This window comes from Durio zibethinus, chromosome 5 (genome assembly GCF_047325235.1).
Source record: "Durio zibethinus cultivar Kanyao isolate XHJ-2024 chromosome 5, ASM4732523v1, whole genome shotgun sequence".
Lineage (NCBI taxonomy): Eukaryota > Viridiplantae > Streptophyta > Magnoliopsida > Malvales > Malvaceae > Durio > Durio zibethinus.
This window is the reverse complement of record NC_143166.1, coordinates 2,819,762-2,942,971: the sequence shown is the minus strand read 5'-3', so window position 1 is coordinate 2,942,971 and position 123,210 is coordinate 2,819,762. Positions and strand designations below refer to the sequence as shown.

At 30.2% G+C, this 123,210-nt stretch overlaps 8 protein-coding genes, 2 non-coding genes and 5 pseudogenes across 17 annotated transcripts; 13 read left to right on the top strand and 2 right to left on the bottom strand.

Moving 5' to 3' along the window:
- Window positions 1–10,869: 10,869 nt before the first annotated feature.
- Window positions 10,870–18,779, top strand: LOC111282575 (histidine kinase CRE1-like). 2 transcript variants are annotated; one of them, XM_022870713.2, is made up of 12 exons: window positions 10,870–10,951; window positions 11,600–12,022; window positions 12,334–12,567; window positions 12,677–12,846; window positions 13,598–13,816; window positions 13,906–14,092; window positions 14,190–14,241; window positions 14,334–14,563; window positions 14,823–14,921; window positions 15,157–15,869; window positions 16,298–16,804; window positions 18,080–18,779. In XM_022870713.2, the coding sequence occupies exons 2-12, from the start codon at window positions 11,681–11,683 to the stop codon at window positions 18,336–18,338; spliced, it is 3,012 nt and encodes a 1,003-aa protein (XP_022726448.2). In that variant the 5' UTR covers window positions 10,870–10,951; window positions 11,600–11,680; the 3' UTR covers window positions 18,339–18,779. The 2 variants fall into 2 exon arrangements, with proteins under 2 accessions (XP_022726448.2, XP_089616720.1); XM_089760594.1 differs by lacking the exon at window positions 10,870–10,951 and adding an exon at window positions 10,965–11,501.
- On the bottom strand, window positions 18,775–19,383 carry LOC149518680 (uncharacterized). The gene is made up of 2 exons (XM_089760366.1): window positions 19,093–19,383; window positions 18,775–19,013 (listed from the first exon to the last, which is right to left on the bottom strand). The coding sequence occupies exons 1-2, from the start codon at window positions 19,321–19,323 to the stop codon at window positions 18,912–18,914; spliced, it is 333 nt and encodes a 110-aa protein (XP_089616492.1). The 5' UTR covers window positions 19,324–19,383; the 3' UTR covers window positions 18,775–18,911.
- Window positions 19,384–20,718: 1,335 nt separating this feature from the next.
- On the top strand, window positions 20,719–21,307 carry LOC111281490 (EG45-like domain containing protein pseudogene; annotated as a pseudogene).
- Window positions 21,308–37,184: 15,877 nt separating this feature from the next.
- Window positions 37,185–41,146, top strand: LOC111282619 (receptor-like kinase TMK3). Its single transcript, XM_022870772.2, has 2 exons — window positions 37,185–39,724; window positions 40,255–41,146. The coding sequence occupies exons 1-2, from the start codon at window positions 37,429–37,431 to the stop codon at window positions 40,776–40,778; spliced, it is 2,820 nt and encodes a 939-aa protein (XP_022726507.1). The 5' UTR covers window positions 37,185–37,428; the 3' UTR covers window positions 40,779–41,146.
- A 9,624-nt stretch (window positions 41,147–50,770) lies between these two features.
- On the top strand, window positions 50,771–52,294 carry LOC111282498 (U-box domain-containing protein 21 pseudogene; annotated as a pseudogene).
- Window positions 52,295–53,618: 1,324 nt separating this feature from the next.
- Window positions 53,619–85,382, top strand: LOC111283239 (THO complex subunit 2-like; annotated as a pseudogene). The gene is made up of 33 exons (XR_016342086.1): window positions 53,619–53,960; window positions 54,040–54,166; window positions 54,691–54,731; window positions 57,010–57,069; window positions 57,246–57,308; window positions 57,600–57,680; window positions 58,250–58,321; window positions 58,410–58,445; window positions 58,593–58,661; window positions 63,937–64,070; window positions 64,524–64,599; window positions 64,873–65,052; window positions 65,690–65,764; window positions 66,022–66,238; window positions 66,345–66,587; window positions 66,677–66,757; window positions 66,863–66,987; window positions 67,089–67,146; window positions 70,421–70,548; window positions 73,825–73,921; window positions 74,001–74,129; window positions 75,878–75,981; window positions 77,490–77,670; window positions 77,806–78,009; window positions 78,154–78,761; window positions 78,921–79,025; window positions 79,815–79,976; window positions 80,058–80,138; window positions 81,749–82,188; window positions 82,279–82,480; window positions 82,583–83,418; window positions 83,947–84,236; window positions 84,969–85,382. The product of XR_016342086.1 is annotated as a THO complex subunit 2-like (transcript).
- On the top strand, window positions 59,230–60,899 carry LOC111283237 (uncharacterized). 2 transcript variants are annotated; one of them, XM_022871702.2, is made up of 2 exons: window positions 59,230–60,243; window positions 60,591–60,899. In XM_022871702.2, the coding sequence occupies exons 1-2, from the start codon at window positions 59,418–59,420 to the stop codon at window positions 60,623–60,625; spliced, it is 861 nt and encodes a 286-aa protein (XP_022727437.2). In that variant the 5' UTR covers window positions 59,230–59,417; the 3' UTR covers window positions 60,626–60,899. The 2 variants fall into 2 exon arrangements, with proteins under 2 accessions (XP_022727437.2, XP_022727436.2); XM_022871701.2 differs by having other exon boundaries at window positions 59,230–60,261.
- A 151-nt stretch (window positions 85,383–85,533) lies between the features above and the next one.
- Window positions 85,534–87,117, bottom strand: LOC111283236 (putative clathrin assembly protein At4g32285). The gene has a single exon (XM_022871700.2). It carries the CDS (start codon window positions 86,950–86,952, stop codon window positions 85,585–85,587), a length of 1,368 nt encoding a protein of 455 aa, XP_022727435.2. The 5' UTR covers window positions 86,953–87,117; the 3' UTR covers window positions 85,534–85,584.
- A 307-nt stretch (window positions 87,118–87,424) lies between these two features.
- Window positions 87,425–92,685, top strand: LOC111281489 (protein POLLEN DEFECTIVE IN GUIDANCE 1-like; annotated as a pseudogene). Its single transcript, XR_016342085.1, has 6 exons — window positions 87,425–87,964; window positions 88,958–89,109; window positions 89,463–89,566; window positions 90,572–90,660; window positions 90,850–90,921; window positions 92,178–92,685. The product of XR_016342085.1 is annotated as a protein POLLEN DEFECTIVE IN GUIDANCE 1-like (transcript).
- Window positions 92,686–100,917: 8,232 nt separating this feature from the next.
- LOC149518679 (uncharacterized) lies at window positions 100,918–101,528 on the top strand (annotated as a pseudogene).
- A 1,311-nt stretch (window positions 101,529–102,839) lies between these two features.
- On the top strand, window positions 102,840–105,412 carry LOC111283079 (protein RGF1 INDUCIBLE TRANSCRIPTION FACTOR 1-like). 2 transcript variants are annotated; one of them, XM_022871476.2, is made up of 4 exons: window positions 102,840–103,008; window positions 103,565–103,825; window positions 104,445–104,603; window positions 104,853–105,412. In XM_022871476.2, the coding sequence occupies exons 1-4, from the start codon at window positions 103,006–103,008 to the stop codon at window positions 105,093–105,095; spliced, it is 666 nt and encodes a 221-aa protein (XP_022727211.2). In that variant the 5' UTR covers window positions 102,840–103,005; the 3' UTR covers window positions 105,096–105,412. The 2 variants fall into 2 exon arrangements, with proteins under 2 accessions (XP_022727211.2, XP_089616719.1); XM_089760593.1 differs by lacking the exon at window positions 102,840–103,008 and adding an exon at window positions 103,011–103,141.
- A 1,454-nt stretch (window positions 105,413–106,866) lies between these two features.
- LOC111281918 (vacuolar fusion protein CCZ1 homolog B-like) lies at window positions 106,867–113,474 on the top strand. Of its 3 annotated transcripts, XR_016342084.1 has the most exons (11): window positions 106,867–106,993; window positions 107,087–107,295; window positions 107,404–107,497; window positions 107,734–107,917; window positions 108,161–108,270; window positions 109,247–109,342; window positions 109,529–109,987; window positions 110,687–110,842; window positions 111,601–111,830; window positions 112,221–112,342; window positions 113,337–113,474. XR_016342084.1 is itself a non-coding variant. In XM_022869722.2 (10 exons), exons 2-10 carry the CDS (start codon window positions 107,114–107,116, stop codon window positions 112,249–112,251), a joined length of 1,542 nt encoding a protein of 513 aa, XP_022725457.1. In that variant the 5' UTR covers window positions 106,867–106,993; window positions 107,087–107,113; the 3' UTR covers window positions 112,252–112,468. The 3 variants fall into 3 exon arrangements, 2 of the variants coding, with proteins under 2 accessions (XP_022725457.1, XP_089616718.1); XM_022869722.2 differs by lacking the exon at window positions 113,337–113,474 and having other exon boundaries at window positions 112,221–112,468; XM_089760592.1 differs by lacking the exon at window positions 113,337–113,474 and having other exon boundaries at window positions 106,904–106,993; window positions 107,629–107,917; window positions 112,221–112,468.
- LOC111281919 (uncharacterized) lies at window positions 113,432–115,588 on the top strand. The gene is made up of 6 exons (XM_022869723.2): window positions 113,432–113,561; window positions 114,544–114,601; window positions 114,723–114,741; window positions 114,897–114,974; window positions 115,059–115,163; window positions 115,241–115,588. Exons 2-6 carry the CDS (start codon window positions 114,597–114,599, stop codon window positions 115,355–115,357), a joined length of 324 nt encoding a protein of 107 aa, XP_022725458.1. The 5' UTR covers window positions 113,432–113,561; window positions 114,544–114,596; the 3' UTR covers window positions 115,358–115,588.
- LOC149518678 (small nucleolar RNA Z159/U59) lies at window positions 113,846–113,931 on the top strand. Its single transcript, XR_016342530.1, has one exon. It is a non-coding gene; the product is annotated as a small nucleolar RNA Z159/U59 (small nucleolar RNA).
- On the top strand, window positions 114,058–114,142 carry LOC149518677 (small nucleolar RNA Z159/U59). Its single transcript, XR_016342531.1, has one exon. It is a non-coding gene; the product is annotated as a small nucleolar RNA Z159/U59 (small nucleolar RNA).
- Window positions 115,589–123,210: the final 7,622 nt, after the last annotated feature.

Genomic DNA, 123,210 nt, shown 5'->3' with positions numbered 1-123,210 from the left:
TAGCCCATACATTTGCCTTCATGTTTCTCCCTTTTTATTTTTTCTCTTTTTTTTTTCTTTCAACTTTTATATATTAATAAAAAAAATTAGTATCTTTTGAATCAATTAAAATATTATTAAAATTAATACTTGAAACTTATGAATTTAAAAAAATTTATATTTATAATATTTTTTTAATCAGATAAATAATAGGATAAAAATTTAAGAATAAATTATAAATTTTAAAAAATAACCTCTCACATAATCAAAATTAAATTTCTTAATAAAATGAGGTCTGATTTATTACTGACATATAAAATATCAATCTGATAATACATAAAAATTTAAAATTTTTATTTTATTATAATTATGATTTGTTTTTGCTATTTAGTAATTATTGCAGAAGATAATTAAAGAGTGTTAATATTATTTATCATGCAGTATATGATGAGTAAAAAAGGTAAGTTTTATTTACTTTTTAGTCTCACCATTATTTTTCAGTTTTGATAAAAAAAATTGTATATAAAACTCGTTACCTGAGTATGATATGCGATAATATAAAAAGAACATGAACTAAAAGGAGTGATAAAAGAGCCAAGGAGATGGGGTTGTAAAGAACATTATCCTCTGTTTGTGGGACGGGATCAATCAGCTAGCTTCAAATCTACATGTGGCTTGCATGCTTGATGTTGCATGCTATTTAGCAACGGTAGCTGTAAAAATGGCAACATGTCAAGTTAGAGAGGGATAAATTTTTATTAATTTTGAATTCGATTCGATTTTATATAATAAATATTTAAATTTGATTTAATTTGATATTAAAATATTATTTTTTATATATTATTCGATTCGTATATACATAAAATTATAATTGATATGCTCATATTTAAAATTAATAAAAATTATTTTTAAATATAAATATAAAATTATATATATTAGGTCAAATTAAGATAAATTTGCTTAAAACTCGATTTCGACTAAAAAAAATTAATTTCAACTTGACTTGAAATTCAATTTTAAAAAATTTATCTTATATGATCAAATATAATCGAAATCTAACGAATTTAAATTGGATTAACATCTCTAATTGGCAGGGCAGATCCAGTAATAAAAATAAAATGTCTACACTATCAAAAATTGAAAAAAAAAATTGGGCAAATAAATTTTTTTAAAATATTTTTTCGTTAATAAAAATAATAAATATATTATCAATTTTGTTATATATTATAGATAAACATTCCTTAAAAATGAACCTTTGAATCCGGTGGACAAGTACCATAACCATTAACCAGAGCTCAATTACAAAACAAGCGGCAACTTGGGCCCATAGTAAACTATTTTTTTTTTTTCCCAAGCATCACCCTCATAACTAATCCCTTTTGGAATTGGCAGCAACATGCATGATATGTGTTTGAAAAGAATCATTGTCAAAGGCAAAGTCTCTTTCTATTTGGTCTCCATTCAACCTTAATTGTTTGAAAGAAAATGTGTAATATTTAAGACCATTAAAGCTCATATGCAAAATTGGAAGAGTTTCTCTTACCAAAATATCAAGGGAATTATGAAACTCAACACACCTCCACATCCTATCTTTTTCTATTGATGATTCGACGAGTTTAAGGTTCAAATTCTAGCTATTAAGATTACAAATGAACCCATGAAACCTAAACAATAAAATATCTTTTTTATTTTTAATATATAATCACATGTTTTATTTTTTAATTATTTTTATTTTTTATTATACTTTAAAAATATGTGTCACTTTATTCATACATAAAATTTAAAAATTTTGATCAATGAATGTGATAATTTATTTATATACACTTTGAATTTTGGATTATTTAGAAAACTCTATGAATGTAGTTATGTTAAGTAATTATAAAAAAAAAAAAAAAGAAAAACAAAATTTAAACTTATTTTAATTTCAATAGTCTTTAAAAAATGCAAAAGATTTGACAGTGAGGGAGCAAAAAGTTATACTATGACTTATTGTTTTATTGAGAAGAGTCACAAAATTGTCAATCACCAAAAAAAAAAAAAAAAAGAAAGAGAAGGTTAGTTCTTGTATTTATGTTTGGATTGAGAGGAAAAGTAGCCAAGTAAGGACAAAGGAGGGACTCTATTTGAATATTTTGAAATGTTATTTTTGAAATGTAATTATATAAATTAATTAAATTAAATATCGAATTCAGTTTATATTATACGAAAATGCTTATTAAATATGGCTATAAACAAAGAATTTTTTATTTTTCAATTTGATCACAATATCATAAAAAAACTTTTTAAATCGTATCAAATATGAACTGTAATAGATGCCATTGAGTCTTCTTTGCATATTTTTATTTGATTCTTTATAGTTATTATTTAATAATTAAAATATGATACGATCATATAATATAAAAATAATATAAATAAAATATATAAAAATAATATAATTTAAAATTTTTAAAAAAATTAAAAATATTTTTCATATTTTTATATTGATATATTTAATTTAAAATATAATAAAAATATACAAATTATCAATATTTTATACAAAATAAATACATAAATTAACATTTCTAGTCACCGTCTCCTCCAACTCAAATCATGTTTTTTGGATATTTTATTGACACTCAGGGTCCCCATGAAATGAGCCACGCAATGCAAATCAACATCTCTACAACTGGAATTTCTATAATGGGCTTCAACAAATAACCCAAATGGGTCACCATAGCCTCATGGGCCAAGGTTTCTGTTGCATCGGTGATTGGTTGAGTTCCTTAACTTTCATCTTCTCTTTTTTTTCCTTTATTTTTTGGCAAAAAGAAATTTTGAATTGACTCTTTGAACAGCACATTGAACCAAAAGGTATATTTTATCTTTTTTTTTTTTTTTTTACTATTTTGGAGGGAAAAAAAAAGTAAATCTCAATTCTTCAGCAGGAGAATACATATACTATCACTGAACCAAATATTCCTTGGGTACATTTTTGTTTTAATTTCGATCTAAATATTCAGAAGTGTTGATTTTTTTTTTTCTTTTTCACATTACAAGAAGAGTAGAAATTATAATTTTTTTATATTTGATACTCTTAGGGATTGAACCTTAATCTTTAAAATAAAAAATTTAACATTTTATCAACAACTCACTTAATTATAAACAAAATTATTTTTTATTTAAAAAAAATATATCTAAATAGATAAAGGGTTTGCATGTTATGATTTTGATTTTAACACAAAAGCACAGATAGTCTAATATTGCATCGATTTAAGCTAAATTTCTTTTGGGTGTAACCCTTTTATTTATTTATAATTTGCCTAAGCAATTAGGTTTCTTTTGACCACAATATAGATGATTCTTTTGCTTTTCAAGATTTGCCCATATATACTTAGTCATGGTCTACATCATATGATTCTTAAATCTTAACCTTTATAACCAAAAGTATTCCTCAAATCTCATTCTTCCTCTTTAATAATAATAATAATAATATCCTTAATCATATCAGAAAAATATCCCAAAATGATCTAACCAATGAGCCATTGCCATTTCAATTCTGATTTGAAGTTAATTTGCGTACTCAATCTTTTCATGGTGTCGTTGATAAAATCAGGGAATTTATTCTTGGTAGATTGATAAGATCTTGTCCAAGGATCATATATCTTCTTCTTCTTCTGTCTTGTCCTGCTGTGTTTCAATTGAGCACAATTTTTTTGAACCTCACACGATCAAGTTATCATACTGAAGTATGATGCCTATGAACGATTTGATGTTGTCGATTCTAATTTGTTATCATTGTTTTTGGCCACTTGGTACCAACCACCCAACATTTTTGGCTTTTCCCAATCGTTCTTTCACTGTCAATAAAGTGAATCTAATAATTTGTATGTTTGAATCACAAAATATTAAAATTTGTATATCGATATTAAATTTTATATAAAATTTATATGTTATAATTCGTATTAATATAAAAAATATAAAAAAATTTTATTTTATTAAACGTAAATATAATTATTATTAAAATTTTAAATTATATCATTTTCGTATCTATTATTAATATTGTATTTATATCATGTTATCATTTCATATTTTATATTATCAGATAAATTGATCTCTTGAGAATTGTTTACCTGAATTTGTGAAGATAAAGTCAGAATATTTTTTATGGTATTCATTTATAATATATATATTTATTAATAAATTTATTAATTTTATTTATATAAAATATATTTTTCAAAATTTTTAATTTTAAAAGTGTACAAAGAAAAATTTCCTGTTAATTGTAAGAAATGCCTTTGGATACTTGACCATAAAATATAGATTCGCGAAAATAAATTCGAAATCAAATATATTAAATATCATCTTTTAAAGTTGACATTCTGAATTGATTAAATTCTCAATTAAAAGTTTGAAGACTTTCACCAAATTATTAGCAAATATGGGGAATCATGAGGACCGGTAAAGGTTAAATAGAAGTTCAATTATGAATCTCACTATTCATAATCAAGTTTTCAACTTGCATTGTTAAATTTATGTTTATACGTGGCAATATTCAAATTCCCAAATCAATTTAAACCAAAGAAAAGAATGTGATTAAAGATTAAAGAATAAAGGCAGCTCATAAAAAACAAGGAAAAGGGGTTTCTGATGAGTAAAAAAAGTTGGAGGAACAACAATGAAGCTGGAAATCTCTGTTCAAAACTTGTCATTTTTGGCCTTGGACCTATTCCCTTTTGGCACAATGCTATTTATTCTATCTTGGCTACTTGCTTTTTTACATTATTTCATTTTATCTTTCATCAAAAACACTTTGACCCACATCACATAATTAATATTATCCAACAAAGAAATAATATCTTCGATACTGATAAAGATTAATTAGCTTTAAACTTGTCTCCAAGCTTTTGATATAATAGTTAAAGGCATTTGAGAAAATATCAAGCATATGATTTTGAATCAGGTCTTCTCCTCTTTTTATTTGTATTAAAATTTTGTTCTCCTGATATAATTAAAATAGAAAAAAGTTTTAGACTTCAAAATTAAAAATCTCGAATTCAAACTTTAATCTTAATCGTAATTAAATAGATTAAGATTGTAAGAGAAAATGACTTAGTGGTCCAACTTTAATTTATTTGTTCACTTGTGCCAAAAAATAATAGTATTTATCTGTATATTCCACTAACATATATACAAAGATGAAGATGATATATATATTTTCTAGTTTTTTAGTTATTCTCTCTGTCCCTTTTTTTTTTGTTATCCCAAAATTATGTCATTTTTCTTTTTTTTTTAATATTTAAAATTTTACTTTTTATATTTTAATTTGTTTTTACTTTTTTATATTAAAAGTCATAAAATTTTAATTTTATAAAAAAATTAATTTTAATATTAAATATATTAAAATCAATTTTTTTAAAAACTTCCTAAAAATAATTTGAGACCGAACAAATATAATTATTTAGAGTTAATCTATTTTTTAGGGGGCTCAAGGACCTGTTAATTGTGTTTTACTGGTCAGATTAATGCTTTCTTCTCATGAAAAGAAAGGAGAATTTCTTATGACAAAAAGGTGAATAAAATGTGTACTAGAGTAAAAAAAAAAAGGGTGATTTTCAAGAAAGGTCCTTCATTGTGGCCCTTAGAGAAATGATTGAAAATAATAATGATAATCAAGAACTAAAAGAAAGGGATTCATTAGAAAAAAGGGCATCTTATCTTTGTTCCATTGGGTTTGTAAGATTTTCAGGATTTGTCTATAATAATGAGAAGCATCAAATGCAATCAAGGTGGATTTCTTCTTCCATTTTCTTTTTTTTTTTAAACAATTTTATCAAAACCCTAAGAAAATAAAAGACTAGAAGATCTAAAAAAGCAGTGATATGCAAGTGGATGAAGCTAAAACTTGGAACCAATTGTCAAAAATGGAAATGAAACAACCCCAAGACATGATTCCTTGGTATGAAATTTGAGATATGTTTCCAACTCAAATATGCTTTGGCTTACTTGTTGGAAAGTTGACCCTACATTAAGCATTAGATATTATTACACCAAAATTTTGATTAAGATTGTTTTGACAATTTCAAGATTATTAAGACCAAAAAGAACTGCTTAGGTAATAGCTTGCTATATTAATTGTATATATAAAATATTTTATATAAAAATTACGTGTTATAATTTATATTGATATAAAATTTTAAAAAATATTTTTTAAATTTTATTATTTTATAACATATTATTATATTATATTATCATATCATATTTAAAATTATTAAATCTAATTAATTGCGGGAATTGTGAGCAACATTAATCACGCATGATTTTCTCATTTCAAGCTAGTTCCAACACTCGAGTGATCCTTCCCGGCTGGTTAACTTTTTTGTTGTTAAAAGTGTACGTAGCTATAAGTCCTTAGAGTAATTAAAGCTTGCTTAACTTTTATCTACTTGTAACTGATTTTTGTACTTTAAAATTAATTGCATTTGTCACTTGTCATTGAAACTTTCTTTTGCTTGGTTCAGACTTTCAAATTCAAAGAGGAGATATTAAAATTTTAAAATCTTAAATTTTATCATACATGAATTTAATTTAATTTTATATTAAATCAAATTACATTTAGTTTTTAGTAAATTTTATTTTGAAGTATAACATTTTATTTTGTTACATTCAGTGTTTGTTATATGTATATGCATATGAATACGTGTTAAATTTAATAATTTAAAATATTATATGATGATATGATATAAATATAATATAAAAATAATATAATTTAAAAATTATAATAATAATTATATATAAATTTAATAAAATAAAAAAATTTATTTTTTATTTTTGTTTCGATATAAATTATGATATATAATTTTTATATAAAATATAATATAAATATATAAATTTAAATATTTTACATTATACGATATATTGAATCACCCAATCCAATATGCATTCATAACAGGCTTCCGAAATTTTCTCTCTCATCCCCTTCAATCAACAAATTTGAGTAAGGTTTATAAAGTGTGAAAATTAAAATGAGAGTGCAAAAGATGAACTATCCATAGCCATGTTAAGGGACCACTCGAGGTGAGGGGATAACCCTCCCTAATCGATAACGTCACATGGCTCAATGAAAACAAAGTAAAAGGAGCCTAGGGACCACAGCAGAGAGGGCAGGAGCATATAGGTAGGCAGGGGCGTGCCAATGCAAATGGAAATCCCAAATCCCCGGCCAAACTGCCAGCCCAGAGCTGAGCCTGAGACCCCAGGGATACTGTTGGAGGAAGCAAGCACCTGCCCATGTGAGGAGAACGACATGATCATCATTTATTGAACAGAGAAAACAAAAAACTTCAACTATAGCTAAGATTCGTTTTTTTTAATGAAAAGATTTTAAATTAAAATTTTATCAATAATCGATTATTAAAAATATCTTGAATATGTGATCTGAAATTATTGAATATGATATATTTTATATTTATGAAAAATTAAAAAATTAAAAAACTTGCTTTTTTTTTTTGTTTTTGTTTTGGGGAGGTGATGGATGTGGGGACTTCAAAAGCAGCACACATGGCCGACACCCACATCTCCCACACACTTTGAGTGGGCAGCAAAAAATTTAGATTGAAAAAAAAAAAAAAAACTACAAAATTGGAGAGATTGAATTCAAGAAGATGCCTAAATGAGTAAAATAAAGAGAGCTATAGCTAGTGTGCTTTGAGGCACTTTGCCGCAGGGTACGAAAATGCTACCACCATGCAATCCCCTGCTAATTGTTCCATCAAAAGATATCCCCTTTTATAGAATCCCCAACACCTACATCTTCCATCTCATTACCAAAGATAAACGAACTCTCCTTTTTTCTTTTTTTTTTTTCTTTTATTTTAAAAGTTTTTAGTAAACAAAGTTGTTAAAGAATCCGAACTTAAATCGATTAATTCATATATTTAATTTTAAAAATTAATATTAAATAATTTTAAATTTAATAAATACAATTTTTTCCTTTCACCGATACTGCGATTAAAAAAAAAAAAAAAAAAAACATTAAATCACACCAACTAACATATGAAAAGTAAGTGAATGTATTGGGCTTCCAATTCCCGGAAAACTAATTTTCTAGCTCATTTTCTCTAGCAGGTTTGATCATTTTTGAGAAAAAAGTGGAGAACCCGTATGGGTTTTGTATCTCAAGCTATAAATAGATTTGATGGTTTATATTTTTATATTACGTAAAATATTAAAATTTATATATTTATATTATATTTTATATAAAAATTATATATTATAATTTATATCGATATAAAAATATAAAATATATATTTTTTATTTTATAAATTTATATATAACTATTATTAATATTTTAAATTGTATCACATTTATATATTTTTTTATATTATCTTATGGTATTATATTTTAAATTCTCAAATCTAAAAATAATTTAATAAAAACTTTTGGCACCTATCTTATAACTATTTGTTTTGCTACATATTAGCATCGGATTGCATTGAATTTGTTCCTTTTACTAGTAGAAAAAACACACACCTCCCTTAGTACTAAACCTTTTTTTTTTATATATAAAAATTTGTATAAATTCGAAATTGACATAAATTTAAAGAAAAAAAAACTCTTAACTCTAACAAAATAAAGAAATCTATGGTTTCAAACCTAAATAATGTGAAGAAGATCTGATATGTTTCAAGACTTTCACAACTCCAAATTCAAGTAATTCTGACTTATAAAAATGACATGATGTCACTCATTTAGGTAATAAATTACAACAAACTGAAGGGCAATCCAAGTTTGACCATCTTGGATAATTAAATTAAAAAAAAGGTCCCACAAAAAAAAAATTGTCCAAGATTATAACTTTAATTTTTTACATTATTTAAATCAATTATAACTTTACTTTTTATAATCACCTTTTTTACGTTTACTTTATGACAACTTTTCAAGTAATTAAAAAGCAAACACTTACTAAATAAATAAGCATGATTAATTTTAAATAATAATATTAATTTTTTTAATAAAAATAAATAACTATCACATCAAATAAATTTAAATTTGAAGAGTCGAAGAAATAGAAATAATGATAATACGAGTAAATAATATAAATTTTAAGAGTAAAACTTTATGTATCTTATTCAAATTATTCGAATAATTATATTTTTATTTTTTATTTTAAAAAAATTATAATTTCTTTTAATAGTTGTAAGAGAGTTTAGAATTTTGGTGCTTTATTATTTTTCAATAATAATCCATCTAAATGGACAAAATTATATTTCAATTTCTTCAAATTAAATAAAATTAAGTATAAATAGTAAATTTTGTTTGATGTGAAAAAATAAATAATTTATTTATTTGTAAATTAAAAAAAAAAATGTGTGAGAGGGGCAAAATGGAAAATGGGCAAGAAAGAAAGGGTGTGATGTCAATAAAGAGGGAATGAGATCCTTGGCTTGTCGCGATGTCATTATCTCAAAGATATGGTGATTTTCAGACCCGCCAACCTCTTGTATATATTTTTTTATTATTTTATTTATATTTTATGTTTTATATATATTTTTCTATTATTTCTCTTTCTTTCGTATTTATATTTATTATTATTTTCTCCCACAATCTCAAATTCTCGTACACACTATCGAGAGAGAAAAGGCAAACCCATAATTTTATATTTCAAAGAAATCAAAAACGCAATCAATTCACATGTTGAATGAAGCCCTGTGGCAACCCGATTTGGTCAAACCCCATTTCACCATTTCTTGCTTCAGCAATAATTAGCGTCTCAATATTTTTTTAGCAAAATTCAGATGAAAATTTTTAAATAAAATTTAAAGAATATTGTTATTAAGATTTAATAAAATTATTTAATATATTAATAATAAAAAATTTTAATTATATAAATAAAATTAAAATGATAACACGTATTATAATCTTTTAAATATATATTAAAATATATATGCTAATATTTTAATTTTATTTATGAAATTGAAAATTTTCATTGCAAATGTATTTGATAATTTATTAAATTTAAATTGATAAATCAATAAAATTTATGAAAAAATTATAAATATAAAAATGATTTAAAGTATCATTTATATTTGAAATTTAATTAGTATTTATTTAATGTAAAAATTTTATCAAAATTGTAATAAAATATTTATTTTAAAATATATTAAAATATTTATAAATTTGGGTTACTTGATTTATGTAATAACATTTTTTAATTTATTAATTCAGATTTTTTATTAATTTTTATTTAATGATATTTTTTAAATTATTTTGTTATTTTTTTAAATATACATTAAAAATATATATAAATATTTTAATTTTACTTATAAAATTGAAAATTTTCATTGCAAATGTATTTGATAATTTTTAAATTTAAATTGATAAATTAATAAAATTTATGAAAAAATCAATAATATATAAAAATGATTTAAAGTATCATTTATATTTGAAATTTAATTAGTATTTATTTAAATGTAAAAATTTTTATCAAATTTGTAATAAAATATTTATTTAAAAATATATTAAAATATTTCTAAATTTGGGTTACTTGATATATGTAATAACATTTTTTAATTTATTAATTCAGATTTTTTATTAATTTTTATTTAATTTTTTAATGTACTGATATGACTATAATAGTAATAATTATTATAAATAAATGAATAAATACTAAAACGAAAAAAAAAAAAGAAAGGAAAGGGTGAGGAGAGAGAAAGAACAGAGTGAAGCTTGAAGAGAGAGAAAGTATTAGTTTATGTGGTTTTGTCTGGAGGAAGACAACAGCGTATCTGCGAAAATCCTATAAATTCGATTCAGTTTTACATTAAAAACATTAAAAAATACATTAAAACAAAAATAAATTAATATAAAATTTTAAGAAACAAAATAAAAAAAAAGGCAGCACTGATCAAAGGAGGACCAAGGAAAAACTTGGCACTGTCTTTTTTTTTTTCCACCATTATTCAATGTACTGTACCATCTTATACTTGGTGAACAGGTAAATGTTGTTCGCTTTCAAATGACCCCATTTCTTGCTCCAAAGATCTTCTTCAGCTTTCTTTCTGTTTTTCTTTTCTTTCTTTTTTTTTTTTTTGGTCTTTGGTTTGTTGTGCTCTGTGGAGTTTGATTATAATATAGAAGAAAAACAGTGAACGTGCTTATCTTTGTCTCTGTTGTCTTAAACTAAAACAACACCTTCACGCTTGGAAGAGAACATGATTAGTGTTGTTTCTCTGTGAAATACCATTTTTTTTTATGGCAAGAGGAAAAAAAAGAACCCAATTTTTTTGTAGAGAGAGATAATGACATATCTTTGGATTTTGAGCTGTTGTACATCTTTTGAGAGCCATGCTTGTCTCTGAGAATTTAAAAGTTTTCTCTTTTTTGAGTTCTGGGTCTCTCTTCTCTCGTTGTATCATGAAAACTAATTCTTTGGGCCATTTCTTTGTTCAACCTTGTATTTGTTTATTCATACTTTTTGGTTATTGAATCACGCAAAACAATGCTATGATATGATGATAAATAAACTTGGAGTTTTATCTTAGCAGGTACCCTTTTCTTTCTGTTTCAGAAAAAGGGTATTTGTTGAAATTGCCAGTACTTGAAAGAAAGTTGCCTTATTTATCGTGTATGCATATTTTCTTAGGGGCTTTTTCTAGCTCAGATATGAAGTGGGTTCAACGAAACAAGAAGAAAAACAACTTGAGATAGTTTTGTGCTTTTGTTGATGGGTCTTAAGTTGCAACAGAGCCACCATCACTCAGTGGCTGCCAAAGTGAATGAACAAATGGGGACCAAAAGAGGTTACACATTTATTCAGGCTAACAGGGCTTGGATACCAAAATTTCTGTTGCTTTGGGTAATGGTGATGGCTTTTCTGAGCATTTGGATCTACAAAAAAATGGATGCTGACAACAAAGTAAGGAGGAAGGAAGTACTGAGTAGCATGTGTGATCAGAGGGCGAGGATGTTGCAGGATCAATTCAGTGTTAGTGTTAACCATGTCCATGCCCTGGCCATTCTTGTCTCCACTTTTCATTACTACAAGAATCCATCTGCTATTGATCAGGTTTGTGCTTCTTGTTCCTGAATTTTTCTTGTTGTCCTTGTCGGTGGAATTGGTGATGTATGGTCTTTGTGGAGAGTTGAGAGATTGGAATTTTCGATTCTACTTTTTAGTTTTACATTTGTAGTATTTTGTTAGAAAATAGCCTTTGTAAAACTTAGTCTGGTTGATCTTATGTTTTCTTGGAAATCCTAAATGGTGAACTGTTTTTCTCTATCTTCTGTCTTGAGTTTTACAAAATTAAACATGGCTTCTCAGATTATTGCTATTGTTGATTGTGCACTTGGGGCTATGGTTTTTTGCAAGAAATGCAGGAGACTTTTGCTGAGTACACTGCTAGAACTGCTTTTGAGAGGCCATTACTTAGTGGGGTGGCTTATGCAGAAAGAGTGATACACTCAGAGAGGGAGAAATTTGAGAGGCAGCATGGCTGGACAATAAAGACAATGCGGAGGGAACCTTCTCCTATTCGAGATGAATATGCACCTGTGATTTTCTCTCAAGAAACAGTTTCTTACATTGAATCACTTGACATGATGTCAGGGGAGGTATTTTATTTACTATCTAGAATCAGCTTACAATTTTAAGCTTTAATTTTAGTCTGATATTAAATTCGGTGTTAGACTGGACTGGCAATATCCATGTTGCAATATGCAGGAGGACCGAGAAAACATCTTAAGGGCTAGGGCTACTGGTAAAGCTGTCCTAACAAGCCCCTTCAGGCTACTGGGTTCTCATCATCTTGGTGTTGTGCTGACATTCCCTGTGTACAAATCCAAGCTCCCATTGAGGCCAACTGTGGAAGAGCGCATTGAAGCAACTGCAGGGTAAGTCCTATAGCTTGTCTTTCTAATTGAAATAGTAAGTATAGTCCTATAGCTTGTCTTTCTAATTGGAATAGTAAGTATTTGTTTGAAACCTTTTTGTGCTCGGCTTGTTTGTAAGCTTTTGCCTACTAGAGTTAGTGAATATACTTGACATAGTTTTGAAATTTATTGGTAAAATTGGAAAGCAACACAAGATAGTTATTTGAAGGTATATAAGTTAGGCAGGAAATGTACTGTTCTACTTTAGTAGGAAGCAGAAACCTTAATATCCTTTTCTCCTCTGGGAGTCTGGAGAGCACGACCATTGACACAGCAATTGTCCAAATCAACCCCTATTACCCCCTCAAGAAGTTTCTAGGTAGTTGCTGCTTTAAGACCCTATCATGGTGATGCTGACATCACAATTTTTGCAACCACTGCTGACAACAATTGCTGTTTCATTTTGATCATCACCCGCGATGTGGTGCTTCATGACTTTATACCCTTGCCAGCATAAGCACCTTTACAACCCATACCCCACTTTTATTTTTGCCATGAATTTGAGTTTGACATTGATTTTCTTTAAATACTAGTATTTTTTTTTCTCGGCTAATTAGGCTTGCAGTTATTATGATGGCTTGAAAAAAAAACTGACAATTCTCTCTCAAAAAAGAATAAAATAAAAAACTGGGCAATTGCTTCAGTTAGTGCATTTCTTAATTTGTGAATTATAGATTTTCTTATGTATAAACAAACTTCTAAATGAACACAGATACCTTGGTGGAGCCTTTGATGTGGAGTCTCTTGTGGAGAATCTACTTGGGCAACTTGCTGGAAATCAGGCGATTCTAGTGAATGTATACGATATTACTAACTCTTCAGATCACCTGATCATGTATGGTCACCAAAATCAAGATGGTGATTTGGCTCTATTACATGAAAGCAAGCTTGATTTTGGAGATCCATTTAGGAAGCATCAAATGATATGTAGGTAAGTGTATCACTGACTTCTTATTCACAAGTTTGCTGGAATGACTGCGGTTGTTTTTGCAAGCACTTATTGTTTGGCATTCTGAGCAGATATCATCAGAAGGCACCCACATCATCAACAGCACTGACCACTGCATTCTTATTCTTTGTGATCTTCATATTAGTTGGCTATATCTTATATGGTGCAGCAACGCACATTGTTAAAGTTGAAGATGATTTCCATGAAATGCAAGAACTGATGGTTCGAGCAGAAGCTGCTGATGTTGCCAAATCGCAGGTAAGTTTTCAAGATATATCTATCAACACTTTTTTGACCACCCATTTCCATGCTAAAACTAATTATAACTTGAATATTGCTTGTGTTCTTGATATAGTTCCTGGCAACAGTTTCTCATGAAATTAGGACTCCCATGAATGGCATCCTTGGTATATTCCAGATCTCTCAAGTTCTCTGCAAAATATACGACATTAACATATTTTAATCAGCAATGTTCTGCTGACTTTTTGAATGGTTGCAGGGATGCTTGCTTTGCTTTTAGATACAGATTTAAGTTCAACACAAAGGGATTATGCTCAGACTGCTCAAGTCTGTGGAAAGGCACTGATAACATTGATAAATGAGGTGCTTGACCGGGCAAAAATTGAAGCAGGAAAGCTGGAGCTGGAAACTGTTCCCTTTGACCTTCGATCTATCCTAGATGATGTGCTCTCGTTATTTTCTGAGAAGTCTAGAAACAAAGGTGTTGAGGTAAGTCCAGATAAAATTAATAGAAACCTAGTGCTTCATTTTTCATTATGTTTCTCTATTTTAGATAGTTCATATATGCTATAGGCTTATAAGGGGATGCCTATGACCAGAATGAAAACACCTTATGGTTTGTAATGCTTGAACTAACTTGGTGCCTTCTTTTTTCGCTTTTCCTTTCTCTGCTTTGGTGGGTTGTTGTGATGATGTTCCTGATGCATTACAATAACTCAAATATGGTGTAATCATTTGGGAAGTGAAGCTAGCAGTCTTTGTTTCCGATAAAGTTCCAGAAATGGTTATGGGGGATCCAGGGAGATTCAGACAGATAATTACAAATGTTGTTGGGAATTCTGTTAAAGTAAGTTGCTTGCTCAACCTTCAACCTTTTTGGCACTCATTTAGGTAGTATATGTTAATTTTCTCCATAACTGTTTTCTTGGATTGTTATCTACTTAATTGATGGAGGTTTTTGATTTTATACCAAAAGAAACTTTGTCAATTTGCATGAATTATTTTCTGCTATGTGATTGAGTATTTCCTCATAAAATTTCTTTTTAATAAGTTGATAGTCATTTAAATTATGTGTTTGACAGTTCACTGAACGGGGACACATATTTGTTAAAGTCCATCTAGCTGAAAGCACAAAGCCCATGGTAGATGCAAAAGCTGAAACTTGTTTGAATGGAGGGTCAGAAGAAGGTGTGCTGGTATCAGGTGCACGCCAGTTTAAAACCTTGAGTGGTTATGAAGCAGCTGATGAGCGGAACAGTTGGGATTCCTTCAAGCATTTAGTTGCTGATGAAGAATTGCGATATGATGCCTCAATAAACACGACAGCTGCTGATGAAGCTTCTCAGAGTGTCACGTTGATGGTTTCTGTGGAGGATACTGGCATTGGGATCCCTTTAATTGCCCAGGACAGGGTTTTCATGCCATTTATGCAGGCAGATAGCTCAACCTCCAGAAATTATGGTGGGACCGGTATAGGTTTGAGCATTACTAAGTGTTTGGTTGAGCTAATGGGTGGTCACATAAGCTTCATTAGCCGGCCTCAAGTTGGAAGCACATTCTCATTCACTGCTGTTTTTGGGAGGTGTAACAAAGCTTCATTTAGTGATACAAAAAAATCCAATGCTGAAGATCTTCCTTCCGGATTCAGAGGGTTGAAAGCAATAGTAGTTGATGCAAAACCAGTTAGAGCTGCTGTAACGAGATACCACTTGAGGAGGTTTGGTATACTGGTTGAAGTTGCAAGTAGTGTAAAGATAGTTGCTTCTGCATGTGGGAAAAATGGTTCTTCGTGCGGGTAAGTTAATTCCCATTTAGAATTATTATTATTAGTATTTGCAAGATAATTAGTAATTCAGTAAAATTATGTTTTAAGTTTTGGGAATTTAGCAGATGGCTATTATTTGCTTGATAAATTAATCACACATCATCAATGCTTACTCCTTTTGAACAATTCTAGCGGTTTCTTCAGGTGAACCTTTTCTAACGCCCTAGTGGTACTGGTACCCGTCTATGATCCGGGTTATTTCTGTTGACTTAGAATTTCTAACACTTCTCAGTTACCATGAATGTTAAAAAAGTAAGAGATGGTTTTTGAAATCTAAACCAACCATCAAACTGCTATAAGGACAACTAAATATAAATCATTGGGAAAAAAAAGTCATGCTACCTTCTATCCATCTTATAATGTTTAACTTTGTAGAATTACTTCATACGATATTGCAGAAGTACAATCCAGCCAGATTTAATTCTTGTTGAGAAGGATTCATGGCTTGCTGGCGAGGATGGTGGTTTGAGCTTACGAATGTTGGACTGGAAACAGAATGGACATGTGTTTAAGTTGCCTAAGATGATTCTTCTTGCGACGAATATTACGAATGCTGAACTTGAGAAAGCAAAGGTAGCAGGTTTTGCAGATACTACAATTATGAAACCTCTGAGGGCAAGTATGGTGGCTGCATGTCTTCAACAGGTGCTGGGAATTGGGAAGAAAAGGCAGCCAGGAAAAGACATGCTGAATGGACCTTCAATCCTTCAGAGTCTACTCTGCGGAAAGAAAATATTAGTAGTTGATGACAATATGGTAAATCGTAGAGTTGCTGCCGGTGCATTGAAAAAGTTTGGAGCTGCTGTAGAATGTGCTGAAAGTGGAAACGCTGCACTAAAATTGCTTCAGCTTCCACACTGTTTTGACGCTTGCTTCATGGATATTCAAATGCCAGAAATGGATGGGTATGTATACCATATCTCTTATTGAGCAATTGACAATCAAATACCAAAAAGAAAGAAAGAAAAAAGTTTATCTTATGTTGTGTCATTCTGCTTTATATCCATGGCAGTGATCTGATATTATATTCTTTTTCTAATGGGATGGTAAGTTATTTGTAATACTTTATATAGCAGGTTAAAAGATGTAAACTATTTTCGCATGTGAAATTGTGCTTATCCATCTTTCCCTATTTATCTGTTTTTATTTCTATCTAGACATGTACATGCACATACTATGGCTAATGAGATGGATTTATGATTTGAAATACACTACTCTCTATTTTAAGGGGATTGGGTAGACTTAGAGTGGTACGACGCCTGATGACCGTTATAGATCTACCTTTAGTCTTTAGACTAAGAGATATACCATAAAATATGAGCAATATGATGAGAGGAGCCAACAAAAAAGAGAAGAAACAAAAAGGTGAATCGCACACTAAATATGGAATAACTGGTTCTTTTTACCGGCTATTAACAGCATCTAAGCAGAGCTTGCTGTTGACATCCTTCAGATTACAGATGACATAAAGCAGTAACTTTGAATCTCAGAGGACATAATGACAGTCCAGCCTTGTTAAAAAGAAATCGTAGAAAATCCTTGTGATGCAGATTTCCTTTGAGGTGTCTGTGCTAGGAAAGTTACTGCTTTATGGAAACGAAATCACTTGTTATAGAGCTGGATAACAAACCAACGCATATTAGTGATGCTGAGGAAAAATTATCTATAGTCTGAGTAAATAATAGATGTAGCAAGTTGAAGGGCTACTATGAGAAAGTTTAATAGACTTAGAATACCTTTTTCTTGAACTATTTGGCCAACTTTTATTTTTAAACATAATATTTGATGTTTGCACAATATTATTTGCTTTTTCAATTGTTATAGTAACTTTGTACTTCATGAAGCATATGCCTGCTATTTGTCCTCATTCATTGCATATGTGAAAATCTAACATTGTGAATTGCTGAATATTTTAAGGTGAGTGAGTGCATGCTATGAAATGTAGTATTACCGCATGGTCTTAGCTTGTGATTTGCTGGCCACATCTGAATATTGTGGAAGGGGCGAGTGTAAATGCAGGTCAGAAGCCATGGTTTTCCTGCTATGGCGTTGGAAATATGTGTTTCTTTGGAGAGACATGTCTTCTCGAATGGAGATAGTTCTCTCTAAATCATTTTGGATATTAATCATTGTATAAAGAAGACAAGGTCTGAATTTAATATCATGAACTTCTATTTCAGGTTTGAGGCAACTCGTCGAATTCGAATGATGGAGAGTCAGGCAAATGAACAGATGAACGGGGACATGGATGAAGGGTCTGCCAGGAAGGGTGAGTGGCATGTGCCAATATTAGCCATGACAGCTGATCTAATTCACGCCACCTATGAGGAGTGCCTAAGATGTGGGATGGATGGATATGTCTCAAAACCCTTTGAGGAAGAAAATCTCTATCAGGCTGTAGCCAAGTTCTTCAAAGCCAAACCCATCTCTGACTCATAGCGACAGCCATCTCCACCCTCTTGGGAAAGCAGACAAATCGAAACTGAGAAATATATGCAGCTTGGACGTTACCAGCAAATTTTCCCATCCTGCTGGTGCATTTTGGTTTCTGCAGACAAGAACAACTACATGGTTTGCTTGAATTTGTGAGGATTCTAGGCCGCATCAAAAACACGGTCTGGCAATAATTTCTAACCAACTTCAATTTTAAGCTTGATTAGAGTTTTAGTACTTCTATACTACCACAGGAACCCCATCCCCATTTGTTTGTATAGATCTTTACAATGGATTGGAGTCAAAGGTGTAAATCTCATTTTCTCTCGAGACCTCAGAACTTTCATTTGGAAAGGGGTCCTTCTGCCTTGATTTTTATAAATTTAGCCGTAAACGCTTTGTTATTGAGTTTTCAAATATCATAAACAGTTAGCTACAAGTAGAAAAGACTTATGCATTCATAGCTTTTACAGTATGAAAAAGCTAAACACTTTTGGCCACTTGCTGTTCATTATTATTGGAAACAGGGGAATGGTTCATTTGAACAACCAGAGAGCAGCTCTATCGAAGCAATGCAAGTTACGGGATTGCAAGATCAGGAGGCGGTCCGAGAGTGCAATTTGCTTCGCAGTCTGCTTTTACGTGATAGCACAGATGTGGTTCTAGTGATATGCAGCACCAACATTCTCATGATAAGGCGTTTCGGATATTCCTAGACTGCATAGTCTATGACTGCATGGTCCGAGCGTTATTTTGCTGCCTGCTGATTTGGTAAAATCAAGCTAGTTGCCATGGGTGCTGCTTCTGCTATCTGTTTCACATCAAAGGTGCCATTAAGAAAAAAAAAAGAGATATATGTGAAGATCAAGAGGGTATATGAAAAAATAAAAAATAAAAACAAAAATAAGTAAAAATGATTGAAGAACGCACATTCATGAAAAGCAAGAAGAGAGGCAAACACTACTGAAAGGAAAGCCAAACGAGAAGCCATTAGCTGGATAATTCGATGTTGACATGAAATATTATTGCAGATCTTTTCTAAAGTGTTTCATTAATATAATATAGTGCAATATGATAAAAATTGAAATACAATAAATAACTAGACCAAACAACTTATCTTTTTATTAAAGAGAGGATCCTACACTTGCTAAAAGTCAATAGCGGAGAGATCTTATTATTAATGAGAGGATCCTTCAATTTTCTTTTTCATAACTATTTTGAACAAAAGTATCTGCACTTTGCAGCAGTGAGATTTATACTAGAAATAATATTTATAATTTTGTTTAATTCATTAAATTCAAGAAAGAAAAATTGGTCTTGGTAACACTAGTGTATATGAAATAAAAAACAAATAATAATAATAAAATTTAAATAATAAATAAAAATTTTTACGATCGAATTCAAATTGAATCTAAACATAATATTAATATTTTATTTATTTTTTCAAATTGGATTTAATCTGACAATTCAAACTTAAAAAGATATTTTTAAAATTATTTTCATTATGTTATTCTATGAATTTTTTAATATTGTTTTTACGTATGCTATAATCCAACATTAAAAAAAAAATTTGGCCAAAATCGAACTTGGAAGTAAAGCATTACTTGTGGGGACAAAAATTGAGAAAATGACAAGCAAAAGACCCTCCAAATCCTTGATTTATATTCTTGGATTCAAGCTAATTCTGTTTCAAGCAAGAAAACAACTTTAATTCATGAATATTTAAGTTTTGTCATCAGTAAAGAAACTGCCACTGCCATGGCATACTCTCTTTAGGGATTGTCTTTTGCATTTTAGACAAAACATTAGTACTACTAATGTTCTTGTAGTGCTAATGTTCTGTTTAATTCAAACAAAGATTGTAAGCACGCATTTTGAAATTCAAGAAGACGACTGCAAGAAGAATACAAACATGAACCATGATGCCCAAAACAAATGCTATTTATTGGTCAATTTCACGAATCATGAAGCTAATAAAATATTTTTTTTGCGTGTCAGAATTGAACTCCTTATTTAGTTATGTAAGCATGGCATTAGATACACGAAATTTAATTTAAATAATTCATGCAATCACACTTAGAATTTAACAAATTTGATTTTAAATCCCCAGCTCTTGCAATTCCTTCTCATGTCCAAGTATTATATGATAAACTATGCTGTTTGATTGAAGGTTCCAAAATGACTTTGATCGGTTGCTAGATTCCAACAATAAAGTTACTGAGATTACGTACATGATCAGAATGTATTGTACATAAAATCCAAGAATGCAATTTGAACGTACAGTATTTTTACAAGACCTTCTTTATTTATACTCTTCTCCAAGTCTGTATTTCAGCATTCTCCATCGTTTGCTTTATCAAGTTGCCCTTGTAGCAGCAAAGAAGAAATGGTGAAATTCAGCAATGTCCTTATCTGCATATCCATTGCATTTATGGTCTGCATCTCCTCGAGGGAAGCTGTTGCAGATAAAGGAACTGCCACCTTCTACACTCCTCCATACGTTCGTAAGCCCCTGCATAGCAATTTGGAGACATTGGTCTTACAGATTTCTCCATAAGACGTTAGTCTAACTTATGATTTCGTGCTGAAAATTGCAGCTTCTTCTTGTTATGGGTACGACAATGAAGGAGTGATGATTGCGGCTGCCAGTGATGCAATTTGGGATAACCGAGCAGCTTGCGGCAGAAAATACGAAGTTAGATGCATAGGCGCAACCAACCAAGGTGACCCTCATCCCTGCAGAGGCAATGAACATGTGGTGGTGAAAATAGTTGACTATTGCCCTTCACCTGCTTGTCAAGGCACCATTGATTTATCCCAAGAAGCTTTCGCAGCCATAGCCAATCCGGATGCTGGAAAAATTCAAATATCCTTTCAACAGTATGTAAATCTCATGATAATTAGTGTGATTCATCAAGCTAATGTATATAGCACTGTAACTCATCCATTTTTTTTTCCTCCAATGCAGGATATGAAGTTGCCACTGAATTTGGCATCTCCCTGGAGCATAAATGTGAAAATTATGCAGTTTCTACTTTTATAATATTATTAAAGTGTTATTATCTCATATTTATTAAATATTGAGTTTCTTATGATTTTATATTCATATATAACGTTTTTATCTAATTTTAAATTTTTTTACTTAATATGATATCAAATTCAAATTTTATTCCGTTATTATTGTTTCAATTTTTAATTTATCACATGATAAACTTCGTTTTATCTTCACCTACTATAAGCAATTGTCGATCAACTGCATAATATAATTCACTAAATGAATAAAAAAGATATTTGTTTAATTGTTAAATTAAAGTTAATTAATACTTATGTTGTTTATTGTCTATGTTATATCAACAATTTTAACAGTTGCATCAATATCTTGACTATCGAGTCAACAATTATAATTATCTCTGTTATAAAATCGATAATCACCTACTGCTAAAATAGTGACAATCCTAACTGGCCCAACACTCAATGTGTATAGTGATATCCATTGACTTAATATAAGAAGTACATAATTACCATAGCCAAAATTTTTAGAACAAAAAACATATTTTCAAAATTATTTTCATTCGTGTTAATTTATAAATTTTTAATACGCTTTTACAAAAGAAACAGTCCTACTAAATTTCAAAGAATTATATGTGTTAATATTTAAATTTTAAATCTATTAAATATCGATCATATCTTAAGAGTTTATTATATAAATTAATTAAATTAAATTTTGTATTTTGAATATTGTTTTGATGTGAGCCAAAATCCAACATGGAAGTAAGGCATTGCTTTTGGGGACAAAAATTTGAGAAAATAACAAGTAAAAGATCCTCCAAATCCTTGATTATATTCTTGGATTTAAGCTAATTCCGTTTTAAGCAAGAAATTAAGTAACTTTAATTCATGAATATTTAAGTTTTGTCATTAATTAAGAAATTACCATGGCATACTCTACTTAGTTATTGTCTTTTGCCTACGGAAAGAGTCGTGTGTAAAAGGGCATGTTTGGACACTTCGTCCATTTCATTTTTTATTACAATCGGCCTTGGAATTGCAGCCCTTAGGTGTGGTGGGTTACCACTCGCATAACACACTTTCAAATCTATAATCAAGTTGCAAACCAAGTTTGGCTTTCCTTGTCATCATTATATGAGATGGGCTGGATTTCACAATTCACTTGTTGATTTTTGTTTTAATCAACTATAGTTTCTTCTTTTCATTAAAAAAATTAGAGTTCATTATACATTTAGTCATTCAATTTTAGAATTTTTTTTTTATTTTCATAATGAAATATGAAAAAGTTACGATTTGATCATCCAACCTTTTGTAATCTAACATTCGAGGGCTTATTGAGTATTATATCAAATATTTTAATATAGATAACAAAGATAATAAAATAATTTATTATATTAAATTTCACAAATATTGATGATCAAATTATTATATAACGACATTGAAAATGACATGTCAACAATAAAAATTAAAATATTAATAAATTTCATAATTTAATAATCAAAATAGTAATTTTTAAAAAATTAAATGATCAACACTATAATAATTTTTTAATTTTAAAAACTTTATAATTCTACATCAATAATGCGACATGGCTTATTAAATAATATGACAATGGCATTTGCCGTCTAATAGATAATATTACATTAGGAGGGCAAAGTTTTAGTACAAGTAAAGAGAGAGAAAAAATGCCTGATTTGAAACCACACTTTTAATATCCCTTCAAACACTTTTAACCATTAGGCTAAAAGCTTAAGGACAGTTCAATTCGATGATTGTTAGAACATCCACACACATAACCAATATAGTCATTGATTATATAGTTAATTGCATGCATTTTAAATTTCATGAAGGCGACTGAAAGAAGAATTCAAACATGAATCATGACGCCCGAAACAAATGCTATTGGTCAATTTCATAACCCATGTGGCCAATAAAATGTTTTCATGCCTTGTCATCTACCTTGATCAATTCTAAATTCATCGTCCCTGTCAGAATTCACCTAGTAAGAATGGCATTGGATACACAGAACAAAGTCCAATAATCAAGCAACTCAATCTCTACAGTTTGACTGAAACTTGTAATAAGACTGTGATCGTTGCTAGAATCCAACAATAAAGTTTCAGAGATTACGTACATCAGAAAAAAAAAAAGTCCTTCAATTCCTAGAACGCAACTGGCATTAATATATAATTTAGCCCCTGAATTATACTACTTTAATGATTTGATGCTTATAAAACCTGCATTTTGTTTCTGTCAAGTATTTTGCATCATTAACTAATACCGTATGATATTAAAATATTGACTTGATAAATATTGATCAATAAAAATATATAACGTGTCAAAAAATATTTGTTGTTTTTTACCACATCAACTTGCTGCTAATAGAATTATTGTGTGGGATAAAATGTTAGATGAAATTAAAGTCTGGATGTCTGATATATAAATTTTTTTATAGGTATCAAATCGTAATAAGTTGTATAGTTCTTGGGCTAAATCTCATATTAACCCTAATTTGTTTATAGATATTCTCTGAGTCTATATCATAGTTTCAAATAATAGTTTTATAGCGGAATAACGGCCGTAAAATTATGATAGCACCACCAATAGCCATCGTTATAAAAAAAAATGTGATTAAAAAATCTAATCACACTTGAAACAGTGCGTAGCGACCTTTGAAAAATGACATAATGGGAAATAGCAGTAATAACGATCCGTTATTGCTGCTATCCCCATTTTTCCCATCACCAGTTCAAATTAAAAAACAAAAACAAAATTTCAACATAATTTGTCAAGTTTCCCAAGAATCAGAATAAAGTAATTAAAACTGTAAAAGCAAAAGCAAAAACAAAAGCCTAAAGATAACTCAGTCTCAGACTTTCAGTTTCAAAATCAACCTAAAAAAAGTTAGAAAATAACATCAAATAATTTATCAACCATTCAATCGGTAGCAATCCTGACTCAATTCGCAAATTACCTAAATTCAAATCAACCTCAAATCTTCAATTAACAATCAAGATCAAAGAAAGTAAGAGAAAGTTAACTTACTTTTTTTTTTTGTAAAATTTTTGTAGAATAATGTTGATCTTTGTGAGAATCTGAGAAAAACGAAGTTGAGGTACTTTGTAGGCAGTGACGTTGAGGAGAAAACATGAGAGATAGTAAGAGATGCAAAAGAAAAAAAAAAGAGAAGAAGAAGACTTGAATAAGGTTGGTTGACTTAAGGAAGGCTCGAGGCCATGAAGAAGTTTGAAGATGAGGGATTTTAGCAACCAAATTTGGGAAATTTTGGGAGAGGTTGTTAGAGTGGGATAGGTGCATGGAGTGGGAGTCTGGGACGTGTGGGGTAGGGTGGATTTTTTTATTTAATTTTGTACTTAATTTTATTAAAATATAAGTTTGAAAATTTGTAATTTAAAAAAAAAATAGATAAAATCAAGCTAAAGAGATTGAGGATTTTGAAAAAAAATTAAAAGATTAATAATTTAATATGATATATATATAGGGATTTCAGATGAAAAATTTTAATATTTTTTTTGTATAAGTTAGATGAAAAATAATTAAAATTAAATATTATATTTTAATTTTGTTATTTATTAATTTATGATTTTGTATTTGAAATTTAATAATTTTTTTGTTTTTTTTATATTTATATTATTGTTAATTCTTTTGCTATTAAATTAATTCTTATTGATTTATTGTTATTTTTATGTAATTATTAAAGATTCTATTTATTATATAATATATTGAAAGTAATTTGTGATAAAAAAATTTTTACATCAATTAATGTATCGAAAATATTAAGTTACTTAATAAATCTAGCGTTTTACGATCTATTACTTTAAAGATTAAAAATTAAAAATTAAAAAATTTAATGTAGATTCAATTTATAATGATGAAATAAGTAATATTAATATTTCTAAATATAAGTTTATTTTGTTTTTATACAAAATAGAAAGCATGCCACAACATGAAGAGTTTTCGAGCAAAGGAGTAGATGGCGTGCTAAGTGATGATATAGGTTAGCATTTTAGAACACCTGTGTCAAATATAAAAGAAAATATTTTATGTAAACTTTGTGGTAAGGTTATAAAAGGAAGAATAATATGTTTCAAGGAATACATTACTCATAAAACTGGTAATGTTACATCATGTTCCAATGTTACTAGTATGTTATATTTTTAAAATTCCTTTGAAAATATTATTGTTAATTTCTCAATAAAAATTATAAAATTACATAAGCATGTGCAACCAATTTTTCTTTTCTTTCTTAACTATATTATTAATAAGTATAATAAGAGAAAGTATGATGAAACTCCTTTACGAAAGCAAATAAAAAAAAGTTGACAACAAAAAGAGAAATGATGAATTTTTATCACAATTAAGAGGGAAAAACTATAACTATGAAAGATTTATTGATGAAGTCATCGTTACTAGACAAGCTATGTGAGGTAGTATCTAATCACAACATGAGTAGCACAAAAAACAAGAATTCAGACAAAGAACTGGTGGTTGGAGTAACATACATAAAGAAGGATGAAGTTTTCATGGCTCAGTTGCTGAATATTTTAAGGAAAGAACAAGGAAATTAACGTCAAATGAGTTTAAATTTTTATTAAGAGGAGCTATACCTAAATTGGTTAGAAGTAAGAGTTCAAAGCCACAAAAAATAAGTGATTCATTTTTAAAAATATTAAGAAAAAAGATAGATGAATCAGTATCAAAATTTTTGATATATGATCGACTTCCTTTTTAGTTAGCAAACCTTCTATGGTTGCTTATTTTGATTTCTGTGGCAACACAAGTTGGTCAACATGTGAAACTTTCAACATCTTATAAGGCTTTAGATGTGTACTTAGAGTCTGAGTATCAATAAATTCATTAATGGATTAATGGATTAAAAGCTCATTGAAATAAATTGGGTGCCACTTTGATGTACGATGGTTGGACCAACAGTTTGAATCAAATGCATATCATTAATTTTTTTGTTTACTGTAGTAAATGAGCCATTTTTTAAAAATCTATAGATATCTCAAGTATTCATAATAGAGATATAAACTTTTATTATAAATTATTGGATGAAGCTGTGAAAGAAATTATAAAAAAATACATTGTTCAAATAGTCACTGATAATGAAGTAGCACTTAAGGCTGCAGGAAAAAAACTAATAGAGAAAAGACAACATTTATATTGGACAGCATGTTCAGCTCATTGTTTGTACTTGTGCCTTAAGGATATTGACAAGAGAAAAAAATGTGGTCAATGTTTTGGATGATGCAAAGAAAGTGATTTGTTTTATATACAATCACATTTGAACTATTAATTTAATGAAAAAATATATACAAAGAGAGCAAATACTTCATCTTGTTCTTTTTCGATTTACCACTCATTTCATACAGTTGGAAGAAATAATGAGGCGAAAGCAAGGTCTGAGAAAAATGTTTAATTCAAAGGTTAGTACTTAGTAATTAGTACAACTATTTAAATCTAGCATCTTTTTTATGATATCATTGTTTAAAATAGTAATTTAAAATATACTACTTTAAAAATTTATTGATGAATATATAGGAATTTAAAGAATCAAAATGGAAAAAACAAAAACCAAGCTTACTTATGAAGCTAAAAAAATCATTTTGGGAAAATTTTTTGGAAAAATAGCAATCGATATAATAAAAATTTATGAGCATTTGGTAAATATGTTACGCCTTGTGGATGGTGATGAAAAACCAACAATGGGATTTATTTATGAGGTTGTGAATAGAGCTAAACAAACAATTCAGTAAAATTATTGTTATTATGCTGAATATAAAAAGATTATTGATAATAGATGGAGTTTCATGTATTTTGACTTCCATCCAACTAGTAAAAAATCCAAGAATATAGATTGTATTTAAAAAATATGTTTATTTTTTATGCTTAAATTACTTATATATATTTTTATTACTATAATATAATATTGTTATCAATTATGTTTAGGTTGCTATCTAAATCCATAATTTCAATTTAGAGTGGAGCATTTTGCAAATGTACTTAAAGAAACATTAAAAAACACATGAGTAGTTATTAAAAAATTAAAACCTTTTATAAATACTCAAATCAGAATGATTAATCATGTTAGCATTTAATACTATTTTATAACTTTAAAATTTATTTTATGTATTAAAAATAGAATTATTTTTTATTTATTCATTTATTATTGTATTTTCAATCGATATAATTACTATTATTTTTAGAAAAGCATGAAACATTTGGTACTTCATAGGTACAAAGAGCTTGAAAGCAAATGAATACAGGTAAATAGAAAATTAAATAATTATAGTTTATTTATATTATTTAATTATATAGCACATTCAAATTTAATTTAAATAATTTTATATAGCTAAGTGGTGGATGATATATGGCACTTGTGTTTCTGAATTACAAAAACTATCGATCAAAATGCTTAATTAAATAGCATCCGCATTAAATTGTACATGTAATTGGAGCACATTTAGCTATATTCACACCAAAGGAAGAAATAAATTGAAGTTTGAAAGACTTCAGAAACTTGTATATACCTATAACAACATAAGGCTTAGGATGATACATCAGAAAAGAATTAGCATTGACAAGATAAATAATAGTTTTAATCTTATTAGCCTTGATCATATTTTTAAAAATGATGATCCACTAACGGAATGGTTGCAAGAGAAAGAAAATCTTTTGTTAGATGGTTAAAACTCTAATTGGTTATCTGTAGATAATTCTAATAATGAAATGAATATTAAACAATCATGCCAATATTAAGAATAGAATGTGTCTCATTCAAGTTTAAGTCCAACATTAAGTCACACTGATGAAGGTAAAGGTTTAAGTTCAGATGATGGTGATGGTGATGGTGTTGGTGATGGTGATGATGATGGTGATGGTACGAATTTTGGTTGTCATATGGATGCAATCGACCTTACAACCCATTTGAAAGAAAACTTGAGCTTGTTATTGCTTGTGAACTTTTCATTAATATGACAGAATATGAGGTAAATTCATTTACAGAATCTAATGGTCAAAGTGTAGGTACAACTCGATTAAAAAAAAAAACAAAGAAGCATCACTATGATATTTCTAGAGGTTTTTTATCTTTAGGTAGGAGATCAAATTTTAGTAACTTTAAATATAGTGAATCATATGCTAGTACTTAAAGATGTTATTATCCATCAGATCAACTTAATTTTCAACCTCTTCATGGTTGTCCACCTTTATATGGTTATTATCCACCACAAATGTATCATCTACATCAAATGTATCCCTTACCATAAATGTATCATCTTTAAATATATTTTCTACATCAAATGTGTCAAGAGCAAAAACCACAGGGATAGGAATAGAGTCAACTTAACTCTCAAAGTGAAAATAGAGAATTTGATCATACTCCCCATTCTACCATGTAATAAAATTTGAAATATATATCAATAATTATAGTTGATGAAATTTAAAATTATTATATTTTTAAGTTTGTAATTTTATTAAATATAGATGCTTGGTATTTAACATATTATGTTTTGTTAATATTTTGATTTGTCTAAAATTAATATTGAATATAAACTTGACTCAAGCAAAAATTTTGTTGCTAAACTAAATATGAATGCTTTATTATAATCTAAATAAAATTGTGAATAATTATTTTAGAAAATAAAAAACATAGAGTGTCATAAACTATTTTAAAAATCATTAAGTTTTTATGATTATAATTATAATTATTACATTTTATAACAAATTATGCAACAAATAAAAAAAAATTCATGATCACAATGACCGCAATGATCTTCATTATATTAAAAAATGTAATAAATGTAACGCGATCAAAAACATAACTACGATTACTATTTAAATCCCTAGTCTATATTTCAGCATTGTCGCCCATTGTTATGCTTTATTAAGTTGCTATTCTAGCAAAGAAAGAAATGGTAAAATTCAACAATGTCCTTTTTTGCATAGCCATTGCATTTATACTATGCATCTCCGCAAGGGAAGCTATTGCAAAAAAAGGAACTGCAACCTTCTACACTACTCCATACGTTCGTAAGCCCTTTGATTACAAATTTCTTCATGAGCCACAAATATTATTGTGATTAGTTATTGTATCACCATTATTTTCGTGTTGAAAATTGCAACTTCTATTTGTGATGGGTACAAAGATGATGGAGTGATGATTGGGTCTGCCAGTGATGCAATTTGGGATAACGAAGTAGCTTGTGGCAGAAAATACAAAGTTAAATGCAGAGAGGCAACCAACCAAGGTGACCATCATCCCTACAAGGGCAAAAAGCATGTGGTCATGCAAGTAGTTAACTATTGCCCTCCACCTAGTTGTCAAGCCACCATTGATTTATCCCAAGAAGCTTTCGCAACTATAACCTATTTGGCTATTGCAAGAATTAAAATATCCTTTCGAAAGTATGTAAATCTTGTTGAAAATAATGACTTAAATCTCAGAAGAGATTTATTTGAGAGTGGTTAGATATTACTTGATGGATAAGAAAACTTATAAAAGAAGAATTCTAAAAAAAAAAAAAATTCTTGATAGGTAAGTTAGTATGCCTATAAATAGGTAAAGTTTTTATAGAGTTAGGTGTGAAAAAAAGATATAAGAGAATTGTTTTACGATTTTATGGGATAGACACTCCATAGGATTACTGGAGATTTAAGTTTTATGGGTATGTATATTTTTAGAAGAGATTGAGATGATCCACATTGGTATGGTGCATAGGTGCACATGAGTATGTGTTTGTTTGAGTTGAAAATATTTCATAAGATTAGAGAAGATTGAGAGGGTCTATATTTATTAATAGTGAGTGAGATTGATTTGATATATGTTTATAATTTTTTACAATTAGTGAATATTTTTTTCATCCATTGACGTAGGTTAGTTGGGATGAATCATGTTAAATTGTTATCTCTTGTGTAATTAATTGATTACTTGATTTACTTTCACTGGAGTTAACGTTTAATTAGATTAGGGCTTTTTACCTAATAATGGTATCAGAACTGAAGGTTCAAGACGTGCGAAGAGCTATAGGTTCGACATATGGTAAAAGGTAAACCCAAAGAAACTCAATTCAAGTAAAGAGTTCGAATTTATATTTTGAGAATCAATTAGCGTGAAGAATGAAAACATAAGAAAAGATTGTTATAGACTTTCCTTGTAAGTGGAGCCAAGCATGTCTAACATAAAAATTGATGATTTTGTAAAATTTAAGTCAAAGTGAAGATTGTTGGGAATAGTGACTCAAATCCCATAAGAGATTTATTTGAGATTGATTAGATATTACTTGATGGATAAGAAGACTTGTAAGAGAATAATTTTAAAAGAAAAAAGATTTTTGATAGGCAAGTTTGTATACTTATAAATAGGTGAAATCTCTATAGAGTTAACTATGAGAAAATGATAAAAGAGAGTTGTATGGTTTTATTGGATAAACACTTTATAGGACTACTAAAAATTTAGGTCTTATAGATATATATGTTTGAATTTAGGTCTTATAGATATATATGTTTGAATGTTTGTGAGTGGACTAGAAGAGACTAAAAGAGTCTACATCAGTATGGTGCATGAATGCATATAGGTATATATTTGTTTTGGTTAAAAATACTCAATAAGATTAGAAGAGATTGAGAGAGTTTATAGGTATTAATAGTGAGTGAGATTGATTTGATGTATGTTTGTAATTTTTTATAACTAGTGAATATTTTTTCTCATCCATTGACATAAGACAGTTGGGTCGAACCATGATAAATTGTTACCTTTTATGTAATTAATTGAATGTTTGATTTTGCTTCCATTGATATGAATATTCAATTGATTAAGGCTTTTTAGCCTAACAAATCTCATGATAATTAGTGATTCATCAAGCAAATGTTACTGTCAATTGCTCCCAATATAGCATTGTAACTCATTATTTTTTTCCTCCAATGCAAAATATAAAATATCCAACAGAGAAGGTTTAGCCATAAAACGCACCATCCGATGCAGTGGGACCTTTCTAATCGAGCTTTTATATGGAATCTAAATATATCATGATCTCCTTAACCTGTGGATGTATGTGTAGGTTTTGCTTTTACATTATAATTATATAGTTATAGACCAACTACATAATATATAGTTGAATAAATGAATTAAATAAATAGGATATTTGTTAATTTACTAAATTAAAGTTAATGTTTGTGTTACTTATCATCTACAAACTACAATTATTTTTATTGTAAAACTACCAATATTACTGGTTTAAGGTAATAGTATTTCCCATCAATCATTGGTAAAGCTGTAAACAAACCAAATATGAATGAATAAACATGTATTTATAATTTTTTGCTTTATTTTTAGAGGTGCTCAGACTTGATTTGTATTCAATAAGAAAATTGCTCTATTTGTTACAACTTAATTCTTTTAAATGGTAGGATATTTGTATTCAATTTGTATTCGATTTGATTAAATTAAACAAGCTCATTCGCAAACATTAAATGAATATATTCATAAACATATATAAACGAACATGTTCATAAATAATAAACAAATTCTAAACGAATATAAACGAATCTAAATGAATATAAACAAATTTTAAAATAGGATTATAATAAATGATAAAAATGTAATTTTATTATTATTATAAATGAACAGCAAATAAATGAGTTTTAAACGAATTTTAAATGAATTTATTCTTGAATATAAATAAACCAAATAAACATCTGTTTGTATTCGGTTTGTTTAATAAACGAATATAAAAATATTACTTAAGATCATTTATTAAACTTAATAAACAAATATAAACGAATAAAAATCGAATATATTCACAAATAATTTATTAAAAATTATGTTCATTTACACCTCTAATCCTCAATTTAATTTCTTCATTTAGATAGTATATTAATATGGCTCCCGAGTTAATTATAAACGACAACAAAGTTAATGTCATTATTTTCTCTATTGAAAAAAAAAAGTCTAAAACAAATTATGAAAAGTAAATAAAAAATTGTTTTTTTGGTTATATTTTTATGTTTATCTATAAACAAAGTGAATATTTTTTATTATCATTTTTAATTTTAGCAAATTATAGAAATGCAAATTTAAAATTTTTAAAAGAAAATGAGAATTGCTTCAAGCTAGAAATAATAGCCATATTTTAGTTGTTATAAATTTTGTTAATGCAAGTTTTAATTTTTTTTATTAACATTCAAAATTAAATGAATTTATTTGATAAAATAAAAAAAAGAATTCACTTACATTAATATAAGTTTTATATTTTCTTTACTTTTGAATTAAAATTAAATTCATGACTAATTTTTAAAAAATAATATTTTAATTTCAACTATTTTAATATAAAAATAAAAAAAATTTACATTAATATAAATGTACCCCTAAAAAATATAGTTAAAGTTTTTTTTGGCCTAAGGAACATAAACATAGTCAAAACGTTGCTGATTTTATTATTTTACCTACCGTGGAATATTCTCTTTATATTTTATTAAAAACTCATACGCGTTCTTGTTACGCGGTTACGAAGATAATCCACTACTAGGAAAAAGCGCTAAAGTTTACACCGAATTTTTTATCTTCTTAAATTTAATTTTCCATTAATATTAAAAATAATACCCTTTATATTAATTTGATATAATTTGTACATGGACCGAATTTTATATAGATATAAATTTTAGTTAATATACATTTTAATAATTTATAAAACATATAATTATATATTAAAATAAATAAAATAACAAATATTCACCCATCACGCATATGACAATAAATTTTAATAAAAAAATATAATATTTATTATATTCAAATATAAAAAAATTACACTTATTGTTAGATTAAAATGTGTTATGGATTCCTATACTTTTTGATTTTTAAAAATTTAATTTTTGTAATATTATTTTTAATAAATTTAATCTCTATAGTATTATTTTTAAGAAATTTAATCTACGTGCATTATTAACGATTAAACTAAAATTTTTAAAAATAATATTATAAATATTAATTTTTTTAAAATAATACTAAACATATTAAATTTTTAAAAATCGAATAATACAAGAATCTATGCCATATTTTGACCCTTATTTTAATCTATCTTAGAAGAATATAAAGCAAATAAAAAAGAAAAAGGGATAAATATGCAACTATAAAAAGCATTAAGTTCATATGTAATAAAGATTTGTTTATATATATAAAAAGAAAAAGAAAAGTATTGATGGGCTTACAAATTATTACTCATTAATAAAAATTAAAAGTAAATGAACCCATGTGATGTATATACATGCACAAATGAGTTGATCCAATTTATGATGTATAAGGACCAATTAATTTGGATGGCTGTTAGTTCAAGTTTAATAAATCAAGCCACCTTTTCTACATGACATCAATAACAAACCATAAATTAGGTTTAGCACTAAGTTAATAGAAAATTTACTTCAACTGTTCGTTTTAAACTAAACAAACAGTTGAGAACTCTCATTTAGAAAAAAAAAAAATTGCAATTTGAAGATAAAAAATAAATTATAAATGCTAAAATTAAAATATCAAATTTATTAAAAATAACGATATAAATCAATTGAATAAATTTTTATAACCAAAACAGGTAAAGAATTTTAGCATCAGTTTCCTTCAAACTTATACAAGTAAATAAAAAATATATATTGTTAAAGAGATTCATGCATATTCATATTTGTTAAGAAAATTTAAAAATAATAACAAAAATGAGGGCCATGAATTTTTTTCTCCTTTAAATTCAAGTTTTGAACAACTTTTCTTTTTGAAAAAAAATAAAATTTCTTTTATATGTAAAAAAAAAAGTTGTTTTTAATTTAATTTTGAATGAAATCAAATATGAACAAATGACAACTGGCCAACAAAATATTTGTGAAAATATATGTGGACAAGGAAAATATTATTGGTCGTCAAAGCTTTGATGCTTCCTGTAGGAGGACGGCACCAAAAATAAGTCCAACTGAACCATCGAAGAATTTTGCCTGTTTTCTCTCTCTGCTTCTTTTTGAATTGGACCACAACATATGAAACAAAGAAAATTTCAAATTGAACAGTGTTTGCACCCATGGGTGGATGTGTCCGTACATTCCCCACAAAATTTTTAAAATTTGTTCCCAAATTTTCAAATGCAAAATGTCATTTTTGGGGTTTCAAGAAATTGTTTAACTTTTGTTGCTAGCAAGATAGTCGTCCCCACTGGAGTGAATATAAAAATATTTATTGGTAATTATGTAATCTGTTAATAAAATATTAAATTTTTAAAATTTTAATTGTAAATGTTATGTGTTTAATAATGAAAAATATTATCTATTTCAATATTTTGTTTCGCTTCATATAATAATAATTTATTAATTTTATTTTTATATTTATTGATTTAATTTTAATATTTTAATCATGAATTAATGAATTTGTTTTTTGGTTGAATAGTCTAAGACAAATAGCATGATTTTCTAATAATTATATGTCGTGTTAAAAATATAAATAATTGAGACAAAAGTGATGGAACAAAGTATCACAATTCCAATAATTTTAAGTTAAATCTTTTGATTCTCTTTATACAAAATAAAAAAAAAAAAACTTTAATTTTTATAAGCTCTAAATAATTCATATACTATTTCCATCACAAATTGTTAGAGTGATATTAATTTTCACGAAATTTGAAAAAATTTAGACTTTGATTTATCTAACATAAAAATTAAATTTTTTAAAAAAATTAAAGTTTTGTAATTTTTATATCAAAAAATAAAAAAAATCATAAAATAATTTTAAAATATAAAAATTTTAGATATTAAAAAAATGACATAATTTTAAAATATATATAAAAAAAGAGACAAAGAAAATATATAATTATTATAATATATAAATGGCCCCTTAAAAACTCATATTTTTAAAATTAAAACAGATTATTAATTTGATTTGAAGTTAGCTTATCTGCTAAAGTTTATTATTAAGAAATGATGAGTGGAAGAAAGCTGGTTACATGGTATCTCCGAAATTGTCAAGCTTGTTGACTCTATGTGAAGACCGTGTCAGAACGGTTGACAAACATGCTTATCACAAAGCAATTAACAAACCGCGTTAATTTCCCGTGACAGAATTACTCATCACTCAGACAACTTACCTTTATTTAATTATCCCTACTATACGAAAAAATATAAAAAATATATAATTTAAAATTTTATTAAAAATTATATATAAGTTTAATAAAAATTAAAAAATATATTTTATATTTAACATATTAATATAATTTATAATATAATTATTTTTATATTTTATACATATTAAATATGAAATAAATAAATATAATTATATAACTTATCAAATCTACCCACGATAAGGTAACAAAAGAAGAATTAAAACAAGGATGCGTTTGATAAATTATTAAAAAATTAAATCTCCACGTAAAAAGGAAAAATTTTGAATGTGTATTCCACTTTAAAATACTTGGTAAGGTGGATAAAAAAAATATATATGAAAATTTTTTATTTCTATTGACATATAATATAACCCAACCAACCCTTTTCCTTTGTCTCATCCTACATAATATCATTAAAAGTAAATTTAAAAAGTTTATTAAAAAGCAAGGTTTACCTAAATCTAATAAAATGAAAAAAAAATTATTGAAGGTTAGTGAGGATTCAAATAGAAATTTGATTTTTTTGTAAAATAGATCATAACTTGAAAATATAACAAGAGATTATAGTATTTAAATTTAAATTTATCGAATATCATATTTTAAAAATAATTATTCAAAAAAATTATAACATTTTCTCTTATACACAAAGTAGTTCTCTAATTATTATTATTGGTAATATGTATGTGTAACCATTTTAGTTTTTTTTTTTTTTTTTTGTTACACGTTCATCATAATCAATTTTATTTTATTTTATAATTTCTTCAATTTGAGTTATAATTATAAAAAAAAAAAAAACTTGTGCAATGTAGCATATTTTGTGTTTCAGTAATTTATAAATCATTTTTTGCTATCAAATTTTATATATTTGATATTATAAAAAAGGAAATTGTAAAAGAAAAAATTGATATTTTTCTCAATTTGTAAAGGATTTATGGCTTCTAAAATTTTAATTGTTATAACAAATTGATGTTTTATCTCAGTTGCTATTCAACTTATTATAAAGTCAAATGGTATTAAGATTATTTATTTAAAAGGGTGTTTGATAATTTTTTTTTTGTTGAAAAAAATTTAGATGATGGAGGATTATCTTATTTTAAAATCAAAACATATAGCAAACATAAATAAAAATTTATATTGAATTTACATATAATTCATTTAAAAAACACAATGATAATCAAACTTAAATTTTATAAATAAAGCATTCTAATCTTATTAATTCAATCAATCTCAATTGATCATGTTTGATAATTTAAGTGATGTTCAAGTTAGCAAAAAAAATGATAGAATAGTAATGAATCTAACCAATTAAAAAAAAATGAATTTCAGTGTTCCTTTGATTATTTGAAATTGAAAAAGAAAAATAAGAATAAAATAAAAAATTCAATTATCAAAATCAACTGCAATGTCAGAAATGAGAACAGTTGAAATATATTTAGTAAATTAAATTAAAAGAATTAAAATTTTATTTTCTCCAACGAAATTTTAAGAAGATACTTTTAAGAAGAAGAGAAATGGGATGAGAAATTTACATTCTGGACATTTTAGGAAGGTAGGACCCAATTTGCATGTGCCAACTATTTGCCCTTTTCCTGGAACCAAACAGTACATACGAAAATCAAACAAAGGAAAGCAACTATATCTCACTCTTACTTAAAAATAAAAAATAAAAAGCTGAATTTTTTTTGTTTAGTTTGTCCCACTTTTCTTTCTCTTCTCCTTTGTACCCGCCGTTTCACTCGCTCAGTCATATCTCTCTCTTTCTTTTTTCTCTTTCTCTGTGAACTCTGCCTTTTGAGTTTAGCTGATCATATCATCAATGCCGCCATAACCCTAGAAGAAAACCAGTTAGCTAAAAGTAACATACGGGTTGCAACTTTTCTTTCAAATTCCCTCACTTTCTCTCTCAGTTCTCTCTGGTGAAACAAAAGAGAAGAACAATGAAGAAACCCCATTTTGTGGGTTGTCTGCTTTTTGGGTTTCTTTCAGTCCTTTGCTTCTTCACTTTACAGGTTTCTTCTCAGCCCAGCCGTGACTCTTCAGTCATGGAAAAGCTAAAAACAAGCCTAAAGATCCCTTCTTCCCTCAACTGGTCTGAACCTGACCCTTGCCTATGGGCTAAAGTTACTTGTGAAAATAGCAGGGTCATCAGGATCCAAATACCGAGCGAAAATGTTGGTGGAACCCTTCCTCCTGATCTCAAGAACCTTTCTCAACTTATCATCTTTGAAGTCATGAACAACCAAATCATTGGAGCAATCCCAAGCCTTGCTGGGTTAAGCCAGTTGGAACAAGCTAACTTTCACAACAACAATTTCTCATCTTTCCCTTCAGATTTCTTCACTGGCTTAACTTCATTGACTGCTATTTATCTTGACTACAACCCTTTCGAACCTTGGGAGATTCCAGAGAGCGTAAAGGAAGCAACTTCTTTGAAAACTTTCTCTGCCAACAAGGCTAACATTAAAGGCAGATTTCCAGGTTTGTTTGATCCTGTTACTTTTCCAACCTTGACAGAACTGCATTTGGCTATGAACAATCTTGAAGGAGAATTGCCTGCCGAGTTTGCGGGTTCTATGATTCAGTCTTTGTGGGTTAATGGGCAGAGTTTGAATGGGACAATTGAAGTGATACAGAACATGTCTTCTTTGACAGAGGTATGGTTGAACTTGAACCAATTTTCAGGTCCCTTACCTGATTTTTCAATGTTAACTCAGTTGAGGAACCTGAGTTTGAGAGATAATCAGTTCACTGGTGTTGTTCCTTTGTCTTTGGTTAATTTGAAGTCACTTTATATTGTTAATTTGACTAATAATAAACTTCAAGGGCCAACGCCTAAATTTGCTGATAATGTACTTGTGGATACGATTGCTGATAGTAATAGATTTTGCTTGGATCATCCCGGTGATGCTTGCGATAAGCGTGTTACTATATTGTTATCCATCATGGAAGCTGTTGGTTATCCAGCGACTTTTGCTGATAATTGGAAAGGGAATGATCCTTGTAATAATTGGCTAGGTATCACTTGTACTCAAGGAAACATTGTATCTGTTCTTTTTCCGAACAAGGGGCTTACCGGTACAATTTCTAGTAATTTTGCTAATCTTACTTCATTGATTAATTTGGATCTTTCGGGTAATAATCTTACTGGGACAATACCAACAGAGCTCACTACGTTGCCAAATCTCACTCGATTGGATGTTTCAAACAATAGGCTTTATGGGAAAATACCGTCTTTTAGGCAAAATGTTGATATAATAACTGTGGGAAACCCTGATATTGGAAAAGATAGGGTTCCTACACCAGAAGGCAGGTCCCCTGGTAGATCTCCTGGTGGATCTCCTGGTGGTGGGGGTGGTGGTAGTTTTTCTGGGAATGGTGAAAAGAAATCCAATACAGTGACGGTTGTGGGTTCTGTAATTGGTGCGGTTGGTGGCTTGGGTCTTCTTGTTTTGGGTATATGTTTGTATGCTAGAAAGGGAAAGCGTACTAGTAGGGTACAGAGTCCAACTACACTACTCATACATCCTCATGATTCTGGTGACCAAGATGGAGTTAAGATCACCATTGCGGGATCGAGTGTCACTGGTGGAAGTGAAACTTTCAGCCACACGAGCAGTGGACCAAGTGATCTTCACTTGGTTGAGGCTGGTAACATGGTAATCTCAATTCAAGTTCTGAGGAATGTGACAAATAATTTCAGTGAGGAAAATGTGTTAGGAAGAGGTGGTTTTGGTACAGTTTACAAAGGAGAATTGCATGATGGAACAAAGATTGCAGTGAAAAGGATGGAGTCTGGTGTTGTGAGTGAGAAGGGTTTGGCTGAGTTTAAGTCTGAGATTGCAGTTCTTACTAAGGTTCGACACCGCCATTTAGTTGCGCTTCTTGGATATTGCTTGGATGGAAATGAGAGGCTTCTTGTTTATGAATACATGCCTCAAGGGACCCTTAGTAGGCACCTATTCAACTGGAAGGATGAAGGGTTGAAACCGCTTGAATGGACTACACGACTTACAATTGCCCTGGATGTGGCTCGAGGTGTTGAGTATCTACAATGTCTGGCACAACAGAGTTTCATTCATCGAGATCTTAAGCCATCAAATATTCTTCTTGGAGATGATATGCGTGCCAAAGTTGCAGATTTTGGCTTGGTTCGTCTAGCTCCTGTTGATGGTAAACAGTCAGTTGAAACAAGACTTGCAGGAACATTTGGGTATTTGGCACCAGAGTATGCAGGTAATTTGGTTTTAGTTTTTCTACATTTTATGATTACAAATCCCTGCACATTATGCCTTTTTCTCTTTTATCATTGGAAAAGTCTTTTGTTTGTTTTGCTTTTGTCGAGGCTTCTGTTTTATTGGATTAAAGAATAAGTGAAATATAGAGTATTTACTCTAATCATTAAGTGCAGTGTATTACATTATGTTAGACAATGATGTAGTTACATAAGGAAATATTTTAATGTTATTAACAGATTGAGACACTTCTGAGCAGCTCCTGGTGTGCAGTAAATATAATTTCTTTTTTGCTTTCACTAACTTATATAGAGTGATTCTTCATTTTCTAATTAACCAACAAAAGCATTTGCTTTATACTGGTTTAATATGGAACATCCTTTTTTTTTGGGTCAACATTGTCACTAGAAATGTTCATTTATTAAGTTATTTGTCCATTTTGCCTTATTTGACTATGCAAGCATATGTTAAATTTAGTCACTCATTTTATAATTTCTGGCATTTGAACTGAAAATTTTCACATTTTGGTAGTTACCGGACGAGTGACCACAAAGGTGGATGTATTTAGCTTTGGTGTGATCCTCATGGAATTGATCACGGGCCGAAAGGCACTTGATGAAACTCAGCCTGAGGATAGTTTACACCTTGTAACATGGTTCCGTAGGATGTACCTAAACAAGGACACATTCCGGAAGGCCATTGATGAAACCATTCAGCTTGATGAGGAAACGCTTGCCAGTATTAGCACAGTGTCTGAGCTGGCTGGCCACTGCTGTGCAAGGGAGCCCTACCAGAGGCCAGATATGAGTCATGCGGTCAATGTGCTGTCATCACTAGCAGAGCTCTGGAAACCGGTGGAACCTGATTCTGATGACATATATGGCATTGACCTTGAATTGACTTTACCACAAGCATTGAAAAAGTGGCAAGCTTTTGAGGGAAATAGCAATTTGGATGACTCTTCGTCATTTCTGGCTAGTACAGACACTACAACCAGTATACCATGCCGGCCATCTGGGTTTGCCGATTCTTTTGCATCGGCAGATGCTCGATGAAAGAGATAAAAAATGGGGCAAGTTCTAGTGTCAACTGATGGTTTTGAGACGTTTGGGTTTGTTCATTCCTTCTACTTGTTCATTTCTCATTGTAAGGTTTGCTCTCCTCTGTTATATTTTGTTGGAGATGATTTCTTTCTCCCCTCTATTTCTCTTTAGTTTGAACAGTTTAAAATTTTCCGATGTCTTTTAGAAGTTTTAAAAACGCAATCAAGAAAGGGCCGATCGTAAATGTCTATTCCTTTCAGTCTTTAACTCTACTTCTGTTAGCTTCCTATCGTTGTTCAAGCTTTGTTTGCATCTGATAGTTTGTATTCTCATATTACAGATATTATAAGATAAGATGTTAAGCAGCTGTTTCAAAGTAATCTTTTCTCAAGATTTGACATTGGCAGTTGTAGTTTGTTGTATGTTTGAAAATTTCATGGCGATGCCTTGTCGATGCTGATTAGGATAAGGATTAAACTATAGTAGGTTAGAACACTGCTTCATTAACTTTTTTTTTGTTTTTCCAACTGAAAGATACTTTTATCTGTCATGTTCATTTTTATAACTTATGTTTTCCCCCATGTGCTGTAATGAATGTAAAATTTAAGCATTGTTTTGTATGGTGTATCGCTGCCATGAAAGGAGGGAGTTTGAAACTTGCATGTTTGGTTTATGGTATTGGATTCATTTACTTAAGCCACGTGCCACAGGGAAAGTGGCTTTCATGATCAAACTTTTATATGAAGCCCCAGCCTTTGTGCCATGTGTCATAAATGCATTGGCCGGGTTGATGATTTTAGTTGAATAAGTCAACCAACTCCCATTAATCCAACCTAATGCTGAAATAATGAGGTTTCTTTAAGGCTCTCAGCAGGCCCTGGTGAAAGGTATTCCCTCTGTTCACAGGTTTTTGGTGAAGGAATGATGTGAGCAGATTGAGACACTCCATGGAACACGCAAACAGCTCATCCTCACCCAAGACTGTCCGATAAATCTATGCCGTTTGTCTTATCTGATATCTCAATGCCGGACACATGTTAATCACAGAGTGGTTGTATGTCTACATGTAATGCTTGCCAGCTGTATTTGTTGCCAACATTATTCTCCACCTTCAGACAAAGGCACCTAACGTGGGGGTGCATCCCTCAATGTCTTAATCTTTAAATCCACACTGCCAATCATCAGCATTTTTTCTAACAATAGCGGATTTTGTGGCCCTTATTTGAAGTATGATGTTGACTTAATTAGTCATTATCATATATATCCCCACTTAATTTGCCGCATTTTCAGCCTACCATTTTGCTCTTAATTTTTTTTACTTTTACAAACCAAAACCGTTTTGTTTGGATTGAACATGATCAAAGGGAAACAAACAATAATTTTTTTTTCTAAGTTTTATGGAGATCTTTTTTTTTTTTTTTGTTTTAAAAACATATTTTTATATCAATTCGATGCATTTAAAATTTTATTTTTGAAATATTTTTATAGAAATTTAAAAAATTTTCATTTTTTTATCAATTGGATTATTTTTTGTGAGTTTTTACAAAAATGTTGAAAATTATCCCTCTTGGATGGTATAAAATTATTGATAATATTCAATCATAAGATCATTTAATCAAAATTAACTTGGTAACAAGCAAAAAAAAAAAAAAATGAAATTTCCATTCAAATTTTTTACATTTCACAACCCTTTAACTCCAAGGCAACCAACAATAAAAAAAAGTCTTGATTTATTGGGTTTTTTTTAGTACTTTAAAAGGCTAATCATGTAGGGACATGGCATGGACATTGATATTGGTATCCCAAAAAGGAGGAAATGGTGAGCGTAAAGGGTAATGGATGCCCAATATGTGCTCTATGGGAGGGGTCGAGGGTCAAATAGGATTGTAAATAAATTGGACATGAATAAATAAATATATGTGTGTAATTTATTTATTTATTTTTATAATCATTAGTATTTATTAAAAAAATTATTTTATTTATTTATATTCATTCGTTTAAAAAATATATTATTTGCGTTTAATTTATTTTAGTTAAATTAAATAAATTTATTCATAAATATTAAATAAATATATTTATAAACATATATAAACAAATATATTTATAAATAATAAATAAATTATAATTAAATAAATTTAAACAAATAAATCATAAAAAATCTAAATAAATCTAAATAAATACAAATGAATCTTAAAATAAGATCAAAATAAAAAATAAAAAAATAATTTTATTAATATTATCATAAATAAATAACAAATGAATAATAAATAAATTAATTTATGAATATAAATAAATCAAACTAACTTTTATTTATATTTAATCCGTTCAATAAAAAAATATTATTTAAAATTATTTATTAAATATAATAAATAAATAAATATAAAATATATTCACAGATAATTTATAAAAAAACTTTACTCATTTACACCGTAGGATCAAGCTTAGCCATCCATAAGTGAGCTTTGTAGATAACGTGTGAAGGAGCATAGATTAAAAGAGTGCATGGAAGTACAACTGTTAGACTTGGTCATCAAAATGTGATTAAGACAGCCCGTCTGATCAGTGTGGGTCTGAATCTGAGCTGTGTTCTTCCCCGTTCGGCTTCTTTGGGTTCACGTTCACACTTCAATCTCTGTCCAATGATCCTTCAATGCGACTGCTTGCCTTTGACTTAAATTTCAGGATTCAACATCGATTTTTTGTCACCTGCTCTCAAAAAAAAAAAGAAAAATCTGTCGTAGTCAGAAATCGACTCAAGAATCAAATCATCTTTTAGTAATTATTTTTAAAAAATTGTGTTGGTAATTAACGGTAGATTTGTTGGTTCTCACGTCTGATAAGAAAATTGATCTCTCATCCACTCATCTAGAGTAATAATCGAGTGTAATTGAATCAATACAGTAAAAACTTTAAGTTTAAATTTGACTCTCAATTTATGATTTAATATTTAATTTAAATTTAATTTAATTTTATTTTTTTAATTTAAATTCGATTCGTGATCGAAATCGAGTTATTCGAATTCGTTGGATTAAGTTTGATTAATATATAAAAATAAACTCAATTCTTATATTCGACAAGAATTCGATTATTTATATTTGAATTCAAACTCGAATTCAAAATATTTTATTACTTAAAATAATAAACATATATTTAAATATAAAAATTTAATTAGACTCACAAGTTATTCAAATCGGATATAATAATACTCGAACTTGATTCGATTAATGAGTCAAGTTACTCAAATTTAAATTCGACTCGATAATAATTGAACCGAATTCAAATTTTATTCGAGATAAATCTGAATAATTTACGAGTGTTAATATATCATTTGTATTCCTACTCTCATATCATATAACAAATAAGAAAAAAAAGGATAAGATCTCTTCTTTTTGGTAAGAATATAAGCTAGATTTTTTTATTTATCAAAATTTAATTTAATTAATTTATATAATTATATTTAAAAATAATTTTAAATTTTAATACTTATAATCATTTTTTTTGTTCAAAGATGTCATTATTATAAAAAAATTTTATTATAATTTGCAACAAATGTGAAATGAAATACTTATAATACTTTACAAATTTATGAAATTAGAAGTTTCCGAGAACTTAAATTTATTACAATGAAACTCATTGTAGCAGTCACCAGATTTTGATTGATTGTAATTAGAGGTAATATGTATTAGGTTTAGTTATTTTGATTAATATATAATGTTATAAAATTTCAAAATTCCATCCAAATTTTTTTAAAAATTGATTTGATATAAATTAAATTTTAATGATTTAATTTAATTTATTATATTTTAAAAGTATTTTTTTAAAATTTTTTGTTATTATTTTAGTATAGTTTTTAATATATTTAAATAAATTTATATATAAAATAATTATTTTATTTTATAAAAATTTAAAAAATATATAAACTAATAAAAATATATAATTTTATTCATTTCTTTTTTTAATTTTTAATTTTTTATCTTAATTTAATATATATTTAATGTCTAAATTTAATTTAAATTAAATAAAAAAATTCAAACTAAATTAAATATTATAATTTTAAATCAATATTTAATTTTTTTTTATTTTTTTCTCAGCCTAACGATAATGAATTGTGAAATTTTGGTTTTCAAGTTTCACAACGTAGAGTTGGTCGTCAAATTTTACTTCAAAGTCATACATTTCATATATGGAAAGCAACTGCTAGGGCTGCAACTTCCAAAAGGGTTTATTATATAGAATTACTTGTACATTAGCATTGACTTGACTCTATCACAGTCAAAAGAAAAATGTAGGACTAACTTTGATGGTTGCTGGGCCAAAATTGTTCTATTGGATCAAAAGGCCCAAGTCTCAGTCTTTTTCCCATTGCTATAATGCCATTCCAGAAGGATCATAGAGCCCAAAACTCTTATTTAATTCTAAATGTTTAAACTTAATATAGATTTGATAATTTAAAACATGACATAAATATAATATAAAAATAAAATATAAAAATAATATGATTTAAAATTATATATAGATTTAGCAAAATAAAAAAATTATATTTTATATTTTCGTGTCGATACGAATTATGACATGTAATTTTCATATAAAATACTATATGAATACATAAATTTTAATATTTTACATGATATAAATATATAAATAATCAGATTTAACCTATCATATGAAGTCAATATAATCAAAATTTCAAAATTAATGCGACTCACTAGTCCCCGCTAATAGCTGAATTTAACATAATTTAAAGATGAATAAAGTGTATCCAAAAATACTATAAAAATGCATTTGGTTCGTGAAATCTTTGATTTTGGAAGAAGGTGTGAATTTTTGAAAAGTGCAATTCCCAAGGTTCTTTTATTTTCAGGGCATCTCGTATTCAGATTTACATGTTTAGTTTGAAAGAATCTACATATATTAATTCATGAATAATTACTATAATCTTTTAGAAATATATGATGGTAACTTTTTATTAGTTGTTATTAATAATAAATAGACATATGACAAATGATGCATTTAACAACAAAAGAAGACAAATATTTTATTTGATTGTTATTTTTATTTATAAAATATCATCAATAAAAAAATATTGAAGATTATTCAAAGTATTTTTATTAAGAAATACCTTAAATAATCCATTTTATTTTTTTTAAAGGATTATTTAAAATATTTTTTGATAAAAAATACTTTAAATAATCTTTAATATTTTTTAAAGAGGATTATTTAAGATGTTTTTTGTCAAAAATAAAAAATACCTTAAATAATCCATTTTATTACTTATAAGATTTAAGTAATAAAATATAAAAAAATGAAGTATCTCAATCGATTAGAGAATATGACTATAACTATAAGGCTATAGGTTTGACATTTTCCTCTAGTGTTTTAATATTTTTAAAGGGTATTATTTAAGATATTTTAGTCAAAAATGTATTAAATAATCAATGTCATTACTTATAAGATTTAAGAAATAAAATGTAAAAAATTAGAATAGCTCTATTCGTTAGAGTGTATAGTTATTAATTATAAGGTTGTAGGTTTGATCTGTTTCTCTAACACTTATTTTTTGGGATTAATTATAAGATTTTTTTTGAATTATTTAAGGCGTTTCTAATAAAAAAAATCTTAAATAATAGTGATCAAATTTTTTAGAAGATTATTTAATATATTTTTTGCCAAAAAATGCCTTAAATAATCTTATTCAAATTTTTATAGAAAATTATTTAAGGCATTTCTGGCTAGAAAACGTCTTAAATAATGCTGATCAATTTTTTAGAATATTATTTAAGCCATTTTTCATGCTAAATGTCATTAATTGCAATATAAAAAAATTTGTTAGTAGTAAAAACTTACAACTGACTTGCAATTACTTTCAAACATGTTTTTCAAAATAATAACAATTATTTTATTATTTAGATCAAATTTAGAAATAATGTAACTTTTTCCCTTGGAATCCTAAAATACTATAAGGAGAGGTAAGTTTTTAATTTTGAAACTTTAAGTACTGTTGAGAATTTGCCACTTTCCCTTTGAATCAAATTACCTTGAATTATACATTGAAATCAAATACCCACTAATAAAATTCTAGGAAAAAATGAATGAATTCTCCCAAACTAAACACCCCCTAAGAAGTTTAAAAACTGGGAAGGTCTCTTATGCATAACATGTTCAGTTTGATAGAAAAAAAATGGATGGTTGATTTATAGAAATGGAAAAAAATGTGCTTGGATTAGATATGTCTATAAGTAGTAAATGGATTGCAAATGATTTAATGATTTGTTTGGTAATCGGGTTAATTAGGTTATTAATCCATGTTCGACCTTAATTGTATGTAGATTTGACAATCTAAAATATGACATGGTGATACGATACGAATATGATATGATATAGGACAGAAAGGTGATATAGCTTAAAATTTTAGCAATAATAATAATATCTAGGTTTAACAAAATAAAAAATTTTAACACAAATTATGACACGTAATTTTCGTATAAAACACGATACAAATACATGAATTTTAATATTTTACATGATACAAATACACGAATCGTTAGGTTTAATTATGCAAAAATTATGATAAAAAATAGTAAGATATAAGATTTTTATAAAAAAAATAATTTAAAGATAAAAAGAAGGATTGTGAATATTATAATTTGAACCATTCACATAAAAACAAGATAATAAAATTTCTGATACAAACATGGCCAACAAATCAAAATTCAAGTTAAATTGCATAAAAAAAAAACCTTATGCATGCAGACTATGATATAAATGATACATTAGTATTCGCAAGCTACTCGGATTCGATTCGAATAAAACTCGAATTCGACTCGAGTTCGAACTCGACTCATCGATCGAGCCAAGTTTGAATATTCTCATATCTAACTCGAGTAGCTTGCAAGCCTAATCGAGCTTTTATATTTAAATATATTTTTATTATTTTAATAAATAAAATATCTCGAATTCAAGCTCGAGCTCAAACATAAATAATTTAACTTTTGTTGAATATAAGAATCGAATTTATTTTTATATGTAAATCGAACCTAATGGAATGGCTTGAGTAACTCAATTTATATATCGAATCGAGCTTGAGCTAAAAAAACAAAACTTGATCGAGTTCGAGCCAAATTTTAAATTTTTAATTTCGAATCGAACTCGAACTTAATACTATATCGATTCGAATTCGATCAATTACACTCCTAATATAAATTGATAAAAATAATAATTTTGAAATGAACAATCGAGAAATGTAATTCTTAGACTCAATTTGAACACAAGAATCAATATATTTTTAGATAAATTAATGCCCATAAAATTATTATTCATTAATTTCATACCACTAGTGAATAGTTTGGTCAATTAGAGGACAATATCAAACAAAAAAGAGTTTAGCTTTTGAGACTATCGATAACACCATGCATTCCCATTTACCATTGGGAAGTAAGATCCACCAATGTGACATATTTTCTTACTAAAAAGAACGGTCCATGCTTGTACTTTACCTACCCTTCTCGAAGATAAATAAAAGCCCCCAAATCAACAGTTTGAACTAAGCGTCAGCATTCACAACTCATAAGTCATTGATGATGACAAGGAGAAAACACTAAAACCCTGCTGCTTGAATCCATATCGCAGCAACCGTCACGTCCGGATTTGATCTATCTACTTGTTAATTCATCCGATGATTTCACAGTTTATTCAGTTATATGCGGAATTTTCATTCGTTGATTTGTCTATTTGATTTATTTTTGATAAGCAATACTTGAATATTGTAATAATAACTTGATAAAAAAAACTTATTAACTGTCCGAATTTCATATCACTATTTAAGCACCAAAAAAAAAGAAAAGCATATGTCACTATACTAGATTATTTTCTGCAATACAAAGCGTAAGTGATTCTGATTTGATGAGTTTCAGACTTCAAGTTGTATTGTCTCCCTCGCGTGCGTTGGCCAATAGCCACCTTCATTTTGTACTTTCACATTGCATATTTCTCCTAACATTTTCTTTGCCTTTGTTCCCTTTCGGCGCCGATTCTCTAGATACATATATATATAACTCTCATGCTTTTTCTTCCGTTGGGTCATCCCATTTAGACTGTTGAGCAAAATTTATTAGGGACTTGGTATGTTGGTCTCCTCATCCCAGGAAACACTTCATAAAGTTTTATAAATGAAATTCCTAAAATATTTTATTGTAAGTGAATAAATAAAAATTAAAATAAAAATTCAAAACTGATATATTAAAAGATCTCATTACATAGATTAAGAGTACAAAATTTGAAAAAATTTTGATATATTTATTAAATAGATATTTTTAATAAAAATTTTATAGAATTTTTATGATTGAATAAATATCGATCAAATTTAAATTATAAACAATATTTTTAATAAATTTTTTATTTATTATTAATATTCAAATTAAATTCTATCGAATTAGATTTTTTATTAAATTATTTAAAAATTTTTTACAAATTTCACCTTAATAACTTCATGTAAGTTTTGTACTTGCATCCCATGCTCTCTTTTTTTCTTTCTTTAGTCATATGTATTTGGCAATAGGTGTCGCCTTGTTCACTGATCTTGCTATTCCCTAAAAGAAATAAGAAACTAGAAAGAGAGATTTGAATCTGGAAATAAATTGTTGAATTCCTCTGCAACTCTCGTACGTTTTCTTTTCTTCCATTGTTTTTCTCAATTCAACATTAAATTGATTCTTATGCTCTTTCTTTCTTGACGAAACAGGTATAATATTAATCATGCACGAGTCTTTCCTTCTCATTTCTCTGTAAAAATGGGTTCTTAATTCCAACCAGATACCAGCTACAGCATATGCAAAACTCAATGACTTTTAATTATGATGAGATTGCCTATGATTCACGTTTCAGACATGGAAAACAAAAATAAATAAGAAGAATTAAACGGTGACGCTTTGCTACGCGTTAACAGTTGTAGATATTCTTCCGCTTCGCCCCCTAACGCTATATCTGCACTTCTCTACGCGTTAAAAGTTGGATATTGATCACCATGCACATATATGAATAGAAGTGCGCAAGTGGAGTTCATGCAAATTTGAAACTATGAAATTCAATAATTAATTTAATTAATTCATATAATTATTTTTAATATATGATATTTATAAAAAAAAAAGCATGGAATTCATCTTTAAGGAGTGGCCTGACCCCGATTTATTGGAATCCGTCATAAGGCAGTTTGTGTTTTGTACTGAAATTGCCTTAGGTAGTTAATTAATCTTTGAATTCAAAAGATACAATTGCCGCTCCTTGTTCTTCTATATTTCGTGGCATTTGGCCACTATAAAAGGATTGGAGAAATCTCTAGAAAATAGAAGAGAGAGTGCTTGGTAGATCTCTCAGAAAGAATATTTTACATTTTTGTGAAGGATTTATATTGTAGAATGGAATAATTTTTTTGTGATTTTATGTACTATCAAGTAATTTAGATTAGACGATTGTTTTCATAAATGAATCAAGTGTTTTTATTAAACAAATAATTCGTATTTATGTATATGATTATGCTCATATTTTCTATCAATGTCTAACAAATTTAAAATTAAAATCTTAAAATTTACTTTTTTTTTTCTATTTTCAAGTTTTTTTAAAATGCAAAATGGAAATTCTAAACTCCTCATCACATGGCTAGACCGACAGCTGGAGTCAGTCAGTCCACCAACTCTTACATTGACGGGGCTTTTGTTTATGGTTGTCTCAAAGTTTTGATTCATTCTAAAATCCACACCCATTATTCGTCGTCCTGCCACTATTGCCCCCTTTTCCCCTTTCAAATTGAATTATCAATTCAACGGTCAAATATTCAAAGCTTCATCACGCCCTCTCTTCCATGCTTTTTTATTTTATTAACTTTTCATGTTTCGTTCAAATTTAATAATTTTCTTCAGGTCTTCAACGTTGAACAACCATGTCATATTCATATATGGTAAGTACATATATATATATATATATATAGATATATATACTTGCAATTCAATTCATGCGTCCAAGCAAAAACAGGCATTCTTTCATTTAACCCAAACAAGAAAAAGAAATTATAATATTCCAATGATGATTTCCTCCTGGAGAAGGAGAAGAGCTGCCAGGCGTGCAGGGAAAGAGCAGCAAAGGACTGAAAATGGGGAGATGGAGCTGACGATTCCAAGAGATTTCAGGTGCCCCATATCGCTAGACTTGATGAAAGATCCTGTCACGTTGTCTACAGGGATAACATATGATCGAGAGAACATTGAGAAGTGGATTGAGGCTGGGAATTTCACTTGTCCTCTTACGAATCAAGTGTTGAGGAGTCTTGAACCGATTCCGAATCACACGATAAGGAAGAGAATACAAGATTGGTGCGTTGAGAACCGGTCTTATGGGATTGAGAGAATCCCTACGCCTCGTGTTCCTGTTAGCTCGAAAGAGGTTTTGGAGATTCTTTCGGAAATTATTGTCTCTTGTAAGAAACGAGATGGAGAAGCGTGTCGAGATTTGGTGGTAAAGCTCAAGTCGTTGGCAAAAGAGAGTGAACGTAACAAGCGGTGCATTGTGACGAATGGGGCAGGCAGCGTTTTTTCAGAGGCCTTCGAATCGTTTTCCAGGGCGTCTTTTGATGAAAACAATGCCGTTTTAGAGGAGATATTGTCAGCTTTGACAATAATGTTCCCTCTTGATGGAGAGGCCAAGGGTTTCTTAGGATCAGTTTTGGCTATGCGTTGTTTGATATGGTTTTTGAGCAGTGGAGACTTATCAAGGAGAAGAAACGCAGTTTTGGCCTTAAGGGAGCTTGTTTTATCATCAGATCAAAGAAAAGTGAATGAATTATCAGAGATAGAAGGTGCCATTGAAGCATTGTTCAAGCTGATTAAGGACCCAATTTGCCCTACTGCTACAAAAGCTTCTTTAACTGTCATTTACCATATGATCACATCATCTTCAACAAATGAGAAACAAGTAGCGAAGCTTATAAATTTAGGCATAGTGTCGTTGTTAATAGAAACGCTGGTGGACACTGAAAGAGGCATGTGCGAGAATGCCTTAGGTGTTCTAGATGGGATCTGCAACAGCGGGGAAGGAAGAGAAATGGCCTGCAACAATGCCCTGAGCATGCCGGTTTTGGTCAAGAAAATCCTAAGGGTGTCAAACTTGGCAACTGAGTTTTCAGTCTCCATTTTGTGGAAGCTTTGCAAGAATGAGAAAAGGGAAGATGGTGGCGTCCTCGTTGAAGCTCTTCAAGTGGGTGCTTTTCAAAAGCTGTTGCTGCTTTTGCAGCTTGGCTGTGTTGACAAGACAAGGGAGAAGGTTTCAGAGCTGTTGAAACTGTTGAATCATCACAGAAACAAAATTGAATGTGTTGATCCCATGGATAATTTCAAGCATCTGAAAAGGTCATTTTGATTGTAATAATCTAGGCAAACCATGTAACAGATAGTGTAGGGAAATTTTGGTTATAATTTACAGATTACAGTCCAATGTACAAAACAAAAATTAAAGTATACAGTTTCATAAAAATGCCATTACTATATTGATGATTTTGGTATCAAAGAAGGATTTGTATTTTTGTTTGCTGAAAAAAAAGAAAAAAAAAACCCAGGTTCTTGGTGTCAAACTAATCTGGTCAATACAAGGCCTAGCTCCAGCCCTTTAAAGCCTGCCCCTGGAATAATAATGGTAGATTAGAATAAAAACAATTCTGGTTGTTAGCATTAACAAGTCAAGATGAAACTTTCATTCCGTATATATTTTGCTTTTTAACATGAATTTGATGTTTCTCCATTACTTTCCAGTTTCCACACATTAAACTCTATTCGCTTTTTTACTTTTTTTTAGCATATATCAAAACGGTAATATTTGCCGATAATCACGTAATTTATTAATAAAATATTAAATTTTAATTCCAATAACGAAAAATTAAATTCTGATAAACTCAAATACAAAATAGTTAGTCCTCTGGTAGGTAGTTATCTAGAAAGGTATTCAAAGTGGGCTAGCCCTTGGATTTTTTAATCTTATATCTTAACTCTAAAGGCATATATATATATATATATATATATATATATATATGTAAGTAAAGCCGCCTCGAGAAGGTAAGTAGGGCACCAATGACTTCGTCTATGCCCCTGCTAGTCTTTGGCCTTTGGTATTTTCTCGAGCGTCATTACACATTTTAAAGCTTTTGCTTTCTTCTTTGACTTAGTTTCACTAAAAAATGAACACGCAAAATTTTTTATAAAGCATATCGTAATATGAGAATAAAAAAAATTATAATTATTAAAATTTAAATTCTAAATTTTTTAAATATCATAAACGAATTAATTAAATTAAGTCACGAGTTCGTATGAATAAAATTTTAAAGAGATATATTAATTTTTTTATTATAATTAAAAAGTAAATATTTATAATTAATGGTTATTAGTGTATAAAATGAACTGAACTATATTTTAAAATTTGATACCTAATTAATCGGTAAAATTTGAAAATTTATGAATCCTTAAAATAAATTAATATTCGGAGAATGGATCATAAGAGGCGTGGTCTGGATTCGAGTTTTGTAGATTTATGGGGATTTTGGGCCAGTTAATTTATGGGCCAACTAAATGTGAGAAGTGGTCGCTCAAACTACAAATCAAATAGAAGCCCAATCACCAAAATGTGCTTGGATTATTGGATAAGTGGTTAGGTGTTCTGGAGATTGGGCTGTCATTTAACCAGGGCCCACTTTTATCATTTTCACTTCGGCCCTTAAACGACGATAACTTGACCAAAACGCTATTTTTTATGGTTTAAGTAGAAACCATATCGGGTCTATGCAGATCCGATTGAAAAATCCGAAATCCGAAATCCGAAATCTGAAATCCGAAAATGGACGAATCACTTTCAAATCCATTCCCCCAAACCCCATAACCCGCCATGACCCTCTTTCCTCACATACCCATGTGAAAGTCCCTTTAATTACAACCCAGCCACTCCCTTGTTCCTCCTCTTCTCTCTAAAATCTGAAACCTCAATGCCTTTTTTCTTAATCTCTAGGGTTTACTAAAACAAAGTAATAGAAATGTCTCTCCCTCCTATAGAGTGTATATACGTAACAGAGGAAATCATGCGCGAGGGCAAAAATGGAAATTCAAACTTCTCCTTCTCTTCCTCCGTTCCCGTGCTTCGCTTTCTCTAAGAGCTCTACTGGACCATGCTATTTTTGTTTAAATTTTTAACTTGTTTTTGCCTTTAGATTTTTTTGTTTATCTTTTTTGTTCCCGTTTGATTATTAGGTGCGTGGGGAATTGCCGTTTCAGAAGTGCAAAGCGGTGTTGGACGCAATGGAATATGCGGAGCGAGTGTCGGAGGATGAATTGGGCTATTGCTTTGCTGATATCGTCGCACAAATGGCTCAAGATGTGAGTTTTTTTTTTTAATTTTTTAATTATTATTCTTTGTATGTTGAAGCTTATTTAATAAGTAGGTAGAAATAGGGTGGCGAGGTGGGGGAGTGTGGTATAGACTACTATAGAGAATGCGAGATAGAGTTCTGGATTGTTCTAATGTGGTTGTTTATTCGTAAGCCTTGGGAGGGAGTAGGGGATAAAGGGATGGATAAGGAGTGGGAGAGAGATCTTGGGATTTTTATAAGTTCTGGTGTGGTTGTTTATTCCTCTCTTTTTTCTTTTTTTTTTTTGTATTTTTACGTCTTATGTAGCTAAGTTGTGCTACCCTTTTAGATAGTTTTTTTACTGTGTTTTTATTCTCGATAGATATGGTTGTGTGGCTCACTTCTCCATCTTTACCAGCTGCGATGGTGTTTTTGGTGGGTCGTTTATTACCTGCGTTATATTGACTGTGTTATAAACAGCCAATTTCTGTATCTGGAATCTAATACTTGATATGTCTAATTGTAGCTTATAACCTTTTTCCTAATTTGCAGCTTACAATGGCTGGGGAATACGTATACGTTTGATAAAAATGGTTAGTATATAATCTGAGATGCGTATATGTGTTTGTGTGCAATTTGCTTCTGTTTTTTTCATTAATTCTTCTGCTTGTATCTCTTTTTTCCTTTTTAATGTCATTAATATTATGTTTCTTGAGCATAGTCAGAAAGGAGCTCTAACTGGAGCTCTTTTATAGTAAAGGCCTTTTTGATGAGAATGAAAATTTAGGGCTAAAAGATTTTAGTTTGAACTGAATGCTTAATGCTGTAAGGTCTTAAATTTCTCAGGCTCCGTTTGATTCGCAGAAAATGACTTTCGGAAAATTATTGTGGGAAAATGTTTACATTTTTGAATTAAAAGAGATTTTTTGTTGTTTGGATGAGTTAATGAAAAATATTTTCGTTGTTTTTTGGAAATTTTATTTTTTTTATAAATAATATTAATATAACTATTAAAATATTAAAAATTATTTATTAATAAAATATATTGAAACTATTTATTATTAAATTCTTAATATTAAAAAATAATTATATATTAATAATAATATTTAATATTAAAATATTGTGTTAATATTAAAAATCTTAAAATAAAATTATTTATTATTTATTAATATATTATATTAATAGTATATTATTTATTAATAATAAATTATTTATTCATATATTATTATAATATTTATTAATTAAATTAATAATATTTATTATTGTTTTATTTATTAATATAATATTATTTCTTAATATTATTTATTAATATATTATATTAACAGTATATTATTTATTAATATAATATTATTTATTTATTAATATAATATTATTTATAAGTAAGATTATACTCAAAAGTATTAATAAATAATTAATACTCATAGAAAGATCTTTTTCGGAAAATGTCTTACCCTTTTCAAATCTGTAAAACAATTTCCAGAAAATTGGTCTTATTTTTTATTGACTAGTAAGTCATTTTCCGTTGACCAGCCAATTTTCTACTAAACAAACATTTGAAAATATGAAATTCATTTTCCGGAAGCCATTTTCCCCGAAACAAATGGAGCCTTAATTTATATAAGTGAGCGATAAATTGATTCTTCCACAACTACTGTAGTGATGTATGAACTTATTTAGGTTCAATATTTATCATATGGTATAAAAAGAAGACACTTAAAAGTAAAAAAATAAATTATCCACATTGTAGAAAGGATCAGAACATGTTTCACAACATTTTTCTATTAGCCCTATGCTTTACTATTATTTGTTATTAATTATTAAATATTCCTCATCAGGAGGATGCAAGAAGCATGAAGCTTCTGACAGCAACAATTTTATTTTCCATGTGAGGTTCTTCTTTCATCTTTTGCGTAATTGGTCCAGAATTAGTGGATTAGGGTTTTAACTTCCACTGTAATATGACTTTAATGATATCTCCATGGAATTAGGAGAGAGATAATGAAGCATGGTTGAACATTGATTTGGATATTGGAGAGTGAAACTCCTTCTAAAGCATTAGTGGGTAATATTTACAGAATTGACCAAGAAAATGATAACTCTATAGTTGATTGATTGATGTGGAAGAGGACAAAGTAGGTGAGTTGTTGCCGTTAAAAATAACTATATGAACTTTCTAATAACTTGGGACTTGGGAGATGGAAATTAGAAGCTCTCAATACAATTAAAATTGAATTTGCTTATTTTTTCCATTATGATTAATTGAGTTTTAATTGATGTAGGATTAGACATCATCAAACCCTTTTAGATGAGGTACTGATTACATTTTTATTGTTCCAAATGGAGTTATGGAAGAAACACATTGTCTATCCCAAATCTTTTGTTAAAAGCTTTTTGTTACTTAATGATGTTTTACAAATGCCCTTTCTTTTCTACAATTAATCTTTTAATGATTTATCTGCTTAGATCAAATGAGGATTTCATGCAACGTGGTTATGATATGGATATTGTCTATGCCACTGTTGCAATTAGAGCTAATGGCATGCAGTTCCTCTATTGATTTTATGATTATAAAGTGGATATTGGTGCTAATCTTTGGAAGAAATCCTCTGAGACTATTAGGAGCCACTGACTGGAGGAATTGAAGGAATCTCATATAAATCAAGGGTTTGGTTTGCAATTAATTTTTCCTTATGTTTTGATCAATACTAACAGCACTTCGTTGTTGGACAATCAAATTTTTGTTCCGTTCATGATATTCTTATTGGACATGTTTCCCATAGTTATATGACCTTTATGATTCTTTCTTTGTATATTGAAGATAAAGAGAATTTTTCTGTTGCTTATTTGCTGGGTTTATGGTCTTTTTTTTAGGCAAAGTGGCTAGTGGAGTCTTTTTTAGTTCCATTGAGGCTTTTTCAGGAGTGCAGTGAGGTAAAATATTTTGTTACCTTGTTGTGCTGTTGGGTTATTTGGTCACTCATTGTGTATTTCTTTGTTTTAGTCCACTGGGATGTATTTTTTTTTTTTTTCTGAATGAGGTGGATCTCTGTTGACATGTTACCTTTTTGGTAATGAAAAAATACCTTATTGCAACTATTACATTCTAGGAAGAGTTCCTGTGGGAGGCTGAAATGATCAAGATAAAGGCTCCTGATTTGAAGGTTAAAGGGGTAAGAAAATTTAATATTATTGCTGTACTCAATATATTTTGATGCATGGTTAGTTTTATGGTTTGATGCATGAAACTTGAACTGTTGACGCAATGAATTATATTGGGAAATACAGACTTTGTTTAGCTATGAGGGTGATAAATTCTACTTCTATGAGCAATTCTAGGTGTCATGCATGTTGGCATGCTAAACTGATTAAATCAGATACATGCACCGGTATATGTGACAAAGTCATGAGGTTGAGGTAAACTACTGACTTTCATCATCTGATGATTTTTGTGTTGATTCCAGGTCAGACTGAATACACGTCTTCTTTATCAGCAAACAAAATTTAACCTCCTTCGAGAAGAGAGTGAGGGCTATGCTAAACTGGTATAACCTCAATTTGATAAAATTTCATGGAAAATATTTGCTCATGTATTCTCCTTTTAGTTATATTTTCTTGAAGATGTGGTATGAAGCTTTTTCATTGATTTATTTATTGATGTCTCGCTGCCTATTAGAAACTTGTGGTCTGGCATTTGTTATTCTTTTAGCTGTTTATTTTGATGCTCCTGTAACCCTGTAGTAATTTTCATTTTTTTTCTAGCATGTTGGTGGATTTGCAAAATTATATTGTGGTTGATTTCAACATATCAAACAGACCATGGTGGATTATTGTTGGGCATACAAACAGAAATCATGATGTGAATGGGAAACCATTAAGGTGATTCCAGAAATCAGATTAGTGATTCAATACTAGTAGAGAAACTGGAATTGTTGTTAAAGAGAAGCCAAATTAGTTCAGATAAGGGATTTAGAATCACATCAATAGTTGTCAGAAGAATTTTTTTTAGGCTAGGATTAGGACTGTTAGATATCTAATTTGGATTAGAGCTACTGGACCATGTGATTACTTTTGAAGTTTTTATCCTTAATATCACTGTGTTGTGCATCTGTAGGTTACTCTCCTTTGTCGAGGTTCTGAAGATTCAACTCAAAATGCATCAACAGCAAGAATAGGCATTGTCAAGGTTTGACCTTGTTCTATCTAGTATTTCTTTCATCTTAGTTGTGGTTACATAATGTAATTAGTGTGTAATTAGTGTGTAACTTCTGCAGTCATTAATTGGGCATTTTGATCTGGACTTTGACATTGTAAGTTTTTTCTAATCTCTGTCAATCATCTTATTCCACTTGATGATTTAGCCTACTTTGCAGTGTGTTGTATCTGTTGAATGAATTTGTTAAGAATGTGATAGTTGGGATTAATTCTTTGAAGACAATAATTTTCTGATCCTTTAGGTGTTGGAGTGTTACGAGCTTCAGCCAGATGATAATGCTTTTTTGCAATTGATTCCCATCTTCCCAAAGGTTCGGATATCATTATATTCTGGTTGAGATGTAATGATAATTCTATGTTATCCTGCATCTGAAAAATCTTTCTTGCTTGTTTCTTTATGTGGGAAATCATTTATTTACAAGTGATTGTATTCTATAATCTGCTGATTGTAATCTGTATATATCTGTATCCCTAAAATTGAGAATTTGTATCTCTAGAATTAAGGACAGAATATCAGGATAGACAATTCCTTGATTATAGGGATTAGATTTAGGAATATTTAGTTTCCTAGTTTACCCCCTAGATAGTTGTATTTAAATCTATGGTGTTTGTATGATTCTATACACAAGTTTTTCAATATATTCTCATTTTTTCACATGGTATCAGAGCTTTAGACTCTTCTTGGGAAGAAAATTTTTCAGCCTTCATTGCTGAATGTTTTTTTTTAGGCCTTCATAGCCTTCAAATTCTGTTAAGTCTGTCATACTTTTATTTTTTTTCCTTTTTGGCCTTCATTGCCTATACTCGTTTCAGTCCTGAGAAAGGTAACCATGTCAGAAATTGCAGAATCTGCTGCTACTACTCGATTTGGAGAAGTAACAACTGGTCAAACCATAGGGGAACTACAGAATATCCAAGCTGCATATAGATTGAATGGAAAGAACTACTTGAAGTGGTCTCAGTTGGTTCAAACCTTTCTAAAAGGGAAAGGAAAATTGAGCCATCTTCTTGGCATTGGTCCTGAGAAAGGAGATCCAAATTTTGAGGCTTGGGATGAAGAGGATTCTATGGTTATGTCATGGCTGTGGAATTCTATGACACCAGATATTAGTGACACTTGTATGTTTTTGTCCACGGCCAAAGACATTTGGGAATCAATTCGTCAAACCTGTTCCAAAGTTAAAGATGTTGCTCAAGTCTATGAGGTAAAGATCAAGATTGCAGCTCTCAAACAAGGGAATAAGTCAGTCACAGAGTATGCTATTCTTCTTAAAAATCTTTGGCAAGAGATGGATCACTATCGGTGCATAGAAATGAAGTGCAGTGAAGATGCAACAATTTTGAAGAAATTTATTGAAAAAGATCAAGTCTATGATTTTCTTGCTGGATTGAATGTTGAGTTTGATCAAGTCAGAGTCCAAATTCTGGGAAAACAGGATCTGCCTTCTTTAAATGAAGTGATATCCATGGTTAGAGCAGAAGAGAGTAGAAGAGGAGTGATGCTTGACAGTGTGCATGTAGAAGGATTTGCTATGGTCTCTAATGGTGGGAAGAACCAAAGCTTAGAACAATTACCAGTCAGTGAGAATGGGAAAGGTGATTCGGCTAAAACTTCAAATCGCGACAATCTTTGGTGCACCTATTGCAAGAAGCCAAGGCACACCAGAGATCGTTGTTGGAAACTACATGGAAAACCTTCAACTTCAAGCAAAGAATGGGGTTATAAAGGAGGACAGCCAAGAAATCAAGGACAAGCTCACATGACTGCAATGGAGTTAAACCAGGAGAAGTCTCTGGAACAAGGAGAGTTGGATAAAAAAGAGATTGAGAAATTGAGAAGCCTATTGGGAACTCTTGAAAAGGCTACTGGTGTATGCTCCTTGGCACACTCAGGTAAAGACTCTAGTGCAGGTAAAGTCTCTAATTCTCATGGATTAAATGTCTCAGATAAGTCCATTAAGAGTTCTTGGGTCATTGACTCAGGAGCCATAGACCACATGACACATTCTTCACAAAAGTTTAGTACATATACCTTATGTCCTGGTAATAAGAAAATTACTGTTGCAGATGGTTCACTTACTACAGTGGCAGGATTAGGAGATGTTCAAATTAATCCCTCATTCGTTCTTAAAAATGTTTTTCATGTTCCTAGATTGTCTATTAATCTGATATCTATACAAAGACTTACTAGAGACATGAACTGCAATGTAACTTTTTATCTCTCTTACTGTGAATTTCAGGATCAAGGTTCGGGGAAGAAGATTGGACTTGTTAAGGAGAAGGATGAACTATACTATCTTGAGACATCCAACAACATAAGTAATATCAAGAATAGTTTACCTTTGTCATTTCTTTTTGAACAATCTTCCAATAAAGACAAAATCTGGCTTTATCATTTTCGTCTTGGACATCCTTTTTTTGGAACTTTGAGAAAATGTTTCTTTCTTTGTTCAAAGGATTAAACGTTGAAGATTTTAATTGTGATGTTTGTGAACTTGCAAAACACAGACGTGTATCTTTTTCAATTAGTAACAAAAGAAGTTCTACTCCTTTTTACTTATTCATAGTGACATTTAGGGTGCCTCTACAGTTCCTAATATTTTTGGGGCAAGATGGTTTGTTTCATTCATAGATGATTGTACCAGGGTTTTTTGGGTTTTTTTACTTAAATCCAAATCAGATGTGAATAGTGTGTTTTTTAGCTTTCAAAATATGATTCAAAATCAATTTAGAGTGAGAATCAAGAGATTTAGGTCGATAATGTAAGAGATTATTTCAAGTAGAGTCTATCCACCTATTTCCAAAATGAGGGGATTATCCATGAGTCATCTTGTGTTAATACCCCACAGCAAAATGGAGTAGTACAGAGAAAAAACAGCCATTTACTAGCCACAACCCGAGCCTTCATTTTTCAAGCAAATGTGCCCAAATCTTACTGGGGGGAAGCTGTTCTCACTGCTACTCACATTATAAATAGGTTACCTTCAAGGGTTTTGGGATTTAAAACTCCTATGGAACTACTTTTATAATTTTATCCCAACCTTAATACCACAAACAACCTCACACTTAGGATATTCGGTTGTACATCATTTGTTCATGTTCACAGTCATAATAGGGGAAAGTTGGATCCAAGAGCAATTAAGTGTATCTTTGTGGGGTATTCATCAACTCAGAAAGGGTATAAGTGCTATCATCCTCTTACCAAAAAATTCTATGTGTCTGCAGATGTCACTTTTGAAGAAAGTAAACTATTTTTTACTTAACCTTATCTTCATGGGGAGACATCATTTATAGATAAAGACTTCTTTTTGCTTGACTTGTCATCTTCCTCCAAAACAGTTTCGCCTATTAATTCTTTTGAGCCTAAACCCATTTCTTAAAAGTCCAAGTCAAACACTGATTCTAAATCTGAACCCATTCCAAACATAGAAGTTGTGATTAAGGATAATACTATTCTTGATTTTGTGAAAGAATTACAGGTGTACTCAGGAAAGAAAGTTCCAGCTCCTGAACTAGTGCAAATCCAAGAACCTGATCTTAACTCTGGAAATGATGTAATTACAGTCTCTGATTCTATTTCTCAAAATGAGCATGGCTCTCCTAAAATTAGTGATTATGATTTACCTATTGCCATTAGGAAAGAAACTAGAGAATGTACTAAACATCCATTATACCCAAAAAAGTTTTCACCATCCCATAAAAATTTTTTTGTGAGCCTAAATACTATTTCTATTCCAACTACATTATTTGAGGCATTATCCAATGAGAAATGGAGGCAGGCGATGAAAATAGAAATGGAGGCCTTAGAGAAAAATAAGACATGTGAACTAGTAGAGTTGCCTGTAGGAAAATATCCAGTTGGGTGTAAATGGGTTTTCACTGTAAAGTATAAGACAGATGGTACTATTGAAAGATACAAGGCCAGGCTGGTGGCTAAGGGCTACACTCAAAATTATGGAGTGGATTATCAGGAAACTTTTGCTCTAGTTGCCAAGATGAATACAGTTAGGATTTTATTATCCTTGGCGACAAATTACAATTGGGAGCTTCAACAATTGATGTAAAGAATGCTTTTTTACATGGTGATTTGGAAGAAGAAATATATATATGAAAGTTCCACCGGGATTTGGGGGTCATCTAGAAGCAAAAAAAGTATGCAAGTTGAAAAGGCTTTATATGGCCTTAAACAGTCTCCTAGGGCCTGGTTCGGGAGATTTGCCAAAGTGATGCTAGGAATGGAATATAAACAGAGTCAAAGGGATCACACACTGTTTATCAAGCACTCAGATTCAGGGAAGGTCACAGTTCTATTAGTGTATGTTGATGATATAATTGTAACTGGAGATGATAAAAAAGAAAGAGAGTCTCTAAAACAGTGTTTGGCCAGAGAATTCGAGATAAAAGAGCTAGGGAGATTGAAGTACTTTCTAGGAATTGAAGTAGCCTACTCACGTCATGGTATTTTTATCTCACAACAGAAATATGTAATGGATCTTTTGAAGGAAACTGGGAAGCTTGCATGTAAACCTGCAAGTACCCTTATAGATCCTAATCATAAGCTTGGAGAAGCTAATGAAGATGCTGCTATGGATAGGGAGATGTACCAGAGATTAGTTGGAAGACTTATTTATCTCTCATATATTAGACCTAACATAGCATATGTTGTTAGTGTGATAAGTCAATTTATGCATAGTCCTAAAGAAGTACACTTACAGGCTGTTTACCGTGTACTATACTATTTGAAGGCTAATCCTGGGAGATGTATCTTGTTTAAAAGAAATTCAGGGTTGGTACTAGAGGCATATACAGATGCTGATTATGCAGGTTCAGTAACTGACAGAAGATCTATCTTAGGCTACTGCACTTTTCTAGGTGGTAATCTTGTAACTTGGAGGAGTAAAAAATAGAATGTGGTGGCAAGATCAAGTGCTGAAGCAGAGTTTAGGGCAATGGCTCAAGGAATTTGTGAACTACTATGGTTAAAGATTATTCTAGAAGACTTGAAGATCAAATGGGATGGACCAATGAGACTTTACTGTGATAACAAATTTGCAATAAGCATTGCACACAATCCTGTGCAACATGACAGAACAAAACACATTGAAGTAAACCAGCACTTCATAAAGGAAAAACTAGACAGTGGATTGATTTGCACCCTATATGTATCAACCAAAAGTCAACTTGCAGATGTGTTGACTAAAGGCCTCAACAGTACAACATTTTAGGAAATTATTTCCAAGATGGGAATGGAAAACACCTATTCACCAGCTTGAGGGAGAGTGTGGGAAAACATTTAGTTACAAGTGGTTGTATTCTGTAATCTGCTGATTGTAATCTGTATATATCTGTATCCCTAAAATTGAGAATTTATATCTCTAAAATTAAGGACAGAATATTAGGATTGACAATTCCTTGATTATAGGGATTAGATTTAGGAATATTTAGTTTCCTAGTTTACCCTCTAGATAGTTGTATTTAAATCTATGATGTTTGTATGATTCCATGCACAAGTTTTTCAATATACTTTCATTTTTCCACACTTTATGATTTCATGCAGTCTCATGGTTTCTTTATGATTTCATGCAGTCTCGTGCTTCACAAATTCTCGGTTTTAAGTTTCAATACTATCAGTGCATGGAAGTAAATACTCCTACACTGTTTGGTCTCTTTAAGCTTGCAGGTTTGCTATTGAAGGAAGAGTTTATTGATCTTGATGGCATGTGAGTTTGTTGAGATCCTTTGTCCTCCAATATGGTGATTCCTGTTGTTCTAATTTTTGAGCAAATCCAGTTTGCACATTTTTACTTGTCCTGCTGTTTGTTGTAATTGTCTTTAAATGTTGATATCAGAATCAAAGTTTTATATAGTAATGGAACATGTTCTTCTTGAAGTCGGATCCAAACACTTTTGATGTATAACTTGATATAGTTACCATTTGACATTTGATAATCCATGCTTGAAGTGGCAAAGTGATAAATAAAATGCTTATGTGCATTATATGTTGTGTCAACATGGTCACTGGTCTGATGTGATGTGACTTGTTTCATGGATTTTCATTTAGTATATAGTTGATGTTAATAATTTTGTTTTTCCTATTGATGGCTTATTTTGACATTTAAATCAGCTGTCTCTATATGTAATTTTCAGCTTATCTGATTTATACATATATGCAGCTATGCTCATTTACTTCCCAAGGATGATGAAGCGTTTGAGCATTATAATGGTTTCTCTGCAAAACGACCTGATGAGGTATTCACTGTTTTTATTTACAATTTTACGCTAGAAATTCTTGCTTCAATAAAAGATTGTGGTGCTTCCATTTCTTTCTTAAAGCATTTACGTGTCTGAGTTATTTACATAATTTTCATTTACTTGATTTAAGCATTGATAACTCTCCATTCCCCTGCCCTCCTTCAGAGAGATTGATGAACAATTTTTGTGGTTAAATCTGTACAAGTTACCTCCGGATATTGTTAACTTGTTTTATCCTGCAATTCTCTGTATGCACCTTAATTTCTGCAGGCTAACAAAATTGGAAAAATAAATCTTGCTGCTATTGGTAAGGATCTCATGGAGGATGAGAAACAAGGCAATGTAACAATAGACCTTTTTGCTGCTCTAGATATGGAAACTGAGGCTGTCGCAGCTTGAAAATAACCAGACTTTAGGCTTGCTTACTGGCTTTCTTTCTGTAGATGATTGGTAAGCTTGATTGTACTTTGCTGCCTTTTGAGCTGGCTTTGTTGTGCTTTGGAATTTCTATCAATTTCTTTCCACTCTTTCTCTCTATCTAACTTTTAATTGAAATTATTTCCTCAATCTTGTTCCACTGTTTCCTTGTTGCAACTTTTAAATTGAACATACCAGTTTCTGTTTATTTGATTTTGTCTTTGTTTACACACTTGACACTTTCAACTTGTTTTCCTCCTATCCTTCTTTTCCGAGTTTGTTCTGGGCATTCCTGCTCTCTATTGAAATTTTGATATGAAATTGTACTGGTGAATTGAGATTCTACTTTTCTGTAACCAGCTGTGTGCTTAGGTCATATCTTCGCATATTTTAAAATTGGGATGTCTGCAGCACCAGATCATCCTATGACAGCTTTAATTACTAAAAGCTTGTAAAAGTTTACTTGAGCAGCAATTATGTGATTGTGTTGACAGTATTATTATACTTGTGAATGACCTACTGTAGAGTGTTATTCATTTAATTTTTGAGTACTTTTGTTAGCCTCAAAGAGAAGACAGTTGATGCTGTATCAGCTTTTCTTCTTTTTGAGAATTTTGTGACTTTTATTATTGATCTTTCGGATTTTCACTTAAGATATCATACTTCTCAGGTACCATGCCCATATTCTGTTTGATCGCCTTTCACCCCTTAATCCAGTGGCGCATGTTCAAATCTGTAGAGGGTTATTTAGATAAACACTATGGATGCCTTTTCTTTATCACGAAGGTGGGTTGGGTATATGAATTTGGGACTTCTGAATTTCATTGCCTCGTACATCTGACTGTCTTACACATGTTTGTGTTGATGTGGTTTTAGTTGAAGACATTTTCTATTTGTGTTTCTGACATTTTGGACTCACTTTAATGGTTTAGGCATTTGCAGAAGCTTAATTATTTGTTTCATATTGATTTGTACTTTCGTTCTTAACTATAATGTATATTCATTCAGGCTCATTGAAAAGTCAATCTCTTTAGCATATGATAGCGTTCGCCAGACACATCTCCAAAGCTTTGGGTCTCCCTCAGGATCTGGTGCTGATAACATGGATACAACAAGTTCATCAGTCGGTAGCTCCTTTATTGATCTTCCTAAGGAACTCTTTCAGATGTTGGCTACCGTTGGACCTCATCTCTATTGTGACACTCTACTGTAGCAGAAGGTATTCTTTTAGTGTTTCTAATGTGCTCATAATTAGCTTTCTCTTTGATTTTGTTTTCTCGTCCTAGTAGTACATTGTTGATTACGCACATTTTCGCGATTGGCAGGTATGTAGAGTTTTGAGAGGTTATTACTTGTCTGCCCTTGAGCTCGTATCTAATGCTGATGGAGCCTTAAATGGAGAAATGGTTACTGGTGGATATCGAAATCCTCATCTTCACTTGAAGGAAGCCAGGTCAAGGGTAGAGGAAACATTAGGAGCATGTCTACTTCCTTCTTTGCAATTGGTACCTGCAAATCCAGCAGTTGGGCAAGAGATCTGGGAAGTAACGAATCTCCTTTCCTATGAGGTTGGGCTTCCATCAGTTATTTGTTACTTCCCTTTGAGAATTTATTAGACATGGTAGACAATCTTGCTAGGTGAATCTCATCTGCTTAGGTGCGATACCGGTTATATGGTGAGTGGGAAAAGGATGATGAGCGGAATCCTACCATATTAGCTGCAAGACAAACAGCGAAGGTAGAGTAGTGTGTCTTCTTGATAGTGTTCTTATTGCTTGTCAAAGCTGTGTATGGTGCACCTCAAAAGTTCCATTTGCACCTCTGCTTTTTTTTTTTTTTGTAGCTGGACACTAGGTGGATTTTGAAACGGCTTGCTAAGGAAAATTTGAAGCAGTTAGGACAGATGGTTGCAAAACTTGCTCATGCTAATCCAATGACTGTACTACGAACAATTGTTCACCAGGTATTGTATTTTTATTAGTGATTATGCTTTGAGTTTTATGCATTGTCGAGTGTTGTTTACTTTTGTTTATGTGGCTTCATTGCACTTCCGACATTTTCAGATTGAGGCATACATACATGGATATGATTACTCCAGTTGTTGACGCATTCAAGTATTTGACACAGGTCTGCATCTGTTTTGCCTTTATGATTTTTCCTCCATTCTGTTTCCTGTTTTTCTTTGTCCTTGTTAGCAGTTAATAAAGTTTATTCATTTACATCTTGTCACATCTTCTTGGTTATGCTTCCTTGTTCAACTCGTCAAAACTCAGAATTCTAGTTTTTTTTTAATATTTTATTTCTGAGTAGGTAATTTAAGTGATTGGTGAATCTCTAGTTGTTAACCCAGTGATTTAGAAGCCAAACTGGATTGGCCAGACTGGTTCAACTGGAACTGTTGGCCTATCCATTCTGGTAAGGTACATCGAACCATAATACCGTATGTTTGTCGAGCCAGTCAAGCACCCAGTTGAACTGGGTTAAGCAGGACTGGACTGGCATTTCAATTGGTTTTAAGCAAAATTTTTTATTTTAAAAGCCGCAGATGAACTTTAATTGAAATATTTATATTAACTAGTTTGTGACCCATGAGATGTATGGATTATTTTACTTATTCAAGTATGTGTTTACACTCCAAAATTTATATTTTTCCTACAATTATATCTAAGTCTTTAAAATTTTATGACATGTATAAAATATAAATTATATATATTCAATTAACATTTCATAAGAAATTGAACTTTACTATTATTATCTTTATCTAAATGTTGAAAACAAATGTGAAAAAATAGAAGTATGGATAAAAAAGTAAAAAATAATTGAATATAAATATAATATTGATTTTTTTGAAGAACATAAAAATATAATATTGAAAGATTAATTAAATAATAGAAGAAGTATTGACATACCTTTACTAAATTATGATTTTAATCAAAATATTGAAAAAAAAATCAAGAAATATGTGACAAATAAAAAAAAATTAAATAAAAATAATGTTAAAAGAAGAAATCTTATAAGTAAAATAAACATCAAAATCATAAAAGTAATATGAATCTTGAAAGAAAATTGAATATTGGGAAAAAATGGCTTGGCGCATATTATTAGTAGGCTTAAAGGGATATGTGTTTTTTGGAATTTGAAAAAAGGAACTAATAATAAGGTATTTGAAAATTAGAAAAGATAGAAGAAATATGCGCGATTTTAAATTTAATGAAAATATTTTTTTGTTTTTGGTTATTTATTTTTGCATATTTATGGTAAAAAAAATCAATAATTTAATTTGTTTTAAATTTAGCATTATTTTAATTAAAAATTAATTTATTGGTTAATGAATGTTTTGTCCCATATAATTATTTTTTCATCTATGTGATGTCGATCTAACTACACACCAAAGTTTTAATTCACCATCTATATAAAAATAGTTTTTCACCTATTTTATTCTTAATTAATTTCTTAAGGAATTTTATAAATAATTATCATTGTTCTATATAGATCATAGGACATATGAAACATTAAAAAATATTATTGTATTGTAAATTAAAAAAAAATTATAAGTGTCATATGTTGTTATAGACCTATGGCCTTATTTAACTTATTAAAGAAATCTTTTTAATTTTTATAACACTTTTCTTAAATTTATACATTGAAAAATAATTTAAAGTAAAAGTTGGTTATATATTTACAATACATGATGAAATTATAAAAATTCACATCTTTCATGCATGTATTTAGTTTTATTGACTACCACACAAAAATCGATTGATTTAAGATGAAAAATATTGAAAACATATATTACAAATCTAATAATAACACAATATCTAATTTCTAAATATATCCACGCTTTACATAACATATAATAATAATAATAACAAATAAATAAATAAATGAAGTTCAAAACTTCAAAATTTTTTTATAATGTACTTACATAGTTTAAATGTAAGATAAATAATATGTACATGTTCTATAAAAAATGGTCAAGGTAATTTTAAATGAGATTTTGATTTTTAATTTTTTTCATTGGAGTGATCACAATAACCTTATTTCATTTAAATGAGGATAAAGATTATAAATTATTTAACATAAAAAGATTTGGATAAATTTATTTTTTTGAAGATTTGAAATATTTTTAAAATTTAAATAATAAAGCTATTTAGTAGGCAACTACAATTAAAGAATTGTCCTACGTGTTAATAATATAGATTGTCCATATAAGATTGCATGTAAGCAAATCTTATAAGGTAATTATGTATCTTGTAATATAATATTATATATGATGAGAAAAATTCTCTGGTGGGAGACGATCAAAAGATCTTGAGCTTTGAAGCTGTAAATGTTTACCGGTTCTTTCAATGTTATAAAAGGAGCTGTTTATTTGAATTTTGTTCATAAAGTTGTCTCCTTGTTTAATTGGCTAGGGATCGTCTTACGTGACTTTTCAAGTGAAGCCTTAAACTCACTTCATTTTTTCCCATAATTTAGTCATCTTATATGGTGTATTGCCAAAGTACCTATTATGGAATTATTTTGCCTCATCTTAGGCTGCTTTCTAACTGAAATTTTGAATTAACTATCATTTGTGTATTACATTCTGCGTTGAAAAATTCGTCAAAAAGAATTTCCAAGTGTTTTACATAGCAATGTAATTTGGGGCCAAGTATTTTGATTTGGATTTTAAAAGCTACATTCTTTGTTTGATTGGCCTTTAAATCACAAAAATTTAAAAATTTTGAATTTTGAATCATATCTGCCTGGGATTTTAAAGTTCAAAATTTAAGATTTGAAATGCCTTACCATGTTGGAGTTTAACAATCCTTCCTGATGCAAAATCCTCTGTCTATATCCCTTTTTGCCAATAGATTCTGTCAATTCTTCTATCTCATCTCTCTCCTTTCTACCCTGCAGTCTTTCTATCTCAATAATTGATGATTTAACATGTGTGTAAGGCTTTTTCTCTTTTTGAAGAGATTTGGCTGTTCTGGAGAGGGAAAATAGTCCATGGAGTTGGATTTTCATCTTGTTACAGTTAAGGGAGAGGGATAAGCAAGCAACAAAGAAGAGGGGGATGAAGATATTATGGGGCTATTTTGGCGAAGCAAACTAGCATTGGAATAGGGTATTTAAAAGAGGTGAAAAAAGAGAAAAAGATAGAGAAAGAATTGACTGAAAATATTATAGTAGAGGAGAGGAAATAATAGAAAAAAAGAGGAATAAGAGGGAGGAAACTGGCCTAGACACTCGTTGTCTCTTCTATTCTGATTTAATTCATAAACTACCAGTTTCATTTGGTTGAATTAATCTATAGAAGGAATATTCAAAATTCAAATATTAGGAGGTTAAATGTTCTTTAATTGATTGTATTATCATGTCAATTGTAGCAAAATTTATCATATTAAAATTGCAGCTTGAGTATGACATTTTGGAATATGTTGTGATTGAGCGACTGGCACAAGGAGGGCGGGGTAAACTGAGGGATGATGGCCTAAATTTGTCAGACTGGCTTTAATCTTTGGCATCATTTTGGGGACATCTGTATGTATAGTTATCTCTTCACAAAAATCTACAGTTTTTTATGCAGTTGTCTTTTCACTAAGATATATTTCTTCTTTTTTCTTTAGTGGAATGTTATCTAAATTATTTGGAACATGAACCTGTTCTTTCGTGTTTTGAGCACGTGTGTTATATTATTCTCATGGTTTATTAATTATAATGGCTTCTTATCAAAGGATTTCTAGTTATTTTTTCTTGTCTTTTCCTTCGTGGTGCATAAAACTGTGTCAACTCTTCCGGTGTATGCATGTTTATTTTATTATTATTTTTTTTTGGCATTTTTGTTGCTGGATCTATTAGAATAACTGAAGTGGTTGCATTCTGTGTAGAATTTAGATATATCTTGAGATGCTTTACTTCAGTTTCTGGGTTGCAGATTAAGCTGGGCAAAGCAAGATTACTGGAGCTAGATGTTGGTGGACATTATCAAATTTCTGACTCCTTCATTTCTGATGTCTGACAAGTTTCTTCATCATGGATTTCCAGTTAGGCAGGAATTACATAAAGGGCCACATAGGATTCTGTAACCAAGGTATGATGGAAGACCATTAATAGTCGAAAAGAAGATGTAGTTAAACTTTGAGGTTTTGGATAAGTATCTGCTTCAGTTTCAACCATTAAATTGAAATGCAAGAAATAAGAGAGGAACTCCTTAGAGAGTTCAAATGTGATACAGGACCATGAATTCGGTTAAGGGAAAGATTTTGGCTCTGATCAAAAGCTGGAAATATAGTGGTATAGTGGTTCTTATTCTATCCCATATGAAGGTTGGTGATGTTCAGAAAGCTGTTAATAAGCTAATGGACAATGTTGGTGGTTAGAACACTGAAGGACCATGTTGATTAGCAATTTGGAGCTTGTTACTAGTGATTAATTGAAAGATCATGGATAAAGATGAGTTAATTTGTTTATGTAGATAAAGCTTGAAATTTTGACAGGGATGCTGGTCAAAATTCTGCTGTTTACAAAGTGCAGTATTTGTTCTGCTGGCTTCTAGATGATTAAAAATGGCAGCCTGTATTAACATTCTGGTGTTATGAAGAGCCTAGACATAGGTTGGGTTTTGTTTCTTTGGGTTATTGGTTCTAGTACCTGTTCCTTTTCTTTCTAGTTATTGATTGCATGTATCCTGTCAGTGGCTGCTGGAGCATTCCAGGCAACCTATACTGGGTCAAATTTGATTCTTATTGGAAATTGCATCACTAATGAGGTTGCAAAAGAGGATTGTTCTTTCAGGAGAGATGCTGATATGCTAGGCAAATATGTAGTTAACCATTGGAGCAAGCAGAACTTTTGGTTCTAGCTGCACTACTGTTTATTTTGGTGATGCTTCATTTTTGGGTCTACATAATTGCCCAATGCTTTGCAAAGCTGGTGTTCTCTTGCCATTCATAAAAGGAAATGTAATGAAGTTCTTCACCTAACATGTGAGATGGGGGATTTTTGCAACTTTTTGATGTAAAATTCAAGTTCTGTGGTGGCAACAATCAGACTTTTGAGGGGCACATTTTAATTGTTGAGGTCCGTCCATCTGAGCTCTCAATGTTGTCAGGGCTGGTCAGTTACAATAATTAGGCTAGTTCTTAATGAGGCTTTAGCTATATTTTCTCTCTTGAGTGCATGTTGACATTTGCTTTGTGCATAAGCATTTTGGTCCTGTCTACTTTTGTCTTGCATATTTTTCTGCCACTGTCCTTTTTTCCCATCCTTCTCTTTTTCAACGGTGGTGGACTCTTATTGTGGTTTAATAGATGTATTGATGGTAGCTTGTACTCTAATGATGAACCAGTTGTCTTAGTTGCCTAAATTGTTATGAAGTTCTGCTCTTAAGGTGGTCTGGCTACATGCTATGGTTTCATTCATGAACCTGTAATTGAGAGTTATTTAGTTCTTAGGTTTTTTCTTTATTTTCCTCAAATTTAAGGAGGTGGAAGGATTAAATTTTGGCGAGAATTTGAGACCTGAATAGAAAGAAAATGATGACGAGCTGGTGATCGACTACCAACGCATTATATGGCTTCTATCATTGTTGAACTTTGAAGAATAGGTCTTCTGGTAGTTGAATTCTTTAGTATTAACAAGACTAACATATAATGCTGCAAGCTAAGTTGGTGTCTCACCTACTCTGTCTGTTAAAATTTTGTTGATGAGTTAGCATTTTTATTTGCATACAACTTTTCATGGTAATATTTTCCAAGTTTTTGAGGTTTTTAATGCAAATTTTTAATGCAGTTGTTCCTTTTTCCGATTTTTTTTTAAATATTTTCTACTTGGGTGAATTCTCGATATGGCTGAAGTAAATGTATGAAGATAATCAGGGTTAACTTGTAAACTGTAGCATATTAATGTTAGAAATTATCTTGTACAGAGCAGATTTCTGAAGAAGTATGGATTGTTGGTTGATCAAGCACCATTGGATTCCTTTAAATTTATAAACTATGCTTTGGAAGACCTATTGTTTTATTTATTAGTAATAGTTTTATAGACACATGCGTGAATGCACACAAACACAAAGACGTGTTTATGTTGGAAATGAAATAGCACCTAGAATTTCTAATGTTGCACCTACAATTTCTAATGTTGAGAGAGAATATAACTAGATAACAAGATTGTTGAGCACCTAGATTTTCCTTCATTTTTATACTCACGATAAATCAATCTTATTTATACAACAACAACAAACTAATATTCCATAACTTTGGGGTCAGCTTTATGAAAGGCCAGAAAAAGGAATCACGTTATGTCATAGTTTTGAATCTTCTTGTGTCACTCATTTTTATCAAAAACAACCTTTTCAATAAATCAATCTTATTTATACTCATAATAAATCAATTCTACTCTTTTCTTTTGGTTGTGAATCACCAATATCTTACTAAATGCTCAACTATAAAAAGCTTGCTTTCATCCAGTTGTCCAGGAAAAAAATAAATAAAAAAAAAGAAGAGAATGCAGTTTCCTAGTTTTCTAGGTACCTTAGGCTCCCTATGGGTAGAAGAGCTGCAACATCTTCCACATGGTTTACACATAAAGGTGTTTTATGCTTTTATTGATGGGATGTTCCCTTTGTAACTCATGAGATGTTGGATAAAAATCATGGAATCCTTGCTCTTTATAATTTTGCTTGTTGTTTCATGCTAATTGTTTTTACTGTTCTATTTTTTCGTTGAACAATGAATATGATGTTTATGCTTTTTAATTTAATTATAATTGATGATTACTTTTTGGAGATTTTACTAAGATCAGTTAGGCTGTTCGTAGGTGTAAGAAATACCCATCAATGGAACTAAGGGGTCTTTTCCAGTACCTGGTGAATCAGTTAAAAAAGGGCCAAGGAATTGAACTTGTTCTCTTGGAGGTATATAAAGATCAAAAGCTTAAAGGTTTTTCATCATTAGGATGAAATTTGCTAACTGGAAGTCTTATGATTGAATCAGGAGCTTATTCAACAAATGGCAAGTGTACAATTCACAGAAAATCTGACCAAGGAGCAGTTGGCTGCCATGGCTGGAAGTGAGACTCTTTGATATCAGGCTACTTTGTTTAGCATAACTTGAAATAATAAGGTTATTATGAAAACTTTGATATTTGTCTAGTTTGTTAAGCAACCAATACTTGAATCTATATTTTACCTTTTTCTCAGTTAGTGGAGCACCTGATTGTTAGTTATTTAGATAGAACCAGACATAACTAATGGTATTATTATCACATTCTTGATCTTCATTTCAGATTTTGAGATAATGATTTTGGTTTAGTGTATTCTATGTTTGAAGCTTAATTATCCAAAAAAACTTACTATTTTCTTCTGGACTTTACAGTTTCTGATCTGAACCTATGATTAGGGTTTTCCTAGATTCTACACTTATCCTTGTGTGCTGAATCCAGCCACCTAATTTTAACGAGCATGATTTGGTTAGAGTTTTAAATGCTAAGTAAATACCCTTTTGTCAGTTCTTGGTGAGTCTCATTCACTTAAACCTGGCCTTTGAACTTCATCATAGAACTTATAGTCAAAGCACAGTCAAATTGGTGGCTTGCTTATTTTACTTTGCACAAGGTGAACTGTATAATCCTAAATGTCAGGGCCTAAAATCCATGTATGACGGCTTTGCTTCTTAATCAATTTTATCTTTTCAGCATCTAGAGTTCCTCTTTTATGTTTGTATCGTAGTCTGGTTTTACATATTTGCACCTCTTTGATTTGGCTAGTTTATGGTAATTAGTGATCAAAATCTTGACCAACTGACTTTGTATGAGTGTCCTGGAGTGGTATGTGTCAAAATAGCTAGAAAGTCCTCGCTTGGGAATATATTTTCCTTGTAAGACCATATTTTTAGGTTTATTGTTAGTCGATCCTAGTGAGATATCAATAGCTTTGAGATGTTGGAGTTCTGTTTCTAGTTTCTACTATGCCCTTCAGTTTGTATTATGTTCCACTAGTTATGAGTTTTTTTCTTGCCTTTGGCTATGGTTGCAATCTGAGGTTTTTCCTTAGCTAATCTATCTGGTAGAATTGTATACTTGAACATTGATTGTGCACAAATTTTTCCTTAATTACTGTTTAAGTTATCTTGTGAAGCTGAGGATTTGTACGTTGAGTAACAGTCAGGTACATTGTAGGACATCAAGATCTGATTTCAGGAATTAGTGTTCAACGTCAGCAGTTAGTGAAAGTAGGAAGAGAGAGGAAAAGGGCAAGAAAGGGATAGGGTTCTTAGTCATGATACCTATCATCTTGGCTATTACATCTAACATCCAATGAAACATCATATGAAACAAGCATTTCTTCATCCTTCATCACCTTCAAGTGTGAGACAGATCAACAGAACCAGAAATTTTATTAATGTGTGTGTATATACATATATACTGCACACATTTGTCTTGTCAAAAACTGATTACCATGCATCCGAGAGTTAGACTGGTCTACTAAGTGCTGACAAGAGCTGATTATTGAGTTGAAAATCCTATTCAAAATAAAAAAGCAGTTTTAATAATTATTTTTAACATGATGAGACTGCAGTCTTATCTGTTTTATTCGCATTTGTTTCTTATGCATGTGAAGATACCAATCAAGAATCCTTATATTTTAAATTATTTTCTTTTGGATTTTCGTTAATTCTTCAGCTTATGCATCAATGTGATATGTTTCACTCATGTTTCCATTATAATTGATAGATTTAAATGCCTAAATTCAACTTTCTTCTTTTATAAAAGAAGCATGATCAATGTCTATCTTTTATCTTTTATTCTGTCTAGGAAATGGTATATCTGGCTTAGCATACTGTTTTCTAATGCATAAACACCTTTCATGCAGGCATTGATCAAATCCACCGATTGGCTTAGAGATTCATTGCTTCCAAAGGATGAACTAAAGTTGGCAATTCCACTTTTGTTACTTATAGCCCAACATCATTCTTTGTAAGTTGTACAGCTGTTCTTTGTATAGTTGCCCCTTTAAGGACCTTTTATTTTCTAGAAATTTGAATGTTTATTGCATAAAAATGGCTGATTGTAATGTGTTAGTATGTTCCCCTGCTTGTCCTTTTTAATACTCTTGGGTCTGGTTGTTGGTTATCTAGTGCTTCTATTGTATCCATAGGTGTGTACATGTTTTACAATATTTTTTGTAATGCAATTTGTATATATAACTATGCACTTGTTTTTTTCACTTATATCCTCTGTTTGTTTTTTCATATACATATATTGCATGTCTGCTGACTTTCAGTTGCAAATAGGTAAATAGCACATGTTCAAACTGTTTTGATTTAGCTGAAAAAAAAAATCCCATATAAAATTTGCTTTTTTGTTCCTTTTTTTCCTTTGTTTTCCTTATTGTTTCTATTCTTCTTTTATGTTTGCTCCATTTCCCTTATATTTTCCCATTTTTCTTAATTTCTTTTGTCTCTTTTTCTCTTATCCTTTTTTCTCTTTCTTTTGTTCACTATTTAAGCATCTTCTTTTTCCTTACAATTTTCTCTATTATTTACCTTCTTTCCTATCTATTTTTCTCCCATTTCAACCATTTCCCCCTTTCCCTCCTTCCCCTTTAGTGTACCTCTTGTTCTATATTTTCTCTTGGTGTATACACGTTTTTTGTTCCATATCCCCTGCAGGCATGTGTTCCTTTGCAAATTATCTTTGCAATCCCTTTCTCCCAACTGATGCATGTCATATATTCTCTTAGTACTTCACCATCTTTTTTTCTTTTATTTCCTGAATGCATCTCTTATATTGCCCTCCTATCTTTTCACAGCCATTGCTTTTTCTAGCAATCATTGTTGTCTGTCATATTGAAGGGAGCCCTTGCCCTATTTTTTACTCTTTTCCTTATTTATCCTTTCTGTTTCCTTCGTCTTCTCTTTCTTTTATGGCCACCAACCTCACTGTTTCTTTGTTGCCAATGTTGGTTATAACGAAGGAGTTCTCTTTCCTTTGTCCTTTACCCTCTCCACCTTACCATGTGAGACCTAGAGAGTGGGAAGAAGAGTAAGGGGGAAGATAGATCTGTTTTTATTATTATTTAACAAGAATTTATGGGACAAAGAAAAAACTATAATCTCTTGTTATAAAGCTTTGTGCTAGCATGTTCTTTTACATAAATTTTTTTTCCTTAATGTGTGTAGATGTATGGACATGGTTACATAGTTTTTCTAATGACATGATGGGTAAAGAATAAAGTTAAGGCTAATAGTCTTCCATCTCGGTTGCATTTTCTTCCCCTTTCTTTGTATATATTTCTTTCAATTCTTTTTGGTTGTCTATTTTCACTGATGTTTATAAAGCTTTTCCAAATGGGATTTGTTAATGGCTAGTTAAGTAGTTAGATTCCTAGCCTTCCTGAATACATTACAATGACAAAGGTATCTATTATAAAGTGGGTGACTCTTAGGGTCAGTTGCTTAACATGATTCTGTTATCATCTGCAGGGTTGTCATAAATGCAGATTCTCCTTATGCTAAGATGGTTAGTGAGCAGTTTGACAGATGCCATGGCGCTCTTCTTCAGTATGTAGAATTACTCTGTAGTGCAGTGACACCAGCTGCTGCTTATGCTCAACTAATTCCCTCGCTTCATGATCTTGTCCATCTGTACCACCTTGATTCTGAGGTATGTTTAGCTCTCTCTCTGAGTCCATGTGTGTTCTTTGTCACGCTTGCTTCACCAATTTAGATGTTGGGGAATCTGTGACATGGTTAATTATAAAGAACAAGGAAATATGACGTGAGATTATAGTTTTCACAGGTTGCGTTTTTGATATATCATCCTGTGATGAGGCTCTTCAAGTGTCAAGGGAGTTCTGATGTTTTCTGGCCTTAGATGGCAATGAAGGCGCAAATATTACTTTGGCATACTCAAAGTCAAGTGATAAGAATGATCCTAGTCAAGTGATAAGAATGATCCTAGTCAAGTGATACTGGATTTGGGTCCTCCTCGGAAGCCTACATTGTAACATATGGTTTTTCTTCCTCTGTACATTTCACATTTGTACATTATTGAATATCTAAAATTTAAACAGTTGAACAGAAAGTTCATGAAGTGCTTTTTTTTTTTTTTTTTATCTGATTGCTTTTAATAATCATTATTATGCAGGTGGTCTGAACTTCTTGACACTGTTAAAACCTTGCTGCCTTCTAAAGCCTGGAATAGTCTCTCTCCTGACCTTGATGCCACTTTTTTGGGGCTTACTCTGTATGATCTTTATGTTCCTAGAAACTAATATGAGTCTGAAATTGCAAAGCAGCATGCTGCTCTTAAGGCTCTGGAAGAGCTTCCTGATAATTCTGGCTCTGCAATTAACAAAAGGAAAAAAGACAAGGAAAGAATTCAAGAAGCTTTAGATCGTCTAACTAGTGAACTTCATAAGCATGAGGAAAATGTTGCATCTGTTAGTAGACGACTTACTCATGAAAAGGACAAGTGGTTGAGTTCTTGCCCTGATACTCTGAAGATTAACATGGAGTTTCTCCAACGATGCATTTTTCCTCGCTGTACCTTCAGTATGCTGGATGTCGTCTATTGTGCCATGTTTGTGCATATACTTCATTCTCTTGGCACGCCTTTTTTCAACACAGTTAATCACGTTGATGTTCTGATATGCAAAACCTTACAACCTATGATATGCTGCCGCACTGAGTATGAAGGCAGGAAGACTTGGGAGATTTCTTTATGAAACGCTAAAGATTGCATACTATTGGAAGGTAAACAATATTCACTGTTAAGTTCTTTCTTATGTTACCCAAAATATGATTTATTTTACTGCTTTGATATGTATTTTGAAGTTTGTAAGGAATACAGTGATGTTAACAGAAACATTTAGTTTGATTTGAATTTTTTATTGAACACTGCTTCCTTTGCAGAGTGATGAATCCATTTATGAGCGTGAGTGTGGAAATATGCCAGGCTTTGCTGTGTGTTATAGATATCCAAACAGCCAGTGTGTTACATATGGACAGTTCATTAAGGTGAGTTATTATTATATATATTGATTCCTCAAGGTGTCCTTTTTATGTTGATAGTGAGCGTGAGGTCTACACAACTTGTACAAGACATCAGATGTACCAAATTGTTCTTATAGCCGATCTTAGTGCGTCAGACAGGTTCATTTTGAGAAGATGGTTATTATAATAGGTGTCTCAATTTGCAGCATGCAACCAGTGTGGTGAATATGGAATTATCTTGTGAAGTGAAATATATGTTAAGCTTGAAATTGACTTTAAACTTTCTTCATGGGCATTTGCTTATTTATGTGGTTTTACTTTGACACTTTGCCTTGTTAAAACTGATGACCTGTTGGATTGGTGCCTTCACTAGTTTGGTCCAGAGTGTTTTTAGTGTGTTCTACACGTGAGGATTCTATATACACTCTAATTCTTAATCAGTATGAAATGAACTCTCGTATCTTAAGCTTAATTTTATTGTTATCTTCTAAGGATCCATTGTGATTTGGATATTGTATGGTATTTTATTAGTGATTTGTGTGAGGGTTGTTAATTAAACAAATTGTACATATATTTCATTTTTTATCTCCTGCCTTGTTTTGATATTAGAGTAATACTCCAAAAATTTTTATTGGTCATGGAGTAATTTACCAAACATTAGACATTTGCATGTGAAACACTTTTACTTGCCTGTTTTTCCTTATGTAGCATATGATTCTTCTGTTATGCATTATTTATACTTATCTTGAGTTTTGAGGTTAATCCTTTTCTGTTATTGGGGTCAAAATTTTCATTTATTTTTTTGGTTGAAAGGTGCACTGGAAATGGAGTAAAAGAATCACAAGGTTATTGATCCAGTGCTTGGAATCAACTGAGTACATGGAGATTCGTAATGCTTTAATAATGTTGACAAAAATTTCTAGCGTTTTTCCTGTTACCGGAAAGAGTGGGATTAACCTGAAAAATGGGTAAGAGGTGTGGAGAATTTTGAGTATCTAATTGGATTAATGTTTAGATCTATTAATGTGCTTCATCCATTTTACCTGTTGGATACAGGTGGCGAAAATTAAAAGTGATGAAAGAGAGGATCTGAAGGTGTTGGCAACAGGTGTTGCTGCAGCTTTGGCTGCTAGAAAGGTAAATTGATTTATCAGTTTTCTGCCTAGGAAGCACTGATACAAATGAGATGATATGGGTACCATTTTATAAAAAAAAAAAAAGTAGATCACATGGCGTGCATGTATGTATATATAAAGCATAATCAGTTAGGCAAAAAATGTATTAAGGTTTGTGTGTGGTTTTTGCATTTGCTGATTAATTTTTGCCATTTGATTTCTTTTCTTTGTTAGAAGTTTCTAAAATGCAATAGAAAATAATAAAAAGCAAAATTATATCTGATTAAAAATTAGATAATAGCTAAAGTGGAGCATCCATTTAACATAGTTGTTGCATGAAAGTAAATCATGCATTTTACCATCCAAAAAAGTTAAAATTTTTAGTGTTTTAGTTCAAAGTTATTATTTGCTTTTGTAGCAAAATACTCAAATCCTTTTATCAACCTTATTTAGTAAGAAAATTGGAGGAAAGTACACTAAGGGAAACTAATCTTTTTATACACCAAGGGAAATTGGAGTAAAATACAATAAAGTGGTGTTTGGTATGAGTGATCATTTCAAAAATCATGGTGATCTACACATGGTGATTAGATCACCGTATCTGGTAAACACTTGGTGATCTTACGTGGTAATGTTCTTGGATCATTGAGAGTGATAAGATCACTGTCTTGGAAGATAATCTAATTCCCATCCAAAAAGGTGGGAAACTTGTGTCTCCGAAATGAAGTAATATGTAAAATCAGTAGTAGTCAATATTACTCATTTAATATGTGAATTAAAGTTTTGATTCCTCTTAAATTTGTAATTATTTTATATTGTAAGTTTTTATATTTTCGAACTAATATTCATTATAACAGATTCAAAAATAATGTGTATATTTTTACTTTTTCTAATGTTTTATATATAATATAATGTCTTCGTTTTTTTATTATGATTTTAATGTATTAGTTCTAATTTTTAATTCAAATGTTTTTTTACGTAATTTATATTATAAAATAAGTTTACTTAATAAATAAATTTAATAATTTAATTATATTATTATAAAATAAATAAAATATTACTATGTTTTATGAATTTTTATCTTTAAACAACATTTAAATCATTAATTTGAGTAACTATTACAATAAGGATGGTTATTTTCGTACTTTTAAATAAAATAATATTTGATTTTTAGTGATACCAAACATCATGATCTTTAATTCATATAAATTAATGATTATTAACTAAACAAAATGATTTCAAATCATGAGTGGTAGGATCACCTTGATAATGAGATCACTTCGAAGATTACATTATCATGGTGATCTTGAAAATGGTACCAAATGCTACTTAAGGGAAAATGTCCGAATTCTTTTATCAATCTTTTTACCCATGGTACCCATTCAATGCCTAAAATATATACGAGACATTGGTCCCTTGTCAGAAAGCACAAAAACTAACATTTTACATTTCGGCTTGCTGGGTTGTACTAGATTCATTTGGGGCATGTTGGAGTCTGATACGGATAGAATACTGAAGGGGGGTATTAATGCTTCTTTTTCCATGCTGATTGTTATTCAAATTTAAAAAATGATGTCTATTCTTCCTCTTATTCATGGCTGAATATATGTTGGATATTCTTCGACTCCGCAGTCTTCATGGGTTACTGATGAGGAGTTTGGAACGGGATATCTCGAGCTGAAGTCTGCACCTTCACTTGCTTCAAAATCTGTAATACAGTTCCTGTAAAAAATGGTTCATCTGGTAATGTTTCTCTGGGTGAGGCTACTGCTGGTAGGGCATTTGCCTCAGGAACCCAACAGTCAGATTTGAATTTGGTCCAGGACCTTCCAAGAAAAAAATCTGATGGGCGGTTGGAAAGAGCAGAAAATGTCCCTCTTGGGAAATCTGATCTGAAAACAAAAGTTGGTACATCAGCCAATGGTTCTGATGCTGTATTATCCGTTCCCTTAGCTACTTCACAAGCTGGAACAGAAAAATCTCTTGAAGATCAGAAACAGCTGGATGAATCTTCAAATAAACTGGATGAGCACACAGCCAAAGTTCCTGCAAAGAACTCTGCAGAATTGGAGGTGTTAAATGGTTCTCTTATGGATATTTTTGGCCTTTTTTTTGGGAATTTTTTTTGGTTTTTCACATTTTGCATTTTCCCTCTTCAACAGTTAAAAGCATCAACCAAACGCTCAATGCCTGCTGGATCACTTACAAAGACACAGAAGCATGATCCTGGAAAAGATGATGGCAAGTCAGTGAAAGCTGTTGGAAGAACTTCTACGACCTCTGTCGGTGACAGGGATATTCCTTCTCATACGGAGGGCAGACAAGGTGGGAGTACAAATGTTTCTTCAGCTGTCACTTCCAATGGTAACACAGTTTCTGCTCCACCTAAAGGTTCATTGGATATCCTTGGTTGAGTCAAAGGCAGATATTGTAGTTTCTAAGCCTTCTGATACGAAGATTCTGCAGGGAAAGATGATAGCTCTGAAGTCCCAGATGCATCAAGGCCATCTTCTCGAATTGTTCATTCTCCTAAGCAAGATAGTTCTGCTGCTGCTTCAAAGTCCAGTGATAAGCTACAAAAGAGAACCAGTCCTGCTGAAGAGACTGATAGATTAAGTAAATGCCTTAAAGGGGATGTTGAATTGAAAGATCTGGATAGTGAAGTTCGATTATCTGACAGGGAGAGGTCCACAGACCCCCGATCAGCAGATTTTGACAAGCCAGGAACTGATGATCCAACAAGCTACAGAGCTGTGGATAAGCCTTTGGATAGGTTGAAAGATGAGGGAAGTGAGAGACATGATAAGGATTACAGAGAAAGATTTGAGCATTCTGAAAAGTCTCATGCAGATGGTATTTTGACTGAGAAATCAAGAGATAGATCAATAGAGAGACACGGAGGAGACCATTCTGTTGATGAGAGAAGCACTGATAGGAATTTGGATAGACTTGGTGACAAAGCTAAGGATGAGCACAACAAAGATGAAAGAAGTAAGCACGATATGCTGATACATCCACAGAAAATTCTCATGTTGATGATCGGTTTCATGGGCAAAGCTTGCCTCCACCACCACCCTTACCTCCTCATATGGTCCCACAATCTGTTAGATCTACTGGTAGAAGGGATGAAGATCCTGACAGAAGGTTTGGAAGTAGCAAACATGCTCAGAGACTCTCTCCAAGGGATGAAGAGAAAGAGGTCAGAAGAAAATTCCTGGGTTTCCCAGGATGAGGGAAAGCGCTGAAGAGAGGATGAATTTCGAGAGAGAAAGCGAGAGGAAAGAGAGGTGTTGTCAATGAAGGTATTGAACTGCTCTATCTTTATTATTATTATTAGTAGTAGTAGTGAAATTTTGGAGTTCATTGTCATATCATCTATGACATTTGCTATTTTGCATGGAGGATTGCCTGCAATGCTAATTAATGAGATTTTGCATGGTAATCTGGATCTTGTGGTTGTTTATCATTTGATTATCAATGCGCTTGATATCATTGAAATGCTACCCTTTTAACCAATCTAGGTCATGAAGGTAAGTTGTTTATGATAGGTCATGGAGCTGATCTTGACTGAAATGATGATACATTTTACATGTATCCTAATAGAGGTATGGTTAAACATGTTTCAGCAGTTTGGTTATTTTGCTTACAACTTATTTAAATTTGCGTCATAACTGACTGAATAAATTTTGGCTCTGAACTGTTGAGCTAAAAGGGATGCAAAATGGCTCTTCTAGTTAGCATATTCTATGGAAATCAGGGGTTTGATATCATATAGGTATGTTTATTGTGTGCCAAGGTTTTTACGTATATTAGCGAGTGGCCCTATGTAGGTGGAAGAGAGGGACAGAGAGAAAGCAAACTTTTTGAAAGAGGATGTGGATTCTACTGGTGCCAAAAGGCGGAAACTCAAGAGAGAACATTTGCCATCAGAACCAGGGGAATATTCTCCGGTGGCCCCTCTGGCCCTTCCTATTGCCATTGGTATGTCACAATCTTATGATGGAAGAGATCAGGACCGAAAGGGTGCCATGATGCAGCATGGGGGTTACCTGGAGGAACCAGGCATGAGGATTCATAGTAAAGAAGCAGCCAGCAAGATGGCTCATCGCGACACAGATCCGTATCCTTAAAAGGTGAGCTAAAATATAGGTATAATAATCTAAACATACTTGCATATTATGTCCTGTGAAACTCATCAATTTTGTTTCTATGCTGCATGTTCATGCAAAGGATAAACGTATATTTTACATCAATGGAATGGGAGTATAGTGAAAGGGAGTTAATGTTTATCCTACCCTGTTTCAAATCTTCTTTTGGGTGTTTTATCAGGTGCGAGGGGTGTGTTAGTGCAAGCTAAAGGATCTAGAGATGAGCCTAACCCCTAAAATCCATTTGAATTCCATGTCCAATTGGAAGGATTTGCAAATAGATCACTCTGTTTTAATGATTTCATTTTGTGATCCCATATTTACCCTTAAAAACTTGTTTTCAACTTAGGTAGAGAGTTTATAGCATGTAAATTCTACTTTACCTTTCACTCCCAAATTAATGTAAAGAGTTATTTCCGCTGCTCTAGTTTACTCTTCTCACTTTGTCACCTGTTTGCTCCTCTTTTACTTTCAATCATTCACACTGCAAAGCATTTGTTGCTTCCTTTTCAAGGTATTCGTTTCTCGGTATAGCATCAAAATCATGCTGCATACGGGATAAATATCATTTTTAATGGAGATCTATCATGGAAGAAAGTTGTCGTGAATAAGTTCCATCTGTTTCATAATCTTATTTCACTACATTTTGGCCTTCATCTGTTCTATTGCAAATAGAAAAAGCTAATTCCTTAACCAGAGTCCAGGATGTATGATTGGGAATGGGATGATGAGAAAAGACAAAGACCTGAGCAAAAAGCGGAGGCATAGGAAGTAGAGATGGTGGAAGGTTGTCTTATGCACCGAAGGCTTCTTCATTTATTGACAGTTGGTGTTAGCAGCTTCACACTTGGCTGAGGTTCTCTATCAGCCTTTGTCTCTGGTTCCCTTCAAATTTTCAGCTTTTAGAATTTTATGGCTCTCTCGCAGGAAGGTTCATGAATTCAAAAGGAAATGCTAATTTATACATTACTATACAAAAAAAAAGTGTAAATTCTTTAGCAGTTGTAACTCTAGAATTCTCTACAATTTCGTTGTATTTCACTTTGGTTAGCTTTACAATTTCGTTGTATTTCACTTTGGTTATCTTTCAATTGAAAATGTATAGCTTCGTCTTTCAATCGATTCTGCTTATTTCCTGCTTAAACACTCGGTAAGAAATACAACTACGATATGAATTCTAAACAGAACTCCAAAAGAAAAACCACCAACAAATAGAAGGTCTGAAAAATGAGTAATCCTATTTTAAATTAATGAAGGAAATCAAGGCTTAAATATGCCATGGATTGCTAAACTCAAAAAAAATTAAAGGGCAGGTATGCGTCATAGTCCCCATGGATATTTTGGGTCACTGCTTGCATGTTGTGCAGAAGAAACTGGCATGCTGGGAGGCTGATAAAAGGGATTAGATACATTAGGATTGAAAGGTTGTATCTTCCATTCATCTTTCTCACTCCCATTGCTATAGTTGAATCCCTTGGTGTCTAAAAGCAAGTTGTTTGCCTGAAGACGAGAGAGATTTACTGAAGCATCCAATAGATCCTCCCAGCTATCATTTTCACTATCATCTAGCTGAATCAATGGTTCCCTCTCCTCAACTTGATCAAACTTTTCAGGAAAACAGCTGTCCTCAAATTTCTCCTTCAGAGTATCCACTACAACCAGTTGTTTGTCTCTGTCCTCTTCTGTTAAACTCGACTTGGAATCCATAAGTGATGATAACGATGATGGTGATATGGTGGGTGATGATGACTCTGTTAGCTGCCACATTCCATTGATGAAAGTCTTGAGAGCCTGAATTTGTAGCTGTGTAATCCGAAGCACAAAGGGATACTCATAGAACCCACAGAACCACATAAGTCTACACCAGTCATAAAACTCCAACAGCTGGTTTGCTTGCAGAGCTGCTTTCTTGTATATCCCAAAAGCTTCTATGCAACTCCTGTATGGCATTTGAAAGAGATTGTCCAACACCAAAACAACGTTACTTCTAAATATGGTGTAACAAATGAAGCTGTCCCGAATGATGTATTTCATTGCAGTCTGGATCAAAAAGCTTCTGGCTGCAGCCCCACTTGGTCTACAATCCATAACTCGATCAATTAGGCTTTGAAGCTGTGGCAAAATCTCAAGCATCCTGTCTATTTCTTTCATTTTATCTGCGATACTTTCAGGCATTTCCATTTCTTCATTGGAAAATACCTTACCATCTAACAAGAAGCGCCCAAGAGCTTCATCTAATAAATGTGCATATGATCTGATAAACGTGGTGTAACTCTCAGGATTGGAGGAGGAAGCATCCTGGAAACGACAAGGGTATAAAGAGATCAAACCATTTGATCGATTCCATAGCAATTCTGATCGAAAGGGGCTATCTTCGGGCAATAATCTAAGCAATCGGTGTAGAAGGAGTAAGCATTTGAGTGCAACTCGCCAGCTTCTAGTCTTTCCAAAACGGCGAGTGAAGCTAAGTGAAAAAGCAAGGCAACAAGGTGGAGAAATGGAGAGTATCTTGAGGAGCTCATGGACATATTTGTCAGGCAATGGCAAGTCATCCGGGGCTGTTGCCTTTACAATGATGAGTTCAACATTGCCAAACCCTCCAATTGTGGCTATTTTAGCATAGCTAACAGAGCTGTGCTCTCTTACATGAGTGAAAAATTGCCAGAACCGCTTATTCATGGTTTCCATGAGACCAGCAGAAAGCCTTCTATGTTGGGATCGAAATGCATAAACATGATGACATGACTTGGTTATAAAAAGGGTAGCAAGATTTACGCTTGGTTTCCCTTGGTATGACCGAAACACAGCTACAACTACAAGAAAAAATGTTTTTAATACCAATTAAAAAATGTTGTCAACAGGTTGGGCAAAAGAAAGATTATGTATCTCATCATTGATTCTCTTATAGGAGATTCTTCGGCTTTAGATGCCAAATTTACGTACTTTTTAGAAAGGCAAAAAATCGCAAGATGAGAATGAAAAAAAAAAATTATAAATGTAAAATTTTGAATTTTAAAATTATGAGGTGCCAGCATGAATCAATTTAATTTTACGTTTTAAATTAAATATTGTTGGTTTGTGTGCATGTCCTCGGGGACAAATACAATTTATGCTGTTTTCTCATTATTATCTTAAATTGATACAGTACAGGTGAGTTTGCTTTAGCTTCAATGGGGAATCATTGTGAAATACTACATGTTAACAAGAAAAAGCACTAGAGTCAAAGACAATAACAGTATTACCTTCCATTGATGAGAAACAAATATAATTTCATAATAATTTTCATTTAAATAAATTTGTTAACTGTTCAGTCGTTTTGGAGTTCGATCAAAGAGATTTTCATAGCATTGAAAGTTGCGTTTTCAATGCGTTGGGAACCGGACTCTTAAATAAACCCTAAATATCTTAAAGTTTTTTGGTGGCGGGAGCGTCGTGGTGGTGGCGGAGAGCGTGTGCCAGAATCTGTGTGGTTTTGGGGGATTGAGGCAGAGGAATGTCAATGGAGTTGTCAGTGGCGGAGGAGAAGAAATGGCGAGGACGGTGGCAGCGAGGGCGGACGAAGGTCGTGTAGAGGTGAGTAGTTCGAAGGAGCCGTTCCCGCCGGCACCGGTTCAGCCAGTGGCGAATAGAAATGTGGCTCATAAGCTACAGACAGCTGAGACGTTGGATTGGAAACGGCTCATGGCAGAGGATCCTAATTGTGAGTTTTTACAAAATTTCATTCTTTTATGAAATTCTTTCGTTGAGAATTTGATAAATGTTTCAAATATGATTTTAATAATTATTTCCTATTCAAGAGAGTTAAGAAAGAATTAAAGAGAACTATTATTACAATGAATTGGCTACATCAATGATTACGGATGATGGTAGAGTGTCACTCTGGTTAGTATTACTAGATTTTAAAATAATCATAGTTGATGGTGTAGAGACTGAGATAAAGAGATTTCTATTGAATATGAATATATAAATATCTTGAAGTAATGCATTTGTTTTATTGAAGTGGTTCAATGAGGTAGAGAGTTTTTAGAACACAGGGTCTCATGTCCATCAAGCCTCATCATAAACAACAGTTGAGTCGAATGGAGAAATTCATCTAGTTGACCGGAAGTAGTTTGTGATTGAGGCTTAGTTTTGTTGATGCATGTTAGAAAAAATTGTGGCAAAATTGTTTGTCATGATACTGCATAACATGAAAGGGAAGGCAAATCACGCATGCATCATATGGTTATATTTTATGTTTATTGCCTAATGCAGAAAGGAGAGAAAAGTTTTAGTGATGCTTTCCTTTTCTTTAGCTGTAACCCCCTTTTTAAAGTTTCTTTTCCTTCATCGTCTCCATGTTCAAAGTGAACCTAATAGTATTCATAGAAGCATATACAAGTTATCCAATGGGCTGACTAACATTTTTTTGTATGTTGTAAGCTTTAATTCTGTGAGCATTGCTCATGATCTTGGATCCAGGACGTTATGCTTGTTGACTTACAGTCTGACTACTTGGTGGAATTTTCCATAGAAAAATTTTCTCTGATTTATTAAGATATATAAGGATTCTGACCTTAAGTTTGGTTGCTTGGGGGAAGAAGTTAGGGAAACTGAGCAAGTGAGCGTATCTGCATTCTCTGGTTTATTTCAGTTATGTTTCGTGGAAATGTAAGTTTAAGATCTACTCTTGTTATGGTTCTCTGCTTGTCAGATCTTTATAGAGTGGAGAAATCGCCAGTGAAATACTTTTTGGAAGAAATGTATAATGGAAATTCATTGCGGAGCACCACAACACTTGGTAGTGAGACAGAACGAGAGAGAGTGTACGACACCATCTTCTGCTTACCGTGGAGATGTGAAGTGGTAATCGTAGCTCTCCCTTTTTGAATTTTGATAGGGATAAAAGAAAAAAGTGAGAGAAAAAAAAAAGAGAAGAGAAGATGGATTTTGTTGGTAATTTCTACCTGTACCTCATCATTTTATTAATAATAAGTTTTCTTGCCCGTATTATCATTGTTTCTTGGATTTACATTTTGCTCCATTTGGTAATTATTAATATTTAAATTTTGTGCATTGAAGATTGAAATGTCTACTCTATTTTTTGAAACACTGGAGAATGGTTTACTTCTGGTGGATTGCTTAATCCAATTGATTTATCTTCTGGTAAGCTTATATTTTTTTTTTGAGATTTCTTAAGCGCAAGAATATTATTTCAGCTTATACATGTTGGCTACTTTGTCTGCTTCGATTCGTTTCTGTCCTTGTTAACTATCATGTGAACAGGGATTTTGATTATGCTTTGGAGGCTCCTGACTACAAGGTTGGCTATTATTCTATGATAAATACGCACAGACATACTTTTAATACATATGATTTATTAGGAATACATGCATGCATGATGATGCAAATGTACCACACAAATATATGCAAATAGATGAGCATTTTGTGGTTGGTTTATGTTTCATACAACATCTCATTACTCATTTAGACTGATTTGGGTTCCCCATGCCCGTAACTAATTGTGTTAAACAGTTCTGCTTTTACTCTTTTCAGCTCATCCCTTGAAGTAGTAAAATGATTCTGTTAACATTATGACTCATTCTTTCATTTGGAAGTTTCAGAAAGGCTGGCATCATGCCTGGCTTTTCTTGAAGAGGACAGTCTTCAGAATCATCATCTTCCTTTTCTTAAATGGGTTACAACTCCAATCCTTCCATATATTTAATACTTTCCTCCACTTGATTATTCTTTTCTTTGTTGGAATCACTTTGCTCAAACAATCTGTGCTCTGAGAAGATATGATAGTAGATTCTGGCTTGAGATTGCTGGAGATTGAGTAGCAGAAAGTGTAGCATGGTGGTAATAGGCCCTAAAATTGGAACCTGAAAATTTTTATGGTGTCTTCTTAGTTTCCTTTTTTAGTTTCATTTTAATGAAAGGCAGAAAACAAATTTGAACCGTGCTTGGTAATTTAAAATGAGAACAATGCTTTAGAAAATGGAATTTAAATTGGCAGAAAACTGAAACAATTTGCAAATGATTTCACTGTTTTTTTTTTTTTTAATTAAGACGAGAATAAAAAAGAAATAGTTTTTTCTCATAAACAACATTTGTTTCCTAAATATTAGAAAGTTGAGAATGAAACTATTCTTAAAGTGTGCATACAAAAAATTGTTTTTTCCTCTTTTAGTCGATCAACATTTGATTCTTTCAGGCTATGTATGAAATTATGCTCTTCGGCTGTCTATATAGTTCTTTTTTGGCATATAGCGCAGTTATTGTAACATGTAAAGATTGCAAAATAACCTAACCATGTTTGTGGCAGGCAGTTCAAGTGGCCTTCTGCAGCAGAGCTATGTGATTTTGGCTGCTTTGCTGTTCTGGCCAGTGGAGTCATTCTCCTGGAGCGAACAGGTATAGCAGGACATATCACTGCATGCATGTTTGAAATATGCAATCATTAGCAAATATCCAAGTGTTATTGCTGCTTGTTGAGACTTTGAGGCATAATTAGAGCTCTTCCACTAATGAACCAAGAGTTGAACAAGTAATACTGATTTCATAGGTGGTTTTCTTTTCTAATTTTAGTTTTTGTCTTCCCAGATATCAGCCTGATATATCACATGATCCGTGGTCAAGGAACAATCAAACTCTGTGGTTTACAGTGTGTTGGAGGTGAGAATGAACAACTGGACCTGAGAACTTTTACCTATTTCCAAATTACTTTGAAGGATTTACTGATATGCTTTAAGGGCACAGATCAGATGTTGAACATTTACCATGAACAAAGCTGTGGATTGTCTGAGATTTTGATGCTTCATGGATTTAGGGCCAGAGTTTTGATGGACATGTTGGTTAGAAATTCTGGTGTATTTTTACTTCCAGTTATAAATTAAAAGTTTGTGTAAAAAGGAAAGAAAAAAAAGTAAAAAGACAGAAGTGGAAACATATGGGAAATCTTTAAGGTCTTTCAGAAGTTTTTGGGAGTTTCACTCAGAAGATTTTTAATAGTGTCACTATCAAAAGGATGCAAAAGTTTGTCAAGGAATTTCATCAAGCAGACTTTCCGAGTTGCTCATAGAATTTTCTGATCTTCCCAATCTAGTAATTTTAGAACCAAACACGCTCAACAAGTGCTACTAGAGGTAATTACAATGTGGCACTGTGGTGATGTCCATCATTGGAATTCACGTTGGTTTTTCAAACCTTAATAGACAACTTAAATGACAGGGTGGATGAGGTAACCACTAAGGTGGTCAAGAAGACATGCTTGTAATACTTGGAAAACCTTGGAATGTACAGAGAACAGGTTTCTACCTGTTGAGAAGTAAATATTCCTTCATATATTGAAAAAATGAGAAATTTTAACTGCCAACCTTTAATCATTGAGCTCCATAATTGAAATTTGTCAACACAATTGCTTATTACGGCGGATGGCCTCTAATCTGAATAGCATATTCCTTAATGCAATATTAATAAATTGTTTAAAGTTGGGAGCTGGGACTTTTTTTTTCCGAGGGAGAATTACAAAATTTTTATGTGAATAATATCTCAAAGGAAGGGATTAAGGTCATGGATTCAAAGTTTGCTTAATATGCTGCCTGCACTTGAATAAATTCTATTTTTTGGAATAAATTTTTATTTTGTCACTGACTAAAATGATTAATAGTATGTTATTATCAAAGTTTCCATAGCTGGGCCTTCTAAAGATTAGATAGCCTTTTAGAGATTTTTCTTTAGATTCATGACTGTGAAGTGACATATATGGTTTCATTTATCTTGTACCTCTCTGATAGGATCTATTTCTACTACAAGGAACTAATGTGTGTTTTCCTCTAGCATCCATGTTGATTCTACTTCCGTTAGCTGTATATTTTTACTAGTGTACGGCTGAATTTTGTATGACACTGGTTTTTTGTGTCCACTTACAGATATTTGATAAATTATGCCAAAGTTTTAGTGGAGATGTGTTAGAAACCCTATTTAATTCTGCAGATGGACTAGCAAACTGCTGTCAGGAAAACATGAGATTCTGGATTCAGAGATTTGTTTCTGACCAAGCATTGGCTATGACTTTCTCAAATATCCTTATATTCAAACGATGTTCTCTCTCTCTCTCTCTCTCTCTCTCCTCAAATATTTTCGTTCCACTTGTTGCCTTGACTGTTATTACTTCTTCATTCTTTTATTTTATTAGCTCAGGCTATTACTTTATCAACTTGCATCGTCACTCATAATAATGCACTATTTGCTTTGTTGGTATCCAATAACTTTACTGAGATAAAAAGCAATGTCTTTAAACGCTTTAGCAAGGATAACATACACAATCTGATATACTCAGGTGAGTTGCTTCTTTCACGTTTCTTTTTGTGGTATTTGTGACTGTGATGATATTTTGGATACTTGTGGAATTTAAAGTGCAAAAAAGAGCCATTACTTTAATGTTTGCCAGATGATTATTTTTATGTGATTCGAGAGAAATATTATAGATAGTTTCCTGTCAAGTTCATTTTGAAAGTTGTGAGACCAGAACCCAAGCTATGGCCAAGTCACTTTGTCAGCCATGGTTGATGTTTTGTGTACCTGTTAGTATCATTTATGTATCATGGTTATCATCTTTGGCTTTCTTTACTTAAGAATTTTTTCTTGATATTTATTTTCTATAAAGTATATGTATTCTTCTTTCACTGCTTTGTTAAACTTTATTCCTTTACACTCTATTCTTTCCCTTTGTCAATATCTCTCATTCTCTTCCATCCTTGCCATCATATTTATTGTTGACTTCTCTTCCTTTTCTGGTATTATTTTGATGCCTCCTTGTGTTCTACCTTGTTTGTTGGTGCAACCTTATATTTCTAGTCCTGTGGGAGGTTGTGTTATTAGAAGGCTTTAGTGTCTACTTACTCCAGGGGAAGATGATGGGGACCCTCTCTGATTTTAGTACTTAGTCTGCAAACCTATCCTACATGACAGTTTAGGATTTTTCTTGTTGGCCATTGTGATTGAGTATGCTTAATGCACGCATCTTGTTATATTTAGAAAATATTGAGCTGCCAAACTGATTGAAATACTGGCTAGAAAGAACAAGAAGTAACAATACATGTATCCGTTAGCGTGTAAGAACTAAGGACCAACTTGAGCACATGCCACATGTGAACCTATGGAAAAACATTATTACTTAATATTACTTAACATTATTACTTGTTTGTGTATTAATAACTTTTAAAGTAACCTACTTACAAAAATTTCAGACTTTGAATATACAAACTGAAGATAGCAAGAAAAATCTCACTTTTGTTCCCCTTGCACCCGCTTGTGTGGGAAGTTCCTGTTAATACTTTGTTAAATTGTTTTCGTTGTTACTCCTCCCTCTCTCTCAGTTCTTCTTCCTTTGTGCATGTTTACAGAGTTTTTTAATATCAGACCTTTTCGCAGTTCTGTTTTCTTTTTCTCTTTTTAATATTAAATGAAAAGGTTTCTCTCTGATAGCATGTTCTTCACAAAAGGCTCTCTTTGCATAGCATATAATGAAGCTTCAAAGTAGAGCCCAATTTTTCAAATTAAATTTGCCAATGTCAAAGGGAAAAGTTAACAGATCTTCACCAGTTACACATTTCAATTGAAAGTTGGAAGTGATAAGATTCTGGCTTTGTTGGAAAGTATTAGATGCTAGGCAGTTTCTACATTCTGGTTAATCAGTTTCTGTTGATGATTGGCATGGGCATACAAAAGCATGCAAGCTGGTATGTCAATAGGTGTCGTAAAAGAAAACACCATCTTCACTTCGATCGATTTGAAACAATAAAGGTGAGTATCATCAGAAAGTTCGGTTGCATTCATTGGCTGCTCCGGTTATCGATTTCACTTGGTGGGGAAAGTATCAATCCATGAGAAGTATAGGAAAAAACCGCTCGGATTTCTTCGTAAGACAGGCAGCAGGATGCAATATATGGTACATGTAAATGGGTTTTCCCTCCAATTTTGTAGAGAATGATCACTTGCTGACTTCAGAGAGTTAACTCTTCATGTATACATGTAAATGGGTTTTCCTCCAATTTTGTATAGAATGATCACTTGCTGACTTCAGAGAGTTAACTCTTTGTACAAAGGTTTCAGCATTTCCAATTTCTTTGTCTCTAATCTGCTGGTGCATTTCTTGCGCTCTTAGGAGTGAGTAGAAATCGGTTGAAATTGATTTAATTAATCGAAATCGATAAAAAAGTAATCAATTTGATTCATTTTTTTCGGTTTAGGTTATATTTGGTTTTTTAGGTTGATTAAATCGATTGAGTTTTTGTTTGTAAAAGTAATAATTGAATCAATCGAATTAATTGATTTTTTAATAAGTAAGAAAAAAAAGTTGAGATAAGTATTTTGATTTTCTTTCTTATAAAATGTTATTAAAATTATTAAATTTTTTAATGATTTAATTTGAATTATACTTGAGTTTGAGTTTTATTAAATTAAATTTATAACGAAATAATTATTTATAATAAAAAAATGATAAAAAATTTAATTATTTAATTAAATTAAATTGATTTTGATTTGTTTAATTATGATTGATTATTTAAAAAAAATTTATCAATTTAATTATTTATTGAATGAAAATTAATTAATTCTGTTATTGATTTTATCAAATCGTATCCATCAATTGTTCAACTCTATTTATATTGTCTTTTTATATTTTAAGTATTGCTATTTCCCCTATTCAGTGTCATGATCTGATTATGAGTAGGGGAGACATATTTTGGTTTCCTGGAGCTGAATACTGTTCCACTTTCAAAACTTGGGGTTTAGATTTGAAAAAGGATTGTATGAATCAGGCACTTCACATCAATATATGTTATTCCAATTTAAATTATATCTCGTAATTTTTTTATTAAAAAATATCAACTTTTTATTATATATCATGTGTGATAATTAAATAATAAATATTTATTTCAATAAATTCATACATATAATGTGTAATAAATGATTAATTTTTTTTATTAAAATGATTATACTATATGATTTAAACGAAAAGAACATATGTTGTTGTGAAATAACTATTTCATACCATCTTTTCTCAGGAGCTCGTATCTTTACTTTGAGTAGCGCAAATGTGCAATTCCTCTTTTAAACTTGAGATTTCCTTGGTCGCTGAACTTGTCTATGGAGAAAAGCTTTGCCTTGTTTCAGGTCCACATGTAAGCGTTAATCATGTTTTTTACTGTCAGCAAAGCTCTAAGAGTGGTGTTTATTCGATTTAGTTATTTTAAAATTAAATTAATTAAATTATTTTATTTTATTTTTATCAATAAAATTAAATTTATAAAATTTAAAAATTAATTAATCGAATTTAATTTAATCAATTCGATTAATTTTTTTGATTAATCAAATAATAAATATATTTAAATTAAATTATATTTTAAATTTTTAACTTTTTATATTTTAAATAAATTAAATAAAATTATCTAACAAAATATATACATATCAAAGTATTATGTTTAAAATTTTAACAAATTATAAAATTAAATGAACCATTGCATATATTTTTATTTTATATTTAGATTATATTATATTTTGATAAAATTTTTGGTTAATTTTATCTTTAAATTGAATTAATCAAAAATCAAAATTTTTTAAAAAATTATTTTTATTAATTAATTAAAATTAATTAAATAATTAATCAATTAATCGAATCAATTCCATCTATTAATTCGATTAAAATCAAATAATGACGACCCTGCTATAATCTGGAAGGTTTGTGGAAACCATATCTTCAAATTAGCCCGTATCTTTTAGTCACGTCTCAGGGTACAAAGTTGATTTGAGAGCGGCTGAGACCAACAGCTTTTGCCAGTCATCCTTGTTGCAAAACAGCACAGACATGGGGTATGCCTCATCTGCTTCTATTTCTAGGTCAAACAATACACAAAATTAGACCCTATATTTTCCTGCTGTTATGTCAACTCCAGCCCTTTCCTTGAGTCACAATCTAAATAGTCGTCAAAAAATCACATTAACTGTAAACAACTAAATAACAATTAATTCGTTACAATGTGACAAAATTACTCAACTTTAGAGGTTTGAAAAATATTACACGATGTGTTTTTCAACTTGGAAATTTTTAATAAAACCAGATGTGAAAAGCAACTCTAGAATTTTCTCTTTATTAAAAAAAAATGTGAAAAATGACCAATTTCATGAAAATATTTATATGGGCACCGTCAAAGAGACTACGGCTGTCATACGCTATGTTTAATAGAAAAAAAATATTTTTCTCTTCATATTTGATAGAAAAAGATGAAAATTAGAAAGAATGAAAATATTTGTGTACAAAATTAGATGTAACTAAAACTATTAATAATTTTAATTGAATAAGTGTTTTAAATTTCACAAGTAAAAAATTAGATTTTGAGGAAGTTAAAATATAAAAAATTAGCTTGCTATTCGTGTGATGCTAGAATTATTTTTATTTTATTTAAATTTAAATAAAAATTAATATTATTAAATTATCAACATGTTCAAAATATATAAAAAATATAAATGAAAAAAAAAATTAAATCCACCTTAAATTGAAGAGTAATAAAAAAGAATATTAAAGTCTATGAGAATATGAAATATTGTTTGAAAAATAAGTTGAATGGAAAAACGATAAATAATTAAGCTATATAATTTTATGTAATTTATAAATATATTTAAATAATAATTTTATCTATTTAATTATCTTATATTTAAATTAATTTTTTATTTAAATCTTGATAAATTTTAATTCATATATATTTAAATAATAAATTTATTTATAGATAATATTTGTTCATATAATAATATTTAAATTTTAGTATTTGATATTTTTATCTGATAATTTTTTTGATATTTTATATCTTGACTCTATTCACAACAGATATCTTAAAAAATTTCTACTACTAACATTTTTATTATAAAAGTTTGACAAAGTTTAGAATCTAAATGGATTCTTATAACTAATTTCTCAAACATATAATAAATTTAGATTATAAAATATTCTTGTAATGTATGATTAAATAGTGTAAAAATTATATATCAATTCTATTTAACTATACATGAAAGGCTTAAGAGATGTTATAAGTGTGGAAGTGTCATTGATAAATCTGACTTTATTTTATTTTTTTAATTTTGGAAATTATGCATGAGCTTTTTGACTAAGTTAAACTGGTCCTTTAATTATTAAATAAATAGTTCTCATTTTGTAACATAGAAAATAATTTATAGTCTTCATTTATGTCAAAGTTTATATGAATCTATTGGGACATGTGTTCGTTTATTTATATTTATTTATATTTTATTTATGAAATATATTTAAAAGTTAAAGATAATGTAATAAGTATTTATCAAAAATATTAAAGATATTAAATATTTTTAAAAGTTGTGATAAATTTAAATATTTATGTTAATTATAAATAAATTAAAAAAGAGAAATTACTTTAAAATTAATTTTAAATTAAGATAAAATGATGTATAGGATAAAAGAATTTCATTATAATTTAAATTAATTTTTTATTAAAATTTAAAATTTTAGATAATTTAATAAAATTTAAAATATATTTTTTAAATAATTTAAAATTAATAAATATCTATGTGTCATTATGATGAGAAGTTTTAAAATTTATTTTATGTGTCGTAAAAAAAATTGTTCACATAAACATTCACGTCAACAATTAATTTCTGATAATTATATATATTGTAATATAATATATATACGATGTCTTTTCTTTCGCATTTTCATTTATTTTACATATATTTATTATCATTTTCTCCTACCAAATAAATGCATTATCATTGCGGTAAGGGTATCATATTTAAGTCTTGACATTTATATGAGATAGAATAATGTTAGTACTGGTGTTGCTAGGAAAGAATATTGGAGCATTTTTTTTATTGTAGGCCAAAGTTTAAATCTTTATATGTGAAAATAAATAAAATGTTTTGTATTTAAGATTGTTAGGATTTGAATTTTAATTATTAAAATTAAAATTTTAATCTTTTATCGACATATTACATAATTATTGGCATTTTTGTTTACTTCCAAGTGTTATGTGTTTTTTTCCTAGACCATGCTTGATTGCTTGAATGAGGTTGCCACTAACATTTAAAACACAAAAAAAAAATATATATATATATATTATAGTTAATTTATGCAAACATTTAAAAAAATAATATTTAATAATTTTAAAATTTAATAACTATAATTTTTTCCTCTTATATCAAACTATGGCTTATTTGTGAAAAAAAAATATTATTAATTATTAGTTAAAGAGCCAAGACTGCATGTTGCCTTTTTTCCTTTATCCATTATCTTTATATTTTAAATGATGTTATCAAGAATTTTCATTAATTCATAAATATTCATGAGGGATGAGCATATTAAATAATTTTATCAAAATAAATAATTAATTATTTTTGTCTTGGTCCAATATATTACAGTCTTTGATTTCAGTCATTTTCTTTAATTTTTTATATTACTTTTGAAATGTTGGAGAAATGAATCCAATTAAATTTATCTAAAAATATTTTAGAAAATATCAAAGTAATAAAATAAATAAACAGCCTCTAATAAATGTAAAAAAATATATCATTACTATCAGTTTTATACTTAATTAATTAAGAAAAGTAATAACTACAAACCCAAATTAGGGATAAATATGATAGATATAAAAAAAAATTGTAAAAATGGGTAACCTTGAATTGGAGATTAAATTTAATTGATTTATATTGTTATTTTTAAAAAATAATATTTAATAATTTTAAATTTTAATATTTATAAATTATATTTTAATCTCTTAAAAATAGGTATAATTTTGTTAAGATAGTTAAAATATCAATTATAGATATGTTTATTTTTTTCCTCTGTTGTTATTAATATTTTGAAAATCCTGTTCAGATTTAACAAATTTCGGAGCAAATATAGGAATTTTTTTATGAACAGATTTTCTTTACAGGATAAAGCCAACCCCTTTTCTTAAATCTTATTATGCCCTACCGAAACTCAAATTTCTCCATGCTTTTAACCTTCTTTTAAATTTTTAAGAGATAATATTGTCATTATAATATTCGCTGATTTAGGATTTTATTTTTTTGTACTTTAGATTATCTTTTGCTTGTTCTGATTATTATTTTTCTTTTTTTAAAATAAATTATCACTTGAAAAGAGCTAACCTAATGGAGCAAATTGAAGCCAAAGAAAACTCACTGCTAAAATCTTCAAAAATAAAAATCTTTATGTGATTTGTCAAATAATATTATATGAAATTTAATTATTTCTCAATTTTTAAAAAACATAATTAATTGAAAATTTATTATATTTTTATTTAATAAATAAAATTAATAGTAATTAATTATATTCAATTTTAATTTTTATAAAAAAGTTATAATTTGAGGTAAAAAGTTATAAATTTTAAACTTACTGTTTGTAAATATACACTGATTTACGAAACATTTAGTTTAAAAAAATTTGAAATTTTTCTCAAAATCATATTATGAGAATGTGATTCTCACGTTTAGTTTACGAGTATTTAATTAGTTTAAAAAATCTTATATTTTCAACGGTACTAAAAAATGTTGAAATAAAAAATTCACTTTTTTTTGTAATTTTTTAAGATTTTCTAGAAAATAATTATTATATTTGGTTTCACATTTAACTTGAATTAAAAATTTGTGTTAAATAACAAAACACGTTTGACTAAATAACAAATATTATGTTTTTTATATAAAAAATGTAATATTTATAAAATAATAATTTTTAACCAAATAAATAATACATTTATAATGTCAATTATGTAATATTTAATCAAACAAATACTACATTTCTATCAATGGGAACGCAACACTAGTTCAAATACTTTGATTCTAGCATTAGAAATGTAATAATAGGTCAAATTCAAAGCAATAAATGATGCTACAACAAAACGTCAAATACAAAGCAAAGCAAAGCAATGCATAAGGAGTGGCCTAGATAATGCCACGTAGGCCCTAAGTCATGCGCATTGTCAATTTTTTCTTTTATAGCCATGTAATATAAATTTTAGTGATTTACTAGTGCCATATAGACCCTTAAGCTAAGGGCATTGTCATTTTTTCTTTTACAACATAATAATATAGGCTTTCATTACGTTTCTTTGTGGATAAATACAGTATTTAAGCCTCAAATGATTTTTTTTATAAAGTTAATAATACGTGTGATTTTTTAATTATGGGTAAAAATTTATATTAATTTTTAAATTTTATAAAATTTTAATTAAATCTTTAATTGATCAAACATATATTAATGTGATTATTCCATTTATTGAATTATCTAAATTAATAATAAATTTTATGTGACATAGCATATAATCTGAATAAGTTGTATTACGTAAAATTTTTTAAATATCAACTAAGCAAAAAAAAAAAAAAGAAGACAAAAAGTACTTTAATGTCCACTTAAAAAAATTAACCATCTTTTCAATATTTTAGGTGTTGAAAAGAAAGGGAGGTGCTTAGAGTTGAAAGGGGAGAGCTATGGGTTGCTGTATGTAATATATTGGCTTGTAAGAAACTCATTTTCTCAAATCCATTTTCAGTTGTTGAGATGAGATGATTTAATGACCATGGAAGATAGCTCATTTTCTCAAACTCATTTTCAGTCTCCTGAAAATTTTCGATCTAAATTCAACTATGAAGGAGTTGGAAAATACCATGGTTAAAGTAAGAGAAGAGCTCATGGTTTATCCAACAGGCTAAAACTAAAGTCCTTGTTCAGGAACAGTCTATTTTCTTAAACCCATTTTTAGTCCCCTTGAAAACCCATTTCTTAAGCTTTCTTTTCAACGTCTTTCCTCTTTGGAACAACCTTCTTTTGAGCCCAAAAATATGCATTCAAGTATAAGTTTTCATGGGTGGAGATGCAAGGCAAAGAATTAGTCCACATGGAATGAGAAGATGATTGTTTTACATGAATCGACTTGGAAGAAAGTTGGTTTATAAAGCCATCATGAATTTAACTTACCAGATCAAGAGAAACAATAATTGATTCTTGGTTTAGTTGAGAAATGGTGTTGTTAGACCAAAAGTTTCATTTTTTTTTCTTGGGGTAAAGCTAGTGTTACACTTGAAGATATCATAATTTTGAAGGGTTTTTCTGTTATAAGTTTAGGGTTTAGGGACATTAAAATTTTTTTTGTTTTTTTAATTTGTTTAATTGGCATTTAAAAATTTTTATGTAATACAATTTGTTCAAATTATGTGTTATATCACATAAAATTTTATTGTCAATTTAGAACGTTTAGTAGATGAAAAGATCATATTGACACACATTTAGGTAATTGAGGATTTAATTAAATTTTTTTAAAGTTTATGAATTAATATAGAATTTGACTCATAGTTTAAAAACCAAATGTGCTATTAACTCTTTTTTATATAAACATAAAGTATGTTATTTTTTAAAAAATTTTTCACTCCAATATTATGTTTCAAGGCTTTGAATTGCAATAATTGTGGATTATATACTGCATTTCTTAAAAGCTAATCACAGTATTAGATTCTAACCTTTTTTTTAATTTTTTACTCGAATATTACGTTTTTAGGCTTTAAAATACAATAATTGAGGATTATTTGTTTTGTTTCTTGAATGAACAAAATGCTATAATTGATTACACTTCTTTTTTTCTTTTTATAAAATTGACTATTCGAATATTGCATTTCTAAGATTTGAAATGCAATAATTATGGATTATTTGATTTCATATTGTTTAAGTCAAATACTGCATTTATATTTGACAAGAACATGGTGTTTGTTATGTATTGACAGACATTATAATAAAAATACTTGATTAAGTAATTTGATTTTCTCTATAATTAAACATAAAAATCTAATAATTTCATGAAAAAAAAAAAACTCATCCTTACCAAAATCTACACTTTTTTTAAAAATCACTTTTCTTCTAAAAATTTAAAATTTTACGAGCTAAACACTCCCTCAAGATTTTATTTGTTGTTCTTTAGATTTTTTTTTTTTGACTTATGCTAACTTTTTTTTCCTTCTTTTTTTTTACTAAATTGCCACTTGAAAAGAGCTAATCTAATGGAGCAAATTGAGAATAAAGTAAAAAATCACTTCTCAAATCTTCAAAAATAAAAAATTTTCTATGATTTGTCAAATAATACTATATGAAATTTAGTAATTTCTCAAAAATTGAAAAACATAATTAATTGGTAAATTTATTGTATTTTTATTCAATAAATAAATTATTAATTATTAATTATTTTCAATTTTTTAATAAAAATCATAATTTGAGATAAAAAAAGATAATGTAAATGTTGAAATTTAAATTTCAAACTTTACTTATAATTATATAGATCAATTAAATTAAATTATTTAATTTCAATTTTCATACACTAACAAGTCAAGTAAAATTAATTAATTAATAATTAATAAAAATTACAGTCACAGAAATTACTTTAAATAGGCTCGTGAATCATGATCATGATGTTTTCCAACAAAACAAGTTCATTACAAAATTTTAATAAATTAATAACCGTCGATCAAGTTTTAACTCTCCAATCAGAATGATTTATTTACCTTTCCCGCCTAGGTTAGGTAACTCGTTTTCCTAGCAAATGCTGGTGACAAAAATTTCTCTGTTTTTAGTATCTTTCACTGCACATTCCTTATATCACTCTGTTCACATTCTGTAGGCTTCTCTGTCTTTTCTTTTCCTTTTTCTCAACTTTCTTTGCAAATTCTAGTTTGGCAAATTGTAAAGAAATGGTGAGAATTCTGTTTCTTTCACTAACTTTTGATGTCTCTTCTGATTTTTTTTTTTTTAGCAAACATAATCTCAAGTGTTAAATGATGGCTATCTGATTTTCCTTTTGGTGATCGATGTTATTTGGCTGTCATGGTCTGTTTGGTTCCCAGGAAATTTTAGATAACGCAAAGAAATACAATCTTTTTTATTCTTGTATTTGATGCAGCTTTGATATACTCATGAAAAAAGCCCTGTATAGCTTCTTGGGTTAATTTAATTTTCTTGAAATTTTCAACCTTTCATGAATTCAACAACAGCTTTATATCTGGTGTTTGAATTTTGAATCTTGAATCTTGAAGTTTGTTGAATTGTAATGGTTCTGTTCAAATTTTTATCAATCAGATGTTGAATCTTGATACTGAGTTCATCTGTTTCTCACATTCTGTATTGACTTTACCATTGTGTTTCTATTGCTTTTGAGTACTTATCTATCAAAGCTGTGAACTTGGAATGAATTGTAAATCAAGAATGTTGAAAATTCATTGCTTTTCAAGCTTTTTGAATTTGTTATTGTAGGTGGGTTGCGGGTTGTACATAAAGAAGAAAACAGATTGGCTTACTAGCCTTCTGCAAATTGAGTTCTTTGGTTCTTGCTCTGATCATCAAGACCTCAGAAAAAATGAGAAAAATGTGTTCTGCATCGACTGCAATCTCGAGTTTTGTAGGCATTGCAAGGCCCACAGCCAGCACCGGTCGCTTCAGATCTGCAAATATGTCTATCAAGATGTCGTTCGCCTTCAAGAAATACAGAAGCATCTTGATTGTTCCAAAATTCAGGTTTTCCACTGTTCACTGCTCTTTAATTCTGAAACTTTCCTATTAAAAATAATCAATTCAGTGCAATTCTTTTGCCTTGTTGCTTTTTTGTAGTACATTATGGATGTGATAAAAGATTGTTTTGAGGGTAAATCACAAATTAGAATGCAAAAATTGTCATTAATTTCTTCTAATTGTTACTGATATATGTATAGATGAATATGAGTTTGTGATTATCAATAGTTTTGACTTTATTTGACCAACGAAACATCTTTTTGTTCTCATTGTTGATTATTCAAAGTTGTAAAATACTTAGAGGATCGGTTAGAGTAGAGTACTGGACTTTTAATTTCAGTGATCAGAATTCGATCCTGATAACTTCGAGTAGAAAAAAGAAAAAGAGATTTGAAATCAAAGAGAGTTGATTTTCATATCATTATGTTTGCAGAATCATCCAAATTGCTTTACCCTGTTCTATTACTGTATTGTTTTCTCAATATTTCTATATCCACAGTTCCAACTTATAATTACTCAAGTGATTGCTTTGATTGCCTTTTGCTTTTCTCTTTTGATAAACTTTAGTAGCAATTGGAATGATCATAGTTGTCTTAACTTAAATGATTTGTAATTATCTTGACAGACATACAAAATCAATGGTGAAAAAGCTGTACATTTGAATCCTCGGCCTCAAGCAAAAGATGCCAAACCATCAACAAAATCAAAAACTGGTGCTGCCTGTGAAGCTTGTCGGAGATACCTTCAAGACCCGCCTAATCGCTTTTGCTCCATTTCATGCAAGGTAAATTCATTTGGATTTATTTACTACCTGAATTTAGAACTGATAATTTAAAACATAACATGACTCGAATATGATCTGATTTAAAATTTTAATAAAAATTATATATGAATTTATTAAAAATAAAAAAATATATTTCGTATTTTTTACGTCAATATGAATTATGATACAAATTTTTTATATTTCCCATTTCCTTTTATCTGAAGTAGCAATTGATTTAACAATTTAACCATAATCTAATGAATGTTTCAGGTATCAGCTGTTGATGTGAAGCCTAAAGACCAAAGTGATAAAATGGAATTGCTGATGCAAGAATTTCCTGATCTTTCCTGGAAAGACAATCAAAAGTCAGAAATAAGCACAGAAGAAAAACAATCCTCACTCTCATCAACAGATGTTTCTGAGGAGACTAAAACATGGGTGAGCACAAGTTTAAAGCCTAGGAAACGAGTGAACAAAAGGAAAGGCATTCCTCGTAGAGCTCCTCTCAATTAATTAAAAAAAAAAAAAGGTACTTAAAACAATAAAAATCAATGGCTATAACAGTTGAAAAAATGATACTTTTCAATGAATTGAAGAAAATCACTCTCCAAGACTGGTCTTTGTTTTGGAACTTAGTTGGGGTTAGTTGGGAGGGCAGTCCCACATTGTCATGAGAGAAAGTGATATTTTTCTTCTTCAGATTGTACAGCATAAGGGAGAAAATAGTATTGATTTGAAGTTGATGGATAGCAGTGTTTTAAGATCGATCTTTAATCTTTGTATCTACCCCTTTGACAGATTTGATTGGATCTACTATGATTTTGTTTTCCTTTCGGTGGAATTTTATTTTCATGGTTGAATAAGATATTTCTTATTACACCCAAACATTTTCCTTTTTATACTTTGTATGTGTTCTTAATATGATTTCATTTTTTAAAATTTAATAATTCATATATTTATATATATTTATTTTATATTAAATATATATAAAATATAAAAATTATTTTATATTTTGGTTTTAATGGGAATGTTTCTAATTGAGTTGACTTGAGTGATTGTTTTCCATTAATTTTCTTTATTATTGTTATTTGTTTGGGTTGTCCTAGAAGAAGGGCTTTGTCTCAATCTTTGTCAGTTTAGGTAGCCGTGTTTATTTTCGTCTGATGTTTGGTAACTACCTAATTTTGGGACCCTCCCTCTCGTTACATTATGGAAACCAAACAGTGTCTTGTTTAAATATTTTTTTACTCATTTTTTCATATGAATGTGGCCGACAAAAAGAGCTGAATAAAAGATCTGTGAGTGAATAAGGATGATGAGAATCCTGCGACTAAGCAAAGAGGGTAAAAGTCTCATTTTTGCGTATCTTGCACATGGCATGGCCTAACTTTTTCCCCATTTTTGCAGGGAATTGTCTGGCACAAAATCTGAGTCCAATTTTATTTAGAAATGATAATTTAAAATATGATATTATATATAAAAAAAATAAAAGTAATAATTTAAATTTTAGTAATAATTATATATAAATTTAATAAAATAAAAAAAAAATTTTATATTTTTATATCAATATAAATTATAACATAAAATTTTTATATAAAATATAATATAAATATATAAATTTTAAATTCTATATGATAAAAATATACGAATCTCATGAAATCTATATAAAAGTATATCATTCAGAAAAGATAGAACTTGTTACCAAGTTCAACAAATTAAAAATATGTTGTCTTTACCAGGCGTACATGCATCTTTTGGTATTCTAATGTTTGGCTTTTGGACTTTCTTCTTCTTAGCTTCTTTTTTTTTTTTTTTTTAATTATTTATGTTCACTTTGTAGTTAGGCTGCCCTTGTTTAACTTGTTTTTTTTGTAATCACTTTGGCAATTGGCTTGAATTTTTTTTTTTTTTGAAGAAAAATATAAAAGGATGGCTAGGGAGTTGTGGGAAAGATATAATGGTTTATCCACCAAATTAAAAAAAAAAGGAAGAAATAAGAAAATTAATAATAAAAAATTATGTTTATTAATAAATTAATAGTTTCATTCAAAGAAATAAGCAAGCCAAATAAAAGTGAACAAGCAACGTATTTTTATTCATTCGAAAAATCCTTTCCTTTTATTTTGCTAGCAACCAAAGTGATAGCTTGAAATGGGAGAGGAGGAAACCCTCCCAGTCGGGATGTCTTGTTTTGGGCTTTCGTCCTAAACCTTGAGGCCCAAATTAAATTGGGCTTTAGACCCAAATCCCAAAGTTTTTCCCTTTTTTTTTTATAATTTAATTTTTTTTTTTATATTTCACAGTTCCTTCTTCCACCTACTAATCAAAATTCATTTCCAAACCAGAATTCTACTCGCTCTCTTTGTTTGGTTGCCGAGAATCTGAGAAGTTCCATCACCAAATTTTACACCGTAAGTATTTTTGCATTTCTCTGTCGCTTTTTTTACCGTTAATTCCAAGCTTTTTGCATTCAAAATTTTGCTTTTCCTATTTATTTCAATTAGGTCCATTGAACCAGTACCAAAAAAATTATGGGTTTGGCCTTTATTGGCACTGGTAGTGAAGGCATGCAGCTCTGCATATTTGATTTGAGAAGGGGCCAAAATGAAGGCCAAGAACTTGACAAAATTTTATTCTTCTTTCCTGCTGATTTGCCCTTTTCTACTCAACTCTCCGTGATTGGGCTCAGCGAAGGGCTTATCACATTCACGCGGTCAGTACCAAGCAGCCACTTCCGTGATCGAACATATTCAAAGTAAAATTAGAACAAAGCTTCTTAGACTAGGTAGTTCTTTCAGAACTGATTTTAATTTTTCTGCAGAATTTTCTCTCCGGAGGCGGCTTGTGAGGTCATTGAAGCAGAGAGACACTCTCGTGTTTTCTATGAGGCAGAGCCTGATATCTGGATGGTCATGGTATGAATGTGGTTGTTACTTTCTTGTATGAAATGTTTTTCTATGTCTACTTGATTCTGAATGATAATTTTTCGGGAGATGTAGAAATTATTTTTTATTGGTTTTAATAGACTGTCTTAAAATCATTTTAGCAATGTTTAGAAGTATTTCCTCAATTACAAGCGTTATGGTTGGAAGAGAGAAACGTACGAATATCTTGGTCAATGTGTTAAATTTTGGCCTATACCTTTTTGAAGATTGTGGAGAAAAATAAGGAGTCGGGAGCCATATGGCGCATTGATGCATTAAGAGAGCTTCTTAAGGAAATTCACTCTCTTTTCATGATGTTTCATGGATCTATAAGAGCATTGCTTGACAAAGAACCTGATGGAGAACTAACTCGTGCTCATTTATACCCTTTCATCATGGATTATCTAAGAGGTGAGTTGTTATGAAATTTTATGCCTGCTTAAAATTTGCTTTGAGCTAATTTTATTTGTTCCAAAATATTTCATTGTAAGTCTTTAATTGTTAGCATTATCAAAAGCAGTCTCCCTCAGATAAGTGCTGCTGGGGTAATGCTGAAGTTGATGTATCAAATGGCCTTCACTGGATTTTGTGCTTCCAAGTTTTGCTGAAGTTGTTATATCTCATGCCTTGTTTATAACTTTATCTTTGGGGCAGATTTTCTGGTTGGGAAGAATCTCCAGTTGCCTTCATTCCGTGACTGTTTAAAGGAACGAAGGACTGTACAGATGCTAACCGTGGGACGGGAGGCTGCAATTGAAGTTCAGGTTTGTATTAAGAATTGTGTTCAGCAGTCTTATGTTGTTGAAATGCCAAAATTCATTCATATTTTACCAAATTAGTGGTTTAAAGCTCCTACTTTTTATAAAGAAATTTAAATTTTGGTAGTTTCAGGTTATGCTCCCTTGTAACTAAATTCACTGCTGACTGGAATGTATAATGTCTAATTGATAATTTCTATGCTTGAATGAATTTGTTCTGCTTACAATTCCTGTCATAATCATATAGTTTGAATGTAAGTTTTGAAGATATCACTACTCCATATCAGTTGAACTATCAAACTATGTTTTCCACCCTGGGTGTAAAAATTTTCCCATATATTCTTCCCACCTTAGATTTCTAACTATATAATTAGAGCGAAGTGAGTATAATTGTTTCTGGAATCATCAAGAATTTTTCCCTTTTCAGTTGGCAAGTTAACAAAATCAATCTCACCTGAAAGATCCAGATTCATGAGTCTTCTATAGAACATGTTTTTTTATATCAGGTTGTCTTGTTTTCTTCCTATACACACAATCAAGGTTTAGGATATTCTTAAGAAAACTAGTAAAAGGAGTTTAATAAAGCACTAGATGCCTCTGTTTGCTTTGCTTTCTTAATTTACAGGAATAAAAGATATAGCATTAATGGATGAGCGGAATTGCACAATTATTGATGGTTGATCTTCTAAATAATTGTTTGATTTCTTTCAAAAATGAGTTTGGATAATTCTATTTGGCCCTTTATTCCAGGTGCCAGAGTTGGCAACATTGTATTGTTGTGTTTTTTGTTCTACTCCAATGTTGAACATGTTTTTAAACTTAAATTGAAACATTTTAAGACCGGGTGATCAGAGGCTTATGGAAATCAATTAACTTTGTTTATCTGTCGACTCTAAGCATATAGTAAATGATGTACCTTAAAATGGCAGTTGTGCAATTGTTATATCTTTATGGTTTTAATGATTCTGTCTTGTTTTTGCAGACACTTGTCAGAATTCTAGAATCTTGTGCTGGCAACAAACCATGCTCCTCACTCATTTTATTTCAAGACCTCCTGGTGTCAACAACACTTTCTCCTGTATGGTCTGATCTTCAAAGCTGATGTAGCAGTTTTCTAATTTTTGTTAGATCCCTCACCTTTTATCCTGAAGTGCCAAATCTTCGATAGCTAAATAACTTTTCCTTGTCAAAATTCTGATAGGAACTATTCCTGTTGGGCATTTTTAATATCAAATACTAATGCTCCTAACGATCTTGTTGTCAGGAGGATACCGTAAACTTATTCACATATGCTGTTCTAAGGCTAACCCCTCCTGCTCTATCCTCTGGAGCAAGTTCCTGGTCCTATTTACGCAAAGGAAATTCTTCATCAAATGTTGCTACTGGATCTACCTTTGCCCACTCTGGATCTGTTTCGGATCAATTTTATGGCTCACGTGATACTTCTCCTGATGGAGATAATAGATATCATATTTCAAGGCCCTTGCAGCATGACAAGTGGTTCAAAGGGAAGGATGGTTTTCTTATCACTGATATTTGGGGCATGGATGTTGGTGGCTTGAATATCACCACTCCAACAGTTTGGCTACAGCAGACGGAGGAGAGGATGTATCTCTGTGCTTATCAGTACAAAAGCCTTACATTGATCCTTCTTATCCCTTGTTCTTCCATCCTTAATGAGGAGCAAGGTGTTTCAATTGTGAAACAACAACTTCTTGAAAATGTTGGTTCCTACATGTGCCATAAATCATACTTACCATTAGTATTTCCATTTATCACCCAGTTCATTTAAATACTTTTCTGTTAGTTTCACAAATTCTATGCGTTTTTCTCTATGCATCCACATTATGTTACAGCATGTCTAATTCATTTATTTCTTAGATAGTTGTCTTTCCCACTTCTTGTCCTTCAAAATCTTCCTTTTGTATCTTAGAGCCTTTGCCCTCCTATAGCCCTTGGCCTTGATGGTTTCTGCTTGTTTAGATTGCAAGATATGAAATGATTATGTTTTATCTTTTTATCAAAATCAGTGGCACTATTTTGGACTTGATATTAGAATTATTTTCTTTCTTTCCAAGTCTTTTTACCTAAATTTTCTGTGCACTTCATCCATTTTGTTCCACTCACAAATTTGGCATCCATCTTTTTCAATTCATTGTTGGTATGAACAAGGGTTGGTGATACAAACATTTGAAAAAAACCTTTGCTTCTTGATAGATATATCATATCAATAAATGACACTCATTTGTAGGACATTTGAAATGAATAAATAAACATGAATGTAAGCATCAAAGCAGTTCCTAATGGACAAGGATCCTTAGTTATTAGTTGCAATGTAAATACACCAAGTCAAGAAATGACTTGTTTCCATAATCAGCATGGTTGACCATCTCATTCGTTTTGCTTTTGCTAAATTCTCTAGGCATCACTAAAGATTTTGAAAGTTGAAGAAAAGTTGTCAAAGGGATGGGGTGGAGAAAATGCTTATCATGTCAGTGGGTATCGGTACTTGTTAGTGGATGGTAACAGAGACATATCCAGGGCTTCACCCCCAGCAAAGGTTGCAACATTGACGAAGGTAAAAGACATTGCTGTTGTTTGCATGGTTACAACAAATTGTTTGCTTTGACATGAAAAAAAAATGAATATTTGTGATCATTTCAGTGATATAAATTTTGCCAAGAGGTGATAGCATTTGATGTGTCATATAACTTGGTGATTATCAACTTCAAAATTTCACTTTAAATATTATGAAGAGCAATATTGTAGATAGGGGAGACTGGATGAATTGAGATATGCTCATCTTGATTCTTGATTGATTTGAGGTTAGTGTTGCATCTGTTCGATCATGCACATATTGTAAACTGCATTTTTCTCAATTTTCATCATCATGAAATATGTCTGCCTTGAGGGATGAATCACTGGTTGGTCAAATATTTTATGCACCAAAATTATGAATTTGGAACTTCATCAATAGTTTTGTTGGCCAATTAGGTGCCTTATTTATTTACTTTTTCTCGGAAACCTGGTTTAAAGCAAGGATCATAACAGTTCATGGAGACCTATCTGTTTGCATCCTCCAACCATTAAAGTTAGTGGCTGAAGATTGACATAGATTTTGTGAAGCCTAGATATTTTCGAATGCTGATGGCTTACAATGTCCAATTCCTAGGTCATTGGAAATATTTAAACAACCTTCTTATGGGGTTCTTACAGTTGAATCAGTTATCATCTTAAAGTAGATGCTTGCACCCCTCAAACCTTGTCACAATCTGCTGAGTTATCAAGAAAAATGTTAAAGCTTTGATGGCTCTTTTTTTTTTTATTGTAATGCAGGAATCTTTACTTGCCTTAAATAAGCTTAGAGAAGAAGTAGATTCAGAAAAGAGTCGAGCAAAATGGGATAATCCAGGTCGTGATAAAGATTTGGAAGTGTGTATTAGAGCAAAAAATAATGCTTGGGCCGTTACCCGTGTTACTGGAGGGAAGGAGCTTTATATGGTTCTAGAGAAAGCAAATGAAACGATCCTATATGCATCTGATGCTGTTGATAAATTCAGTAACAGGTAGTGGATTTTAGCTGTGATTCGGCAATCCTTTTCTACAAGATTGTTGTTATCACTTTACTATCCATTCCTTTTTATTACTTATTCTTCATACCATAACTTTCTTCTTGCATGACAAAATCCTTGAACATTTTCAAGCTTCTAGTCATTCATGGAAGTATGCAGTTATCATTATTGATTTCTATCAAACTACACTTTTAGTTATAATGATTTATTAGTGAGTAATTCACCGTCCTGAGCTGTTTCTTGTTTATCATTGACTAACACCATTGTCCATCCTACTTCAGCATTTTTTTTTTCCTGAACATCACATTTTACAGTATGGTATATTAATGGGATTTCAGATCTTCTAATGGCAGATATGTCATTCTGTTTCTATGAACCTTGCAGATATTGCAATGGAGCATTTTCTTTGGACTAGTTAAAATTTCATAAGAATGGGCATCTTACTAGAATAACAATGGTGGACAAAAGTTTGTTTCACTTGCTTGTGTGACCGCAGCAGATAACAGGTATCCTCTCAATACAGATTTTTGTGGCATGAAATACAAAATTAAAGCTAATCTTCTATCAGTTGTATGTAAAATGTAATTGGTGGCTGGCTATGTAAAAAATGTTGATTTATTATTTGTTTTTCACTAGTGCCTTGATATTAATTCTTTACACTTTAGCTTTTTATGAACCGGTATTTTTTATTCGTTTCAAGACTTATGATCAGGCACGAATCCTGTGAATCTAGGGCAAGAAGAGCCGAAAATATTGGGATGTATGATGCTTTCCGGTGGGTGCTCCCGGGTGCACTACACCTCCAAGTAACCCCTTTTTTTTTTTTTCATTGGACCATCACATGCCTAATAATTCAGCTAAGTAAAAATCATTTAACAACTAAGTAAGCAATTAGGAGTAAACAATACACTGACTTATGTTGTATGCATTCAATAAAATAATAAAAAAAATCTAACATCGTATTTGGTTAACGGAAAATAAGAAGGAAAGAAAAAGGTAAAAGAAAACAACTTTTTTCATCTTTTCTTTGTTTTGGTAAAAGAAAAATTAAAAGATTAAAAAAACAGTGAATTTGCACTTCTTCTATGGATAAAATTATTAAAAAAAAATTTTGAATTTTACTGTCGTAGATAAGTTTTTATATTTTTATTACATTCAAATAAATTTTTAATTTTTAATTTGTACGAAGTGAGTTTTTAATTTTTAATTTATATTAAAATAAAATTTTTATTTTTAATTTGTACTTAAATAAATTCTTTTTGCAAATTAATATTTTGTTTGAAATGAGAATTTATTTAAATATAAATTTAAATATAAGAGTTTATTTGAGTATAAATAAAATATAAAAACTTATTAAGAAAAAGTAATATAGTTGAAGGGCTCTTTTAACATTTTACGTTTTCCCTTCTTTTCAAATTCAGGAAAACACTGTTACCCTTTGCTTCTCTTTGTTTTTTATTGTTTCCGTTTTAAATAACTCTTGAGGCCCAAAACCTGCAGTTGTTAATCAACCTCAAATGCCAAGCCCCATCAACTGAAGAAACCATAGCCCAAAAGCCCCAAACCTTATTAATACCATTGGACTAAACGACGCAAAAGTTCAAGCCCGATAGCAAAAACCCTAATTTTAAAATAACCAGGGTTTCTTGTGGGTCGTCGGAGTCTATAAAACGGCTCTCAACTGCTTCTCTTGAAATCAGATCTCATCAGTGTAGCGCCAATCAGGTAAATCTCTTTTCTCCGTCTTCTTCTCTTTCCGCTTTTCTATTACTTTGTCATAGTTTTTCTTAGCTATATTTTTCGCTATTTTTCAAGTTCGTGTTAGATTTTATAGGGTTTTCGATTTTCTAATGATAGCAAATGATTTCAATTTAAAAAATTTTCGTTCTTCTGAGAGAAAAATCGATGCGGAAGTCCATATGGATACCTCAGCTGAAGAGACATCGTAGTTTTTTCTCTATTTAATATCAATTTTATATGTTTTTGTATTGGTTGATTATTTCATGTTTGCCTCTGATGATTATTGGAAATGAACATTTTCGTTCTTCCGAGAAAGTCGATGCGGAAAATATCTGGAGACCTGAACTGAAGAGGCTTCATTTTTATCCTTAATGTGAAACTTTTATGACTTTTTATAATTTAGCTTTTATATATATTTGTTGTACTATTAATTATAACTTGTAAGTGACCTTTTCGGAATAGGCACTGAACCTTCTTCTGTCACTCTGGTGATGTTGACTGTAAAAACTTTCGTTCTCCTGAGCTAATAAATGCTGAAAATTTATGGAGACCTGAGCTGAAGAGTTTCGGAACATTTTTTCAATGTGATCTGTATTGTGATACCGTGGTTTCTTCGTGAGAATCAATTAAAAGGAAAAACTGAACTGGCATCATTTGTTGTTTTAAGTTAAATATTTAAATCATTGAAAAGCTGGATTCTGCATAGGTTTTTTCAAGTAATCCATTGTTTTTGTTTCATTGGGCAATTTACAATGATGCTATAATAATATCGTTTTCATTTGGGCAATTTTTATGGTGCTGGTATAGTTATCCATTTTCGTATTCTATAATAAGTGTTCCAATAAGTTTACATTTTGGTAGACATGGAAAGTTGTTCTACTCCCCCATACTGGTTCACATTTTCAAGTGTATTAAGACTTTCTTGATTTTCCAGTGTTCTAATGGTATTTTGCCATGCATTTTGCAGATCCTTGTCTTGGTTTAACTTGGAGATAGTGTTGAAAACTTCCGTAGCTGAAAATGAGGTACTAATTGGTTGATCATTTTCCTTTTCTTTGCTCATTTTATTCAGTAGCATTATTCTGCTGTTTTTTGTATATGATATACTAACCCTCTCCTTTTGGTTTGCTTCTTCTATCTTTGCAGTCGGCCAATGGAAGAAGAGGTAAGTTGTCCTAAATGCCTTATTATTGTTGTTATGTTTTTGCGTGATTGTATATGTTTTCTGATATATATCTCTTGATTTTTTATCTGCCATTCAAAAGTTATTACCTTTCCAATTTCTGATTGTCCAAAAGCTTATCAAACTGTTTGTTGCAGACGGTAAAGAATGAGGAAGAGGAATTTAACACAGGACCACTGTCTGTTCTGATGATGAGTGTCAAAAATAACACTCAGGTAATGTGCCCATGTTGTGATCCCCTAGCAATTAGTAATCTACATGTTCTTATTTAGAACTGAATTTGATTTGTATGAAAGCAGGTTCTCATCAATTGTCGTAACAATAAAAAACTTCTGGGTCGCGTGAGAGCCTTCGATCGCCACTGCAATATGGTTCTGGAAAATGTCAGGGAGATGTGGACTGAGGTTTGCTTTTTCTTTTTTCTTTTGTATGCCTTCATTACAATTGAATAAAAGGGTAACACTGTTTCTATTTGATATAGGTACCAAAGACTGGGAAAGGCAAGAAAAAGGCACTTCCTGTTAACAAGGACAGATTCATCAGTAAGATGTTCCTTAGGGGAGATTCTGTTATAATTGTTCTCAGAAATCCTAAGTAAATTTAGTACATTAGGTTGTGTCAGTTATGAAACTTCCTGTGCGTTTAGACTTTTCCCTCGTAGTTTATATTACCCTGATGCCCACAACATTTACCTTTTAAACACGCTATCTCAACCACCAACTTTGATGTGAGTTACTGAAGCTACCGTATTGAGTAGTCTTATGTTTGTAAATTACTAAATGCAGTAAACTTGACAGAAGGTTTTTTAGTGACCTTTTTGTTTCCTAAATTTAGAACCAGTTATTTTGAGATATGTGATAAATAGCTGATATTTGGGGTTCTTTATGAAATGTTTGTCACTCAAGCAATCTGATGTGTAATCACTAATCATGATTTTTAGCAGGTTTAGTATTTTTACACCATCATTGGTGGATTCTCATGAAAGAATATTTTACCATCTAATGGCTCTACATTTAGTTTGTTTTTTAAAGAGACAAATTATGGAATCAGAATTTAGTCTTATATAATAGTTTAAACAAATTTAGTCCTTTAATTTACGGGGATGTAAAATATTAGTCTAAAATATAAGAGTTAAAAAAAATATCATTTTGTTGATGTGATTATTCTTTTTGATCATGCTGAGTGATGATGTGTTTTTATCGGATATGTAAATTTTACGTAGATCATGTGCATTTGATTTTCTTCTAATAATTGTAGCTCTCATCATTTTGTTTTGTTGTATTCGTATTGCTACGAATATATATATATATATATATATATATATATTTATAGATGCAGTAATATTAGGTTTGGTTTGTTTTGATCATCTTTGTATTTTTATGAATATATATTGCTGGATTTGACATATATGTATATGAACTGAACTCAACTACTTAGATCAAACAACATGCTTCCAAAATCAAAAGCGTTTGCTCCCTTTGAAGCTTTTAGCGGTCGTTCTCTTTTTCTCTTTTTTTTCTTTTTTTTTTTTTTTAAATATTTATTTTTGCACGAATCCCTTTCAGTTTTCGGCGGATCACAAGGATGTCGGCTTTCCTAAGCTACCTTTATCATCAGTTCCCTTCCATGTACTGAAAGAATCATCCAAATCAAGATCAGAAGAAAAAAAAAAGTTAAAATTAATGGGGATTAAAGCTTAAATTCAAATATAGAGAAAATCAGTGAAAATGGCACTGCCAAAAAAAAGGGTAAAAAAAAAGCAAAGCAAGAACCTGTGCTTATCCTTTACCCAGAATGGCAGGGCGTTTGGCTCAACAGTGCAATGACATGGACCAGTTCTTCCATGGAAATGAAAATGCTGCATGCTTGGCACAAACTTGAAAAAAAACAGCAAAGGCAAAGATTTTGCCAACAAAAAAGAAATCCTCACCCACAGCGGTGCAGCTGACAAGATGGTATAGTTTTTTTTTTTTTGTTTACCAATGTTCCTATCTTGTGAATGGTTAACATTTGAGATTTTATTTGAAAGTTTCAAATTTAAATCATAAAATAAAAACGATGAAAGTTATGAAATGAAATTTACGTAATGAGAGAAGATTATCTTTCCTAGTCTCATCATAATATTTAGCATAAGATTACATTCACACAAAAAAAAAAAAAAATCTCACATCATTGGTTTTTTTTTTTTTTTTTATAAAATTAGAAAGAAGCTCATCAATTTTTTAAATATATTTTATGCAATACTCATCAAATTTAAGCACAAACAAACCATTAATTAGAAAAAACTTTGTATAGATTATGTCTCTTTTATCAGTGGCCATATATAATCTTAAACATTATTTTTATTAACCATATACAGAAAGAAGGGTTCAAGACAAAGTGTGCTATTCTTTAAAGGCAGTGAAGGAATTTGAAACAAACATGGTTGAATTCATAGGTACTGATGTCCATGAAATGAATCTTTAAGTTCCATTTTAGTACATTTTTTAGGGAGCCCAAATAAAATTGGAATATATATATTTAATTAAATGTAAGTATGGTAGAAACATGTATGATGACCAAAAGCTAGAAGATATTTTTTTCTCTAATCAAAAGGAACCATATGGAGAGATTGTATGAGGCAAGGAATTAGTGGGCATGATAGCAAGATGATGGAAAGTTGATTTGATATCATCATTCATTCATTCATTCTTCCAAAGTTAATAATAATAATAATAAAAAAGGCAATGGTTCATTCTCAATTTTCTTTTTCAAATTTTCAGTTTTGGTTTCAAAATGATCACTTGTCAATACTTGATCTAAATTACATGATGAAATGTAATTTATGAGAATGAGAAAGTGGTCCAATTGCACCAAACCAAACCAAACTCTCCATGTTTAATCCACTATGACAATTAATCAGACAGAAACTGTTTCTTCTTATACTACTGTCTAACCAAACTACTCATGATCACACCAATGATACTATGATCACTTGATGATGGATGAAATTACATATGTAATTACGGGACTTTGGTAATTAAAATAAGATTAATGCTGTTAATTAATCCGAATTTTAGACAGACATAGAACGAAAAAAAAAAAAAAGAATTTTGCAATGGGATTTACTTTTACTAAATTTTTTCTAATAAAATTGCAAAATCTATTGTCAATTTTTTTTTTTTTTGTTTAGCTGTTAGAAAAACATGGTTGGTGATAATTTTTTTATCGAATATCCAAATAAAATCTTAACATGAAGGATAGTTATCCTCCAAGGAAAATATTAGAATTTATAGTTCCATAGATCATGATATACAGAGATCAAAACCTGGATCCCATCATCCTAGATAAGTGTTTAATTCATATCATGTCCCACTTACCCTAACCATGGAAAAAAAAATTTGTTTCCCATGGATAATTTATCTTCTCGCAGAAAAGTTCCATTTATTATTATTATTATTTTCTAATTATTCTCCACTTAATAATTTGAACAACAATATTTCTGGGTCAGCTTTCACAGTATTCTTGTCTCGTGTATTTATAAAGGCTATCATGTGAAATGTTTTGAACAAAGGCATGTGCCAAACACGCCCTCCAGCTTTCCCGCTAACTTTAAAGCATATAATCTTCGTTTTTTGTCGCATCTGCACGAGTCTTGTGTCGTCCACACGCCCTTTTGCACTTTAATTAAATTAATCATCATTATGTATTACCTAAAGAATATTCTAAATCTCAAGTTCAATCCACTTTATCCATAGTTATGATTTTTTTTTTTGTAAAAAAAAATTTAGGATAAATAGATAGTTTAATTTTTTAAATTAAAATAAGATGTGTTGTATCTGACAACTTAAAATAAGTAATTATCTATAGATTGAAAAAGACGAGTATTAAACAATTGAATCAATCATTTGCTGGTCATGATATTTTTTATCTTCCCATCTCCTTGGCTGCTATAGTATAATCTTCATTGGATCAAACTGAGAGTTATGAAATATGAAAATATTATTGTTGTTACATAATTTAATATTATATGCACAAGAAATAATACAATAAAATAGTATGATCAATTTATATATTTATATCGTATATATTTTATATAAATATATATAAAATATAAAAATTATTATATTATAATTTATATTAATATGTCAAATATAAAATATATAGTTTTTATCAAACTTATATTTTTTTTATCAAAATTTTATATTATATCATTTTTATATTTTTACATTATTTTAATATTGTATCATTATATCGTGTCTAAAACTATTAAATTTACATTATTCGATATATTAAATTCAAGTAAATATAAAAAGTAATTATTATTTTTTTAATTTATTCACATATTATGTTATTATATTTATTTGAATACAACATATAGAAAATAATTTTAAAAAACTAATATCAAATAATTTATTTCATTATATAAAACAATAAGCTATTTATTTTTTAGTTTTAAAAGAGAATTAAATTATTAAATATTAATATATTTGCAACTTGATTAGAATTTGAGACTTGAATTTTTTTATTTTAAAATTTAAGCTTTTTAATCAAAATTTTTTTTGAACCAGTCATCTTTTTCTATTTGAGAAATCTTGTCGATTAAAAATATATCTAAATAAAATATTTCAAAATGTTGGCCTTCTCTGGCTTGAATGTACCACCTCCAATGATCTCACCATTCCTTTTGCCTTTGCCATTGGCTTGTCTAGCGCCAACGTGCCATCCTCTATTATTGTAGTTGTCGATATTGCTAATGAAGAACTTGTTAGAAAATTTAAGAAAATAGAAATAATATAAAAGAAAAAAGTATGACTTTGAGGCATGAAAAACATTATCTTAAAGGTAATTATATCTATAAGATACAACAAAGCTTTAAAAACTTTTTAAATAAAAAATAGTGAAATTGATCAGGTAAAAAGATCTATTTATAACAAATGAATAATCACCAATCAAACTAATTCAAAAAGTTATGATATTTTGTATAATCATTTTTTTATTTAAATAAACTTTATTTAAACAGTCATTTTTTCTTTGTTCAAAACATATTTATTCATAATGGGTAATATTTCGAATAAATAAATAAACAAAAAAATTTAAAAGATTTAAAAATTAAATCTATTTGCCCAAGTGCCTATCTTTTGACTTTTAAAATTGTCTGATCCACTAGAAAAACTTCTAATAAGCCCAAATGACTTGACCTACTCTAACATTTAATTACTTAATTAATATATGTAATCTCTTTTAAATCATATATAAATGATCTTTCTACTTAATGTCAGATACACTACATTTTAAACTACTAACAATCTCTCACTAGTTTGAAATGTTGGTGCTTAATCTTAATTTTTCACATAAATAAATATTATGAATATAAGAAGGTGTCTTTTGATTTAAACCTTCAATTAGTATATATATCTTAGAATTCTAATAAAGTTGATCATGTCCACAGATTAAACTTAACTCCTAGTGTTAAAATTGAAGATATAATACACATAATACTTATTTAATATTTTGTTAGAGGTTTATAATTGTTTTAGTACTATTATGGCCATATGCTTATCCTTATTCATAAATATTTACGAGAAAATTTCTAATTTTCTTGTTGAAGTAGCACCGCTTCTATGTTTATATAGGTGGAGTTTCTTATTTATGTCTCTATTGCTATAGACATTAAATTATAAACTCCATTAAGAGTTTAATCTCATTTTTCATTTACGCAATAGCTCACACTAGTATTCCAAATATTAAGAATGGGTTGACTAGTGTTTACAAACACATAACAATAACTTGTTATTACCTATTAAACTTTGCAATTAAATGTTACTAATTCAAAGTTAGGTTCCCATTATTGGTGTCTAAAAGAAATTTTAAACCCATTCCACTTATGGTGCTTTTTACCAAATTTTTAGATAACGTCTTGGTAAGAGGATCTGCTAAGTTGTTAGCTGATTTAACATATATTATGGTAATCACCACATTTTTTTTATCAATTCTCTGATATAATCATGTCTTAGACAAATATCTCTAGATTTTTCATTATAAGCTCTAGACATAGTAGCTTCACTATCACAGTACAAGAAAATGGTTGTCATTAGTTGTGGCCATAATTCTATATCCATTAATAAATTTCTTAGCCATTCAGCTTCTTTGCCTACTGTAGCTAAAGCTATAAATTTAGATTCCATAGTTGAATGTGAAACGCAAGTTTGTTTCTTGGATGCCTAACTAATTGCACCACTTCTAAGGGTAAACATCCATCATGAAGTGGATTTATTGTCATTTATACTAGTGATCCAACTTGCATCTGAATATCTTTCTAAAATAGTTGGATATCCAGAATAAAATAGGCCAAAATCTTTAGTTCTTTTAAGATAACTTAGAACTCTTCCTATGGCTTTCCAATGACTTCTACTAGGCTTACTAGTATATCTTGATAACTTGCAAATAGCAAAAGCTATATCTAACCTAGTACAATGCATAACATACATAATACTTCCAAAGCACAGCATATTCAAGTTGTGCAATTGTATAACCTTGATTTTTTGTTAGTTTTATACTTGTATCATATGAAGAATTGACTTTTTTTTATATTAAGATACTTAAACTTATTAAGCAGTTTATCAATATAAGGACTTTGATTAAGTACAAAACTCTTGTTATATCTCTTAACTTAAATTCTCAAAATGGTATCAACTTCATTCAAATCTTTTATTTTGAAATTAGAAATTAGATACCTTTTAGTTTCATTTATGCCAACTATATTAGTACTAAAAATTAGCATATCATCCATATAGAGACATATTATAACTTCATATTCTTTAGTAAATTTTGAGTAAATTCATTTATCTGCTCCATTATATTTAAAACCATTGGCTATTATAGTTGAATCAAACTTTTCATGCCATTGTTTATGAGCTTGCTTTAGCCTATAAAGTGACTTAATTAATTTACAAACTTTATTCTCATTACCAGGAAAAATAAAATCTTCTGGTCGTTTCACATATACTTCTTCTTTTAAGTCACCATTTAACAAAGGTTGTTTTAACATCCATTTGATGCACATGTAATTTATAAATGGAAGTCAAAGCTATAAGAACTCTAATAGATGCTATTCTAGCTACTGGAGCATATGTATCAAAATAACTTATGCCTTTTTTTTTTGTTTAAAACCTTTTACAACTAATTTTGCTTTAAAAGTTTGTACAAAACTATCTGTATTATATATTTTTTTAAATAGATTTAGAACCTGGAGGTAAATCTACCAAATTGAGTCCATTTCATCATTAATAGCATCTTTCCAAAAAGCAATATCTCTTGAAGTCATAGCTTTATTAAATGTTTTAGAGTCTTCATCTACATTTAGTAGAATTAGTGTTTTATTAAGCACTTTGATTCTATTTTCTTCTGTTAGGAACATTATAAAATCTGAAGAAACAAAATCAGAAGGTAAAATATTCTCTTTTCTAATTCTTTTACTCCTTCTAAGTTCAATAGAATCATTATTTTCTTTTATTTTATTTTTAGTCATAGGAATCATTTCAATTTGTTTCTCTATTTCAATATCACATATAAACTTATTTTCAAAAAATTATACATGAATAGATTCGACAATAACATTAGTATTTAAATCAAGAAGTCTATATGTTTTGAATTCTGTGCATAACTAACAAAAATACTTTTAATACCTCTAGGTCTAAATTTTGATTTATGAGGATTAGGTATTTTATAAAAGACAATGCACCCCCACAGTTTAAAATAGTCCAAATTTGGCTTTCAAAACTAGAACCAATCTTAATTTCAACATTTTTAAATCTGCAATCTTTAATCAAATATCATATCTTTAATCAAATATCATTTCTTTCTACAATGGAAACATATTTTATTCTTGTTAAATTTGGATTCTTAAATCCATTATTCTTGACTTTAAAATTGTTTTGAAATTTACCACAAGACATGTGAGTTTTTTCAGAATTTTGTCCACTCATATAGTTCATATTGGAACCTCTAAAAAAAAGTGTATCTCTTGCATGATTTTTCGCTTCAATCTGTATGTGAGTATAAAATTCTTCAATAGTGAAATTATTTGTTGAATGCATAACTTTCTTCCTATATCCATTTCAAAAAGGAGAAAGTTTTGACAAAATAACTCTAACTTGAAATGAATCAGGAATTTTAAATTTTAGCTCACTTAACTTAGAAACCAAAATTTGCAACTTGTGCACTTGGTCTATGATTGATTTGTCATCAGCTATTGAAAATTCAAAGTATTTCAAAGCCAGAAACTTATTAGTACCTTTCTTTTTGTTAATGTATTTGTGTTTAAGAGCAATCCATGTCTCTTTTGGTGTTTTCATCTTTTTGTATAGATCATATAGACAATCAGATGACGAATTCAAAATATAACTTCGGCAGACTAGTTCATCTTCTTCACGTTTACTTCTTATTGCCTTAATAGCATCAGAATCTTCA

Excerpts from the sequence above, each read along its gene's own strand:
- LOC111282575 (XM_022870713.2), top strand. The coding sequence starts at position 11,681 with ATGGGTCTTAAGTTGCAACAGAGCCACCATCACTCAGTGGCTGCCAAA. Across the intron at positions 12,568-12,676 it reads TTGACATGATGTCAGGGGAG|GAGGACCGAGAAAACATCTT; the intron begins GTATTTTATTTA and ends TGCAATATGCAG. Across the intron at positions 15,870-16,297 it reads AAAAATGGTTCTTCGTGCGG|AAGTACAATCCAGCCAGATT; the intron begins GTAAGTTAATTC and ends ACGATATTGCAG.
- LOC149518680 (XM_089760366.1), bottom strand. The coding sequence starts at position 19,323 with ATGGCTTCTCGTTTGGCTTTCCTTTCAGTAGTGTTTGCCTCTCTTCTT. Across the intron at positions 19,014-19,092 it reads TGATTTTACCAAATCAGCAG|TGGTGCTGCATATCACTAGA; the intron begins GCAGCAAAATAA and ends TCATGAGAATGT.
- LOC111282619 (XM_022870772.2), top strand. The coding sequence starts at position 37,429 with ATGAAGAAACCCCATTTTGTGGGTTGTCTGCTTTTTGGGTTTCTTTCA. Across the intron at positions 39,725-40,254 it reads TTTGGCACCAGAGTATGCAG|TTACCGGACGAGTGACCACA; the intron begins GTAATTTGGTTT and ends ACATTTTGGTAG.
- LOC111283237 (XM_022871701.2), top strand. The coding sequence starts at position 59,418 with ATGGTTATGTCATGGCTGTGGAATTCTATGACACCAGATATTAGTGAC. Across the intron at positions 60,262-60,590 it reads AGGTAAAGACTCTAGTGCAG|GATCAAGGTTCGGGGAAGAA; the intron begins GTAAAGTCTCTA and ends TGTGAATTTCAG.
- LOC111283236 (XM_022871700.2), bottom strand. The coding sequence starts at position 86,952 with ATGGAAACCATGAATAAGCGGTTCTGGCAATTTTTCACTCATGTAAGA.
- LOC111283079 (XM_022871476.2), top strand. Across the intron at positions 103,826-104,444 it reads TTGATTGTTCCAAAATTCAG|ACATACAAAATCAATGGTGA; the intron begins GTTTTCCACTGT and ends TTATCTTGACAG. Across the intron at positions 104,604-104,852 it reads TTTGCTCCATTTCATGCAAG|GTATCAGCTGTTGATGTGAA; the intron begins GTAAATTCATTT and ends TGAATGTTTCAG.
- LOC111281918 (XM_022869722.2), top strand. The coding sequence starts at position 107,114 with ATGGGTTTGGCCTTTATTGGCACTGGTAGTGAAGGCATGCAGCTCTGC. Across the intron at positions 107,296-107,403 it reads GGGCTTATCACATTCACGCG|AATTTTCTCTCCGGAGGCGG; the intron begins GTCAGTACCAAG and ends ATTTTTCTGCAG. Across the intron at positions 109,343-109,528 it reads TGTCAACAACACTTTCTCCT|GAGGATACCGTAAACTTATT; the intron begins GTATGGTCTGAT and ends TCTTGTTGTCAG.
- LOC111281919 (XM_022869723.2), top strand. Across the intron at positions 114,975-115,058 it reads GTGTCAAAAATAACACTCAG|GTTCTCATCAATTGTCGTAA; the intron begins GTAATGTGCCCA and ends GTATGAAAGCAG. Across the intron at positions 115,164-115,240 it reads TCAGGGAGATGTGGACTGAG|GTACCAAAGACTGGGAAAGG; the intron begins GTTTGCTTTTTC and ends TATTTGATATAG.